Consider the following 144,179-nt stretch of genomic DNA (forward strand, 5'->3'; position numbering starts at 1 on the left):
TTGGTTTTGTGGGATGTCTGCGGGGAGTGAGTGATATTGCAGTGGTTCACCTAAAAATAGCCAGACTGCAGACCTGAGACTGGGGAAGGTATCCTTCTGGCAACAGAGATACTAGTCTGTCGACAATAGAATAAGTCACGCACACAGTTTTACAGAAAACAATTTGTGTCTTTCACCAAAAGGTTTCAGGGTTGGGAGCCTATTCATTCTGTAAAGGTCCTGACTTCCTGTCCTGGGACTCTAAGGTCAAAGGACTGTTATATCGAATTATTGTTGCTTCATTAGGAAATAAAATTCCTTCTTTTCTCTGTGTGAGTCTCTCATTGGATTGAAGTTCAGGTTGAATGATGTTTTAATACATTTACTTTTAAATGCTCATAATGAGCAAATGCTGGGCAGTGAATTAATAATTGAAATGGTGGCATCAATGGGATTGGCTGTGCAGCCATCCACGTTGTCAAAGGTAGGCTTGGGCAGGTAGAGATTTCGCTCGGCAACAGGTCCTTTTGAAGTTTTGTGCAGAAATCTCTTAGCGGATTGCAAGATGTTAGCATACCTCTTCATGAAATGCCAGAAGAGGCCCTTCCCAGTTGTTTAAACAGCTCAAAATTAGCAAGTCAAACAAACAATGATCCAACGGATCAACAAACCAACCAGACAAATCCTGTACTCACACATTTCCAACATGCATCAAATGAAAAGTCTAAATAGTGGAGAACATTTCTGGGAGGGAAGATTTACAGGGAGCAACTCCAAGCGATCAAAAGCTTTTCGTACTGTATCTTCTTTTAAAGAAGTTATATTTATCATAAATTTTGCACTCGTTACAAAAATCTAAGCAGTACGGGCATGCATGAAACAAAAGTATTCATAATCCTCCCCGATGAGCACATTGTAGAGAGTAGACAGTGGAAGACACATCTATATTTGGACTCAGCAGTATCATGTCAAGGGATCTATTTTTCAGAAACAACGTCACTATTATGTAAAGACATATGGATACAAGGTGGTTTGTTGCAGACTTGCTTATAGTAGAGAAACAGTGGAGGCAACCTAGATGCCCATTTGTGGGGGAGTTGCTGGAGAAGTCATGTGTCCTTAAAAGTGGCCAAAGTAGATGCAGATGCCCTGAGTCACCCCAGGTATGCTATTCATTCCAGATCTATCACTAAATGCGAAAGCAAGACGCAGTCCTTTTGAACAGCAGGACTCCTGTTTCATTTTTAAACGGTGTGCAGACATGTCCCTGTGTGTGCATCTGTATACACTTTGGGGTCAGGAAAGAGAGGTGGTGAATGGAAATTTGGGGGGCTGAGATTGGCTGGGAGGAGGAAGCATGGGGAAAATAGATGACTTGTGCCTTGGCATTTTATGTATATATATATATATATATATAAAATATATATAGAGAGAGACAGATAGAGACAGAGACAGGCAGACAGACTGAGAGGGAGAGGAAGATTTAATACAAAGAATTACATTGGTTCCCGTGATTACGGAGGCTGAGAGGCCCCACAATCTGCTGTCTGTGAGCTGGAGACCCAGGATCGCTGGTGCTGCCCTTCAGTCTTATTCTGAAGTCTTGAGGACCCAGGGAGCCTCTGGTGTACGTGGCAGCCAGAGCATCAGAGAAAAATCAATGTTCAGGTCAAGCAGTCAGGCAGAGACGGTGAACTCCCCCTTCCTCGGCCTTTTTGTTCGAGTCAGGTCCTCAGTGGATTGGATGAGACCCGTCAAAATGCCAGTCTTTTCAGAAAAGGCCCTAACCCTAACCCCCGACCCTCCTTGCTCCGAGCCCTGCCTCCATGGGCCGCTGGGTCTAAGGGGCTTCTCTTCGGTTAGGATGGCTTGTCCCAACTCCCCTCTCTGACTTACCTGACTGGGGTCTTTGGCCAGGTGTCCGTTCTGTAAGTCCATCTGACTTTGCTGTTCCCGAGCCTTCAAGGAGGGACCCGCTCCAGGACACCATTAAGCGTGGTGCTTTGGGGGCAGGGATTTTGGTCTTAGACATAGAGTTTGAGTCCCACCGGTTCCCTCTGGCAGGTATGTAACCTCGGTCAGCTATTTAGCATCTTTAGTTTTCTGTCTCCCCAGTGGTAAGAGGAGAAGACCATAAGAGGTCACAGCGCCGTTGTACAGGTCACATGGCACAGAGCACTTTAAGTCCTACACCTCCCCCAGCTCACCATCCTGAGCCTATAAAATGCGATTATGTAAACTTTCATACACTGACTTACTTTCTGGAAACATTATCCCCTGGCAATGTCAACCCTTTCCTCCCTGAGCTGTGTCTGAGGGTTTCCCCGGGCACTGACGTGGGAGTGTCTAGAATCAGTGCTCCATCTTCCCCGCCTCCTGCCTCCACGCTGATGCCTTTTAGACCCATCTTTTGCTGGGAAGCCCCATCTCTGTTTGTGACCACTGGGGACACCCCACACTCCAGCTTTGGACAGCTTACGTGCCTTTCCAATTTCCTTGGAGCACAACCGTGGCCAAGCTGCGCCTTCATGCATGGCCTGATCGAAGGTTCTGGGCTAAAGGAAGTGCTGAGAATAAACTACAAGGGTGAACAGAAACAGTTGCTGTTAGAGACAGCAGGCCAGCCTGCCCTTCCTGATCCCAGCAGGTCTGGTGGTGGTGGGCCTACGTCTGACTCACCTCCCCGGCCCAGAGCCCCCCTAGCTGCCCCAGGACGACTGATGGATGGAGACCCGGTCCCTCAGGAGGACACCTTGACCTCACTCCACCCTCATGGCAGATAAAACAGCCACAATGGAGATTTCTCAAAGTGTGGTGTATAATATTATTTTTGTTGTTGTTGTTCCTATAAATGATATATTTTTATACATTACTTCTTAAAAAATTTTTTTTATTGAAGTATAGTCTGTTTACAATGGCATTTAGTTTCTGGTGTACAGCATAGTGATTCAGTTATACAGGATATGTATATATTCCTTTTCATATTCTTTTTCATTTTTAGGCTATTACAAGGTATTGAATCTAGTTCCCTGGCTACATAGTAGGACCTTGCTGTTTATCTATTTTATATATAGTAGTTAGTACATTGTGAACTCCCAGTTTATCCCTCCCTCCTCCTTTCCCCTTTGGTAACCGTAAGTTTGTTTTCTATGTCTGTGAGCCTGTTTCTGTTCTGTAAATAAGTTCATTTGTCTCATTTTTTTTTTTTTTTTTTTAGATTCCACATGTAAGTGATGTCGTATGGTATTTTTCTTTCCCTTTCTGGCTTACTTCACTTAGTAAGATGATCTCCAGGTCCATCCGTGTTGCTGCAAAGCATGTTACTTCTTCTAAGCAAATACTCCTGCAAGACACCACCAGTCCAGTGTGCTTTGCACCAATTTCCACGCAGATCTTTTCATAATCTTTCCTCCTGGAGAGACCATGTCTACATCTTCCTCCCGCTGCGTTCCAGGCTCAGGACCTCACTGCTGGTGAGCAAATGCCTGGACAAAAGGACACACACACCCCCGAAGGGCAAATCATTATTTCCAAGGATTGAGAAGTCAACATGAAAGTTAAGGAAAACCTTTTCGGAGTTCACAGAAGCAGGCATGGTTTTGCTTTAGATAACTCAAGTGACCTCACTGAATAGAACACTTAAGTATATGAGCCCGAAGCACCTGCGCTGAGTTACTTTCTGATGATAAGGGCACTGACAGCGATGTCTGCATAACTAAACAGATCTCACAAAGCAGTTGGAGAACAAAGAGCAGCTCTGTCTTAAAGACAATTTAGTGCTTCACCCTGAAGTGTTGAAACTACTTGCAACATTCCAAATGCCAGCTTGAGGGCTTCCATGATCTAGAGTGCCATTGTATGCTGACGAAGCCTCTGGCCCCCAGGGAAGGAGGGAGACTCAGACGCTGAGTGGTATATCCTTTGCGGCATGACCTTCACAACAGTCCCGAGAGATGAGGATCAGGAGTCAGTCGCCGTTTACAGAGGACGAGCTTGAGGTTCAGAGAAGCTAAGCGAAGGCTACCCAGCCATTTAGTAGCTGAGCTACAAGCAGTTTCCAGAACTTTTGAGTCCTAATCTCAAGGTCCACATCATAAATACTCTGAACCAAGTCTTCCTCGTACTGCTCCTGGGTTCATGCGTTGGCCTCCAGGGGGCCTTTTGCGGGGTTCCACAGGTATCACCTCTTTTTGGCTGCCTGAGTTCTGTAATAAATGAGGGATGGAACGAGGAGGAAGACATCAGGTCTGAAGTCCCAAATGGGTTGGCTCATAGGTCAGTGTGCAATGAGCCAGGTTTGCTCACAGTCACGGCAGCGTTACAGGCATCCCTGTAGGTGCCGACCCTTGTGACATTTAGAGCATGGAGGAGCCAAGAAGAACCCCAAGAGGAGGCTACGGAAAGAGGCTGAGCCCCGAACACTCAGTTTCTTGATCCAAATGCTCTACGCGCTCCTGCAGCCAAGGAGGATGGGGATGGAGGGAGACCAGGACTATTACTAACAGACATCCATTAGGGATGTCTCCAAGTGAAGTCAGGAAAAGAGGTCCCGCCACTACACAGACCTTAATGTTGGTGTTTTCCTTGTCCAAACCATTCTGTTAATGCCAGATAAATCTTTCTGAAGCACCATTGTTTTTAAGGCAGAATTTTTCTAAATACCAAATGTGCATGTCTTCCCTTTGGTCTTACAAGCCCAGATCTCTCCTAGATCCCTCCCTGCCTCTCCCACCAACGTACCACTGATTTCCAAGGGAGACTCTCTTCTCCAGGCAGGTCAGGCATTCTGACCCTGCTCCCCACAGACTCTGCTCATGCTCACGTTCACATATTTGCTCATTTATTTACCCCACATGAGATGACCTCCTCCCACCTTCTCTGTCTGGCAGAGTTTTCCTAACTGACTAATCCTGGATGACGACCGAGCTCCCTGATGAGACTCCCCTGGTGGTTCCAGCTCACACTAATCTATCCCTTATCTCATAGCTTTTTCTGTCCTTCTACCTAGTTCTCTAGGCATAAGGTCACATTTATCCTATTTTTTGTTTTGTTTTGTGTCACTATGGGTACCTGAGCTGAATTACTTTAACGCAAAATCCATCTCACGCTTTTTTGATATCCCCCCAAAGTGGCCATTTGTCATGTTTGGCTGTCTGGTAATTGAATCAATTCTCTTCTTATGGGAGAAACCCAAATTATGTGTGTCTTGGTGGAGGAGAATTTCCCTCCAATGGGATCCGAAGAGGCCGGAAACTCTGTCACTGCTTCCCTTCACGCCTGGCAGACAGATGCGGACACGTAACCTAAGCTGAACCAGTGTGGAACTTTGAATTTGCAGAGTACTGCAGAGATGCAGGTTGAAAAAAAAACCAGAGCTGACAAATTGTTCAAGGGGACAATGGTGGCCTTGCCAGTCTAGCACAGGGATGGTTATTCACTGGAAACTGCTGGTGGTGGCAATGGAGGAATCAGAGCCAGGAATAGTGTCCTCGCCTGATAAATTCTGTGTCATGAACTCATCTACGTTCCTGTCCGAACTCCCTTCGTGGATCCTTCTCATTTTCTTAGCCTGGTTCTCCAGCCTTCCTGTCAATTCTCTGAGCTTGTCGATAGCCTTTTGATACATTTCAAGCTCGTGGGAGCTGGTTTCCGTTGCTTGCAGTCAGGAATTCTGTCTGCCACACTTGGTATTGTCTAGCACATGCCGAGCTCAGTTCAGTTGTACTGACTGCGCTTAGACCTGAGTCAAATGGTCTAGCCCTGTATTCGGGGGTCAGGTTGTGCAGGGCACCAAAACAGGCTGAAGAGTCTGCAAACCAAGGTTGTTTGAACCATGGACTTGCAATCATTTGAAAAGCAAGAGACTCAGCTAATTCACTCAAGTTCTCAAGTTGTTTGAAGTAGCTTTTTTCTAGAGTTGATAGCATGACTGGGAACATATAGACGTATGCTGCACATCTGAACCCTGGTACCAGACTCGCCTACGAGAGAATCAGGCAGTTGCCGATAGAAGGGTGCTGATTACTTAGCTTCAGAAACTCACATTGCATCTTTGAATATGAGGATGGGACTTGGGGATCTGGAGGGCCCTGTAGCTGGGGGCTGCCCAAGGTCAGGCGTGGGATTTGATTTTTACCCTCCTTCCAAGCTAAGAAGTTAGCCCGTTACTGTTTCGTGGAAACTGGCAGAAGACACAAGTCTCCTGAGTTGGAGACGAAGGACTTTATTGCTCCTAGGACATACTTATCCTAAAAAATGATTTGCTGTTTAGCTGAAATTAAAATTTAACTGGGCTTCCTGTAGCATTATTTGCTAAATCCGGCAAATCCAGGCACAACACACGAGAACGGGTTTGTGTTGGTTGTCGCTCCAAGCCTTGCCTCCAGCTCCACGTGCGCCTGTGTCTGAGCTTCCGGGGCGGCAGGTGCGGCTTCTGCCCGCAACCCTGTAAACAGCCCCTGCTGGGCTTAAGCGGACAGACTGGGGAAGACAGGTGAGCTTTGATAGCACCCTCAGGGACATTTGGGCGGAGCATCTGGGGCATTCCAGGGCACCTAGGACACGGTTTAGGAGGTTGGAGGGATCACCCTGGCCTTATGGAGCACTGATTGCTTCTCAGATGGCTTCAGTCCAAAGCAGTGCACGGGGACCTCGTGCCTGAGTCATGAAACTCTTGTCTTTCCTGCTCTGTTCTAGTGTTTTCTCTCCTAGGTAATCTAGTATCAGTGTTTCTCCTCCAGCCGCAGGCACGACTTGAACATGCCTCTCCCAGGTATGAACGCGACTCCTCACACCTCAATATGCCTAAATTTCCACAGAGTACTGAGCCTGGAGAGGAGAGTCTCTTTTTTCCCTTCCTAAGTATGTATCCTGATGTGACAGGACCCCTCCTGCCTTCTTCCTGAGGACAGCAGGCAGTGATTAAGTCAGCGACTCTCCAATTACCAGCTAACTGGGGGCACGGGTATTCACTCCAGTGCTGTTTTTGCAAGTAATTAAAAAGAGTGTTACTGAAATGAATTCTAGGAGGAAATTTTTCTGGAAGTGTTATTTACTATCTGGAGAATTTCAAGATCTGAGTCCTCAGGGAGGCTGCCAGCTGCAAGGCCGGATGTGGCCGCAAAAAGAATAATTTTCAGTGCCTGGATGCTGGTGTCCACATCTTACTGGTGCTGGTCTCTCATTCACTTCCTCATCAGAAAGTCAAGAAATCAGACTGGATCAGCTCACTCACGGGATTATGAAATTAGTTCGGGGGCTACTTAATGCAGCTGCGTGCAGGAGAGTGTTAACCTGGCGATGTTTGCTTGGGGTACTGGGGGACAGTGTCGTTAAGCAACCATATGTCCAGGGATGCTGCCATTGAAGTACTTTGTCTGGGCTTGAAAATCCCACGTCCTCATGTTGAAATGAGAGAATATTGTTAACCGTAGGTAGCGGATGTGCTTTTATAGCGAAGCCACAGCCAAAGTAAAGCTTTTATTAAAAGTTTTATTATGCACAGTGGAGAGTTTTAAAAGCAATGTTCTAATTTAGGGTAGCATTTGAATATTTTGCATGGCAGCAAGTTTCTCTGCCTTCTTTGCCAAAAAGTGAGCTTTGTTAGAGAGGAAGCAGGACTCTGGCACGCAACAGCTGGGAGACCGTGAGCCAAGCTTGACCTCGCAATGCCTCAGTTTCCTCATCTTTAAAAACAGCCTACTACGTGCTCCAAAAGCTGGCTGTCGAGAGCAGGTTGGGCGGCATGTGTTCAGAGCCTGACACATGAAGGTGTGTGAAGCCACACAATGCTTGTCGTCCTTTGCTTTGCCGCCGGGTCTTTATACTGCTTTGAATTTTGCTTCTTACTGGAGCTGAGGACTCACTGCTTCCCTGGCCTTTCCTGGTTGGAAGAATTTGGAAAAAGCAACCAGGGCAGCGCCTCACACAGCACGGCTGCCCACAGACAGAAGCTGCATCCTCCTGCGGGAAGCTCTGTTAGCAATGGCACTGACAGTTCAGTTTCAGTTTCTGGAGGCATCGTGGCAGATTGGTTAAGAGACTGAGCTCTGGGGTCAGAGTACCTGGCTTCAAACTTTAGCTCTGCCGCTTACTGGTGTATAAATTTTACAAACCCCTAAACCCTACTGGGCTTCAATTTCTCTTCTATAAGAGGGGGGAAAGTAATAGAACCTACTATATAGGTTTCTTGGGAGCATTGGATGAGTTTTTATATGTCAAACACTTAGAGCACTGCCTGCCCCTGTAAACAGTAAACAAGTGTTTACTAGTTGCTGCTTCCTGGTCGCAGCAGTTTCTTCAGAACTGGCTCAGGGTAGCAGACGGTGGACACTGGGTCCCTAAGAGACCCGGTCCCAGTCTCAGCTCGTCCACGGGTCCCCTGCACCATGGGCTCTCCTGACGACCTCACCTGCCCCGCCTGGCATCCCCGCAGATTCCTGGTATTTACACGTGTGTTACTTCTCCAGTTTTTAAATAGATGATTCTCTCTGCTGGAGAAGAAGGAATCAGACTGGAAATTGAGTGTCAGTTTTCTCCGCTGTCATCAGTCATCATGACACATTCTCATGGCCGTGGGCCCCTCCCCTGCTCCTTTACACGTTTGATTTGAAGGGAGTTGGTGCACCCCGCTGTGTTCCCTCGCAGTCCTCATAACCTCCTGCTTGCTCTGGGTTTCAGCCTTCAGGAAGTCGTGCTTGCAGATATGAGACCCTGCCTGGCAGTCACCTTTGGTTACTGGCCCCCGTTCATCTTTAGCAGGTTTCTTTAAACACCAAGCTCTTTATGAAGACGCTTTGCCCTTAAAAGCCTTTTACTACCTGGTTCCCTCCCTCACTTGGGAAACCTGTATTGTCTGACTGCTACGCGCCAAGTCTATGAGCAGGTAAGATGCCCACTGGCCCCGAAAACGGTGCTATCTGTGCTGCTTAACCCCTGCTCCCGGGGGGTCCTAAGGGTCCTGAAGGGGCTTCTCAGGGGCCACCAGGGAGACAGTGTGTGTGCGGTGGGGGGTGTCTGAGTGTTCGGGGTTTTACTCCTCCCATCAGTCCAGAACCTCTCTGCCATTCTTTGTTCCCCATGTCAGCCTTCTGTGCGGGATTCTGTGCAAAGAGAGGGTTGCCCTGGTTTTTTTCTTTTTTTCTTAAATTTGAAAACCATTGACCTAATTTTTTCCACTGAATTTTTTCAGAACGGCTTTGTATAGTGATTCGACCCTTCTGGTCTGTGTTTGGCCAAAGAGATGACAGAGCAATCTGGCCAAGCCATTGGCACCAGCCACATACGGAATCAAACAGAGTGGACCTCTGAAGCTGTCCCCTGGCTGAAAGGCTCACCTTCCGTGTTCCAGAAAGACCCAGCGGCCAAGGCTAGTACTGTTTGTGGTCGTGAGTGTGTAGTGAGGGAAGGAGGAGGTGGAGGTACCACAAATAAATTGACTCCAAAGGCAATCTCAAAAGAGCTCTGAAAATATTTTAAGCAGTGACAACACTGTTGAAATAAGTTTATGGGCCCTAAAAATGCTAGAAGCTCTTTTTTGTAGAACTCAAAATATCAAACAGTAACTTTCCAAAGGGCAGGAGACCGGACTTTGTTTTGTTAACTTTGTGGGGTGTTCTTCAAAGCAAAACCTTACAGATCTAAGATAATCAGAGATCGACCAACTGCTCAATCTCTGACCTATAAAAATGCATCTAATGTAAACCAATCAGAATACCTGGCTCATTCTGCTTTTATAAACATTTTTAAAGGATCCATATATTTGCATATGCAAAGAGCATTTCTGGAAGATGCTCTAGAATGGAAACTTCATGGGGCAAACCTTTTTTTCCCCTGCTTTGTCCATTAATGAATCACAAGATGATGCCGGGCGTACAACAGATGTTCAATAGATATGCGTTGGCTGGTAAAGGTGCTCCCCTCTGGGGAGCAGGACTGGAGGTTGGTGGAACTACTGCTTTTTGACTTTTACCTACCATGGTACCTATATGGGGAAGGTGGGAAGATCGTCTACTTCTTCCCTTGTACTTGCACCTTTTCCTACAGCAGAGGAAGAAACATCTGCCCTGGTTCCACTGTTGTCCTTTGCCCTTATGACTGCACCCCCAAACCCACCACATCGAGGAGGAATGCATATTCTGGATGGTTGTTCTTACATTCTTAGTGGGCAGGAGTCCATTCCTTCTTGTCCATTTCCCATCCTCGTTGCGTCATGAACTGGGGAGTCACTTCCAAAAGCAGGCGTGGCCATGATCAGACTCTTAATTTCAGCTTTCCTACCAGAGCCTGGCTCATGGGGCTGGATGGAAGTAGACACTGGAGTTTGTTCTTCAAACCTGGACATTTTAGATTCAAGCAAGTCGGGGTAGGAAAGCTTGAATGGGACCAGAACTCTCTTGGGGATTAATAAACGTTGCACTTGGTTTCCACTTGGCCGTTAGCTTGCTCTGTATAGTTCCTGCAGAGGGGAGCCGCAGGTGGCGTGTGGTAGCATTTAGGGACCCAAAGCTCACCCCAATCCCATGACGCTGTAGGGCTTTTATTTATTTAGGCTACCATGTGCATAGATTATCTTTGAAAAGAGTGTATGGATCAGAAGCTAATATCAAAATGAGAAGGGATGATGGCTTTTTTTTGGTCCACCTACACAACAGATTAATTACTTTTCATAAACTCTGTTGAAGGCAATTTGTATGTATGAGCAGGAGAGAAAATAATAATTGGCAGGCAGAACAGATCGCTATTAAGAGGCTCTTTGAGAAGACTGGCTCATAGAGTCATTAAATGCTTTGGTTAAGATAAAAATGCAAAGAAGTAGAATTATCACTGAAAAACTTTGGTGTCTGAAACAGATACTGGATGGCGCGAGGAGTCAGTTGCTATATAACGGCTAAAGAGGGACTGTAATTTTGCCGCACGTATTTTGGAAGAGTTGCTCTATGAGGAATTGAGTAAGGATGATCATTTTTGTTATTCTGGGACGGTTTCTGCTCTGCGCCCATATGGACTCGGATTGTATTAACGATGACCGCACCAACAACAGCTATCATCCACTGAATGCTTGCTGCGAAATAAGCACAGAAATTCTTTACCTGAGTTAAGTGCAATGAGGAAGGTGCTGTTATCATACCATTTCACACGTGAGGAAGTGAACACATGGGTAGGCTTAAGTCACACACTACTAAGGGGCCGGGTGGGATCCTGTGTCTCCAGAGAGACGGTGTGTCCATCTCTCCTCAACACAAGGTTCAATGGCCTCATGCTGATATTAGACACTGGGAGAATTGACACCACAAGAATTGACAAATGCTGTAAATTGTGTGGGTTTTTTTTGTTGTTGTTGTTGTTGTTTATTTTTTGCTAAAGATTTACTGACTCATCACTGGATAGTATTCTAACCCAGGTGGTTTGATTCCAGATCATTTTGGCAAAGATGAATGTTTTCATGCCAAATTATCGGTAATAGTACTGTACATTTCCTTATTGTGTGAGCCACTTTCCTTTGGGTATCCTGTCACTTCCAGCGAAATTCGCCCTCATGGATTCCTAGCACTTCCTTATTGTTATGAGGATTAAAGGAGATGATGCATTGGAACTAGTTAGAAGAGGGTGTTCCGGAGGAAATGTTAGCCATGGAGGAATGCCCAGCAGAGATATGGCCCTAACGTCATTGTAACCATCTATATCAAATTATTTCTCTACCTTCATAGGAACAAATGAAGGGCAAAACGGACCCTATCTCCATTTTCTCTCTCTTCCAGAGTCTATATCCTTGGGCAAAAAAATAAATGAGTTAAGAAGAGAAGTCATCAGGGTAATCCAGTGATGTTAGTTTACAAACCGGTTCTGACACTTCCACGCTCCATGAAAACAAAGCCTGAGCAACTGCAAACTTCTGTGTCCCTTAGGATGCCCTCCCCCGCTTCCTGTGCCCTGCACTCCACGCCCTCTGTAGAACTCCACGGAGTTCAGCCACAGTTATGGCAGCTGAAGCTGGACAGTGACCAACAGAGCATCGTAAAACATGGTGCCAGTTGGCAAAACCCAAATCAGTATATATAGGAGATCTGGTCCCATCATTTGACTTAGATGCTAAGGGCTTTGGGTGAAAAATAATGATCTCTCATCACCGGGAAGGCAATGCTGATCTTTGTGGGCAGCCAAAAACAGCAGCCACAGCTAGAACAGCAAGATGGATGAGAAAAAGAGCAACCTGAGTTGCTGAGTGCTAACTAGACGTTGGGCATTTTTCTAAGCATTTTACATGCATTGTTTGATTTTATCATCCCAGGAATCTTCTGAATGATGTACAGTAATTGTTCCCATTTTTGTTTTAGAAGCTGAAACTAAGATTTAGAGATGCTGAATGAGTGGCATTAGATTATATTGGTGGCAAGCGGTTGAGGAAGTTTGGAGCCTGTGACAATTTGACTCCAGGGTCCTCGTCCCCAGTGATGGCACCATGTTGTCAAGGAGCCCCATTGAGGGAAGGGGGCTCAAGTGTGGTCCTGAGCCTTCCAGGTTCTGAGATCATGGTCAGACAAGAATCTCCATCAAAGAGCTGTGTTTCTCATGACCTCTTCTGACCATTAGCCCCCCTAACCTATTGCCTTGGCTTTGAGTCACTGAATACATCCAGCCTTGAACACACTCAGCATTTTGGTGTGTCTGACTTCCACTGTCACCTTCCCTGCCTCTAAACCTGATGATACAGTTGTAGTTCAGCTCTTACCTGTGCCTTGAATACTGCCAACCAGCTCATCTCATGTACAATCTACTCTGTTTAGCTGGCCGAAGACATCGCCTCTTCTTTTTAGAGTTACCCACCCTACTTCTCAGCAGACATATTAACAATGCCTTATCATTGAAGAACTAGGGTACCGTGTGTCTAAGGAAAGAGGTTTAAAATATTTTATTAGAGAACATACATCAATATTGAACAACACAACTTAAATATTATGGCATTCATATTCAGAAGGACAATATAAATGCTTATAATTTGAACAGTCACTTTATTAAACAAATAAAATAAAATTCCTTTTTACCAGTGGGCTGCATGATTCATAAAGTATATTCTTTTAATAATTTATTCATCTGCTTAGTAATCTATATATTTGTGTTCTTAAAAAAATAACCAACATGATTGTTTACCACATCACATCATAAACAAATGGATCTGTAAAAATGACATGTAGAAAATTCAGGAACAGCACATTCCATGGAGAGTAAGTCCGTTTAAAAGGAATTAAATGCTTTAGAAGCCATTGCAGTCAGCCTGGGTGTCTTGTTTATGCATCCATACAAAATGCTGCAGCAAATTCAAGTATAACAATTCACACACGAACGTTTTATCTGACATCTGAGGGAATTCTGCCTTTTATAGGATAGAGCATTGTACCGAACTCTCAGCACGACCACATGAGCTTTGTTACATGGAGGTAAAGGTTGGAAAGATCAAGTCAGCTGATCAAATACCAAAACCTGGAGAAGGCGGGGTTCACGAACAATGCAGAGTTAGAAACCGTACCTCGTGGGAATCTTATTTGCCACAACAAGGGTAAGGGTTACAGGAAGATCATAGCAGCTAAAATCAGCCCATATCTGCTTTTCTGGCAATGTGGGAATGCTGTGCTTGTATTTTGAACAGATCTCATGAGCAGACAAGCAGCAAAGCTGCAGTAAGCCAGGGATGTCATGGGGGTTCATGTTTAAGTGGCATCAGCTTTATTTACTAAAATACAGTTTTAATTTCATAAACAAAGTGGACCTCCAGATTTCTTTTCCTTCGTCCCAGAAAGTCAAGTCCTTCCTCGTTGCTAGTAGGTTATAAAAGTGCAGCTCCAAGACCTTTACTTTTGTTTCAGTCCCCACCCGCCTCCATTCCCCACCCCTGCTGCCCTTGGTTGGTAATAAAATCCCAGGCACCCTTCAGTAATAATGTGTCTGGATACAGCACAAGATATGAGCCTTTCAATGATGGACAAAGGGAAAACCAGCTTCTGGGGGTATTGTAATGATCCAATTATGTTCTGTGTTATTTGGTAGGAAAAAACTCTTTCTTTAAAAATTATTGCACATTTTCTTGCTAAAAAAAAAATCTTCCATTTTTAACAACATTCAATTGCATCATGTAAGATTTGCTTGTAAAGGCTCCCAAAGCATTTAGTTATTCTAATGGGTTACCTACTTCATGTTTGAGCAAATGTTTATTTGCACAATGAGAAATAGACTTTTATTTTTTTTCCTGTGTGGCCATCCCACTGCAGTGCTGTACTAAAGTCTTGAGACCAAAGAGAATTGGATGACTGAGAGACCAAGGCATTTCGATTTCTAGCAGAGCCAAACATGGGAGCTGACAAAGCCCCTGCACTCATTATTTACTGGCTCTTCCTTGGCTTAAAAAATGAGAAGAAAAGCCAGCATGGTTTGCCTGCTGAGGACGTGAGGGATGGGGGTTTGTGGAACCAAGTGGCTACCATGACAAGCGAGGCTGACTTCCCTGTGTCCTGGGCCCCTGGAGGAGGAGGCAGTCCAGGAGAACCCGATGATTGAGGTTCACAGCCCCCGGGTCTTTGCGTGGGTGCACCCCTCCCTTGCTTGGAGCAGCTCCTTCTACTCCCGACCGTATTTTGTCCTCCAGGACCCCACTTGAGAAGTCTAACTGGAGGCCGGACTGGGTGCTTTCCACTAAATTCCCGTGGTACCATGAATGCTTGTGTCTGAGCGCTTACCACGCTCTACTGTAATTGACTTGCCTGGATGCCACAGACCACAGGCACTGGGGGCGGGGGGGAGGGGGAGGGCCAGGACCACGTGTCCTCCATCATTTCTCTCCACCCTCCGGACCTGTGCTTGGAGCCTTCACTAGATACTACAGGGTGGAAAAATGAGTCAGCTTCCCTTGGAGGAAGGTGATTTTGTTTTCAGTGTGGCTTCTTCTGCTTCTCCGGATGCACTAGAATTTGAGGGACACAAAGGGAGCTTCAGCGTTTAACTTTTAAGCACACTACAGGGGGCGTTGCACTAAGTTGACTCCTCAGGCATTGAGCTCTCGTCCCTCACACCTGTTTCTTTTTTCTCTGTACATTCAAAATCATTTCTTAAGTCGCTATTGTCCCAGCATTGATAAGAGTAATGTGTTAGATTCACGCTTTAGGCAGATAAATGCTTGATAAAGAAGGAAATCCACATGGCAGGGAGGACTTCTCCGCTTCTGAGGTGGGTTCAAAAGACAGTAGGTAGAACACAGCATCGTAAATTGACTATATTTCAATGGAAAAAGGAAGAGACGGTAGGTGGCAGGAAAGGGGGCTGGGCCGGAGACGCCCCTTCAGTGGGCGGTGAGGACCAGCACGCACAGGCATGAAGCTAGCTTCCTGTAACGGGTGTATGTCCCCTCAAAACCCAAAGCAGATGACCTTTAATGAAGTCTAGGAATACTTTTAATATACTAGACATTACGCATCAACATGGGCAAAGTTTTACCCTCCTGTAGACTCAGAATTCTTACTTTGAGCCCAGTGTATTTATTTTTACAAGTTCTGACTTGGGCGGGCAGGTTTTTTGTAAGTCAAGGCCCACCCTCATTTCCCTGGGACCAGCCCCATCACATTCTACTCCCTGTGTTTCTCTTCTCCCAGCGTGGAAAGAACGGAAAACTCTTCTCCTTAATTTGGGCCATCACCAATCCGTTCGCCCTCACCCCAACTCAGCAGCTGCTTCTCCAAACCCACAAGACCGAAATAGACAAAGATTGTGTTTGTACAAAGCTGAGCTGGGCCAAGGAGCTCATCTCGGAAAGAGACTTTTCCCCTCTGTTTAAAACAAGTTTGAGATTCTGAGTCATGAGAGACCGTTTGGCAGGGAGATGGTGGCAGGTCTCCTGCCAGACTCAGCCTTTTGAGTACGGCTGAGCTGAGCTTGCGGTGTGGGCTTCCCTGTCAAACCACTCGCCCAGAAGTGTCCTGGAGATCATTCAAAGTGTCCACAGAAATGCCGAGGCTCTCACGGGCAGAACTTGAAATTCGAGCTTGTGTTCCCCTGATGTGGGTTTTCATCCCCGCTGAAGTCAAAACTGCCCATAGTTCATGACTGGAATTGGCTATTTTGTTTTGTAAACACTTATTTCTGACAGTTTCCTGGGCCAAGCTGTGCCCAACTCTCTTTCCTGAGATGATTTTAAACCCAAGTTTTGCTTTGAATGCTCTGCTGTCTTCCAGTGGTCAAAATTACTTCTCTTTCTCATAACATTGGATATATCAACACATACCCATCTTTTATGTAATGACCGCATCCTATACAGTGTCTCTCATAGAACAATGATAATGACTTTCTCTTGTCAAGTAAGTCGTCAGTGGGAGAAAGATTACAAACACCAGGACTGGGTCCTCTTGTTTTGGGCTGTCTCTAATCTGAAAGTTTGATGGAAAGCCTCAAAGTAGTACAGTGGGTGTGACTTTTAAAAATTAAAACAAAATGTTCTGGCTGGGATATTTCTAACCCAAAGAAAACAGGGGTGAGGTCGGGGGGGGGAGGGTGTGAAGAAATAACTGAAACTTTGGGGGTTTTTTGCCGAGCGCTGTAAATTTAGGAATGACAGCGCCCAGGCAATGGGAGAAGCCTCCTTGTGTGACTTCCATTCTAGCGAAAAGAGTAATCAGTGTCTTGAACTGGTGGTGACCAGCTCCTAGGCAGTATCAGCCTATTCAGGGCAAAGGAAAACAGAAAGATGTGTTCTGCCTTGTTCTGCCTGTGGAGCTTGCAGTAAAGGTGATCTAACTTGTAATAATGTTTTATTCTTTTAGCCTTCGGGAGGGGAAATAGACAGGGGGAGAGGGCTAGCTTTAACTGGGGGCTTACTGTGCTGTCGTACATTTTATCAGCTCCACCATTTCATTTGCTCACCCATTTCACAGGTGAGGTGATGGGACCAAGAGAGCTCACATGACTTGTCCAGGCTCGCTCATTAGGGACAGAGTTGGGGCTTGAAATTAACCCAGGACTTGTGGCTCCCAGGCCACTGCTTACAGAATCTCACAAGTTCCCCTCCTATGACGGACTCTGGGGTAAGGTCAGGCCAAGGGTTCAGCAAGGCCAGCACAGGTGAACTTCAGAAGGCTCACATTTCCCCAGTCTTCCTTTGTGCCTGTACCGTCTTCTTCTCACATCCACGTCACTGCATTGGTCCTCTGCGAAAATACTTCTTTGGTAAGGCGACTGTAAAGTTTCATATTTTACCAAATCAAAGATATGGAAAGGGCTGGACACGTAGTAGCTGCTCCAATAATGTGATTTTTACTCTTTAAACTTCCTCTTCATGTGCTTCATCACAGCGCGCTGTATGGAGCAAACTCACTCCCTTGTCTGCAGTATTGGGTTAAGTAGGTGTGGTACGACTGGAGAGTGGATTGCTTATGGCTTATGATACCCCAGAGACACAAAGAGCTATTTTCCTCCCTGCACAGCTGATGAAGAAAGCATGTGTTTTGATTCAGGCTCTTAAAAAGCTGAAGCAAAATTTCTGTTGCTCTCATGTGCTGAATGTTAGGTATCAGGGTGGTGTGTGATGTTCAGACTAGGAAGGCAGAGGGTTGGGGAGCTTTTGGAAATGGAGACAAGAGTGAAAATGGGACCACACTTTTTTATTCAATTGCTCCCTAATAAATGTTTAACTCCATTAAGAAAGTACATAGAAAACGAACAATAACTTGTTATTTAAATATTTATAATCCTTGCTTGTTTTGCTCTTTAAGATACTCCATCAGTTACTTTTTAATAGCCTTCTGACTTGGCAGGTTGAATCTGAGCATCTTTCTTTTTGATTAAATCTGCTCACGCATCTACTCGTCCATCAATGCCGCCTCTTTCCTGGCTCTTCACCAGGACCGTCACCTCTGCTGTGACGCAGGGCCTGGGTGGGGAGGGCGCGGGGACCAAGATACACTGACATTGGTGCTCCACTTTTGATTACTGTGCTCAAGGGCCTTCCAACCCTTGAGACTTCAATTAGCCAAGCCGCAGAGCTGAAATCTTTTTATTATGAAGATAAGGCTGGATTTAAGCAGAAAGCCTGGGGACCAGAGTGGGGAAGAAAGACAAGTTGTTTCTTTTCCCTGGGTACATCAATCAGCCATTGCTGCACTCATTCAAACCTGTTTTGGGGTGATTTTGGCTTAAATACACTTAATACTTTTGGAGGACCAGCCTTTTCATGTGATTTTTTTTTCCCTGCAATTCCTAGATTAGACTGAAGCTGGCAAACCACATAGCTTGAGGCAAAACGGGGTTCCCTTGTGACAGACATTGCTGGGCCAGAAATACTTCCAACAGGAGAGTCTGGGGGAGAGGCTGTGGGGGGGACGGGTAGCTGAAGCAGTGTTGTTCTTCGACCAGAAAGTTAGACAGTAGATGCCTTGCAGTTAGAATAGTCCTGATTCTTCCAAATGAGGATAAATGCTCTTGCTTCTCAGCAAAAACCAGGCAGAAGAGAAGGCATCACTCCACGGCCGTCAGAGAAGCGCCATGCAGGTAACACGTTTGTCTACAGTAAGGGGTTTGGGTGAGTTGATGAAACGGAAGTGGGATCAGATTTTCTCAAGAGAAGCAAGAGGACCAGGCCAAGGTACCCTAAGGTCGTACAGAAAGGGCCGCAGGACCCAAGAGGCCGGAGCAGCAGCAGCGAGGATTTTATCCTGCAGTCACTGAAGGCTTGAGCAGCAATGCGGGGCGGGGGCCTTCGGAAAGTCTGAATTAAAAGGCCTTTCAGCAGGGAACGGTTGTCTCCAACCTCATACCCAATCAAGTCAGCGTACCTTCCTTTCCTTTCCTTTTCAAATGTGAGACAAAGCAGAGGAAAAGCTACCAGAAGGCTTGTTGGCACCCATTTCCAAGCTCATCCTGATGGAGGGCAGACGTCATTGAAACAGAAGTAGCTCATCCAGGGCTGGCACTGGGGCTCCGTGGTGATCTCAGCCTCCCCTGGGTGCCTCGGAGACCCGTCTCCCAGGGCTGGGCTCTGCCTTTGCCTCTTGATCTATCTCATCTTCTCTCAGGGTCTAGCATGTGTCCCATTCATTGATGGTTCCAAAGGGATCCCATGCCCGCGGGCCTGGAGATGGTCACCAGCCTGGGACTCCCCACTGCTGAGCTCTGCACCCTGATTAGAATCTTACGGTATCTTTTCAGAATCCCAGCACCATCAACTATTACCTGAACCTTCCTGGTGGGTCATCGGGTGTCCCCAGGGATCTGTGCACCTGTCCCCCAGCTCCTGCTGGTAACTAGTGCTTGGATTAGTCATCCTTTGCTGCTCTCTGTCTCCTTCCTCCTTGCCTGCTTAGGAGGGTTCCCAGGCTGCAGATAGGACCACCCAGGGGCTGAGCACTGCCGTGGGCATATGAAATGGTATGATTGTTCCTGCCTTCCAGGAGTTTTCATCTAGTTGAGAAGATGAAACCTACATAGAGCGTCAAGGATGTTTTAAAGTGAAAAAATAAAGATTTTGAAAAGCAACAGAAAGATCACAATAAAATGCACAACAAAGCATCCAAATATATTTTCTGGACAATTGCTGTAAGAACTTGGAGAGGGTGACCGAGAAGGCTTGAATGTGAACTTCTGGATTTGGAAAAGAATCGTGGATGCATTTTTACGGGCGGAATGAAGACAGTGGGGAGGGAAGTGTTAAGGGCTGAATCGTGCACCCATGTCCTAACTTTCATATTTGAAATCCTAACTCCTAGGACCTCAGAAGGGGACTGTGCTTGGAGTGAGGGTCTTTAAAGAGGCAACTGCAGTTAAATTAGGTCATTGGCTTGGGCCCTAATCAAACAGGACTGGTGTCCCTGTAAGAAGAGGAGACGCAGAGGGAAGGCCAGGTGAGGACACAGCGAGAAGACGACCATCCATAAGCCAAGCAGAGAGGCCTCAGGAGGAGCCAGCCCCGACGACACCCTGATCTCAGACTTGCAGCCTCCAGATTCTGGGAGAGTAACTGCCTGCTGTTTAAGCCGCCCGCTGCGTGGTAGTTTGTAATGACAGCCTGAGCTGACTAAGACAGGCGGGCTACATACGCTAGGAGCTGTGTCAGCAGACGCAGATGCATGTTTGGTGGGAGAGGATCCTTGGCTTGGAGTAGAAAGGCTCCCGGTGCAAGGACAGGATGAAGGAATAGAAAGAGTCCACGATCAAGGTCCAGGCGCAGGGGGGCTGGTGGGCGCGGGACAGGGCACGGGAGCTCCAGAAGAGAAGGCCCTCCTTGGACCCAGTTGAGTTTTGCCTGCAGGATCCCTTCTGGGCGAATCATCGCTGCGTCACGCTAACACGAAACCCGGTTCACTTTACAGGGTTAATCAAGACACCAGAGGCTCTCCGGTGTACTTAGGCAAGATTCAAAGGGAGGGACAAATGATGAAGAAGAGAAAGGGAAGGGGACTCTGTAGGGCTTGGTAAAGACTTCTGAACTGTAAGAGGGGAGAGGTGGCAGCTGCTGAAAGGAGAGACGCACATCTAGGGAGGGGCAAAGAAGCCATCCTGACGACAGCTCTTTTCTAAGATGTGACTGCGTGTGGCATTTGCAGCCTTCATTTGGAACTAATAGTATAAGAAGACAGACATGGCAATCGGGCAGAGGGTAAGTGTCCCTGGGGAGCCTCGCGTGTGCGCTCACCCCGGGGGCCGTCTCTGTCCTCAGCGTGGGAGGGGATGGAGCAGCTGAGGGGAGCCCCATCTGGTGACCCAGGACTGTGTTGGGAGCACGTATCCCATGGGAAACGGCACCCTCTGGAGCGAGGGCACCTGCCCCGACATCATCACTGCTTGTATGTTTGGCAAGAAGTGGAGGGTGGAATGATGGAGAGAGGGGAAGGACTGTGGAGAGGAGACTGGAAAGAAGGAAGGGAGGGACGAAGACAGACAGGGCCAGGGGGAGGGAAGGGAAGCTGCCTCACAGGGTTGGGCCGAGCCTTTCCTCTGCGTCCACCGCAGCAGTGGTGTCACTGTCCGCTGGCCATGATGCTCCCAGGTCCTTCCCGATCAGGTCAGCTGCCACCACCATTCTACGGCCATCTCTCAGTGCTGGGCACTCCCTGCCCTGGGCCAGGGGAACTGCACACCTTGTTTCCAACTGGGACCACTTCCTCCCTCCAGCGCCCCGTCAGGACTGGGAGGGGCCAGGGCAGGAGGCCCCTCCCACAAAGCGCCAGCTCAGAGAAATCATCCTAGGGGAAGGCCAAATATGTTTCCCTTAGAAACACCATTTTGAGGCTAGTTAGGTCATTTCCGACTTAAAAAGAAAGAGAAGGAAAAGGAGGAGGAGACAGAGGAGGAGGGAAAGAGGTCCTGCCAGGCAGCCATCCTCCCACCCAGCACCTCCTCTGGATCCCACGTGCGGGTGAGTCCCAGGGAGGACCCTCAGATGCCCTGGTGCTGGATGCTGTGGTCAGGACACCTTCCCAAGGAGCCAAGCGTGGCCTCCAGGGAACTCCCTTCAGCTGGCTCCAGGGGTCTGGGAGGAATTTCATACCGGCCTCGGTCCAATGGCTCTGACTGGCTATTGCTACCCTCAGAGCTGACAGATTGTCTTGGGCACTTTGCCGACGAGGTGAAGGGCTGCAAAGACCTGTGTGGACTCCCCGGGGCTTCCGCTGACCTGCTGTCCTGCAGAATCCGGCAGTGGGAGGGCGGGCTGGAAATCAATGACAGACTAAAGTACATCCTTTGGGTGAGCAGGTCATACGGAGCAAGTGCCAGCCCTGAATGTGAACTGCTCACCCTCCCTAACAACTCATCCAGTTTGGGAACATTAATGTCATCAAGTGTCGATGTGTCAGGGTATATTATAAAAATTAAAAAAATCCTACGGCCTAGCAGGATTTGTACGACACTGTAAACTAGTGATGCCAGCCATTGAGGATGGCAAATTACGGCCCGTGGGCTAAATCTGGCCCATGGTCTGTTTTTTGGTACAGCCTGTGAACTAAGAATGGTTTCTACACTTTTAGAGGGTTGTCCAAAACAAAAAACCAAAAAAACAAAAAAAGAAAAAAATTAAACATAGAAAACTATGTGACAAGACTGTGTGGCCCACATGCCATTTACAGAAAAGGTTTGCCAACCCCTGGTGTCCATTATGTGGAGTTTTAATTTTTTGGTTCTTCTGAGAGCATCCTTCCCTGCCCCCATCTCTAACAATGCCTCTCGGAAAAAATGCAACCAATGAGCTTGGAACACACCCAGATCATAAGCTGGGGACTGTCTGTGCCTTTCTGTATTTTTTTTTCTGCCAAGTACAGTGCCTGGTGCAGGAGAAGAAGGGAACGGCTTGCTGATGGGAGATGACTGGGGCGTACACAACCCTCAGGCTCACTGGAAAACAAACATTCCCCAAACTCCCGCTGAGACCCTGGCGTTCCTGAAGTCCTTAAGGTGTCAGTCACTGCTGGCTTTTCCTGACCCATCACCCCGTTGAGCAAGCCGAGAGCCCCCTGGCCTGCTTCTCTGCGTAGCTCTACTGCTGGTCTTTTAGCCACTGGGAGAAGCACAGACAGATATGCACTCAGCCCCTTGAACAATCTTGACTGGCCCAGCTGGGGGCAGAGATGCAGCAGGAGAGAGGGTGCACACGGAGCCGAAAGCACGGCTCAGAGGTGAGTGAGTGAAACACGAATGTCAGGGTCTCAAGAAACACAGCGGACGCTGGGGAAATGGAAGGCATCTTGGAAAAAGAAGTCAGAGGCTGGATTTGGGGATATTCAAAGAAACCCTTAACCCTCACCTCATCTTTCCCCTTGTTTCTTCATGTGCTAAGTAGAGACAGTAATTCCTTTCTTCACTTTCTCCCTCACAGGAATGCCTTGGGACAAGCAAAAGAACCCTGACCAGTATGAAGAATTGTATCAATAGGAGAAAATACTGAACTCATGTTGTGATTTTCTGTAGATTCTTTTCTGTCACATCTGAACGCACCGACTGTATTCACGCTTTTTCACAGATCAGTGCCTTCATTATTTTTTTCCCACCAAATACAGTATGAATTTGCTCTTAGATTTTTTTTCCTAATTAAATCTGTATTTCTCATAGTTTAGCAATAATCGTTTCTAGCCTATTACGTGCAACATTGACTATGGTATGGAGGGAAGGTAACGGAGTTAACTCCTGAGCCACAGGTCAAGACAATTATTTTGTCTTTGGAAATGAAAAAGCATCAGCTTTAGGGCAGTTCCTTGTTTATCAAATGCAACAACACATTACCGAAAGCCATCCTGCTTTGAGCCATGTCCATGGTCAGCCTTCTTCCTCCACACCCTCCTCCCACCTGCCATGGCCTTGCCTTTAGGTGAGAGACTCAGTAGTCCGTGTTGCAGGTGCAAAGATGAGATCTTTTCCTATACGGAGCAGATAAGGTCCATCCTCAGCCCCCAAGACATTTGGGTCCGGGGACACGTGAAAGAGGTAAAGCTGATGGGAGCACTGGCAAGAGGTCGCGTATCCTCGGCTCAAATCCTAGCTCGCTTTTGCCAGCCCAGCCCCACAACAGTCATCTCCACTCACTCGTCTTGCAGGGACTTTGGAGGGCCAGAGGCCATGGCTCCCGGTGCTTTTTGAAGATGGTAGAGCCCACAGCAGCCTGGGCTCAGCCTGCTCCACAGCACAGTTTGTAGACAAGGAGCAGGTGCCACCAGTGTTCCAACCAGGCTCGGGCGGAGCTGTGTGCAGGTAGTTTCATGGTTAATAGTCCTGGCAGTGTAAAAAGAAATCAGAGTAACAAATGAGCACACCTCTGGTACCTCCATATTTGCCACCGCTGCCTTCTTTTTAGACACCCTGGTTTTGCTTGCAGAGTTTACTTTGTACGTGTTTGGGTTCCCTTCTCCCTTTGCTGGTGAGCAGAACTCTTTCCTTAAATAAGTCAACGAGTACTCATACACAGAGGCAGCATCTCTTTTGACAAAAGAGGATCTGAGCAGAAACAGCCCCAGAAGCAAGCGAGAATGTTCGTCAAGCAGTGATTAAGTAGCTGTGATTAAAGAGGGAATAATTACCTGCCCAAGCAAATAGTTCCTGACACATTCTCAGTCCCAGACCAAAACCAAGAAACCTATGAGGCCAGAAGGTCTACGTGATGGTTCGCTTTGACGGGTGGGGGTAGCCGAGATGCTCAGGACATAAAACTTTCATTTGCAAAATCCAGAAACAAGAGGATGCCAGCTAGTAAGAAGCCACAGCTGTCAACTGAGTCTTCATTTTCAAAGATTGCCTAGGTCTCTGGCTATTTGCAGATCAGCATTCTGAACCATTTCCTTTTGGTGACAGACAAGAAATTCACGTGTTTGGCACACTCTCTGGGCTCCGTGCAATTCCTGGTGAGATGCCTGTAATTCCTTCTCTATCTCCAACTCAGAAAATTTGGGGGGTGGGATTACAGGTGAGTGGGATTGATATCGTATTTGTTTTTATTTATTTTAAAAAGAGATCTACTTTCTGAAAGTGTGCTGATGAACTGTGCTGGGTAGCCAATAACTTCAACACACCGTACAATGTGTTTTGTATCCACAGCTCTGTTTGCAGTTCTAGGCCAATGCTGTCTCTTCTGCGTTCTCCTATGTGTCCGTCTTCTCCCCAGTTTGATATGATCTGTCCTTCTTGCAAGGCCTAAATAACATCCCAGGCCAGTATCCCCTACAGAAGTGGTGCAGTCTGATAGTCAGAAGTGTAGGCGCCAAGCTCTTCCATTTATGACCTGCTCTTGGGTTTAGCTGCGATGGAGATTTGGCAGCATACTTACTGGAGTTAATTGGAAGGCAAATGCCAAAGAAACAAAACATTAAAAAGTCTGGGTAGGTTCGTATCCTCAGCACATCCAATCACAACTGAGGGGCTCTGACTCTCACTACTTATGAGGCTGGGTTGTGGGTGGAAAACATAGACTTTAGGGTTCAGGAGACCAGGATAGAATCATGGTTCCACTTTGCTTTTGGGTGAGTCCTTAATCACTCTTTTTTTTTTTAAATTGAAATATAGTCAGTTTACAATGTTGTGTCAATGTCTGGTGTACAGCATCGTGTTTCAGTCATACATATACATAGCATATATTCGTTTTCATATTCTTTTTCCTTATAGATTACTACAAGACATCAAATATAGTGTCCTGTGCTGTACAGAAGAAACTTGTATCCTAATGACTCTTAACTATCAAGTTTTTTTGTCTCTCAAATAAAAATAGTGGAATTGCTAAGACTTTCAGAGACAGCAGGTTCCAAATGCCCTGTCAATGCCTGGCATTCAGTGGCACCTAATAAAAAAGCCTCAAGAAAAATTTTATTTACTCAAATATCACTGTCTACTAAGGATGGACTGATCCAAGTAGGTGGTGAGAGAGTTAGAGGTCAATATTTTGGAGAGTGTTAGCAGATCACTAAGTGATTACAGGCAGAAATGGTCTTGGATGGGACTCAAGGGAGGTAAAAGGAAGAAAGCTTGACAAGTAAAATGTTTTTTCCTGAAATCCTTGCAAAGGATTGGGGAAATTCTTGAATAAAGAGATTCAAGATCTCTCTTAATGCACACGATTTGAATTGCAGAAGAAACTCAAATTTCACCTATCCCATAATGTCAAGTTGATTTTCTGTGATGTTTAGACAATCCTAAAGCAACTGCTTTTTATAACACATTGTATAAAACATTTTGACCACTGTTACTCAGGGTACATTCTTTAAACTCCAAATAGAAGCAGTAAACATGTGAGTATAAATATGACAATCATTTGTTGAACTGTGACAGTTTTAGATAGTTTTTGGCATGCTCAAAGGTACAGAGATTTTTGTGGATGAGTGAAAAATAACTTGTGTATTGTTTATCCTTCTCTGACTAAGTCTTGGGTGAATTATCAATTTCTTGAAAAATTAGCATGTTTATACCTAGTATCATGTCATGGGAAAGGAAAAAAATGTTAAAGTTGGCCTCCCTGGAGGGAGCAGGGTGGAGAAGAGTGTAGTGGACAATTATTTATGGATAGTTTTACATGAATACAATTGTCATGGCTTTTATCAGATGACCGATAGATTTTCTAGTTGTTTAATTTGATTAGAAATGGCATTAAGCCTAGCTTTCTGGTGATCCTAAGCTTTCTAGTATCTAAAATTTAAATTTGTCTGTAAAAATGTTTAAAGAACATCTCAAACATGGAGCCATAGTCTGCCAAAGAAAAAAAATCACCAGTCTTTTCATGGGGATGCTCTTCCCGTAAGGGGGAGCCTGGCAAAAGCAGTTTTTCAAATTCAGATACTAAAAGAAGCTCTTCTCAACAACGAAGCTTAAGTGGGGTTTGCATACTCAAGTCCTTCCCTGATGCCTGCATCCGTAATAGGACACCCACATCTGGTAAAGCAGTTATAGGACCTGCAAACAGACCAGAAGAGTCTAAAAACCCAGCCAACATCTACCGCCAGAATCCAAGTTATGAGCACAAGGCAAGAGTGTCTGTCTGGCCAACAACGAGACACCTTCCAGAAAGGGCTGAGAGAGCAGCAATAATCCGTGTCAAATCACAACCAACAACCAAACTCAAAATCACAAGCACACACACCCTCCGTGGCAGTATGCGAAGACATTAGCCTTTCAGAATGATTTCAGAAAATTATCATTTTGCCGCAAGGAAAGAAGGAAAAGGTGATGGGGCCAAGAGCTTTGCCGTGAGGGTGCAGTAACAGCTACGATCTGCTTTGAAAATTCTTAGTGGGAATTACCCAACTAGGGGAAAGAGGGCACACAAATGGTCAGTAGCTTCAGACGAGGGATTCTAGTCAAGAATTATTTCAAAAACATAGATCTTATTTTAAATCCTTACTGTGGATTGTGAAAATATTTAAATTTTTATCTCCAGTCACTGTCTTTATCTTTGTAATACATTGAGTTATTAAGATTTACCAAAATTTGGTACACATAAAGCACAAAATAGCGTGTTCCCCAAGTCCCTGTAAAAAGTGGGCGTAGATGAAGTGAATGGGTTATTGGCTCTCTTAGCAGAATAAATAGGCTTCTGTAAACACTGTTTGCAAATTGCTGTTTCTGGTGGGTTTTTGGTGACCAGAAAGTATCCTCCCCAGCTAAACATGTGCACCTTTCAAAGTCTAGGAAGGATATACCTGGACCATGAGGCCCACTCCAGCGTGTCACACGGGCACTGGGGACCTTGAACCTCACGCATTCTGCAATAGTGAAGCAGCTGAGAAAAAAAAAAAAAAGGGAGTCTGGATGTGCCTTTCAAAATACAAGCTCTGGCTTTTCCTACTGGAGTTCTGGAAAAGGTAAGTGATTTGCCAAGAAAAGCCTTTCTAGGCACTTTGGAAAGGCTGCGGAGTAATCTATCTTAGCATGAAATTAGCGCCCACCCCACCCCAACCTCTTGACCTTTAAAAATGTCAAATAAGAATTCTTCCTCCATCTGCGCTTGGAACTACTTAATAGTAATTTTTTCCATACTGGAAACTCAGTAGAAAGTTCAGCTAGAAACTCGACCCTCATCTCTACTGTCTTCCACTGGGAAGAGTCATCCTTTCCTCAACTGGTTCTTTCAGCACTCTCTGGACCCAACTGTAGACAACACGCTTCCATTAGTTCAGAGACGTAATGAGTGTCCTTGCCCTCACCTTAGGCAATCGGGAGCAGAATCCGGTCAAATTGCAGCAAAAGGTAAATCTCACGGTCAAGTTTCACCCCCAAGCTGAGAAACTGGATGTCTCATAAATGGTGACATTTAAAACTCGCTCTAAAAATAATGTGTCTGGATATCGGCCACCATCTTAAGGCTCTTCCTCTCCAGGCCCTCTCCCTGTAAATATCCAATGTGGCTGCATGCAAGTTTAGCCTGAAAATAAAATCCCCTCACTCCACCAAGAAATAGCTCCAAACTTAGAGTGCGTGCTCAAAATATTCAGGATGAAATCACAACCCTATATTTATAGTCTTTTGGATTGTGTATAAAATTCTGTTTCCCATGCTGTTTTTCGTTGAAAGGGCCAGGCGTGGAAAGCGGGCTCAGAGGATGACCCAGAGAGGATCTGCCTCAAGGACATGCTGTTTATCATCAGTGTGACCTGGGAGGCTGTGTGACATCCTCACTCTTCCCTGAGCCCTACCCGCTACCCAGAGTCGGGTCTCCTTCTCAGCCCGTTCCCAGACGGTCCCTGGTTTAATGGTGACGTCTTGTCATCCAGGAAAAGCGAACTGACCTTCCTGGTAGGAAGTGGATGGGTGCCTGCGATCATCCCCCCTTCCTTCTGACCTTTCCTGTCCACTAGACTTCCTCCCCGTTTTCACTGAGGGAGATGGTGTGGATCTTAATGGTTGGAATTTGCTGATTCTCTCCGTGGCTGGGGGTCGAGGGCCCCTTACAGCAACAGACCTGCAAAAAGCTTTTACTTCTCACCCGGGCAGTGCTGCAGGCTGATGGGTCTTTGGACACTGTAATCCTGGCAGATCCACGGGGCATGGAAGAGAAAAATTTCCATTCACAGACCCCATCCGTCTTGGAGATCTTATAGAAGGTCTCTCCTGATCCCACTGGGATGCGCACCAGGTCCTCGTGCTGGCCCTCCAGCGTGTGGCTGGGTGGGTGCGGCGTATAGCCCAGCGTGTGCTTGGAAGACTGCTTCCGGCGGAGACACTGGATTCTCAAGACGTTCTGAAAGGCCTTTTTAAACTCTTGACTGGAGCACGGGTATATAATGGGGTTGATGCAGCTGTTTAGGTATCCGAGCCAAAACGCTATTTTAAAAACTGTTTCTGAGGGCCTGAACTCGGGAAAGAAAGACCCTGGAAGAAAAACACACAGATTCATAACATGTTATTTGCAAGCCAACGAGCCAACTGGCTGGGAAAATAAACGAACAATCAAAGGAACACCTCTTTTTATGCCTTTAAAAAGTTTCAAATGGTTTCAAATGCCTTTGAGTTTTCACATGTGACTGATGGTCTGCTATGAACACAGCATCCTCAAAGACCATTCTTGCTTGGCCCACGTGTGTGGAATCAATTATAGGAAAAGACCCAAAGCATGGGGCTGCACTGGTCCTTGGTGATAGAACCTCACTTGACATCGGCTATGAAGCTGTAAATAATGAAAACATGATACTGTGGCTGGGTTTACATATGCAAATTATTTCACCTAAATTTAAATATAAATTGAAAGCCGTTCAAAAATTCATATGCCAATAGGGTTACCTTTGGTTCTTTGATGTTCTTTCTTATACGGGAACTGCCTGAAGAATTATGAATTCTTTCTCTCCTGAATATTTTAATAGCTGTATGTTTTAATGAGAACCCCACATTTAAAAAATATTGGCTTTGCCAGCTTTGACCAACGATTTTCAGTGATTTTTTTCTTTGATGGTGTCTTGTGACGTAACAGTGGACTCACCCCCTCAGCTCGCTAACAGCAGCCAGTGCCTGTCAGTAACCTGTCCACCATCCCTTCCTACACCAATTTCTAATATTGATACTTTCATTCTAACCAGGCTCACTATAAACTCTCCTCCGAGTCACTTTTCATGTTTTTTTGTCCTCTCAAGTTGGGTCTGGATGTCTAAAATGCCCTTTCCCGTTCTCTTCCCCTATTTAAGTCATCCGTTAATTTACAAGGCAGGAACTGAGTTTCACACCTTACATGGTAACTATCTCATAGCTCTTGGCAGCAGAGTAACAAAACCATGACACCTTAAAACATGAACAGCCTTAAAGTTTATTTTATTCAATTACCCAATTTCCAAATTAAAAAAGAAATGATTGAAGTGGTTGCCATAAACTTAATAGCTACGGAACTAACACAGTGATGGACAAAGGGCTAGAGCACTTCCGGTCCACTGTTCTTTATTCTCTGCACAGCTTTTTCCTTTTGTCTCAGCCTAAGGTCTTGATTTTATGTCTTTCTTTTTCTCTCTGCCCTGAAGATTCATCAGAGTCATGAGAAACTGATGGGTGTGCTTAAAGTCCACTCTGGCAGACAATGCCTTGAAATTTAATAGAGGACTTATAAACATAAACAAAGAGGAAATTTAAAGATTGCAGAACCGTAGAAGGCAAAATGCTGTGGTGATGGATGAGAGCATTTTTATCTCTGAAGCACGCTCCCTGCAAAATCCAGTGTGTCTCAAAGAAATGAAAACACAAACACAGACACACAGATGACGGCTGTTAAGTGAGAAAGTAGTATTCTTTAGCTCCAAAGCTTTGAACATTTTCCTGTAATTCTAATAGGATTTACTTGTATTAAGTGTCTGGTTTGAGTTAGGATCTGTGCTAAACATTTTACATACAGTGTGAAACTTATTTGTAACATTAAGAGTTACATGATTCCCATCAACAGCCCCATTTTACAGATGACAAAACTGAGGTTTAATGAGATTGAATAATCCAACTAAGGTCACTCAGGCACGTAGTTACAGTAGAGCTGGGATCTGAAATTGGAAAGTCTCATTTTAGGGCCTATGTTCTTTCATCGAACCTCAAAATGCACTGGAATAAGACCCTCGAGGGGATGAGGATGGTGTAAGGACAATGATGAAGCGTGCGGCTGGGGAAGTTAAATCGGGAAGACGGTTTTTCAAACTTCATCTGAGAGGTGAAGAAAGTGGCCAGTACGAGCAGGAATGGCAGTTTTGTGTGAATATGGTCAGTTCTGGAAAAAATTCATCTTAATTATGATGCCTCTATGTTGTCCAATATGTCTTCCTAATAGCAGTGGCGACATGATGAAGGGAACCCGTGACAAGGCAGGGCTTGGCTTGGGCTTAATGAGAATATATGAGCAGGGCATGCCCCAAGCTCCGTTGTCTAAGAATTCCACTACTCTGTAAATCAGCTAGAGAGGGGACTGTATTTCCCTTATTTGAAGACTTTAAATGAAAAGGAAAAGGAAAAATATATACATTCTGAATGTGAATGTGAATAAGGTGATTGGGGGTCCCTGGAATTTCCCACAATTCCTTCAGGGACACTCTTTCTGCTCAGAGTCAAGTTCTACATTCATAAATCCCAACATTTCTCTTTAGTCTCTTCCCTCCCCTCTCTCTTCCCTCCTTGAAGGCCCCCTTAATTCCAGGTCTGGCCGACCCGGAGCCAAGCTCCTCTGGCCTTCCACCTGCGCCCGCAACTTCAAAGGTAAATACTGGTTCTTTCCTCTACGTGTTCTGCTCAAAACATCCATTTCCTCACAGCAGCTGAGGTATAAGTTGAGAAAGGAGGTGGTTAAAATGAATTTACAGTAAGATGTGAAAGTTCGATCGTCCAGTTTTAAGCCTCCTGGAATACTGTCTTGCGGATCCAAGCCAATCTCCAGATGCTGGCTTCTTAGACAGTGAGTGCCACTTAGGGCTCCTCGCTTGACATCTCCTGCCGTGAAAGCACTTGACTTTCTGTTTCTCATCGGGGGCTCATCTGTAGGCTTATGATGGGGGACGCTGGGAGCTATCCCTGTGAAGGTGTGGCCACCGTAGTCACGTTTTAGCTACAAAGGTACAGCAAAGTTCGCCCTCCATGCCCCCAGTACAAGCAAAAAACCATTTTCCTGCCAACGCTGGTCTCCTACGTGAGTTCTCCCCACCAGTGTTCTGGTTTACTCTAAAACACAGTGAGTTCTCAGATTCCAACCCAGCACTGACAATTAGAAGGTTCCTCTTCAATTCAACTCGTTCAGCATCAGGGTGACTCAGGATAGAAGCAGAAAGCTCTGAGTCAGTCTTCTCAGGTCTCCCAACTTCCACGCTTCTTTCCATCTACCTGAAAACTTGACGTCTTAATGACAACTGTGAGAGACACTGGGTTATGACAAACCCTAATTAGCTGCAGTCACAGAACGTAGAATGTTAAGACTGGCAGAAACTAAGAAATTAGCAAGCACCGTCAACCTCTCCTTTACAGATGAAGGTAGTATGACGGAGGCGGGGAAGCGGTTTCCACAAAATCGTGTGCTTGCCTGTGGCTCGATCAGGATGAGACCCAGACTCTGCTCTGCTTCCCTCATTTCTGTTCCTGACTGCGGTGCCATTTACCAGCCCCACAATGGCATGGGAAGTGTGAATGGCAATATGTCCGGCTACTGTCATAGGATGACGATGGGTTTTGCAGTGATAATGAGAAAGAAGAGGGAGGAGCAGAGTGCCATCAACTCCATCATTTAGAAAGTTGTAATGTGCTGTTCAGACACGGGGACAAAGGACGATGGGCGATGATCTCAGAAGGGCTTATCTGAAGGCTACCACATTCTGAAAACTGGAGTTTAAATGACTCCAGTGAAAAAATGTGGGCTCCCAAGGAGAAGCCAACGTTATGTGACCATGGGAGAAAAATAACACTTTATTGTTTCTCCTTGTCCAACGAGTGGTCTCTCCACGTGTGTGGTACCCGTCCATCGTGGCTGGTATACATCCAACAAATGAGGGAGAGACACAAGCTGCCACACACACATGCAGCCAGTTCCCCAGGCCAAGGAGCTCCAGTGCCAACAAACGTTCAGGCCAGATCAGTTGGCATCTTCTGCTAGGAAGCAAGTTCTGCCCCATTGAACTAAACCCCAGAGAAAAGCTGTTGGAACCAGAGTATAAGCACAGATCCAAGTTTCCTGTCGTCCTGGAGTCTACCAGATGCCTGCTTGTTGGGATGCTGGTTTGGCTGTGTCTGAGGAACCTGCCTGAGCCCTCCTGAGGTTCATCCTGGGGCCACCCTTGGGCAATTCTCAGCCAGACTAGAGTCTTTAGATTATCTGCCTGGAATGGTGGTCAGAAATCTCTAAGAATGCTGGCCAGATCAACCGCAGATTAGAACCCTAGGCTCTCAACCCAAGATTCATGGATAGACTTCCCATGAAATGAAACAGAAGTCTGCATGTGAACAGAGATTCATTTTCCTGAGGAGAATTTCAGCTTTGATCAGCTTCTCACGGTGGTCTTGGAGACACCAAAGATGACTAAGCCTGCCTCCCAGCTCCTGAGCAAAAGCTGTGCCCCTGGCTGTTGCCCCTCACTTAGCCCACGTGTCCGGATGAGCGTGCCAAGTTTACAGATGCGGCGAGAGGATGTCAGTTCAACACCTCTTTAGAAGGAACTGTTCTTTTCTTCTCTTGTTTAACTGGGACTTGAAATAGCACAGGTCTCGTCTTGTAATGTGGTTGTCCCATTAAGAGAGTTAAAATGTTGGGTCTTTTCTGAACTTTCTGGCAGGAAGCTTAAATAGTGGTCAAAGTGAGGAAGGATGGCAATGTGGGAGGGTGCATTGAGGAGGCGGAAAAATGCACATTGTACGCTAGGTACACAGCACTGCGCCAGAACAAACTCAGGGCACTATGAGGACGGCCCACCCAGTGCGGGATGGGAGCATTACCCCTTCCCTTTTCCCAGGAACTGGGGTATACTGGCCTATGGTCACTGTTGTCAAGGACCACTGATTCTTCCAACTCTAGTGAAGAAAGAGGTCACGTGGGAAGACGTTTTCTCGCACTGCGTGCTTCTGCAAGTGGGAGACATTCTTTATGGGATGCTGGTTGTGTTGCTCTGCAGAATCAGGGATTTTATCCTGGGTTGGTCCAAACTGTTTGACCTTAAAGCTCTCTGAAGGGTTTCTCTCACCAGTTACCAAAGTCCCAAGCCGGATTTCTTCGTTTAGAAAAGAGGACTGCATTTCCCAGAACACGCCTGTTTGGCCCCAAACCCACGGTAACTCAGGAGAGGATGACTGGCCCAGCTGCATTAGGGTCCGTGCCCATTTCCCTCTCTGTCTTGTCAGTTTCCTTTTGAAATGAACATATAATTCACACACTTTCGAAAGACTGTAAATTTTCTCCTTTACTTAACAAAATATATTTTGATTCAGGAAAATGATAGCAATTAGGTCATCGTGTTCTTTTGTGGGTTATTTCCTTAAAAACAATCTCCTTTCATAAACCAGCTTATTTTCCAAACTTGGCCTTTTTCCTTAAGGCCACCGTTGTTTTACGAGTCTCACGTCTGAAACATTTTATCATCGCCACAAAAACTTTCTCCTACCGCTCAGTGCAAAAAAGGGTAGTCCCCAAATGCACCCCTGTTAGCGTGATTTCTTCCTTTCATGGTTTGTAAGTTTACTCTTCTTTTTCCTTTCAAAGCTTTTTTTTTTTTTTAACTTTTTCTTTTTTGTTGTGATGAGGACTTTTCAGATCTACTCTCTTAGCAACTTTCAAAGATGCAATACAGTAATATAAACTATAGTCGCCATGCTGTCCATTACAGCCTAAGGATTTAAAAATTTTTTTATAAACTTTTTTTTATTGAGTTATATTCATTTTATAATGTTGTGTCAAATTCCAGCGTAGAGCACAATTTTTCAGTGAAACATGAACATACATACATTCATTGTCACATTCTCTTTCGCCGTGAGCCACCACAAGATCTTGTATATATTTCCCTGTGCTATACAGTATAATCTTGTTTATCTACTCTACATTTTGAAATCCCAGTCTGTCCCTTCCCATCCCCCATCCACCTGGCAACCACAAGTTTGTCTTCTATGTCTATGAGTCTGTTCCTATTTTGCTTTTATTTTATTATTATTTTTTTTAGATTCCGCATATGAACTATCTCATATGGTATTTTTCTTTCTCTTTCTGGCTTACTTCACTTAGAATGACATTCTCCAGGAGCATCCATGTTGCTGCAAATGGTGTTATGTTGTCGGTTTTTATGGCTGAGTAGTATTCCATTGTATAAATATACCGCATCTTCTTTATCCAGTCACCTGTTGATGGACATTTAGGCTGCTTCCATGTCTTGGCTATTGTAAATAATGCTGCTATGAACACTGGGGTGCAGGTGTCTTTTTGAAGTAGGGTTCCTTCTGGATATATGCCCAGGAGTGGGATTCCTGGGTCATACAGTAAGTCTATTCCTAGTCTTTTGAGGAATCTCCATCCTGTTTTCCACAGTGGCTGCACCAAACTGCATTCCCACCAGCAGTGTAGGAGGGTTCCCCTTTCTCCACAGCCTCTCCAGCATTTGTCATCTGTGGACTTTTGAATGACCGAGGATGTATGCTTTTGATAACAGGAAATTTGTACCATTTGACCTCTTCACCCACTTCACCCCCTGTAAGTTCTCTTGTTTACTTGTTTTCTTTGACTGTCTTGTCCTCCAGAGGGCACAATAAACTACAGTGGCAGGCGCCCCGCTGTCTTTCTGGCTGCAGTGTGAGCACAGAGCCCGGTTCAGGTCCTGAAAGAAGAAACTGTATTTGACTCTCTTCCTCGTTGTCTCTTAGATTCCAAGCCCCACTGATTTTTCCCTCTGGAACCTCTTTCAGGCTTGCCTTTCCCCTCCGCTCATGCCCCCAGCACCCTGCACTGAGGCAGCAGAGTGTGGAAGGGTCTCTTCCCTTCCAGCCTCACTCGTCGCTAAGCCTGTGGTACCTGACTCATCACCCTGCAGCCTGGTCAGGATGGCGCCACCTTCCCGCTCAGAAATCAAAGGAGAGTTCAGGACCAGGAACCAGGAAAGCTGGGATCAGGCGCTTACAGCTGAGTGAGTCACCTTCCCTGCTTGAGCCTCAGTTTCCTCACCTGTAAAATGAGAGGTTTGGACCAGGTAGTCATTACCACCCCTTCTCCTGTGTAGAAGCATATGCTTCAAGGGAAACCAAGTCAAAGATGACACACAAATCCGTGGAGGGGGGGCGGTGATGATTAAGGAAACTTGTGGGGAGATGGCGGGAAGGGAGGAGGGCAGATCGGAAGGGAGGGAGCCCGATGTTCTAGGTTAGGTGTTGGGGAGGACAACCTGATGTCCGTCCCGGAGACGTGTGTCTGAGCTGGAGGGAAAGAAAGGCTGGGAGGAGAAATCCAAGGGCTGCTGTCATGAGACACACCTGCGTAGGGGCACCTGTGAGACTCTGAGGCCCACTGGCCGTGAGTCACACTGAGAGTGGGAATGGCATTTACCCTTCTGTGTGGAGCACAGCTGGTCCAGACGCCAGAGCTCGCACGCCCCTGGGTAACGCGGGGGCTGCACATACGCACATCTGGGCTCGAGAGGCTATGTGATCACTTGGTCACACCCAAGGGAATGGGACAGAAAGGGAAGAAAGTTGTGGAAGCCATGAGGGAAAATCCACAGAAATAACTCAAGAGAGGGGAGGTTTTTCAAGGGGCAAAGGGAGCCTCATAGCAGTGAGATCTGCTGACAATGGGATAAAGTGTTGGGCACTATCTTTCTCTTGCTGATAAGGTCAAGTTCAAGCTCATCACCCTGTCATTCAAGGCCCTTCCTCATTTGGTCTCACCAGCCTTACATGACCTTCTCGCCCATTATTCATTCGATTAACAAATAATTTGCTTAGCACCTTTTGTGAGACAGGCACTGTTGTAGACACAGGAGACAGAACCATCAGGAAAATGCATGAAGTTCTTGCCTGTGGAGTTGACATTTTGTAAGTCTTTCCCATCAATGCTTGTTGAACTGAATTGTGAATGTCCAACAGCAAGGTCTTCTTCTTGCCATGGTAGACTTTTTGATGTGACTCTATTAATCCACCACGGTGACCATGGCCTCAGCTCATGTGGTTTTTGTCTTCGTTCTCCTGCTCCACTGTCAGGGACCTGTCCCCTCTCCCCCCAGTCAAACCTGAATCCATTCAAAATCTCTCCATCTTCAGAGCTGTGCTCAATATCCAGCTCTTCCATGAGCCCTTCCTTCATTACTGTCTAACTTGTTTTCTCACCTTCTCCCCTAAAAAGTAACTTAACCTCAGTTACTTTTTTCTATATAGAATTCATCACCATCTTCTATACCCTTATTTTGTTGTCCCTTTTCTTTAATATGAACCCCTTGACGGCAGAGGTTTTTGTCTTGTCATTTCCCTGCTGTATCCTCAATGCCAACAAGTTTATAGCATACAGTAGGCTCACATCAGATATTGCTGAATGCATGACACATTCATTCCTTATTTTTAATGTCTTATTAAAGACACGTACTACTTCTCATCCTTTATTTAAATCTCCTTCAGCGACGAACACAGTTCTCAGTAAATGTGTATCGAATCACTGGATGACATTTGTTGATGGAAGAAAATGCCATTTTGAATAAAACTCCTGCTTCAACTACTTACAACGGGAAATGCACTCTTAAAGGGAGAAAGAGAGCCTGCCTTAACTCTCATTCCAGCACTTTATCTTCCCCATCGATCTTCAAGACACTCATATTTACATAAGAATAAAACCATCCTACAAATAATTCTCTACAGCTGAGTTGCAGGCACTTCATAAAATGATTACATCCAGTACTTATAAAGATACTTTATAGGGTCCTGCAGGGAAGGTCGGAGCCTGTAATTAAGCAGCGATCGTTATCAGCAGCCTCTCATATTCGTGGGATGGGAATCTGAAGCCAAATACCGCAAATCTGAAGCAGCGACAGAAACAACCAAAATCGGTCACCCAGGGAGGGTGCCGGGAGTTTCTCGGGATGGTGTCCCTTCACCTTCAGCTCAAAGGCTAAAGCAGGTTCCATTCCAGAGTCTTTGGCAGCAAGGACATGGGTGAATTGGCTGGTGCGTATGTACTAAGAGGGGACCTGGGGAGCCGGCAGATGGAGAAGATAGAGGTCAGGGAAGTTCATCCCCTTCCACGGCTTGATGACTCTCAGATCTCCATCCCCAGACCGTATTTGACTCTGAGCTCCAGTTCTGCATACACAACTATTACAGACATCTTTGCTGATGTTCCCAAACCATCTCGCCTGTAACATAACCAATGTGAGCTCACTGTCTCTCACAAAACCCTCTTCTCTGCTCCATCCTCATTATAGGGCACCTCTTCCTCTATGTTGTCCCAGCCAGAAACCCACTGTCATCCTCAACCCTTCCCTCTCACACCTCTTCCACCACATCCATCACCCAGTCCAGACCACTGACCCTTCACTCTCCTTTCCACCATGCACCCTAGTTCAGGCCACCATCATTTTGAGCGAGGACCCCAGATCAGCTTACTAATGAAACTTCCTGCTTCTAGTCTGACTGCCTTCCAACCTGCTTTCATACCGTAGACCGATAGATTCCGGGAAAACAAACCTGATCTTCTCTCCTAGATTAAATCATTCCAGTGACTCTTCTCTGAATTCAAGATCAAGCGCGAATTCTGTAGTGGGATTTACTAGGTTCATGGGTCTGGGAGAGTGAAAATCCACTTTGCTAGATAACTAGTTAGTAGAGCATGGTGATCCAAGTTCCCATTCAAAGACTCTAGTGATGGAAAAGTAGAAAATTATAACCAATAGGATTGACAGTGTGTAATTGTTAACTCAAGTGAGTGATAGAGCATTTTTGTTCACTAGGATGTGGTTTAGGGTTATAGTGGTTAATGTATCACAGTTTACTCCTAAAGAACATATATATGGCTTCCAGAAGGCAGCATGTCCACTGAAAAGTCGTCTCAAGGCCAAGGAATAGAACCACTTGTGAATTTCCAGCTGTTCCAGTGGCAGTGATGACCATGGTTCAGGGAGCTTTGCAAAATCTGGAGGACTGAGTCGGTAATAAAGATGCCTGAAGGGTATACCTGGAAAATGGTGAAGAAAAACCAAAGACAGAGACAAATGCCTTTGACGGTGCCTCAAAACAACAAATCCTTGGTGCATGGTGTGACTTTCCGTTACCCCAAACAGTCATGTTTCTAAGGAGAGTTTGTTCCCCTCTGTAGTGATTCCCCTCAAAGTAGGTGATTAACTCAGAACACATCCGATGACCACAAACAACATCTTCTGGACGTGCTGTTTGGAACAGTGGCCTCCGTCGGCAGCTCCACCACAGCTGCGTTCACTCCCTGGGCAAATGTCAAAGCAGCAGAACCCTTACCTGCTAGATATAGCTGCCCACGTGTCTCCTTTCCTCTCTCATTAATAGAAAAAAATTTCATGGGAAGAAAAGAAAGCTACGATGGTTGGTCGACACTCATTGTTTCCTCTTGCTCCAGTTTGATTCTGGTGAGTGAGACGTTATCTCCCTTTTATTCCTTCTTGCACATAGGTCGGTTCTGCATCTATTTTCGGGGTATCTCCCTTATTCATTGTGTTCATCTTGTCTATTTTTAGCCTTCAGGGATCCTTTCCAAGGTCAGAAATCAGACCTTCTTACTCTCCAGGAGCGCATCTTCCTATGGAGATGCACCTGGGATTCCTGTCCTGGCTGTACAGCCCTGGCCCCCGGTGACTCTCCCTGATAACCTGTCTACTTGATTATCTCCTCAAACAGTAATCAGCCAGGTACCTCACCTGTCGTCTTCTCAGAGCAGCTGCTCTGAGAATTCCCAGGTACTTTCAGAGAACTCTGACTCTTACTCAGTGCACTGGGGGAAAAAGTACATTCACATTGACATGGGTTCACATTTCTTCAATAGCCTGCTGCCTGATAACGTCTAACTGTGGCAATAAAAAGGAGAGGTATGATTTTGTCCTTTTGGGAGTTTTCTTGGACTGGAGTGAGTCTAGTTAGGTAAATGGTAGGTGTTTTTCCAGGTTGTGCTGTGTCCAGACTAGAGCGAGAGCCACACGCTTGTTCCACTGTGTCTCCCTCTGGAATTCCTTCCTCACAAAGGGCACCTGGCCTTTCCACCTCATGACAGTCTGTCTGTTTTAGATGAAAAGGCTCCTAGGAATGAGACATAGTTCTTTTGTTTTGTTTTTAAAGCTTTAAAAGTTTCATGATCCCATAAAACCTGCAAGAATTCTTCAGCGACCAGGAGAGTGACTACAGTGGTTCTGGCAGGTCATAACTGCAAAACTAGATGTTAACTATTGAGCACTTTCAAGTGTCCAGCATCGTGTTAAGTGCTTTTCATGAATCATCTCATTACTTCATCACAGTCCTTTAAGGTTACACTGTTTATCCCCATTTTGCAGATGAGGAAAATAGGACTTAGGGAGTTTAATAACTTGCAAAAGAACAATTCAGGCAGTAGGAGTGGAGCTGGGTTCTAATCCACCTCTGCCTGGCTCCTGACCCTGCACTGCATACCCTAATACTGATTTGCCAAACAACCCGATCAAAAAATGGGCAGAAGACCTAAATAGACATTTCACCAACGAAGACATACCGATGGCCAACAGGCACATGAGAAGATGCTCAACACCTGTAATCACTAGAGAAATGTAAGTCAAAACCACAATGAGGTACCATCTCACACCAGTCAGAATGGCCATCATCAAAAAGTCTACAAGTAGTAAATGCTGAAGAGGGTGTGGGGAAAAGGGAAGACTCCTACATTGTTGGTGGGAGTGTAGTTGGTGGAGCCACTGTGGAAAACAGTATGAATGTGTCTTAAAAAAACTAAAAACAGGGCTATCATATGATCCAGACATCCCACTCCTGGACATATAACCAAAAAAGATGAGAAATGTAATTAAAAAGATATATGCACACTAATATTCATAGCAGTACTATTTATAAGAGCCAAAACATGGAAACAATCCAGATGCCCGTCAACAGATGATTGGTTTAAGAAGATGTGGTATATATACACAATGGAATATTACTCGGCCATAAAAAGGAATGAAATATTGCTACTTGCAGCAACATGGATGGACCTAGAGATGATCATACTAAGTGAAGTAAGTTAGGCAGAGAAAGACAGACTTTATACAATATAAGGAATCTAAAGTATGGGTTTAGTAGGTGCAAACTACTATACATAAAATAGATAAGCAACAAGGACTTATTGCATAGCACAGGGAACTATATTCCATATCTTATAATGATCTATAAGGAAAAATAATCTGAGAAAATATATATAACTGAATCACTTTGCTGTACACCTGAAAACTAAATGTACTCTTTATGAAACTAAATGTACTCTTAACCATGCGATCCAGTAACTCGTGCTCCTTGATATTTACCCAAAGGAGTTGAAACTTATGTCCAGAAAAGAACCCTGCACATGAATGTTAACAGCAGCTTGATTCATAATCGTCAAAACTTGGGATCAACCAAGGTGTCCTTCGGTGGGTGAATGGATAAAAACACTGTGGTACATCCAGATGATGGAAAACTATTCAGTGCTAAAAAGAAATGAGCTATCAAGTTGTGAAAAGAGGTGGAGGAACCTCAAATGCATCTGCCTAACTGAAAGGGGCCAATCTGAAAGGTACATACTGTATGATTCCAATGATATGATAAGATATTCTGGAAAAGACAAAACTATGAAGACAGCAAAAAGATCAGTGGTTGCCAGAGGCTGGAGGGGAGAGGTGGGTAAGTAGGTGAAGCACAGAGAATTTTTAAGGCAGTGAAACTGTTCTGCATGATACTGTAATGGTGGGTACATGTCATTCTACATTTGTCCAAACCCGTAGAACACCAAGGGTGAACTCTAATGTAAACTATGGGCTTTGAGTGATTAGGTTGTGCCAATGCAGGTTCATAAATTGTGACAAATGTACGACTCCGGAGGGGGCGGTTGATAATGAGGGGAGCTGTGTGTGTGGCGGGGCAGGGCTTATATAGGAAATCTCTATACTTTCCTTTCAATTTTGCTGTGAATCAAAAACTGGTTTAAAAAGTAAAAACTTGAATATAATAAAAGACAAAACCTCTCCAAATTCAAAAATGAAATATGTACTATTTGTGAAAGAACCAAAATACAAGAAAAATTAAAAAAACAGAATATCATCATATGGTTAAAAGAATAATGTGGTTTGGAAATAGATATTAAGCCAAGGCCCAAAACAAAACAAAACAAACCAACCAACCTGGGGCAGCAATATTAGAATCAAACAAAATAGAATCCAAGGCACACGGCATTTCATGGGATAAAGATGCTCATTTTATGTTGATAAAAGGCATCCTTCCCAACAGAGCTATATGTGTTAAATTTTATGCACCAAAAGATATCAAATGTATATGTATGTGTGTATATACATATATATTAAAAATGCTTTCAGAAAAAATTGATAAAGCTATACTTAAAGTAGACTAAAATATAGACTCAGTGAAACACCTATTGATAATTTTTCAGTCGAAGAGTAAATCAAAACTGCAACTACACACAACTTAGAAAATACTGAAATTTGAATTTTATGTAATTTTCATGTGTTGCAAAATATATTCTTCTTTTGATTTTTTTCAATCTTTTAAAAGTGTAAAAATCATTCTTAATTCACAGGCCTTCAAAAAAAAGAAAGTGGGCTGTATTTGGTCCATGGGCCATACTTTGCTAACCCCAAAGAAGGATTTATTTCTCACTTTAAGAGGAATTTGTCTGAGATCGGAAATATTTTTTCTGTCCCTCCCTTGGTTGTTAAAAATGTTTTTTATGAACAAAGATGTCTAACATTATAATTAATGAACAATGATCCAGAAGTCTTAGTCAACGCAATGACAGAAGAAAAGAAACAGGCTGTATAACGGAAAAGACAAATTATTATTTGTTTACTGTATACTAATGGTTTGTTACCTGGAAAACAGATGGTGTATTTTATTAAAAAAAAATCGTATTTCTTAGCTCTGACTACTAAAAAGACCTGGAAACAGCGATCAATGCAGTTGTAACAAGCACCCCACTAGACTGTGTCCTCAAATACTGTTTCCCATGAAAAAGAATCATAGATTCTTGGAGAAATGGCTGATTGCAGGTCTGGGCAGTAAATAGACAAAAACAAATCCAAGTATGTTAGTCACGAGAGACCACGGGATCATGTCAAAAGGACTCAGGAATCTGGAGAAGTCACCACTGGCCCAAGTTGCTACAGTCTGAGGCTCGAGAAGGATTTTTAAAAGTATTAACCATCACAATAAGGATTAATAATGAGTTTCAATCTGTAAGTTTGAATCAAGCATTTATCCTGCCTCTCTTGAAAAATCTCTACCTCAGTTAATCACATAGTGGATGAGCAGAAGCTGCTCCTTTTAGATGTTTCCCAGCTAATAATAAATGAAGACAGAATGGTGGAGAACAGGCTAGAATGTAACCATTTCGCGAGCCTAATAAAACAGCAAATTGATGAATCGAGGCAATGGTCATCATTACTGATATCTCAGAGAGTCAGTAAAACATGATGTGCCTCCTGATGGAAGGTCACCATCTATGCATTAATTTTGAAACAAATGAACAACATTTGATAAAGCCTTCTGGTTCTGATGAGCAATTTCCAGGAAGCACGAGGAGAAAAGGAACATAACACAGGAATGAAGTCAGCAGAATCTAGACTACGGAAAACTGTTCCAGTAAAATAAAAATAATATGTTTCAGGGAAAGGGGGTAAAAAGCAGGTGAAGGGGGAACTTGCAGAGTGAAAAAGAGTTAAGAGACATAAAATCATAACACGTGCACCTTATTTGGATCTCAATTCAAACCAAATATAACAGTATTATAAGGAAATTAGAGAAATGTGAACACTGACTAGATATTTGATGATAAGTATTTATTGTTGACTTTTGTCTTAGAGATGATAATATTATGGTTATGCCTTTCAAAATAGATTGTGTAGAGGTACACAGTAAAATTATTTGCAGATGAAGCAATGTGCTGCCTAGAATTGGCTTCAAAAAAATCTGCATGGAGTGGGGAATTTGAATAAAACGAAACAGCCTACATACCTATTTATAATTGTTAAAACTGGGTGCTTGGTAGAGCAGTCTCATTACGCTGTTCTCTCTACTTTTGTATTTGCATTTGATAATTTCCATGATAATATTTTAAAAATTAAAAAAGAATGAAGGCATGTAATTATCAGAACAGTTCACTTATTACCTGATTTTTGTGTTTATCTGCAGTTCTAAGTTTCTTAAAACGCTCTTGTGGGTTAGTTTTGCATTTCAAGTGAAGGCAACCATGCAAAAGGAGGATTACAAAGAACCTGGGTAGAAACACGATTAAGTTAGTTGTTGGGGGGGGTGCGGGGGAGGGGTGGGCAGAGATGAGGAGGCTCCGGAAATCAGGCAGAGACATTTAGATTTGATACAATGATCATTCAGCAGCCTTTGCAATGTGTGATAGCAGGAAACTTGGATAGTCTTGCTTTTAAAGGAAGCTATGTTCAGGGTATAATGGAGAGACTTCTTTACATACTGAACAAATTTAGAGATGAGACCGGCATCGAGTGTGAAGTGAAGTCACATTACAGCATCAGTTCTCAAAGCTCTCTTCCAGAGGGGATGCGAGGTGGAAGATACATTCATAATAACACTAAGACATTATTTCCTTTTTCACTCTCACCCTCTACAAGAGTATAGCGGAATGTGCCAGAGATGATGACATGATGTGTGTGTTATTGTGACGGATGGATGCCGAAGCAGATATGAGGATTCAGCTGTCTTTTATAGCCGGATATAACAGATGTGCAAAAATGTAAAACAATATCACTCTTTTCACTATTTCTTTTTTTAGTTTAGAAAACATAGTTTCTCAGCACAAAAGTATGTTATTTATGTTAACATGTAATAGGTTTATTATTGTCATTTCAAAAGAATTAATAAATATTAAAAATTTTCAGTTTTAACTTCTACTATGGTAACATCAACAGGTATAATCCACTAAACAAGAGCTCTTTGAGGGTCTCAATAATTTTTAAAAGTGCAAAGGAGGTCTGAGACCAAAAAGTCTGAGAAAGGCTATAATTGAGTGTTTATTAAGGATATGGAGGAAAAAAGGGAGTCAAGGGAAATTTCAAGGGAAAAGAGGTCAAGACGTGGTAATTACTTCCACAAATAATCATTAGGCACTCATTATGTCCAAGGTACTGAAATGAGGCAGGGAAAATGAAAGATGTCTTCGGGCTGTCAAGCTGGCTGTCTGTTTGATTCAAAGTCAGACGCAGATTGTTATCTGCATTGACACATAAGTTGGTTTTCAGTAGCTCCTAGTGATGCTCCAAATGATCTGCTCTTTTAGCTGAGTGGATGGCAAAGTGTGGCACCTCTCTCGCTAAGAAAAGCATAGCTTTATTAACCTGTAGAAAGAACATGTTCTTAAAAGGACTTCTAATATATTCAGCAGATCCAAATACACTTATCCCTTTGTTTACACAAGTCATAAACACTGTCACCTCCCACCTACCTCCTGCTTATTCTCATTTACTTTTGTTCCAAGGACATTTTTCATTCCCAAATTATTTCTCCAGACAGAGATTATTATTCATTCGCCTTGACGTATCATTTAAAGTGTATGTATGGAAAGTCAACTTATTTGACTATCTGGAGTCTAATGAAAAATAGAGTTAGGATGGTATATGCCTACAAAAAAGACATTAAAGCATATAAAATGTTCTAAAGTTTACAAGAAGAGGGTATTTTTGGAATTCTGTAGGTTCCCATTCTTCAAAACCCAAATGGAGAGTCACTCCTTTAAGAAACTTTTCCAAAACACGACTCACCTACCATCAACCCCAAGTCAAAAGTAAACACTCCCCTTTTGCTCCTCTGAGCACTTTGATATTCATCTTATGTCATTTATTAATTTCTCACATGTGACAATGTTACACTTCCTCTTGCTTTGCTTCCTTGCCTAGGAAGGTCTTTTAGAGCAGATATTTTGCATTATTCATATTTGATTCTCAACAACGCCTTACACACTGCCAAGTGTCAATAATGGATGTTAAATTTCATTAGCTTAAACAAAAAATCCTAAGAGTCATCTATTCTGCATTTATTTATTTATTTAATGTATGTAGTTATTCAAAAGTTTCAACTGGGTTCCAGTCATGACAATGTAATGGTTATCGACATGCTCTCCTGCCATTTAAAAAAAAAAAAAAGATAGTATTGGACACATTGTATGCAGTATCTGTTTTTAGGCATTTAGGGTTTTGATCCCTGAAAGAAGGAACTGCATTAGATGTGTTCCTGGCTTTCTCCCTAAGAGCATTTTCTAAACTGTGGCACAGGGAAGCGAGGCTCAAACAGAGAGCAACTTTCTGGGTGGAGGAAACAGAAACTGTTGCTCAGGGATACTGAGACGGATGACATCTGCAAGCAGAGTCCTGGGGAGGAGAAATCCAGGTAGGAAAGTCTCAGCAATCTGCAGATGGTTCCTCCTGAATCTATGGCCAAGCTGTGCAAGCACAGGGTAGGTGCCTGTGAGCAGATCATGCAGAATCAACTTGATTCTGTTGAAGCTGGCGTTAGCCTCTGTCATTGCTTCTAGGGGTGGTGTAGCCCTGCTCCGAAGTTAATGCTTTTCTGGGGTCTCGCCTGAGCCCGGAGTATGGAACAAGGTCTCCACTCTAGCTGGTTTCACCTTCAGCGTGTCCTCACATGTGTGGCCTCTGCAATCTCTGTTGAGCTCACAGCCCCCAGGGATAATAAGTGAATATTCTGGACTTTACACCAATAAATTCAACAACCCGTATGGAATGGATAAATTCCTTGAAACACACAAATTTTCAAAGCTGATATATGAAAAAATAGAACCTTTGAATATATCCAATTATTTGGAAATACCAATGATCTAAAATTGCCAATACGATTTGGAAAAGAAGAACAAAGTTGGAGGAATGATGTTTCCTAACTTCATGACTTACTACAAAGATACTGGCAATCAAAACAGCATTGTATGGGAGTGAGGAGGGGCTAACGGATGAATGGAAGGGAACAGAGATTCCGGGAATAGGCTACACACATGGAGTCAACTGATTTTCAAAAAAGGTACAAAAGCAATTCAATAGGGGAAAGAAAACTCTTTTCAACAAATGGTGTAGGAATAATTGGATGCCTGTACAAAAACAAAGATGCACAAATAAACAATTTGATATAGATTATGAACCTAAACATAAAAGTTAAAAGTATATAAAGCTTTTAGAGGAAAGAAACAGCAAATTACCTTTGTGATCTTAGAGTAGGGTAACATTTCACAGCAGGACTTGGAAAGCAATAACCATAAAAGCAGATAACTAAGCTTCATCACAACTAAAATTTTTGCTCATCAAAAGATAACATTAAGAACATGACTAGACAAAACATAGCCTGGGGACAATACACACAATATAAATGTCTGAGAAAATACTTGTATCCAGAATATATGAAGAGATCCTACAACTCAATAATAAGAAACAAAGAATGCAGTAAAAAATAGATTCAAGAATTGAATAGACACTTGACATAGGAAGACAGGTAATGATTATTAGGTACATGAATATATGCTTAGCACAATCAGCCATCAGAAGCATGTAATTCAGAAGTACAGTGAGACGCCACAGCATGCCCACTGCAATGGCTATAATAAAGGAGACCGACAACACCAAATTATGGTGGAGTGACTGGAATTCTCATACGTTGCTGGTGGGAATGTCAAAAAACGCTGGAAAGTTGTCTGACAGCTTCTTATAATGTAAGTTGATACCTATTATATGACTCAACAATTCCTAGGTATTTACCTAAGAGAAAGAAATAAAAGTATATACTCACAAAAAGATCAGTACATGAATGTTCAAAGCAGTTTATCCATAATAGACCCCAAACTGAAAACAACCCAAGCATCCATCAACAGGAAAATGGATGAGTAAATTACCACATATTATACAGTGGAAAATACTCAGCTTTAAAAACCAGCAAGTTATTGATACTTGTAACAAAAAGGATGAATCATAAAAAAGATTATGCCAAGTGAAATCAGAGAAGCACAAACTAGTATAAACTCTGACTGTGTTTACATGAACTTTGAGAATCTGCAAAACGAATCTATGGACATGAAAACCAGTACTGTGGTTTGATTAAGAAGAGCAGAGATTCATCAAGAAGGGGCAGGGAGTGATTAAATATTCTATATTTCTGTGGGGAGAGGATGATGGGGATATACTATTGACTGAGTACAGAGTTTCTATTTGTAGTGATAAAAACTTCTGGAAGTAGAGTGTGGTGATGGTCGTGCAACACTGTGAATGTAATTCATTCCACTGAATTGTACACCTAAAAAAGTATGTGAATTTTACAGTGTGTGAATTATATCTCAACATAAAACTGTATGAGAAACAATACAAAAGTTAATCACATTGGGAAATAAGGTAGATTAATGGTTATACAGAGGTATAGCTAGAAATGTGCTAAGGGTGGGCATATGGGCATTAACTGTGCAAGGCTTTCAACTTTTCTCTGTGTTTGATAATTTTCATCATAAAAGGCTGAGGAAAAGAGAGCGTTCTTGTCTTAGCATGGCAGTGTAATCCCCTGATGCCTTGTTCCTTTTGCTGATGAAAACTAAAATTTCTGGACAGGTATTTAAAAACAAAAACTAAACTGAAGACTCAATAAAATAAATAAAAGATAAGAGTGAAAGATGCTAGACTGTGAGTGGGTGTCAAAACTTTGAGAAGCAACTGGAGGGGATAGGGTTGGATGGGGCAAGTTTCCAATGTGTTTGCTTGCTTCTTCCTCATGGCTCTGCCTGGAGGGTTGGTCCTAGCTGTGGGGCTGAATGGTGGGGGTTACATCGGTAACTAAACTTTCAATAAAAAACAAATTTTCTGGCCAGAGGTACCATAAAAAGAAGTCCTTGTGGGCCAGAGGTTGGAGGAAATACCAGAAAAAGATAACTGGAGAAGTATATTCCCTAATTTTGCATATGAACCCAGAGAAATCTCAGGCTCTTATCCGAGCCACCATGCACTGTGCATGTGTGGGAGATACCCAAACAAATACAGCAAAAGCTTAGAGAATTGAACTGAATCACTTCCCACAGAAAGCAAGTCAGAATTTGCAAATTCAAAAATGTCGACAATTTCCAGGGGATTACAAGAAGACCTAGAGTCTGCAGAACAGAATGTTCGTAATATCCAGAATACAATCTAAAATTACTCAGAATACAAAGAACCAGAAAAATGTAACTCACTGTCAAAGAAAAACTCAACGAAAAGATGCCAACCCTGGGATGACTAAGATGTTTGAAGTATAAGGAAAGACTTTAAAACATCTATTAAAACTATTTTCTATTAAAGAAAACATTTGAAATGAACAAAAAGATGTGAGTTATCAGCAGAGAGGTAGAAACCATAAAGAAGAACCAAATGGACGTTTTAGAATTGAAAATATAATACCTGAAACTGAAAAAAAAAAAACAAAACACTGGATGAGCTCACTAGTAGGGTAGATAGCAGAGCTTAGAGATAAATCAATAGAAAGTATCCAATCTGAAGAACAGAGGAAAAAACTGAAAAAAAAAATGAACAGAGTCTCAGGCATCTATGGACCAATACTAAAGAATCTGACCTACACATCACTGGAATTCTGTAAAGTGAAAAGCAAAGACAGAATAGAATATTTGAAGACATAATGGCCAAAAGCATCCCAAATTTGACAAGAGACAGAAATTTACAGATCCAAGAAGCTCAGTGAATCTCAAGCAGAATAAACTTAAAGAAAACCATGCTAAATACATCATAATCAAACTGCTGAGGACCAAAGGTAAAGACAGAAGATTTTGAAGTAGTTAAAGGAAAAAGATTACACACAGAAGTGCTTCAAATTCTTGCAAATGTCTTATCAGAAACCGTGGATCAGAAGACAATGAAACATCTTTAAAGTTCTAAAAAAAAAAGCAACTGGCAGCCCAGAATTTTTGTGCAATGAAAGTATGTTTCAAAAGTGAGAGAATTTGTCAGCTGTGGACCTGCTCTACAAGAATTGTTAAAGGAAGTTCCTTAGGATGAAGGAAGACTATCCTTATTTGCAGATGATGTAATTGTGTATATAGAAAATCTCAAAGACTGACTCTACAAAATAATTACGGAAACTAATAAACGCATTTAGCAAAAGTTGCAGGATATGTGATTAGTATATAAAAATCAATTGTACTCTTATGTGCTAGCAGGAAACACTTGTAAAATATAAAGTTAAAAAAAATCCCACTTACAAAATCACCTAAAACACAAAAAACTTAGGAATACATTAAAAAAATCGTCAAGAACTTCTATGTATTTTTGTGTGTGATGACTGTACTTGAAATCACTCTCTTAGCAAATTTCCAGTGTTTAATACAGTATTATTAAGTGTAGTAATCCTGTCTATACATTAGATCTCTAGACTTATCCATCCTACATAATTGAAGCTTTGGATCCTTCGGCCAGCATCTCCGCACCCCCTCCTGCCCTACCCCCGCCCGGATCCTGGTGACCATCACTTTACCTTCTATTTCTGTAAGTTAGAATTTCTCTTTGTAGATTCCACATATAAGTGAGATCATGCTGTATTTGTATTTATCTGGCTTGTTTTACTTAGCAAAATGTCCTCCAGTGTCATCCATGTAGTCACAAAAGTCAGGCTTTCCCTCTTTCTCATGGATAAATAATTTTCCATTGTGCATATGCACCACATCTTTATCCATTCACCTGTTAACGGACTTGGGCGGTTTCGGTAACTTGGCTACCACGAATAATGCTGCGATGAACATGCAAGTGCTGTTCTCTCTCTGTCATCTTGCTACTTCCTTTGAGTAGGTACCAAGTGAGATTACTCAATCACATAGTAGCACTTGTAATTTTTTTGAGGAATCTCCACGGTTTCCCATAGTAGCTGTATTAATTTACATTCCAACCACTAACGTACAAGGGTTGCAGACTAGTGTTTGCCTGGGGGCACAACTCCACGACTCCAGAGTTGAGGTCTTAATTATTCTAACATATGTCACTATTTATTTAATGAACAAATGATCATATAAAATGGGGGATCTCTAAACTAAAAGTTTGGGGTCTAATTCCAGAATGACCACTAAGTCAGGTAAGCATGGTGTATCCCATCGGGAGAATATCTGATGCCGTAGAGGTTGGCTGCATTAGAGATCACATGAGCTGACTTACGAAAAGTAACAGCAATTATCAGGTCTGATAGAAATTTAATTTATTTTTATTGTTTTGTTAGTAACAGCCAGAGAGAAGCCATGAAATTGGGATTTCATAGGTCATCAGTGAGTGTCAACGATGGGGGTGCATTAAAATCAGCTCTGGAGTCACAGACACACACACACACACACACACACACACAGAGGCATCCCTCCCAGGCTCCATAGATGTTGATTCTGGGGATCTGGGGCATCGCTCTGACATTTTTTCCTGATGCTGCTGGTGACTTGGATGCTCAGTTTAGGAATCAAATCCTGAAAGATCAGTTCGATGGAACTTCATTGTGACCAGTGAGACTGAGGGTCCCCTATGCCTCCCTCTTTACTTAAAGTCATCTTCCTAGTTTGCCCAGGAAGTTCATGCCTGCTGTCGTGGCATAATTATTCATAATACTCTCTTCCGTGCTCTAAAGTGTCACAGGTTGGACAACAAATTAACACTGAATCAATATTTACTTGGTTAGGATCAACAAGATGGGTGTATCGTTTGCACTTTAAAGATGAAGCAAATCATTTGCTGTAGTAAAGAGAGAGACCAAGACCTAGCACTCTTTGCATGTTCACTATGTGCCTAGAACTTTCTAAATGTGTCCCACGTATTATCTCATTTAATTTTCCCCCAATCCTATGAAGTATTATTACAGACAAGGAAACAACAGGAGCCGCTGAGTAACTTGCCTGAGGTCACGCAAGAAGGAAATGGAAGAGGGTTTGAATTCCCGCAACCCAGGCATCCAGGACCTGGGCTGTCAGCCTCTACCCCTTGGCTTTCCCACCTGTGGCCACATCCTCTTTGTCTGAAGACTGAGCTGGCACGTCGCTGTAACAGTTTTCGTCCTCGGAAGGAAGAAAGAAACTCTCTATTGTGTCCCCGCCTCCCGCGCCACCTCTGCTCTCTCCCCGCCCCCAGCATGACCCACTGTGGGGAATCGTCACCGTCCTATTTTTAACTGGGCTGCAATTCATTCAGCTTTCTAATTGTGTTTGTATGTAAATAATTTCCATCCCAGCCTTCCTTCGGATGCTGCGGTGAAATCAGACCCAGGAGCTGAGTGTTTACGCTTTAGAGTTTATTTTTTAAATTGAAAGCAGGCTTCTGTTTCTCTCTTGCTTTGGGGTATAATAGATCAGAAGGTGTAAAAAGGTATCAGTTAATACAGTGGCCCTAGGTGGGGGGAAGAAAAAGCACAGTTCAAGTTTTCTGTGGCTTCTGGCTCAGTTTTAGTGGAATGTTAGTGCAATGCCAGAGTCTGATAAAAATAGAAACTCTCTGGTGTCCAGGCTCTTCTCCAGATGGTGCATGGGAATCCGGACAGTAACTCATCACTGAGAGGGTCACCATTAATTAGTGGGAAGATGTCGTCCTTCACACCGGGCAGTAAGTGAAGGTGGCTCAGAGTTCAGAGCTGCTGATAATGCCGGAGAATCGGAGATGCTCCCTGAGTCTCTTTGGGAGCAAGTCTTTGGATTAATTAAGAGCTCAGTCACTGACTGTATAAAGCAGCCACATGCCTTGAAGGACCAAACAGGAAGAGCTGGTGCAGTTGAGCCTGGTGAGAAATGGCGTGAGGGAAAGTCCTGGAGAAGGGGAAGGAACCTGCCATGAATCCAGATAAAGGAAAGTGACATCCTAGACTCCACTTAAGGGAAGTAAACGGAGAACAGGGCAGAGCCCACCGCCACAGGTCACCAGAGCGGGCGGGGAAGGGGCAGACTTTTGTAAGCACTGAAAGAGGATGGATGGGTGGGAGGAGGGCCGGGGCTCGCATCTGTGTGGACTCTCTGCTTCTTTCCTGGGGGCCTGCAGAGCTTCACTGTGGCCTTGTTCATAATGTAAAACTTCTGCAGAGGAAGTTGCTACAAAAGAAAATGTGCTCCATGCATGAGCTTAAAATTCCAAAAGCCCGTGGCTCATCAAGGTCCTATAATTAGGTAGAATCAATATAAGAAAAGCAAGCCTTATAATAGTTTTCCAAAGATGATTACTTTCCTTCATAAAGATTGCAAACTTTCCCCCTTTTCATTAAGCAGGGCCTCCTATGAGAAAGTAGCTTCTGGCCTTGGGTGAGCCGCGTGCCTCTCCAAGCCTCCCTTCTTTATCTGGATAATGAGGATGATCATAGCCGTTTTCACTGGACTTCTTTTAGCAATTAAATAGCAATTATGTGCAAGAATCAGGGAAGGTGACTAAGCGTCCTGGTGGATGCGATCTAGATTGTTTTGTAACCTTAGGTTGTAATCTGATTTGAAAATAAGTACCTCTTTAAAAGTTACTACAGATTTCTGAGTTCTTTGCTTTGCGAAAAATTGCTTGTGAAGTACTTCCTTATGTAACAGAAGCCATCCTGAAATGAAACTAGTCTAAAAAAAAATTCATTGTTCTGTGCAGTTGCAGCTGTACCTAAAATAAAAGTTATGGATGCTTGTTGATTTCTTAATTTAAGAAATGAAAGTAATACACATGATTGGTACCATTAAATTGGAAAGAGTGATGTCACTTTGATGCTTTCGGATTTGACGACAAGGCATCTCTCCCGCTGTCAATTCTTGCTAATTTTTATGATTTAGACTCAACGTCACCTATCTGAGAAGCTGCTCTGGAATGCCATGCTGTATTATTGATCCCTCGTAACAGGCAGGTAGATCCCTTCAGGAGAGGGACTGTGCCTCATTCAGTTCTGGGTCTGTCACCTTGTCTAGTGGATGGAGGTGCTTTATTTATTGGATAAGGGAATGAATGAAGATTTGTGTTGATGAGAAACAATGGGAAAGTGTTCCCTTGGGTGGGATGTGGCATGAACAAAAGCAGGAGCATCCTTAGAGTACTCAGGAAAAAGCAGGGGAGGTGGCCTGGCTAGAGGGAGTCCTGAGAAACAGACCTGCCCCAGAGGCTAGGACCCACCTGCTATAGCTTCTCCCCTGTAAATTCTGTTCCCTCCTGCCTTTTCAAGCCCACACAAGATGGCGAATTCTTTCCATCACCACCTTCTGCTCCTCTCTGCTGCTCCTCTCTGGAAATAAAACCAGTTCCCAAGTCCCTTAAGCTATATTCTCTGCAATTCCTTATTTTTTAAGTTCATACTTGGAATAGCTTATATATTTACTTGGTTCAAAAATGAGAACAATATAACAAGGAAGGCACTGAGATGTCATACCCCCAGAGACTCCATCTACGCAATTCCCCCTCAACCCTGGCAGGAAACCATTTTTACTCATTTCTTGTTTATTCTTCCAATGTTTTATTTTATGCAAATAAAAGAAAGTATGCCTATATAGTTTTATTTGCTTACATTTCCTACATAATATGTAGCCTACTGTATAAACTGTTACATCTTGCTTTTTTACCCCCACTTAATACATCCTGGTACTCACTTCCTTATCAATGTTGTAAAGAGCTTTTTGCCCTTTTTCATAGCTGGATAGTATTCCATCATGTGTATTTAGCATAGTTTATTAAACCAGTCCCCTCTTGCTGAATACTTGGCTTGATCTGTCTTTTTCTTACTATACACATTGTGGAAATGGATAACCTAAGAATTTTGGAGTTTTAAAATTTGGTCTTTTACTTGTTGTTGCTTTTGCCTCTTGGCAATCTCCCTTAAGACCCCACAGATGATTTCCACACAGGCGACAAAGCCCTCTTGCCTTTGTGTGTTCCCTCCCCTGTTCCAGCTGCCTGCAGAATATTACAGTGTTGTTATCTTACAGACATCTCAACCACAGCTCTAAACTTCACTTCATTTTGCCCTCTGCCTTCCTCTGCTTTAGTAGGTTTTCCTAAGAAAAAGGCATTTGCGCCGAGATGTCACACTCTTTCTTCTACTACTAAGATTTCAAACTTCTGTGACGTTTCTCCTTTCATCTCCGTATCCAGTGAGGCAACAAACTCAATTTTTTTTTCCTTGTACAAAAATTTGGGGCATACATCCTTTCTTTTTTTTAATTAAAATTTTTTTTAAGTTTTTTTTAGGGGGAGGGGTTAGGTTTATTTATTTATTACCATTATTTTTTGATAGAGGTACCAGGGATTGAACCCAGGACCCCGTGCATACTAAGCACTGCATCCTACCACTGAGCTATACCCTCCCCATCATCCTTTCTTTTCATTCTAATTGCTACTATCTAGTTCAGGTCCTTGTTAACTCATACTTAGACATCTAAAAAATATAATATAATTAGTTTTTTCTATTATAATCATACAGAAGCTTTTGGGGGGCAGATCACCATAATTTTGATGGGAGAACATAAAATCTTCTCTACTTCAGTGATGTACAAGTGACACTTAAATAAACATATATTCAGCTTCTACCTCTGTGAATGCTAGCACAGGCACAGGGCCACACATGGAGTACAGGGATGGTCTGTTCCCTCAGAGAACTGAGAGACAGTCATGGCCACCAAGTTAGCCTCGTAAAATGCAAAATGATGTCACCTACTCGAAGGAAGATGAACGAGTGACCATCCTGAACATGGCTTACCTCTGTAAATGGCTTGCTGTATAATTTTGGCAAAGTCTCTCCAGCAATTTGGTTCTCAGATTTCCTGGATGGTTAATAGAACATCTTCCTTAGATTATTCAACACTCTTTTGTGTCTCAGCCTGTAAATTTTATCACAGCAGTGGAAGTTGGGTTCTAAGAAGGAGATCTGCCCTTGAAAACTGCCCTCTTCTTAACTAAGCCCCACTGGCTTGGGCACATCTTTTTTTGTTAACTGTGAATGCTTTAAGCTCAGAGGTCAAGTCAATAAAAACCAATATCTTGACCAACTTGTAATGTGGTTATCTCAAGTACCAAACTAATATTTTTTAAACAAAAAAGTAGTCATGTAAGTTCTCGGGCAGGCAGTTTCCACTCTGGGTTAATTTCACGCTGCATTTCTGAATTCCCACTGCAATTTCTACTGGGTGTAATGGTGACTATGGATTTTTTTCCCTTGCTCCATCCTAAGAGCTGGTGACAAGCAATAAGCTTAAAACAGCTGCTCCGTTTCACTGGGGAGAACGGTTGCACACGGACCCTGAACGAAACCGTATGTTAGACTCTTCCAGCAGTGCACTAAGGGGGGAAGTGGAGAATCTTTCAAGAAGCTCAGTTAAAGGTAGCTGAATATTTAAGGGATGAGCTGAAGCATCTTGAATAAGAAGGCAGGCCCTTATTAACAGCCCACTCCTAAGTCACACTGGCAAGGCAGACCTGGCATGTTCCAGCCTAAAGCGTGCACAGTGATTTTTCCTTGCAGAAAACCAAGTAGTTCATTAGAGAGATGGCATAGAGATTTTAGCAGAGACAGGAACCCATAGTTCATGTCCAACTTCCAAATCCAACACCCCTACTCCCATAGAATCACGTATAGACAACACATCTTTGTTCCTTGGATGGCAGGTTTTGCAGTTATGTTTAATTTGTGTGCTTCCTACTTGACTGCCCCCAAAGAGTTTGAAAGTAACAGAGTTGCCTTAATTTAGGTTATTTTTTAATTTTAATTTTAATGGAGGTACTGAGGATTGAACCCAAGATCTCCTGCATACTAAGCATAAATTCTACCATTAAGCTATATCCTCCCCAAGAATTGCCGTAATTTAAACTATGATTAACCAATTGTTTGGAAAAAAAAATCAAGATTCACCTGGCATGGCATTTTATTCTTTCATGATTTCCTCCAAATGTGTTTCTGTGCTCAGTCAGTTTTGGGGGTTAATTAACGTGAATTGAAAGGAAATGCTTTGCATCCAGGGAGGACATTTCATATGAAACACTAAATCCATTAACAAACATAAACTCACTCTGGGTGCATTTATGTGTTCGTTATCATTTTGTGTGAGGCCCTTGAGAGGGAAACAGAGACAGAGGCTGGACCCTGCCTGTAGGGGGCTCACCCTCCAGCTGCCTAAAGCGAAACTGACCCTTATACCAATCTCTCTTCAGTCATTGCCACTAAACTCCAGTCCACTCAGAGTCCAGTCACAACACTTTTCATCAACACATGTATGTAAGTGGGGATCTACTCTCAAATTTCTTCCATTTAAAACAAATTGAGTTTTTTTTAATGATTACTTTTTTTTAATACCAATTTTTCTTTTGTATTATCTTTTCTTTGAGGCAGGGGGAGGTAATTAGGTTTATTTATGTATTCATTTTTTTAAGTAGAGGTACTGGGGATTGAACCCAGGACCTTGTGCGTGCTAAGTATGCACTCTACCACTGAGCCATACCCTCCCCCTGCAAATTGAGATTTAACTGAAGATTTGTAAAGAGTCCAAAGCTTCAGTATCCAGCTGAATGTGGACATTCAGTCTGTGTTTCATTCTTCCCAGTATAGGACCCACATAAATCAAATAGCCAGCTTATTCCTGAACGTAACAAGGTCAAGTAGCTCTGATAAGTTAGCATCCTTGCGTTTTTCTCGGTATTTTATTCTCCATTGCTCTAACCTTTGTTTCAGCCACTGTGTGATAGGGCATTAAAAACAAAAGGCAATTTCATATGTAAAGGTCTTTTAAGACTGGAATCTAAAACCTAGACAAAAATGAAGGGCAAGTCTTAGAGCGGACATTTCTCTATAAGATTTGGAGCAGGAGAATAATTTCTCTACAAGTGACAAGGTCTTGATTCTCATTAGGTCAAGTTTTGTAGCCTGGGGCTCACAAATTTGTTTTGTTTGGCCAGCACCGTATTTCTAAAATAAGCCCAAGGCTTCATGATCTGTCCCCATGTGGTTCAAGAAACCCACATCTCTTGATAATCAACACCAACAAATGCCCATCAAGCAGCATTAGGTCAGTGTGACATTGATGCTTTGTTTCCAGCTACCTCTTCCTGCTGGACTGTAGAGAATTTTTTTTGCTGTCGTTAAACTTAACTATATACTTAAAGGGGGATTATTAAATTTTATCCATTACGTCTAGGTGTTTTGTTACAAAAGGTTTTTCAATATGCCTTCTCTGTCCTATTTCCAAAAATTAGAGTCTACATGTGATCTTTAAGTCTTTTTAAGAGTATTATTTTAGAAGTTTTTATCATAGAGGTTAATTCAATATGTCTTGATGAGAATTTGATAGTGAAAAATTTTGAAATTTGACCCATTGACCAATAAAAGGAATAAAACACATGTTTTTCTAAATTGTTAAAATTAGTTAAATATATAACATTTGGTATTAGAGGTGAAAGCTATCCAACAGAGAAACTCTGGGTTTTTAGTTTTTCTGATAATCTGAAAAATGACATTTATTATTACTTTCGATTTCACCAAATCATATCCATTAAAAGTTCAGTTCAAGAGATAAAAGAAAGGAGATACATCTGAATTTTAAAGAATTTTTAAGTGACAAGGACTACTGTTATGTAAAAATGATTTTTTTGAATACTAAAAATGACAGCAACTCAGAAAAATACAAAAAGAAAGTTAAAGGTCATCTAAGACTTCAGCATCCATAAATAACTACCATTATCATTGGCCAGTACAGTCTGAAAATGAAAAAAATGGATGGATGGATGGATGGATGGATGGAAAAAAACTTATAAAATGGCAACATATGTGCTTTTTTAACTTAAAAATATTAAATTAAATTTATTTGGCAGAAGAAAGATACACTAAAATCAAACTGAAGTAATCATTTAATTCTAGGGAGTGTTTCATCACTATATCAAATAGTAATCACTAACGATATTCAAGTTAAGAAAAAGAAAAGATTCCTTGGAATTTTCAACATATATATCATGTCATCTACAAGTAATGACAGTTTCATGTCTTCCTACCTAACCTGTATGTCTTGAAAAAAATTTTTTTTGTTGCAGTGCAGTCAGTTACAATGTGTCAGTTTCCGGTGGACAGCACAATGTCCCAGTCATGCATGTACAACCTGTATGCCTTCTCTTTCTTTTTTCTTGACTTATTGCATGGGCTAGACCTCCCAGCAGTATGCTGAATAAGCAGAGTGAGAGTGCACATCAGTGCCTTGTTCCTGATTTTAGGGCAAAAGCATTTACTCTTCTCACCATTATGTTGAATTTTACTTGTAGGTTTGTTGCGGATAATCTGTATCAAGGTGAGGACATTCCCTCATCTGCTCCTAGTTTTCTGAGACTTCTTATAATATCTGCACGATATTATAAAGCATTTGACAAATGCTTTATGAGCATATGATTTTTCTTTATTGTGTTAATATGATGGATTACACTGATTGATTTTCAAATGTTAAACTAGCCTTGCAGCCTTGGAATAAATCTTGGTAATGATATACAATTCTTACTATATGTTGCTGAATTTTATTTGCTATTATTTTGTTAAGGAATTGTGCATTATATTCATGAAAGATATTAGACTGTAGCTTTCTTTTTCTCCTCTCCTTCCTTCTTTTCCTCCTTCCTGTCTTCCTCCCTTCTTTCCTTCCATTCCCTTTCCCTCTTTTGATTAATGTTTGCATAGTCTGTTTTTTGACCGTTGCTTTATTTTTAATTCTCATATATCAGTATATTTGAAGTCAGTTTCTTGTAGACAATATATAGATCGGTCATGTCTTTAAAATCCACTCTGCCAAGTCTGTGATACAAGAGGCAAAAAGAGAAAACACAGGAAACTCATCACTGTGTTATTACTTGGGTCTGAAGGTCTCCAGCTGGTATACCTTCTCTCCACCTTTCAGGATCTTCTTAAGTTTACTTTATAAATAATTTGCAGGATTTTTAGTTGGAATTAGTGGGACGAGTAGGCAAAACTGCATCTACTCCATCTTCTGGAAGAAGTACCTAGTCACATTTTGTGAGCATTTTTTGTTGCTATTTATCCATCAGGAGTATAGTATATACTATGGTGGTTTTGAGAGGAGATTTTTGGATGCAGTCTAGCCAATATTCACCACTCTTCCACCATGTATGATCTTGGCAAGTGAACGAATAACTCCAAGACCTACATTCTTCATCTGTCAAACTGCACTTATCTCATGAATTGTTTTAAGGGCTAAAAGAGACTGCCCATACAGGTTATCAGCAGGTAGCTGCACAACACAGCACCTGCCTTCCACACTGCCACCTGCTGAGCTCCGCCCTACATGCTGGCGCTGTGCTGGAGGCTGGGCATGGGTAGCAAGTTTCTTCTGCTTTTTCACAAAGCATCACCTCACAGAATTCATTATTTACGTGCTCTGGCATGAAACACGTCCCCAGTGAGCCTTATCTCTGATTCCTCCTCTCAAAAAGTTGCAGAAAGAAAGTAGCTGAGGTTCACTGACAGATAGTTCATTATTCCCCCATGACAAGTGCAAATTCCATGAAGAAAAAGAACCTTTCTTCCACCTTGGAAATGGGGACAAGTGGCCTGGCTCCAGGGGCACTGGGATAGCTATGAGGCTGCTTGGGTTCTTGATGTTTGTGCCACCAGTTATATATGTGGCACCAGGAAGTTCAGCTCCCTTTCTTCCAATGGAAAATGGAGGATCAGAACTCGATGGCTCAAGACCCCCACCAGCCCCATAATTCTATTATTTACACCTGACATGTGCACATTTTTGTGACAACAAGGAGACAACGTTACCTGATGTATGTTATGGTTACAGTTGTAGAGATGAGGCACCAGAGGTGCAATGAGACCATGATTTGGTCAAAGCCTTACAATAAGACGGTGGCAACAGAATCTCGAACTCCAAGCCCTCAGGTCTTTGCCCCGCACCGTAGTTGCTCTGAGCGCATTTGGAGGAAAGAACTCCTCGGGGATGGAAAACACAATGCCTGGTGAATAGATTTGCTTCTTTCTCCTTCCCGCACCCCTCCTGCTCACCCCCCACATCTGTTAACACCAGCCCTGGTTTAGGTATGTAGGAAAGAGGAAGGGAAAGAATGCAGAACAAAAGAAACAGAGAGCACACACACACACACACACACAAAGTAGAAAGGATGCTTAAGTAGCTTCCATCTGTTCAGATGAACAGTTAAAGAAAGTGAAGACGAGGAGGAGAAGTGACTTGTCCCAGGTAACGGGGGTTTATTTAGTATTTAGCATTTATTTAACAAGGGACAGCAGGGCCTGGGAATTAAGGCCAGAGTTCCAGTCTCCTCTGCTGCTCTCCGGCCAGGAAACCTTGTCAGGGCTGCCTCTCTGAACTTTATTTTTCTCATCTCTGTAACGGGGGTCATGATACCAGCTTCCTAGGGTGACTGTGTGGATTAAATGCGACAATGTATGTAACAGAGCTGTCCAAGATAAGAACGTAATAGAAGAGAGAATTTATTAGTTTGGAGTAGAACCCAGAGAGTGTTTCAACCAAGTGATCTTCCTGATATAATATACCGCCTTCCTCTCCCCTCCCTCCTACCTCAATGCCAGCTCATTCCCTTAAGCCCTCTAATTAACTAAATAAAGAGTGCAGACAGGGCCTATGTAAAAAACGCTCCCTGAGCCAAGTGGAATCCTCGGGGATGCAAAGAAACCCACATGGCCAATTACCATGGCATCATTTCATTTCCTGGGAGTGACTAATACCCAGAGATGGTCACTTAAGCACTAATTGCAGGAGGACAGGTAGGAATCACGTTCAATGAGCCCATCTTTATTTCTGGGGAAAAAGACAGCAAGCATCTCTGATCCATGAGTATGCTTGCTTCTTCATCTGCAGAAAGAGGGTGGCTTCCGTTCCCAATTGGACGTTGGATTTCGGTTGCATCGGTAATTGTTCTTGAGCTAGTGGGCAGATTTACATCAGGGAACTGAATTACCAGCATGATAATGTGCCAGCTCCACTCTGTAAGCATCTGATTTTCCTGAATTCAAGTACTGCACAAAACAGCGGTGCCTGCATGCTGCAAAGAAGCCACCAACACCCACATGTCTCACCTTGACCTTCCAGGCCTCCGTCCCCATGTCTGTGCTGAGAGAGGGGGAGGGGAGGGTACCTGTTTTAGGAGGGTTTCATGAGCTCTCTTCGCCAAGGACTGCTGTGAGTCATCGCTCCCGCCCCCTCGCTCGTTTTCCACCTTCCAACTGTAGTTCATTTCTCTTCTTCTTTCTTCTCCTTCCTGCCTTGAACCACCCATCCATCCAATACCAAAGTGAGAGAGTCGGGTTGCATTACAAAAGGTGTAAGGCAAGCAGGGAGGAGGACTGATTCCCTTCGTTTCTTAATTCTGCCCGACTTCCTTACCTACAAAGACACGGTGAACATGTCTGGCTGGTCAGCCTTGGGTCTCTCATCCCCCAGAGGTCGTGTTTACCGCCCGGCAAGCCATCAGCCATTTTTGTCAAAATGTCCTAGTCCCTCCTACTTAAGTCCTACTCACTCCCTAAGTCCAAATCAAGTGCCACCTCCTCAAAGTCTTCCTTGGTTACATCAGCCCTCATACACCTCCTTCTGCTTTTTACATAAAAGTTCACTTTGTAATTATGCACCGGTTGTATTGTCATGTAATTTAGACTCCGTGTCCTGATTTAATGGTCCTGAAATGAGGTGACCAAATCTCCCATCTCTCTTGCATCCTCCACAGGTGTCCTGGTTCAGTGCTAGGCACAGACATGGTTGCCTATTTGATAACTGCTTAAAACAGACAACCCTCCAATTTCCGCACGCTGGTGTCTGCACAAGGATGGGAACGAGGTAAGCCACAGAAATGGCTTTCGGGGTGCAATGGTTCAGTTCAACACAGAACACCCTTCTTGAGTTCCTCCAGCATTCCAGGTACCGAGCTGGCCCCTGGTCAGATCAGAAACACACTGCGCAGTGCAGCCTTAGCCTCCCCTTGCTCAGGGTATGGCCAGCCCTCCTACACGCGGACCTTATTCTCATCGTGGAGATAATGAAAACAGGGCACCTTACAGCTGAGCCAGTAAATGCCAAGGCTCAGCTTAAGTTGGATTTCCTTCCGTGACCTTCCTCAGGCTGTGCAGCCCTAAGTTCCTTCATTTCTCCCAAGGAAATGAAATGAGGAATGCTAGAGGAATTGACAAAGGTGATAGTTTCATGGGATGATCTTTTGAATCTATTTCCTCTTGGCGGTTGGGTGTTCTGATTGGTAGGCCGCTCTTGGGTAGGCTCCTCCCACCTGTGGCCCTGCCACCCCCTCAGAGCTTGGGGTCACCTGCATCCAGGTCATAATAATAAAGGACCACATCATGACTTTCACGGTTCTAGCTTTTGCCTCCATGAGCCTCTTCTTCCATATAAAATACAAAAAATTATGGTTTATGACTCTGTTGGTAGAAAGATGAATATATTATGTATGAATACACTTTCTTTGAGCTAAGTATTTATTTTCTGATTCGGACTTTAAAGAAATTAAAACTTTCCATGAGCCCTTAGAAACATCGTGGCCCGTCGGTACAGTGCTCATCCAGCCTGAGATCACCTCTTCGTGGTCTGAACCTCCGTGGTGCTGGGCTGCCCATGCCTCTGACACCTGGCTCACGGGGCTTGATTTGCACACATGTGGGTACACAGTAGACAGATAGCAGGGTCCTGGCCTCTTGCTAGCTCTCCAGCACACGGCACAGTGCTCTGCCCAGAGCTGGGGCTCTATGTGCATCAAGAACACAACTGTGCATGACTGGACAATTTCCTTGACTCAGTAAACCTCAGTTTCCTCATCTAGAAAATGGAGCGCATGATTTGCACCCTCCTCATGGTATTACTGTGGGTGAAATGATATGATTCATATTTAACACAGAACCTGTCACTTGGTAAGCACTACGGAGATGTTAATTTTTTAAATCATTATGATTTAATGTGACAATGATTCTTATTTATAGAATGCTAGGGTTTTCAAAGAACAGCCACAGGATGACGCCGTGACTATAGTTTTCATGTCTCACTGCAGCCAAAGCTGGTTTATGGAGAATGTTGAGATTTAGCAGAAAGGCTCTAGAGTAAGACAGATGTGGATTCAAGTTCCACTCTGCCACCCACCAGCTAGGTGACATGCAACACATATTTAATCTCTCTGAGACTTCAGTTTCTCATCTGTGAAATCAGATCATCACAGCAGTTACTTTAGAAGCACTAAAAACCTGTCCTGGGTCTCCCTGTCCCACGCTGCCTCCCCTTTTTTTCTGTTAAGGAAGAAGATTGGTCTAAACAAATGCCTCCTACTTGCCTGTGGTTCAGGCAAATGCCTCAAAGTCTTCATGGGAGACCAGGAGGTTTGGTATTAAGCTCAAGGATGCTAGCTCCTTTTCCCAGTCCCATTTGTGTTAAAATAAAAACACTGTACACCTGGAGGGGGTGACGCACAGGTCCTTCATCGGTCATTAACACTTTAGCATAAAATTGCTTCTCCAGCAGCTGGTGGAAGGAGGGAAGATTTCAGAATCCAGGGCTGGGGGCAGAAACCTGGGTGCTGAGGACTGACTGCGTTTCTTTCTTTGTGCATATGTCGTTCCTGTGCTATTGGCTTCACCACAATATGATGAAGTCCTCCTGGTTTTAGAGTGACTACACTCCCCATGGACCTCTTCTCTGAGAAATGAAGTCGTAGGGTGTGTATTTCAATTCTTTCTAGACTTTGCGGTCAGTGGCCAAGAGTCAACTGACCTAAACACTGGGAACAGCAACCATGCCCACTGCTGTGCGAGCACGTGCATTTGCCAGGGACACAGCATCACCTCACGCTGGACGTCCTCGGTTAGAGCCCGGGACCTGATCCCAGCCCTGCCTTCGCCACATGCAAGCAATATGAGCCACATCTTGGGGTTCCTCCATTTATGTTTCTTCCTTTGAATGTGAATAATAACAGGACCTCCAGGGCTGTGTGCATGAGGCGGGGCCGGTCAAGCATACAGTGTCTAACATGTAATTTTGCAAAAGCATCACCCTGCAGTACAGCAGAGCCGTGCTACATAAACTATTGCTGGAAACTGGGAGACACCAGGAGCCGTGGTGCCTTCCAGCTGTCACCTGAACTGAGGACCAAACCACCATGCACCCTGACCAACGTGCCTGCCTCACTTGCTGGCAAAGCCAGAGTCCGGATAAACCCTGCTGGATACAAGATCGTATGACAAGAGGGGGAATACAGGGCAGGCAAGAAAATGACCACAAATTCTAATGGCTACTAGTGGTCCCCACAGAGCAGAGCTGCCCGGGAAGGAAGCAATGGGGAGACAAGACAGCTCCAAAAGAACGTTATAAAAAAAATGAGAAAGTGAAGAGAGGTGATGTTCCTTACAGCAAAGAGCAATATCGCAGATTCCAGGTCATCCCATATTTTTCATAAATTAAATTTTAACGGAATATTCATTGGCCCTTAAAATTATGTTATAAACTTCACTCCTAAGAAGAAAGGGCAAGGAAAAGTTTCAATAAGTGGATAAATAAAATAATGACAAAGGAACAATAAACAATAGTATAAAAAGCTCAATCTGACATCAAAGAAACGCTTCATTCCACTTCTGAACACACAGAGCCTGCATTTGGAGTTTTTTTAGGAACAAGGGCAAAGAAATAGTCTCGGGACTCAGAAGAAGACCTCAGAAAATGGACACTAGGAAGAGGTAAGTAATTTCATAACACACGCTCCACTGACAGACAACCCCACACACTCCTGCTAAGTGTCTTCAGGGGAAATACTGAAAACCCTAATCTAAGGTGCAGGCAAGCTGACTGGAGGCAGGTTCATGAGGGAAATAGTGGCTTTACATCCCTAAACACAGAAGAGGGTGGATTGGGTGTTGCAGGGAGAAGAAATGTCAAATGCTTGGGGAGAACATGACGGGTGCGTGAGCGAGCCTCTTACAGACTTGATTCAACTCTCTCTGTCAGAACCGTGAGGACCCACCCACCTGCATGAGGCAGAATTTCTGGGCGTGAGGCTGGGCATCTCTACAGTTAATAAGCTTCCTAGGTCATGCTTACATTCACCAGAGTTTGAGAACCACTGCTTTAGCACCTGCCACCCAGATACCAACGTCTGCTTTTGGGCAGGGCCCGTTGGTCCCCTGTTGGGGGAGTGCAGAAGGCTGGATCAACACCCAAGACCATTGTTAACAGAAGATGCTTCGTGGTCTATTCTGTCTGCACCTATGCTTGATCCTTGGAGGAAGCCATGGATACCCTGCTTTCAAAGAAAGGGGAGGACCTGGAGGGACCTGGCTATGAAACCATGATGCTCCCTAAGAACTCGCTCTTGTCAACTCCCATTCCAAGTCCCGCTTTCTTCTGCTGCTTCCGGGACCACAAACTTAGTCATCAGGACTCCTTTGTTCTTGAGTGTGAGTTTGACCACATCTGGACCCCAGGGAAGTGGCTGTGAGAGGATGAAGCTCTGGAGCCTCACTGTATATGGCTTCAATACAAAAAGGGGAAGAGTTAACAGAAGGTAAAACCAAAGATGTTTGGGCTGCAGGGACAGCACAGTGGAAGCTTCCTCAGCGCGGCTAAGGCGAGAGTTGGCAGAGATGATGGTTTACTTAAGGAATTAGCTGAGAAATAAGCTGTTCTGCCCAGTCAGCTCAGCTTCCAAGACCTTGATTATTTTCCTACCCTGAACCGATTTTAGGAAAAGAATTGCTCAAGTTTTATCACAGTGTCAACTACTCTTTCTACAAAATTTTAAAATATGATTCTGCAGCCTCTCAACACTGATGTGGGTGACTGGGGATGGCTGGGGGCCCTGCCTCTCTCCCAGTCTCTCTCTTACAGACACGCACACATCTTTTTTCCTCTTTATTCACTTACTTTCACAAGATTAAATTATCTGATGGAAGCCCAAGATATTGGTCTTCCTAAGTGTCTTTGTTCTCACTGATGCATAGTTACTTCCCAGACTGAGGTCTTTTATAAAGAAATACGCTCGGGAGATGAATTGTCTGCGGGGGTGGGGATGGGGGTGCAGCGAAGCTCTGGAGCACAGGTCACTGGAGCTGTAACCCCGTCGCGGATCCTTGGCAGCTAAGGCCAGATCCCCTGCTGACTTGTCAAACTCTCACATGGATGTTAAGAAGATTAAGATAATAGCATGCCTAACATAGCTAATAAGAAAGATTTAAAACAATTGGCAAAAATAGATCGAGTTGTGAAATGCTTATTAGGGATAATGATTCTGTGTCACAGCTGGGGCTCAGAGGGTCAGTGCGGTTTCACACACGGAGAAGAGGGGAGGAGGGGCTGTGATGGCCAGACAGGGGGACGCTGTGTGGCCAGCGCCCAGCCAGCCAGGCAGAGACACAGCGCCTGGCAGCGAGCCCCCCACACCCCATCGCTGATCATGGCCAACTTGGAGAGGGTGTGGAGGTGACAGAAGTGCCAGGTCACATCCCACGTCTTGGACACTGGAGGAGGTGAATCTGTGCCCAAATATCCTAAGTGGATTTTTCCCAATTTAAGAATAGTTGCTTCAATCCTCCCTCTGTGGGCACGTCAGCGACATGCCACTTCTCCTGTTTGTTTTTAGGGACAAGAAGAGCAGAATCCCACTCACAGGGAACCAGCTAGGGACCCTCTTGGGCCTGGGGTGGGGAGCAAGCCCGGAAGCTCCTTCCATGCCCGTCCTGCCTGCCTTTGCCCCGCGGTGCTCTTTTTCACGTTCCTGGGCTGGTGGCAGTGGCAGCAGCCCCACCGGCTGCGGGCTGTCCCGCCCTGGACAGCCACACGCGCGCTCCGGGCTGGGGGCTGGTCCTGCTGGCCTCCCCTTCACGTCTCCCATCCATTTAGAGGAAGGAGTCACCTGGAGACCTAGGGACTCTCTCAAGTCCATCAGCCTTGTCTTCCCCTCACCAAACTCCTTCCTTTCAACAGGGAAGAGACAAGGTTGGGTTTGTAGTGAGAAAGGACGAAAATCAGAACAAAACCCTACTCAAAGATGAGCACTTAGGTCTTCAAGCAGGCATACAAGCATCAGGGAGCTCTCCCACGTTGCTGGTGAAAGGATGTCCCTGCGTCTTAAGAAGGTTATCTGGCAGCATCTTTTAAATTTGAAAACACAGGTGTACCCTTTAAACCAGCAGTCTTCGTTTTTGAAATCTATCTCATAGAAGCCAAAGCACCTGTGTACATAAGCACCTCTGTGAGGGAGGAGTGGGCAAAAAGGAAAAAAGAAACCAAAGGATGACACTAAAAATTCAAGCAGATTATATAGATCAGGGAAGTGGATTGAGGTTCAGACTCTGGGAAGTAGACTCCACTCTTGCAAAGCTGACTCTGAGATGGAGCTTTGCCTGCAGGCGGTTTATGGGATGTGACCTCAGGATCACGCCTGTGGGGAAGTGAAGCCAAGCCCAGTGGAGCTGGGAGAGCTCTGGACAGTTGCCCCAAACTGGGACGAAGGCTGTCATTGGATGCGGCTGCTCCCAGGAAGGAGGCAGCCCCCACGGCAGAGGGGAGACCGAGCCCTGAGCCATCGGCACCCCCAGCGCTGGGGGGGGGGTGGCTGCTTCGGTCCCGGAGGGGAGGGGCCCAGCACGGCACAGCATCCACTGCGCGGGACACGACCCCATTTATGTGTACTTGAGAAATGACAGCAGCGTGTGTGCAGGTGTATAAAGAGTAAGCAGAAGAGAAGAGTCAGATTTTCCATTTACTTCTAACACGGCCAATTCTGAAGCCTAACCAGGCTCCACACCAAGGGGAAGTAGCGGAGACGGTCAGCCGGGGCAGTTCTGGTGGAAACACTGCCTGGTGGCTTCCCCTGGCCTTGTCACAATGGAAACCAGGCGCCCAGTCTCCCCGCGGAACCAGCGTCCCCTCCTGAGAACGCTGCCTGCCTTCTATTTTTGAATGGGTTAGAAATAGAACCAAGGGACACATTTCATCTCCCTTTTTGCTTGTCAGCGGTGGGTACCTTGAATACGAGTTTGAATCGAAATCAAGCACAAAATGCAAAGTGAAGACCGCCGGGGACCCCCCCCCCCCGCCCGGTCTCCCTGAAAGCAGAACAATATAGGATGCTGTAAAACTGAGCAATTTTACAATTGCTCTGACCCAGCCCGCACTGGGAAGCCCAGCGGTGACTCAGTGCAGCACCCTCTTGAGACCAAAATGCCATTTATTTATTTTTATTTTTAAAATTAATTTATTTAAAAAAATTTTAAATTGAAGTCCAGTCAATTACAAGATGCTATTTAAAAATGGGAAACTCATAATCAGACATACAATCAATCCTTCTCCCAGCGGCTCCTTGCACCCCATCACTAAGGCAAAGCAGAGAGAAAGCACTGAGCTTGCATATTTCTCCCAAGACTGCCGTTCACAGTCACCTGAGGGAGATTTTACTTCTACAGGCAGGTGCCTGAGGGACAATGGAGAGGAAGAGGAGGCTGACCCAGAGCTTAAAGTTCCATGTCTCCATTGGTAGGAAAAAAAAAGATCTGACACTTTGCTATGTTCTGATAGGACATCTTCACTTATTTAACATTGTTCTAGAAATAAGAGCTAATGCGATTAGCCAAGAAAAAGGTGATTTATACATACTAGAAAGGAGGAACAGAGTGAGTAAAGGCAGATGATTTTTGTATACCTGGATAACTGAAAAAGATTAGCTAAAAAAATAATTACTAGAACTGTATTAAGTGAGCAGGAATGTGGCTGGTTAAACCTAAAGCATATTAAAATCTAAGCTTTCTTATACAGAAGGAATCCTTAGAATGTAATGGGGGACAAGATTCCATTCAGAGTAACAATAAAAATATAAAATACCTAGGGATGCGTTTAACAAGAAGTGTATGGGATAAACAAAAGGAAAGTTACAAAAACTGACCGACTTGAATGAAGTGGTCCGTGCTTGGATGAGGCGTCTTTATATTGTGAAGACAGCATTTTCATTCATTTTAATATGTAAGTTAATACAGTTCCAAATTAGAGCTCATTTAGACAAGAAAAATCTAAATTTTATGTGGGAGAATAAATGTGATGAAAAGTCAAAATGAGATGGAGATTGTCTTATTCAACATGAAAATACATTCTAAAATTACAGTTGACCATGGAACAACATGGGGGTTCAGGGGCACCAACCCCTCGTGGAGCGGAAAATCCACGAATATCTTTATCCTCCGTACACAGGGTTCCGTGTCTGCAGATCCAAGCAACCTGGGATCATGTAGTACTGTGGTAGGTATTTACTGAAAAAAAAATCCACATATACGTGGATCTGTGCAGTTTCACCCCATGTTGTTCAAGGGCCAACTCTACATTAATTTATAAATAGTGGTACCAAAACAGACAGCAGGCTGTCTGCTGATCGTTCAGCCACTTCCGATGGTCCAGGCATGGTCCAGCACTCTCTCTCTCTTCAGCTGACCACGGCCTCCTGTGGATGGCATTTCGTCTCCTGGCCACCGCCGCCCAGGGCCCACAGGAAAAGCAGCTGTGGTCCCACCCCGTGGACTTTTATCCCTTTTGATGGTACTGGGTCAGCCTCCAAGGTGGGGACATTAGAACATGTCCTTTGGTTCTGCCTATAGGACACCAGACATCTTTGAGAGAAGTGACCCATCCCACTGGAACAAACTCATATTTTCCACTTGCTGTCAGCCTCTTGCTGGATTGTAAAATGTGCAACAACTTTCATTTTCATTTTTCACTTGTCTCCTGGACTTCTGATGCCTCACATACCACGGCTTCTCAAATCTACACGGAGGGCCAATTTTATCCAAATCCAACATGTACCAGTCCTTTTTTATTTAATGTTAAAAAAACAAATTATAAAAAAAAAAACCTTAAATGCCAAGCAAATACAAACTCCGAGTTTTATTACTACATTCAACAGACACAAAAATGCTCTGTCATATTGCTATAAACATTTTTAAACACTTACTCTCTTCCCAGACCAGTGACAAACCGTCACCGGCCGGGCACCCGTCCACTGACTGCACACTCTAACCCCATCACCACCAAACTGGCTACCACTTTAGGAAAGGATTCTTCACATCCTGTGATCTAGGTAACAAGACAACGTTACATTTGTATAACACTTAACTTTTTATAGCACTCAAATCTTTTCCCGCACGTGACTCTCCAATAATATAATTCTTAGGCAACTGGGACCGCTTTTAAACAAACCCCATTTGTGAGACTTAGATCCTGGCAGAGATACTCAGTGATGTGGCTAGAGTGGTTAGCGGTGAAGCTGGAACCACTCACCTGAAGTGTTGTGATTCACAGCCCCGAGTTGTTCCCCACTCCTTAAGGGAGCCACGCAGGTGCTGATGAACTGGATGCTGATCTATGCGATGAGTCTAATCTCATCGACCTGGTCCACAAAGCATTGTAAGTGCTCAAACTGTAAAAGTCCCTTCCCACGTTTCTCAATCCCATATACTTGAAGGGAAAGCCCGTCAAATTGTCCAGAGCCCTGGGGCTAGGGATATTGTTCTTACATTGCATCCTTGTGTTAGTAGAAAAATTTCAAATGATCTATAGTTTTCAAAAAATAAAAAAAAAGATTACCAAAAGGGAGGGATGTATTAGAGGTTGGGATTAACAGACACACATGACTATATATAAAATAGATAAACAATCAGGACCTACTGTACAGCACAGGGAACTATATTCAATTTCTTATAATAACATATAATGGAAAAGAATCTGAAAAGAAAAAATATATATGTATGTATATATATAACTGAATCACTTTGCTGTATACCTGAAACTAACATTGTAAATCACTACACTTCAATAAAAATTTTTTAAAAATAGCAAATATCACACTGCAGCAATGTCACTGAAAACTCTCACCGAACTCTTCGAGAAGTGTAGCAAATTACTGACGCTATGTGACCATGCCCAAGGTGGCACTGCTCACCCAGCTGTCTTTCTCAACCTGCAGGTATATTATACAAGAGCAAGTAAGTAGCCTTTCGTGTGCCAAGTTTGCAAATTCAACTACAAAGAGATCTCAGAAATTTCAAACAAAATCTTTGCTCTTTATGCAGAAAGGGATACTTTTCTCTGTTTTCTACAGGAGGGGCCAGCGCTGGCGTTTGGCATGGGTGAGAGCAAAGCTAAGTGCTCTGGTCACCTAGGGCTTCCTCCATAGGGCTGCAAGGAAGCAGATGACCAGCCCAGGAAGGCAGCGTGGTGCGGGGATGTGGGTGCAGAGTCCGCGGGTCCTGGTTTGAATCCCATCCCTGCCAGCCCTAACTGGGTAAATGGGCCTTCAGTTTGCTGTGCCTAACAGAACAGTAATTATTAAACAAAGGTATAGGTAAATGGCTTAGCACATAAGTGCTGGAAAATACTTGTCTTAGTAAATAAATTTTTAGAAAAGCAGATAGAGTTCACTTCCTCTACCAGGCTTCTGCCTGCATCTCTTCCAAAAGCCCCTTCTGAAAAGATTTTCGTTTTATTTTTGTCCCACACCAATTCCATAGTATTAAAATAGTGCCGGGCGGAGAGTGAAATCTACAGGAAACGGCAGTTAAAAGGGGAAGGAGTGAGAGTTGCACTGAAGTCTGCACCAGCCATCGGTGCTCCGTAGACAGCCAGAGGGCTGACTAATGTCCACAACAGGGGTTCTTAATAAAACTGGAAATAAAGGTTTGCTTTATAGAACAATTTTGCAGAGCCCACCAATGCCCGCCCAACGAGGTAACACACAAGGAGGAGACGTAACACCTAGGACTCGGAGTGTCCCTGCCTTTTCTGGCTTTGTGATTCCTATCTTAACATTTTACTCTCTAACAAGGCAACTCAGAGGACAGGGAAATAGAATGGTCTTTAAGTTACTGGAAGCCCTATGACATACGATTAGGACAATTCAGATTTCTTCTCTCTCTCTCTCTCTCTTTTTTTTTTTTTTTTTTTTTTTTGGCTTGAGTTGTTCCAGTTGGCTGTCTATACTGATCACAAGACTCTTGTTTCTTAGGGCTGTGTAGTTAAGCCAAGGAACTGAGTACAAACCAGGACAGGCTTTCAATCATACAGATGTTTCGCACCATGTTGCCTTTTCTGGCACCAAAAGAAACTTGGAGACTTCTTTTCAGATTACAAGACTGCATTTAAGTATTTTGGATAATTGCATTTCTTTTTCCTTTTACATTTAAATATTTAACAGCACGACGCTCAGGCCAGTCTTGGCCGGCATTTACATCTGAAGGTCAAAGGTGGGCCAACCTGAAGAGCCAAGTCACCGCAGCTTCTGAGCCTCTGAGGCAGGGGCAGAACCCCAACTTTTGGTTCTGATCTTCAGACACAATATGACACAGTTGATCAGGCTCTTCAAACTCTACCTTAAGACCAGTTTTATCACCATAGGACTGGGCTTTGAGTCTCTTTAATTAAACACATATTATTCAGTACTCCGTACAGTGCATCGGACCTGAGGATTCAAAGCCGATTAAGACCAACTCAGGCGAGGTCTGAAGAATATAATTCAGAGCTCACGCAACATCACCTAAGCCAGCCTCATCATTCTGCGGGTGCAGAATTCAGGCTTGGAGAGAGGAAACCCTCCCGGAGCCACACAGCTGCAAGTGGGAACCTTTAAAATCGTGCTTCTGAAGCAGGGAAATTCAAAAGTTTAAAATCACAGTTAAAATGTAGGCGCCATTACTTTGCAAGACGTGGTAGAAAAGAAAAATGGTGGAAAATAAGGGTAGTGTGTGCAGGTTCCCTCTGGGGCTTCGTTATGAAACCATTTCCCAGCTGGACACTGCACACTCAGAGGTCCGCGCTGTCTGCCCCGGGCCATCCCTTCACATAAACTGCCTGTGGGGTCTCCAGCCTGTCCCCCTGGTTCTGAAGGCAGAGTCAAGGCCACGATGAGCTTCAGCATGTCCTCAGCTCTATTCTAGGGAAGTCAGATACTTAGCTCAGAGTAATGAAGACCAGGTTTTCATGCTGAAGATTTCTGTACTCTAAGGAGCTATCAAGACAGACTGGCATGCAGACATGTGTATTTCAAAACCTACCTTATATTTATGCAATGTGCATGCTAATTATATGAAAAAGATCACACTAGTGAAGTCACTTCCTTTATGAAGACTTTCTGACACCCTGTCCCCCAAATTGGAAAAGGAACCTGTTCCGATGGTGCCTTGATTGGGCTCAGTTACGCATCGGTCTCCACCATGAAGTCATGGTCTGCTTGAGTCTGCCACCCAGTAGGTTCTCAATATGTTTCTTGCATAAAGTAAATAAAAGATATTTTGAGATCCCAGTCCACTGTGGGGTGACTTCCCAGAAGAGGAAAGCTGAGGTTTATTTTAAGAAATGGAAATGATTTGGTGGAAGGAGGCACATTTCTTCCTTGGTTCCTTCACGACGCCGAGAAAGCAGGAGCAGGGCTTGGGGCAGGGGTGGTGGGAAGGGCGTAAGGGAGAGGAAAGGCACTCGTGGCTCCTGTGATTCTTCCAAGATTGGAAGGAAGTTCTCAGAGGAAGGCGCACTCTGCCAAGGTCAAGGGTGAAAACAGGGAAGACAGTTCTGACCCTCGACACAAATTCCCTTGACCGCCAAGCCATATGTTCTGCATACAAGACACCTTTGAACTGACCTTGGGAAATCACTTCCATCTGGAAGCCAGGGTGAGTCACAGGAAGGCAAGATGCAATTTTTCCATCTTGCAATTGGCCTGAACTGTTGCATCCACATTCTGACCTTTGTGAAACACGATTGCCCAAGAACACTGATGGATGATTGGTAAATCAAAGCGTGTGGCTCTAATTCCCTTCCAATGCACACAGTTAGACAGAAAGAGAAGTCACAGTTGAACATAACCGACGGTTTAACTTAGGGAGGACGGCTGACTCTCAGAAGCTCTGGGCACTTGGTCAGCTCAGTAGCTGTGCAAGGGTGTGGGAGGGTAGTGGCTGGGTGGAGAGGGTTCGTGCGCAATATTCTGGGCTTTGTCCCAGGAGAGCCATCTGATATTGACACCTGAACTTTGTGACATAGCCGGGTCCTGCTCCACTGGCTTCTATACAAAAAACACGATGCACACTAGCTGGGGTAAAAGCAGTCACCATAGAGACCCCGGACTTCGGTTTGCAAAGTAAAAGTGACCTTTACGACTACGTTTTGTTATCAGTGCACTTCCTGGGGAGTTTCTTTTTCTCCTGAACTTTATCATCCCTTTTGTTCCTTTGCCCTGTGGAATTTGGCAAGAGAAAATTTTAAAATCAGATTGAAAATATTACCTTCCCAGCTAAAGAGCTAAAACAGGAGGGCCTGATTTATTCAAACCATATTTGTTGAAGACACATTGAACTCTAAATGGAGAAACTGCTTAAAGGTCAAGTTTTGTCTTGGATACTCCAAAAGAGTTGCTAAGCATTTTGTCCCCCCATGGAGGCTGGGTTGACACCAGGAGGTGTTATTTGTGTTATTTTCCCATAACCATTTCTCCACCTCTCAGTAACGACACGAGAATTATGTCTATAAAGAGCAAGCATGTCCTTATGTGGGCATGATCGCAGCTGTGGCCAGCGCAGTCACGGTAGCAGGAATAGACTGGTCGCTTCAGCGCACTGGCCTGAGAACACAGAGGACATTAAGAGCATGAGACTGGGCGCCAGACAGAACCAGGTTCCAATTCCTCCTCTGCCATTTGTATTTGCTGCATAACCCTGGGCGAGTTCCTTAACCAGCGTCTGCTACAGTTTCCTCATCTCTGAAATGAGAACCAGAATGCCTGTCGCTCCAACTGCAAGGATTCAATGAAATAATGCACACAAAGCATCTGGTATCAGCCCTTAATAAACTAAAATCCAAAATCAAATCAATGTCTAACAACTCTTTACCCTAATGGCAAGGAGGACAAATTATCTTTGTGTGGTCAGTGGAGTTGCCAACAAATACGTGCGTATGCGTGCACACACAGTCAGCTGCATACATCTATTTTTAGAAGCAGCTCTTCAAATACAAGTGCAACCGCTAATGTTTGTAATTAAATAGTATTGAATTAATTGGCCGATATGTTCCTAATAGAATGATAAGGACAAGTGAAACAGACCCTGTCCTTGTCCTTCCAATCTAAAACAGATGACACTGACTTGGACAAATATTAAGTGCACGCGTTCAGCTGCAACAATTTTAGAGAAATCTAGAAAGCTAGGGAGTAGCACCAGGCAGAAATGTCAAAGTCTAATGCATTAGGGGAAAAAAGGCAAAATTAAATGAGTCTAAAGGAAGAATCCAGAGGAAAGGAAGTGGGGAAGAGAGGAGCGCAAAAGCAAGCAGACCGAGCGGACGCCTCCTCCGGCATCATGCACCTGCTCCCATCTCAGAGGACAACGGCCACAAGCAGCTCCCCTCACTGCCCATACACCAGGTCCCCAAAAGTCTGACCCCTTTCCTCGTGCTCCCTTTCTCATTCCATCCCAACCAGAAAGGCATCTGGTTTTCACAGCTACCCTCTTCTTCTAATCCTCTCAACCAATCCCTGAAAATTCTCTCTTCTTTTGTATCCATCTTCCTTCTCTTGGGGAAAGAAATTTGACCAGAAAGCCCTTGGTGGTGACCGTTCAATCTCCTTCATCCTTTTCCCGTCTCTTGGCAGCTGGTTCTGCTCCCCTGCTCCAGGTTCTCCATCCCCCACATCCTACTTAACAAGCCCCCATCCCACCACTCTCTTGAAACAGTTCTTGGTCCCTGAATGCCTACGCTTGTTTCAGAGAAAGCTGGTGGCTTTCCTATTTAACTACATCTCTCCCTCCCTCCTCCATTGAGTTTGATAGGTCACAAATGACATCAGATTATTAAACACAACTTTTTCTTTTCTGGTTCTCTTGCTCCTTGACGTCTTTGCAGCATTTGACATTGGCACTGCTCCCTCCTAACTGACATTTTTTCCTCATTTTGTTGCCAGGATTTTATGCTATGCTGTCTCCTGCTTTCCCAAAACCTTGTTCTCTCAACTCCATACATGCCCTAAATTCACCCCTAGAGAGATGACCCATTGACTTAAAATCACCATGTCCCCATTCCCATCCCAAGAGCTCTGCCATCACCAAAATGCTGCTATTTGCTACTGATCTCTAGATCAGTCCTGTCCACTTGAACATCCTGCAATGATGGAAACTGTTCTAGACCTGCCACAGTCCAATATGGTAGCCATTAGCCATATGTCACTAATGAGCACTTGAAATGTGGTAAGCCTGAATGAGGAACTAAGTTTTTAACGTTGTCTAATTCCAATGAATTCTGACTTAACTTGAATTCACCACATGTGGCTGGAGTCTACCACAGTGAACAGGGCAGTTCTAGACAGTTTCACTTGAACACCATGATCTCAGGCACGATCAAAACGGAGGACCTTCCAGAATGTACTCCTCCTCCCAGCACCTCTGTCCTTAGCACCACAACTCCACTCCACACTCAAAGCTCAAACACTACCTTTCATTTATCTTACTCTGATTCTTCATAAGCAGTCTCTGATTCCCACTGGCTGGACCTTGAAATATCACTACTTCCTGTGCCATCCTTTGTGTTTCACGGCCACACCTCTGTTCAGGTTCTCATTCAAACCTAAACAATCAGCCTGGGTCTTGCCCCCCACTACTGGTCTAACCTTACTCTAACACCGCTCTGCCATGTTGCTCGCCTGCCCTAACCTCCGTCCCCTGGTGCTGCCCCAGGTTCTCTTACTTCAAGACCAAAATCCTCACCTGGTTTTCAAAAAGACACCCGGGAAAATGTTGTCCCACCAAACCCAGTGGTCTCTGCCTGTCCCCCGCATGCATTCACATGCACACATACACACTCACCGTCCTCTCCGGGGGGATGATCTGACTAGCCCATGGACATGCCATGCTCGCTCTTGCCTTGAAGCTTGGCTTTTCAAATCCTACCCCTCAAGACCCAACTGAAGACTCTCTCCTTCCACTGAGATTTCCATGACCACTAAAGCCCTGCCTGGCATGTCTTGTCTCTGAATCCTAGACCTTGATCTGCAAACTATTGTATCATGGGCGTTGGTCCTTTTCTCCCCAATTAGACTTGAAGGCAGTGAGTCGTGTTCTTCAGGATGCCCCATAAGACTTAGCTCAGAGCTGAGCACACAGTAGATGCTGAGTGCTTCATAAACATTTCTGATTAATCAGCAAGTTCAGAGAAGAATTGGACATGAAAACATCTGGGAACTCAGTGAACATTTGATTCACATTGCTAATAATTTACTCCCTGTTCCCTCTCATTTTCTGCCTATCCCTCTACTTGTCCTGGCTTTTTCCAGCTTCAGTTCCTCTCATGTAACTCCTTCTTCCCTTCATCTAGAAAATTATACGAGCTAATCATGACAGGGTGAGGGCTGACAGACAGTGTAGGACTTGCTGTTTTCTCCTGGGGATGGTGGCCATGATGAATCCCTTGTCTGCCATACGATCAACATGGTTCTATTGAAGAAGTTAACATGCTATAGAGGGACAATCATGATGGACCTTCTGTCACTAGCTTGGTGGCACTGGATAAACTATTTAACCCTGATGAGTCTTATTTTTGGGGCAAATAAAACAAGAATAAAAATGCCTCTTCCCAACTTTATAGGGAATCTATGGCGCTAAGTACAATAACATTTGAATAATGGGCTGAGGATATAGGATTGGGTATACCAGAGGCAAAATGCATGCACCCTATGGATGGCCGAAGTATTTTCACTTTAAAGAATGTCCCAGAAGGGCAATATTTAAACCAAAATAACCCATAAAGATGCAAAATTCCAGACTGTGTAAACGAATCTGAAGGAAGAGAATCATCTGCAAATCACAGACAGCCCAGGAGGGTGGCAGAGGGGCACGAGGAGGTGAGAGGGAATCTGAGCAGGTCTGCTGCCTTTCAGGAGCGATGAGGCAGAACAGAACTGGGAAAGGGAAAGGGAAAGGAGCAGTCCCCACGCAGAAGCCAGACGTCATCTTCATCAGGAGACATCATCTTCGGTTTCCCTCCCACCGGAGCTAAGCAGGACCTTGAACTTGTGGCAGAGTTTTCCTTTCAAGATTTGCTTGACTTATAAAAAGAGGATCAGAAAAACTACTCCCAACTTTTGACTATCAGGGTCACTTAATTATTTTTCCCCGCAGGTATGTTTTGGAATTCAGGATTTTTTAGATTTTATGAAAGTAACATGGGTCATATACTATACATTGCATAACACCACCAGAGAAGTGGGGGGCAGCACCCCACAATCAAACTCACAAATCTTTTTTAAGATAAATATAAAATATAAAATCTAGAAAAAATATAAATATACAAAATTATTAAAATATAGGTTTTACATCTATTATCTCTATATCCTGAAATCTACATTCTTATAGAGCTCATAGAAGCTACAGATTCATGTGAGTTCAGATTGGGTTCAGTGCCAAGTGAGTTCTGATCAAGTCAGATTTTGGCCCCAAGTTAGTAATTTCCATCTTCAGAGTTTCTGAACTTAGGAATTCCAAAGGAATCATGTACCTGCATTATTCTATGTCATTTTTTTTTTTAAGAGTGGTATTTTTTAAAGCCTCCATTAAGCTTTAGGAAATGTAGAAACTAGTGGGTAGTGATTTCAAAAGTACTACAAAGCTACAGTAATCAAATCAGTGAGGTACTGGCGTAAGATTAACAGACATAAGGAATATGGAAGAGAGAGTTCAGAAATGACCCATATATCTGCAGTCAATTGAATTTCTACAAGGGTGCCAAGACCATTCAATGAGGCGAAGAAGTGGTGCTGGAACAACCAGATTTCTGATGCAGAAGAATCCAGTTCAAACCTTACCTCACACCATACATCAAACTTAACTCAAACTGGATCAAAAGCCTGACTGTAAGAGCTAAGACAATGAACTCTTAGAAGAAAGGTTTAGGCTAAGTCTCTGTGACCTGGGGTCAGGCAATGATTTCTTAGATAAGGCACCAAAAACACAAGCAACAAAAGAAAAAGTAGGTAAATTGGACTTCATAAAAATTACACATTTATACATCAGAGGACACTGTTAAGAAAGTGAAAGGACAACCCACGGAATGAGAGAACATATTTGTCATATAAGGTTCTAGTATCCTAAATATAAAAAGAACTCCTACAACTCAACAATAAAAAGACAAACTGCCTAATTTAAAAATGAGCAAGGACTTGAACAGACATTACGCCAAAGAAGATACACAAATGGCCAACAAGCACAAGAAGAGATATTCTTCATTCATCATTAGGGAAATGCAAATCAAAACCACGAGGTACTACTTTATGTCCACTAGGATGGTTATAATTAAATGGAAAAAAAGGGGGAGATAAGGATTGGTGAGTATGTGGAACCTTCATACATTGCTGGTAGGTACGTAAACTGGGGTGGCTGATGTGAAAAACGGTTTGCTGGTTTCTCAGTAAGTTACACACAGTCATACCGTATGACTCAGCAATTCCCCCCCTTAGGTTTAGATTGAAAAAAACTGAAAACAGACATTCAAACAAAAACTTTTACCTGAATATATATAGTAGCCCAATTCACAATAGCTAAAAGGTAGAAACAGCTCAAATGTCCTTCAGCTGATGCACGGATAAGTGAAATATAGTATACCCACACAAAGAAATATTATTCAGTCGTAAAACAGGATTACATTTCTGAGCCATGCCACCCACGGCTGAGGCTTGAAAACATTACGCTGAGTGAAAGAAGCCGACAGAAAAGGCCACCTACCGTATGATTTCATTTACATGCATGATCAGGATTTGCCGCAAATGCATACGGACAAAAGCAGTTTCATGGTTGCCGAGGGGGCTTGGGAAGGGGGAACTGGAGACTGACCGCCAATGGGAAAGTGGGACTAGGGTTTCATTGAGGGGTGAAGAAGTGATTTGGAAGTAGACAGTGGTGACGATTGCACAACTTTGCTAATGTACCAAATGCTACTGAATTGCATGCTTTAAAATGGCTAAAATGGTGAATTTTAGACTAGGTAAATTTTACCAAGATAAAAAAAATAGTGGGTAGACAATTATTACCTTTTTAGGGAACTTGAGGCATCTGGAGACCCGTTTTTTTGTTTGTTTGGTTTTGGTTTTGGTTTTTTTGGAATCACTAGTCAAGATGTTGGAAACACAGTTAAAAAAAAAAGTCTGAATCTCAATCAAAATCGGTGATTTTGCTTTAAATGTGATGTTTCTAAAGATTGTGATTGATTTTAAGAATTCTTATACTATAAACTACAGTTTATCCATCTCGGCCGTGTTGTCGTTTTGGGCTGGATTCTTTGCTGTGTGGGGCTGTCCTGCATGCTGTCGTGCGTCTAGCAGTGTCCGGGCCGCCATCCAGTAGATGCCAGTAGCATTTCCCACTCCAACTGTGACATCGTGATAACCAAAAATGTCTCTACATATTGCCAAATGTGCCCTGGGGGTCAAAATCGCCCTGGTTGAGAACTACTGCCATGACTTCTTTAGGAATGGCTTGTTATTCTGGGATTTCATCCTCTCCTAGAGTTTCCATTAAAAAAAAAATCCATTTCTGAGACTCCCGTTTAGTTATCTCTTAATGACAACAAAACCAGGTTATAAAGCAACACGCCTGCAGGTGGCAGGTAACCTGCAAAAACATTTCTCATGGTCAGGGATCCAACTATTTGACCAACTTGTAAATAGCAGGTTTCTCACTGGCAACTCGGTGCCTGGCAATGAGCTAAATGTGGAGAGCACATAAAAAAAAAGAAAGAAAGAAAGTTAGTGTGCAATGTTCCCTTTTCAAACCCTTTTTGGGCAAAGACTACTGCTCTGCCAGCATTCCAGAATAATGACAGCTGATGTGCCCTTTGTCAGCTTTCCCTCCTTCTCCTTTGAAAATGCAAACCCAACTCCTTCCAGAACTTCTTCTGATACCGTTTACTGAGTCTGGAGTCAGATACCGTCAGCACAGACAGGAAGCCTTGCTGCGGACCCCCCAGCCCCGCTGCGGCAGGAAGGCCAGGGCTGAGTGTCCGGGACTTAGGGCTCCCTGGCTGCTTCCACAGGCGCAGGGCCATCGTTATCCATTTTATGTCTTGGGCTTCTGAGCAGGGTTTCATGGGAACGGGGACTTCTGAAGCTGAGAAGTTTGAAAGCTACTGGTCCCCCACAAGCCCCTTTTTCTGCGGATGAGGAGATGGAACCCAGGGCTTTTGACTCATAGCCGGAGCCCTTCCCTCTATTCCAGCCAGAGAGTTCCAGTAAGATGTCGCTTCCTCTCTGACGCATCTTGGTTTCTACTTCTCTACATGAGCACAGTGACTTCTATCTTTCTTTTTGTTTTAACACTTTTATTGTGGTATAATTTTTGTATAGTAAACTACACAGATTTCAGACATACAATTTGATGAATTTTGATAGATGTCTACACCTATGAAACCACCACCACAATCAAGATAGCTGGCGGGGAGGTTATAGCTCAATTGGTAGAGTGCATGCCTAGCATGCCTGAGGTTCTGGGTTCAATCCCCAGCACCTCCATTGAAAAAGCAAATAAATAAATAAACCTAATTACCTCCCCCTTGCAAAGAAAAAAAAAACCAAAAAACCCAAAATTAAAAGAAAAAATAGATGGCTAGCATTTCCCTCACTCTCCAAGAGGTATAAATTTCAAACTCCTGATTTATCCGTTCCCACCCCCTTTACCCACTGGTAACCAGAAGTTTGTTCTCTTACGTTTGTGAGTCTGTTTCTGTTTTGTAGATAAATATATTTGTGGCTTTTTTTTTTTTTTTTTTTTTAGATTCCACATATAAGCGATATTATGTGGTATTTTTCTTTCTTTTTCTGGCTTCAGCGACTTGTATCTTACAGACTTGTTCGAGGAATTAAATTAGACACAAAAGGTGACTTGCAAGCACCACTGCTATGGACTGACGTTTGTATTCCCCCCTCCGCCCAAATTCATCTGTTGAAGCCTTAACCCTGTGATGGTATTTGGAGGTGTGACCTTTGGGAGGTAATTAGGTTTAGATGGGGTCGTGAGGGTGGAGTCCCCACAATGAGATCAGTGTTCTTATAAGGAGAGGAGGGGACCAGAGCTCCTCTCTCTCTCTGCTGGGTGAGGACAGAGCAAGAAACCGGCCGTCTGTGAACCAGAAAGAGAGTCCTCACAAGAACCTGACCATACTGCATCCTCATCTTCCCAGCCTCCAAAAGTGTAAGAAATAAATGTGTGCTGTTTAAGACACCTGGTCTGTGATGCTCTGTTACAGCAGCCTGAACTGACAAGCACAACCACCTCTCCCACCCTACACTTGGACTTCTTTGATTTTTTTCCTAGAAAGAGACTTAAACTCTTCACACAATTTCATCTCATCCTCCTGTGATCAAGAGAACGCTCAGCCCGCTGACCCGCACAGGGACTTGCCACGCTCTGACCCTGTATGTATCTTCCTTTAATGGCTTTGCCTTGAACCACAAACTTCCAGGAAACCAAAGGAAAAGACCACACGTCAGGTTGCTCTCATGCCTGCTTCACACTCTGATATCAACGTGAGAAGGTACCAGGGCTGAGGCACTGATGTGTGGATCGAACTGAACTTCCTCACCCTTCTCCTAAAATCTTAATAAATCCAAAAGAATATGCGTATAGGTGAAATTTTACATCACTATTAAAAACACGAGGGAAGGGCCATATCTGTAAGCCAGAACTTTTGACAGATTTCCAGAAATGACAGTGTGGTCACCACCAGCCTGAATGAAGAACTGATGAGTCCTCGGTTTACCTCAAGGAAAGGGGGTGAAGGGATGATGTCTCCCAGGTGCTGCCGGGTGACACCCCCCAGGGCCTTGGTGTAATGGATGCTGGAGACACAGGCTGATTCAAGGGTGGCTTTTCAAGGATGAATCTCAACTTCCAACTGCATTTGAGTGCCTGAGGAGATCACTGCTGCTGATGTCCATGCAGGGGGAACAGCCCCTCAGTTTTCCCATCAAGAAGAGCAGCAAGTAAGAGGAGGGTCTCGGGGACTTGGCTCCCAGGGGGGCCTGTCATGTCCCCTGGAAGAGAGGCCACAGCACCACTGTGTCAACCAAACAGGACAAGGACACTCTGCTGTGCAAAAGTGAATCCTTGGCTTTCTAGCTCCTTCTCTGCTCCCTGTGGAGGAACAGATCTACGCTCTGGCAAATTGAAACTACAACAAAGATAATTCTCTTCCTTCTCCCCTGAATCTGAGTTTGAATGATGTGGACAGGGACCCACCCAGTTCTAAACAGAGTCCATTTCCAATTTTATTCCTGCTTCACCCTCGGTGAGGCTGAAGAGAAAGAGAATTACTGCTCATGTGAAAAGATTTAGCTGTTTGGTAGACGGGATCCATCTGGGGGAATGTGAGCAGAACCCTACTTTTAAAACAGTGGTCTGGAAGAAAAATCTCTAGCTTGTACTGAAATGAGACTTGAGGAGCTACTGGGTTTATAGGTTGAGTGTAGGTAATAAGGAGGTGGGACAATGTGCCAGTAACATGGAGTGGAGTGGAGGGAAAATGGTGGAGGCAGTTTGTTACTAAGGCTAACGGGGTGAAATGGAACACCAGCTTGAGAACCTCGAACGAATGCCAGAAGGAAATAGTGAGAGGATGACTAATAGGAGAAAAAAAGCAAAAGAAAAGAGGGGAAAAACAGAAACAGACTCGCAGACTTAGTAAACAATCTTATAGTTACTGGGGAAAAGGGGTGGGAAGGGATAAATTTGGAAGTTTGAGATTTACAAATGTTAGCCACTATATATAAAAATTGAATTTAAAAGTTTCTTCTGTATAGCACAGGGAACTATGTTCAATATCTTGTAATAACCTTTAATAGAAGAATGAAAACGAATATATATCTGTAGATGCATGACTGGGACACTGTTCTGTACACCAGAGATTGACACATTGTAATCGACTGTACTTCAGTAAAAAAAGAACAAAGAAAAGAAAAGAGGGGAAGACACAGGAGGCCCAAAACACAATTAACATGAATACCAAGAGAAAGAGAAGAAGAAATGATCACCGAAGGATGTGTGTCTTTAGCTTCAGGAGAAAAAATGTGCACAGGGTTCCAGGCAATAGCAATGAAAAAGTTACTGCCAAGCCAGAAAATTTTCAAAGAAGACATTTTTAAAAATTTAATTGGGAAAAAATTCTATAAACATCTTGGTTAGACGATAAACACATAAATAAAGAATACCTGACAAAAGAAAATAATCAGGTTGGCCTCAAGTCATTTATAAAGCACTAAAAACCAAGAGACAGAGGAGTAATGACAACAGTATTTTGAAATTAAAAAAAAAAAATGTAACTCAAGTTCTATACTCAGATAAGTTGCCTTTCACGTGTTTAGGCTCAGGTACACATGAACTTAAACATGCGTTTTGCTTATGTCTTTATTGATAAAATTTTATTTGGCATTATGCTCTTCTTTAATACGGTAGTATTTTAAATGGGGGGGGGGGGCTGTGCGGTCTCCATGGCAACCACTCAACTCTGCCCCTGTAGCAGGGAAGCCACCATGGATGATTTGCAAGCAAGTGGGCATGGGTGGGTTCCGATAAAACTTTATTTACAAAAACAGGCCACAGTCTGCTGGCCGCTGTTCCACATAGAGATAAAGCAAAATCCAGAGCTCACGAGTGAGTAAATCACAGTATATAATGAGAGGGTTATTTGTATTACTAAACTAAATCAGAAAGTTATGAAAGACAGGACAGGTAATATAAACATTTAGTAGCAATAATCTAGATATAAAACAAAATTTTATTAACCCAAAGATGTAGATTTTAGGAAAGAGAAAATGGGAGTGCGAGAAACTTCCTCCCTTACATGGGCAAAATTGGGTGATACACGCAGTTGTTTAAGAGAGAAATGAAGGTTAAAAAAAAAAGTTTGAAAAGCTCCAAGATAATCTCTAGTAGAATTAAAAATAGGAGACCACCTTTCCAAAATATTGCAGAATTTTTCAAAAGCAAAAAATAAAATGATTCAGTTTGCAAGAGGCAGAAAACAAAGAAAGAGAAACAAACATAGCCAGAAAGCATAAAACCAGGAGATAAAAATCCATCCAGATGTATCTGTTACAATCAACGGAAATTAGTTAAATCTTTACTAAAAGACAAATGGCCAGATTAGAAACACAGACTCTAAAAAACCGTTTGATACAAGATACACAGGCAGATGTACAGAAAGATGGGGAAAGGTATGTTGGCAAATGCAAACAAAAATATAGTAGAGGTTACAATATTAATGTTTTAAATGTACATATCAAGGAAAAATAAATAAGACAAAAAGTCTCCCTTTAAAGAACGATACTATTGACTTAATCTTTCAAGTATCATGCAACTGCCTCAACATATACAAAACAAAATCTGTTAAAAAATAAGAAATAATTGGAAGAATTTTTTCCCAGTAGCAGTAGGAAGGTTTACCACACCTCTCTTGATATTTGACAAGTAGGGTAGATGATGGATAAAGGTAAAGATAATGAATAATGGATAAAGAAAATCTTAACAGCATCACTGATAATGTTTAATTAATATATTTCTATTAAACATGAAATCTATCAAAAGTGCTAATTATTGACCATAAATCATCATTTTAAAAAAACCTTCACTACATCTCACAAGCTAGAAAGTATTTAGTTCACATTGACCCCAGTGCAGCAAATTTGAAATTAGTTTTTAAATGTGGGGGATAAAAATACCAATTATTTTCAAATTAACAAGTAACAGCAATACAACGAATCCTTTTCTGTCCACAGAGGACAAAGGAGCCATTAAAAGACGGAAAACAGAACGGCTGGATGAGAGCACTGCTGAGCGAAGCGTCAGGTAAGGAACTCAAGTTGGCTTAGAGGACAAGGTAGAAGTTTGGTGAACTGTCATCTCAGATAAGAAAAAAATGGAAAACACGCGAACCAGACGTTCTGCTCAAGTTAATGTAAAGGGACAAAATGTAACCAGAAAAATAAAAGACATTTCCCGAGATTAAGTTAACGCACAGGAAAACAGATGAAAACAATACAAATAAATCCAGGATATGGGTTCTTTTAAAAAAAACTCATAAAATAGACAATTGTCCAAAGCACTTCAGTGAAGACAAAAAGAAAGAAAACACAAGTATATGATGTGGGAAATGAGAAAGACAGAAAAGAAATGGAACAATTACAGACTTTCATGTTGAATTCTGTGCTGAAATGTTAAATCTCAGTGAGAAAGAAAATGGAAAATAAGAAAAACAAAGATTATCAAATCCGACAATCAGAATAAACCACTATTCAGGAAGAAATAGAAACTAGTCTCCAAGATTTGCACCATAAAAGGAGCCGGGCCCAAATGTTTTATGGGCAAGTTTTTTCAAAACTTCAAGGAACACATAATTCTTATGCTATTTAAATTGCTACAGATTGCAGAAAAAATGGAAAGTGTCACAATTTGTTTTATAAAGGTAACATAAACTTGAAGCCAAAATGCAACAAAAACAGCACTATAAACTAAAATAGTATACACATTTCACGTAGATATATAGATGCAAAACAGAGATAAAATATTTAGTATAAATGCAGTGACATAAAAAAGAATAATGCCACTGATCAGAGATAGAATTTCATCCAAGAATACATGGATAGAGTAATACTAGGAAATAAAATGTATCAAATCTATGTCCATGAAAAAAGATTATATTGATGGCTATTAAAAGGCAGCGTTTGATAAAATTAAACATTCGTTTTTGATAAAATTGTTCTATAAACTACGGAAAGATACCACCTTGATATAATGAAGGTTATTGACCTAAAAACCAATAATCAGTGTCTTAGCTAATGTTAAAATACCAAAGCTGCATTTCCCAACTTCACTGTAATAACCATTTTTCCAGGACACGTTAGCAAGTGTGATTAAAAGTAAAGTGTAAATGATAGTTCAAAAGTAGTTTGGGAAGTAAATGGAGAAACAGGCTACTATTTTTTCTTTTATTGAAGAATAGTTGATGAACATACGTCATTTTTCTCAATAGGAAGTCTCACTGTGATAAAGATGTCACTTTTCAAATTAATCTACACATATTAAAAATGTATGATTAACAAGGGATTTTTGTGTGTGTATGGGTGTGTGTGTTTGTGGTGGTGTGGGTGGCTTAGGGGATGTAACTTGACAAAATGAGCCCAGACTTTTCCTGGAATATTTCCAGAATAAACGTGTAAAGACTGACCAGATAATTTGGAAAAAGAATATTCACTCAGAGGCCTTAACCCATATTAAAATGTATTATGAAAACCACAGTAATGACGGTAACTTGGCACCAATACTTGAGTAGAGAGACTGATAAATGTTAACAGAAGTGGGGGTCTCAAACTAGACTCAAGATTCTTTCTAATATAACAAAGATGGTTTTCCAAATAAGACAGGAAAGGATATATTATTCAATAAATCTTTTAAGAATATCTATCTGGCTAACCATTTCAATATAAATACAGTTAGACATTACTTACCAAAATACAAAAATAAATTCCAGGTGGATTACAAATGATGCTCTAAAGAACTAGGAGAAAATAGAGGTTATCTGACTCACACTGGTGGGGAGGGGCGGATAAGATCTCTCCAAGCATCCCTGAGAAGGTACAATCCATTAAGAAACAGATGAAAATACACGACTACCTAAAAATTTTAAATGTCCACGTATTTGGAAAAACCGCAAAAATAATAAAATGAAAAAAAAAAAAGAGAAAACCTCAGTGGGAAAAATAGTTGCTAAATATGTATAAGGATTGTAACACTGTTAAATACTCTTCATCTTTATTCCCTTTTTAGTAAACCTCTCTCTCTTTCTGTCTGCAATCATGTACCATTGATATTCCATAGAAGATGGAAGCCACCCAGGGAAGGAGGAAGACATGGTTCAGAGGAAGGTCAGAAAAAGGAAGGGGATGTCTTCTGCATCCATCTTCCACAGGTGGACTGTGGAGAAAAGTGGGGAAGGAGTTAGAGACAGGAGGCAGCCAGGTGTTTGTTCTGAGCTCCCCTCTCAAACGGACCGCAGAGGTATTTAAAGAGATAAAGGTGGAAGTGAAGGTTCTTTTCCCCACTTTCCATTCTGGGCATCCGGAAGACAGCACAGGGCACCACCATACATATTAAAGTGACAGCCAGCCTGCCTGGGCAGAGAGCAAGCCAGGGTTGGCAAGCCTGGGTGGTTGGCATGGTGTGTGCTGTGGGAGGAACCCACAGGGCTCTCCATGCCTTGAGACAGGGATGAAACATGGCTGAGGGTTTAGCTCAGGAGCCTGTGAAAGGTAATCACATGGTGGACAAAGTGACTCCCTGGTCAATGGTAACAGAGCAAGTGTCACCCCAGCCAGGAACCAAATGGAGTCCCAGACAGACCCTGAGGGCCTGTAGTCGCAGTGAGGACTGAGTGGGGCTGGGCCATCAGGTCCACGGGAGAGCAGCCTCAGACTCACCGAGACACAACTGCATGATGACTGAGGACTGGCGCCTGGGGACCGGTCACTAGACTAAACCAGCATCCCCAGTGCAGGAAACTAAAAACCACAATGAAAGGTCAACTGAGGGCCTGATAATTTCCTATCTCCCCCGCCCCGTCCCAATAACCATGCAGTTATGTGAGCCCTGGGCTGATTAACAACTTAGCAGGCAAATCTGAAAGTCTGAGTGAGCCAACAGAGGCTGGGTATATAAAGATGCTGCTTACTTGATTGGATCTGACTGAACTTAATGGATTTAACTATAAAAGTGTGTGTGTCTGTGTGTGTGTGTGTGTTTCCATGGGAGTTCATGAAAAAGATCACATCAGTTTTTGAAAAATAAAGAAGCTACATTTTCTCAGCACGTCCGAATAGAGCATGAGAAAACTGGCTACCCAGGCTATACCGTAATAAGTGATTAATATGTTTAATATATATGACAATCTCACAAACAGAAAAGAAATAAAAATCACTGACTTAATAAAAAGTGGCCAAAGGGCACAGATGAGCCATTTCACATCACAAAAGTTGAAATATAAATAACTAATAAAAATATGGGGAGACACTTTCAAATGGTACAGAAATAATGCAATTCGAAGATGAGAAGCCACTATGTGAGAGTCCAGCTGGAAAACCAAGCAGAGGGGCTAAAAGACAGTGAACCTGCCCAACGAGGAAAATGTTTTAGAGCAATGTTCTCACATCCAAACCTGAAACCACGAAGTAACAAAACAGAGCAATGTCATTAAGTGTTGTCTCCTTCCCAGATATGACTTGCCTGCCTGCAGCCTGGTTTGAAAGAGGTGGCTATTGTTCAAAGCTCTGTTAGAACTCGTCTTCTGAGCCTGCAACACATTCTTTTGAATATGACAGTAAATCTCCATTGACAGATCCGTCTTGTGGAAAGAGCTAAAATTCATTTAAAGCCAAGTCTGGTTATACTATTTGTGACCACAGAAAGGTCTTCTTGTAAATCTGCTCTGGAGGCAACAACAGGAGAGGCATCTGAGAACTATGTGGCTGCTCATGGAAATAAATATTTTCAAGTGTGAGGAAAAAGAACCCTCCTTGGCAGGCTCTCGCTCACCTGTCCTGCGTAAAGGTCTGCCAGCCGGTCTACCTGCCGTCTTCTTTTCACTAAGCCTTTGACAGTTTGAATTACAGACTCGATCATGTCATCCCTGTCCCTGATCATCTTCAGACAAAGACATAAACTCATAAAAGGTCTCTAACAGCTTATTTGGTCTAGACCCATTCTTTCAGGCTCCACTGGACACCAGTTTTCTATCAGCCTTTCAGCCCTAATCACCCCCACCCCAACATCAGCCACAACAGCCCTGGTCATACTGGCCTTCTGGAAAACCCTCATGAACATCAGGCCAGCGCTGTGAGAGCCTTTACCCATCCCTCCCTTCCCTGTTTAGCCAACGAAGAATTCCTCCTTCTACAGATTCTCCTACAACAGTCAATCTCTCCTTCCCAGCAAGCCTTTTCTGCCCGGGGTCACCCTTATCCACAGCATACATTTTCAAGGTACCACTCCACCCTCTTCATTGTACACAGTTTTTTTTATGTGGTTATCTGATTAACGTCTATCTCCCCGTGGAGATTAGAAGCCTGCAGGAAGGCAAGGACCCAGACCGTTTTGACATGGTGCATAAAGCCCAGCACATGGGAAGTTTTCAATAAATAACTGGAGGCTAAGAAAAACACTATTCGATATGCTTGTGAGGTCGATGTTCTGCAAGATGGCCACAGGAATCCCCTCGTTTCTTTATGGATCTGCTGCTTGTCCATCAGGAGATGAGTCTATTTCCCTCCGCCTTGAACCCATACGGGCCTCGTGACTTGCTTTTACTGCAGAATGAGGCAGCAGTGACACTGGGCCAGGCCTGGGCCCAGCTCTTCAAAAGCCTGACAGCTTCTGCCCTGGCTCTCCTGGGGAGAACTGCGTGTACAAGGCAGGAGAGCTGGTCTCGGCCAGGGGAGGAAGAGAGACCCCCAATTCTGATGTCCAGCCCCCGACAGCCGGATGAACCGGCCCTTGACTTATCCCTGACCCCACTGAGTCACCAACCGTAACACAATCGTTGTCGTAAGTTACTATGTTTTGAGATGATTTGTGATGCAGCAAGGGTAACCAAGTTAACTGATCTCTCATCTTAGACTCATAGCAGCTCCTGGGTTCTCTCCACACCATCATCTCTAAGAGGGCAGTCTTTTCCATAAGAATCAGGGGCCTGACCCTTGTGTACCTGCAGCAGGGCCACCCAATCTCTCATCGTCCTGGGAGTCCACAGGAGTTGAGTCATTGTCTGTCATTCTACGTCCTCGCCGGTTTTCATGTCACCGTCTGAAACTCTGCTGTATATCTAACTGCGTAGATTCTCAGGTCCATTAGGGGAAAGATTTGTTTGTCTTTATCTCCAGTGATTCTCTGGCTGCTGGGCACAAAGTAGATGCTCAATGAAATTTTGCTGAATGAATGAACAGACGGATCATTCTCTGCTTCACTGCTTCCACCTGCTCATCCCCTGGCCAGCGCTGCCTTCCCCCAAACATCCCATTTCAAAACACATCCTCCTTCCTTACCATGTGCTGCCTGCTGTCTTTTTAATTTTAAAATAATTCTCAAATAGTCCAGGTCCACCTGAGCCACAGCTCAGCCCAATGCTGCCTCCTTTGATTCAGAGATAATAGCATTGGCTAGGTCCAATGGTAATGCTTATTTTGTATTTAAGTCAGACAATGGGTCCAGAGTTCAGACACGCAACTATACGTTCGGTAAATGTTGCCCCCCCTCCATCCCTTTCTGATGCCTTCTCTTTCTCAGACCACCAAGGACACCTGCTCCTTGTGGCAACATCTGATGTCAACATATGTCAGTAATGGTCTGTAAATCATACGAATTCTAAGATTAACATGTATTGTCGTTTGCTCTGTGTCAGACAGTATGCTAGGCAGCTGACCTGTATAAGATTCCATATTTTATGAAAAAGAAAGCTTAGGTCTCAGGGCAACACTTTTTCCACCCAGCACTCTACCTCTGGTCCTAGCGAGCTCCAGACAAAAGGATGAAATGGGCAGAGACGCCGCGCATACTTCCCGTGCCCAAGCTTCCTTGAGGAACAGTTTACACCCTTTCTTCTTTCACATATTGAAGGCTAACGCCTCCAAGTTCTCTCTGTTCATCTTCATGATTGACACTTGTTCTTTTTTTTTCAGAAACATTGACTCTAAGGTATAAATGACTGATAACAACCTCCAGTGTGATCCCCCTCCCCTGAAGGGGTTCTAAATTTCAACCAAACATTAAAGATGCAGAAAGAAAATAAGACTAGCAAGATTTAGACCTGAGTGCAGGCAAGTCAGATTCCTACCTGCAATCACACTGTTCAGCCTGGCTCCCCATCCTGCCCTGGTCGGGGGAGCTGGGGAGACACTGAAGGGTGGGGTCCACGGGGAGACAGAGCCTTCTCACAGCACAGAGGGGGACCTTTGGCAATGACAAGGGAAGTCCTCACGCGCCTGATTATCCTGGGCTGGTTCCCACACAGGTGGGTGCTTCACCTCTCAGCTTTGGATCCTACACTCATCCCTGCTCTGGTTTTAGTCTCTAATTCTGCTGTTTCCCGGCAGCCCAGCGCAGACCGATAAGCTTTTCCTCCCAAGAGAGTACTTGTCATACTTAAGAGCTCATGTCCCTTGTGTATAATAATATAATGGCATATTTATTCTTCTGCTCACATTTTGCATGAAAAATGTACTTTAGATACTAAAAAAAAAACCCCAAAAACCTCTCACTGGCATGCTGCTCTGCCCAGGAGAAGTGGTACAGTCTTCAAGTCCCTGCTTAGTCAACCATGATACTTCTGGTAGCTTCTGCAGTGATCTCCAAACACAGTTAGCTGTTAGCACTTGTAATGCCCACTTTGAGGACCCATCCCGCAGACTTGGGATAATCAGTTTCAATGTGTCTCCTTAACTAGATTGTGAGGCCCTTGAGGGCAGCGAATGTGCTTTATTCATCTTTCTGTTCCGTCTAACTCAGTGCCTGCTACTTATTATACAGTCAAAAATTCCTGGAGGAAATAGTGTCTTACTTGTTTGGTGTCAGGAAGAAACTGTGGACCATAGATTTAGGACCACAGGTTTAGGGATCTCTTGCTCTACTTGGCAGTCTGGTCAGACACTGTTAACTATACATTTGTAATTTCCCTCCTGTGGTAACCACATTATTAGGACTTAAAGGAAGACCGGTGATGATGTCAGGGTGTTGCCGTCTGCCATAACATCTTCACCTCAACATTACTAACTTCCCAAGAGAGCAGATCCAAGAGGAAGGCTATGGGTAGACCTGAGTCTCCCTTCCCCTAGAGGACCTCAGGATGCAGACTATCCTTGGATAGCAAAGCTACCACCCAAGTCCCAAATGCCCAGGCACCTACCATTACCTGAGCTTTTCCTCATCTGACTCTGTATGACCCCAACCCGATCCAGTGTATGTCCCTTCACAAACTCTTCTTTACTGCAGTCCCTAAATACAGTCAGTCATCAGCTACATTCCCTGTAATTCTCAGCCTCTCAGCTGTTAGAACGCAACGTCCAACCTTCTTGACTGGTCTTAGCTTTAAGTTTATGACCCAAACTCTCAAACGTCTTTGGAACCTCTTGGTGACTCTACTAAATTTCCGTAATCTATTTACTCTCTCACCTCAAAGATGAATATTTCATGTATTCTTTTCTCCTCAAGCCACCATCATTTCCTATTCCTTCTGCACTCTTAGTCAATGATCTTACTTCTTATTTCATTGAGGACATAACATATTTCAAACAAATCTGGACCTTTCCTCCTCCATATGTACTCGCATCTGTGCTCATACCCCCCAGCTTCCCTGTCACTTCCCAACCCTCCCGTCTCCTCCCTCGCCTACATCAGGATCTCCCTATTCCTTCATCTCCATCAGAATTTAAACATGCTATCCTATCTCCCACCTTTGAAAACTCTCTAGATCCCATTAGCTACACTCCATTCCTTGCTCTCTTGTCTAGGAAAACCTTTCCAAAGAGTTGCCTATTTTCACTGTTCCCACTTCGTCTTGCATTCTGTCAAGAAAGCAGACAATCAGGCTTTTGTCTCCATCACTCCACTGAAACTACTCTCTTCAAGGGACCTCCTCAGATCACCAAGGACCTCCACATGGCCAAGCTCAATGCTGACTCCCAGTCTTCCTCTGACTTGGCCTGGCAGCTGTGTGTGACAGAGCTGATGGCTCTAGCCTTTGTCAAACATTTCCATTTGGCTTCAGGGACACCACACTGTCCTACGTCCCTGGCCACTCCTTCTCAATTTCTTGTGCTGATTCCTTCTCCTCCTTTCCCCAACCTTCAAATACCAGGATGCCCCAGATGTCTCTCTTTTCTCTCCACACTCTCTCTTGCAGATCCTTCCATTTCTGTGGCTTTAAATATGTTGATTGTCCCAAGTTTATATCATGACCCAGCTTCCCCCCTTAGCGCTAAATTCATGTATCTAACTGCCTGCTTGACATCTCTGCTTAGACATCTAATAGACACTTCTCAACATGGACTGTACAAAATAAGCCCTTGTACCTCACACTCCCGGAAGCCCCTCACAACCTGTCATTCTCTAGTTTTCTCAAGCTCCATAAAATGCACTATTAGTTACCCAGCTGTTAGGGCCCCAAACCTGGAAGTTATCTTCACGCCTCTCCTCTTCTCCTACCCTGTGCCTGAACTTGTCAGTTTCACCTTTGAAATAAGTGCTGAAATGTGATCACTTCGCAGCACCTCCACCCCCCTCACCTGCGTCCAGGGCATCCCCACCTTTCTCCCCTTGACTTTTCTAACAGCCCACGAACTGGTCTCCCTTTTTCCACACTCACCCCTCAACAGCCCTCTCTTCTCCCAGGAACCAGAATGATCCTTTAAAAATAGAAGACCAGCCACGCCCCTGCTAAAGCCCCTCTGATTGGATGGCTTTCCATCACAATTAGAATAACATGCAGATTCTGCTTTGGCCTAAAAGACCCACATTACCTTGACCATGTCTGGCCCCCTAATCTCCTTCTGAACTCATCTTCCCCCTCATTCTCTGTAATTTGGCCACACTGGCCTCTTTGCTCTGCCATGACTAGATCAGTTTCCTTCCCATCTCTGAACTTGGTGGTCCCTCTGCCCGGAAATCTCTTCCCCGTGAGACTTTGAAATCCTTGCTCTTCATTTCAGTCAAGTCTCTGCTCAGATAGCAGCTCTTCAGAGAGGACTTTCCTGACCACCCACCACGTTGTCACACCACTCTCTATCCTCTGATCCCGCTGACTTTTTAAATAGTGCTTATTAATCTTGGACTTCTCGGCATGTATTTTTTGTTTCTGTCTACTTCCCCCCAAAGATTGCAAACATCTTACTACAAGGATTTTTCTGCCCTGTTCATCCTAAGTGTCTAGAATAAATGCTTACTAAATACTTGACAAGTGAATGGATGCATGAATAAACGTGCAAACTTCAGGAGGAAGAGACAGAATACAGAGAGGTAGGTAAGTAAGCAGTGGCTCAGGTAAAGAACGCTGTTTAAATACATTCAAAGCTGTGATGTTGGGGGAACTGAGCCAAGATGGCAGAGTAGAGAGACTCCCAGCTTGCCCTCTCCCACAAATACACCAAGAATTATGTCTATAAACCCACTGAATCATACAGAACACCTACTGAACTCTGGCAGAATGTCTCTTGTTTCAAAATACAGTACTGTATAGCACAGGGAATTATATTCAATATCTTACAGTAACTTATGGTGAAAAAGAATATGAAATCGATATATGTATGTTCCAATGTTACTGAAGCATTGTGCTGTACACTAGAAATTGACACAACGTTGTAAACTGACTATACGTCAATAAAAATGTATTTTTTAAAAAAATCTGTGATGTTATTCTAGAATAAGCAATAGTGATGGAAGGCCAGGTAGTGGACTTGGAAGGGCCCCCTGAGCAGACTTTTTGGGTGGAAGTTTCTGCCATGATGAAAATGTTCTATGTCTCTTCTGTTCCAAACAGTAGCCACTGGCCACAGGTGGCTACTGAACACTCGAAATGTGGCTAGTGGGACTGAGGAGCTGAATATTAATTTTCTTTAATTTTAAGTCATATTAAATAGCCACATGGGTTGGTGGCTATGGTATTAGACGGCAAAGCTCTGGTATCTGAAGAATTCCTTCTCCCAACGTGTGATTTCAGGATAATAATGCATACCTCACTGAGTTATTGAGAGAATTAATGATATAAAATGATATAAAATGAAACATAGTTAGCCCTCAAAAAAAACAGCTGCTATTACTACACAGAGTTGCAAATTAAAATGCTTTCAGTATATATGCCATTTAAATTGGCTCGAAAGTGCAGAAACAGACTTTCACTAATTTTTATTATAATTTTTTGTTCACTAGGGTTAGTGGATAACCAATGTGTGGGTCTACATTTGAATGCACAAGCTAAAAATAGCAAACAGCCACTTGGGGATCTCATGAAGGCCTTTCAGAGACAGATGACTCTTCCAAGTGGATCAGCTTGCTGACATTTATAATGAGCTAATTAGTTTTGACAACAGCTAATTTAGCATTTGTGAAAATTGGATTTGTAACATTACTGTATTATTTTCAAATAGTGTCATCTGCAGCTTCCTGAATGATTCTGGATCAGAGTAGTGTTTGCTTAATACTTACTATTAAAAGAAAGGGGAAGGTATTTGCTTATTGCAAATGTTATGTTGAATTCTTTAAAGGTGAAATTGGTTTTTATCGTTTTTTTTCCCTGTCAGTGGCTCAACCATACCTCCTTTCACACTGAAGCGAGAAAATAAAATGAACCCAGATATAGAACAAAAGCAGACTGGTGTAACTAATCCTTAGGAATAATCTAATTAAACAATAAAACTGCACGGTTTGTTCAGAATAAACCTGGTGCTTATTTTTAGGCCAAAAGAATTTGCAGCTTACAGCAGCAGACGTGAAAGCGGCATTTCACAGCCCCTGCCTAAGTGTCTGGTGGAGACTCAGACTTGAAATCCGAGGATGGATGTATTTAAATTAAACACATGCTTAAAAGCGTTAAGAAAAAGTTGACATTCTTATTAAAGAGACCAATTAATCTGCACCGGTTGGAAGCCTCTTTGCAGTAGTTGAAAAAGTCCCGTCCCCTAGGACATAAAATAAATGAGACCAGAGCAGAAAGGGAATGAAAATTCACTTTTTCTACAGAGGAGTCTTTCCTAACTGCCCTCCTAGCTTTGCTGTTTGAAATGCAGATCCTTTCTCTTCCGCCCCTGACCGTTAGTCTTGGGTAGCAAAAGAGAGCGGAGACCCCTAAATGCTGTGTTGTAAAGACTCACCAATGGGCATCACTAAGAAGAAAGGCAGCCAGCAGAGGACGAAGCAGCCGACCACGATGCCCAGGGTTTTGGCCGCTTTCTTCTCCCGGGAGAACTTGAGGAGTCTCACGGAGAAGTGCGTCTTGTTCTTGGCGCTGGACACCCCGCTGCCTCCCGCGGGGGCATTTTTCCGATGGATGCGGAGCGTCACCTGCTCCGAGTCCGACTTGTCGGTCTTCAGGCCGGACTTGAGGCCCCGGCTCTCCCTCTTGGCCACCACGTAGACCCGGCAGTACATGACCAGGATGATGGCCAGCGGCACGTAGAAGGAGCCCAGCGCGGAGAAGAGCACGTAGCCCGGCTCTTCCGTGATCTGACAGATGGTCTCATCTTCGGGGGCCGGCTGCCTCCAGCCGAACAGAGGCCCGACGGAGATGACCAGGGAGAGCGCCCAGACGCAGAGCAGAGCCATGAGACCTCTCTTCTGGGTGACGATGGTGGGGTAGCGCAGCGGGTAGCTCACGCCGATGTAGCGGTCGATGGAGATGATGCAGAGTCCCAGGATGGACGCAGTGCAGCACAGGACGTCCACCGCCGCCCAGATATTGCAGAAGACCCTGCCGAAGGCCCAGTAGCCCAGGATCTCGAAGATAGCGGAGAAGGGCAGCACCGTGGAAGTGAGTAAAAGGTCGGCCACCGCCAGGTTGACGATGTAGTAGTGAGTGACCGAGTGAAGATGCCGGTGGCAGGCCACGGAAAGGATCACCAGGATGTTCCCCAGTACCCCGAAAATGATGAGGCTCCCCAAGATCACCCCGAGCAGAATGGCCTTTGAAATGTTCACCGGTGGCGGCGGGTGGGTGCAGTTGGAGCTGTCGGAAACATTTCCAGAGAGAAACACCATGGTCCCAGCCGGGCCGGGCGACGTCCTGCTCTTGAGGGCCACCCCCAGGCGGGGGCGGAGGCGGGAGCCAGGGAGCAGGGAGTCAAAAGGTCTCAGCTCGGGGGAGCCTTGCCTGCTGGGGTTGTCTAGGGGTAAGAGAGAGCGTGCAGGTGGGAAGCAACCACTGCCAGCCCTGGAAATCCTCGGATGGACACGCAAAGGGGCAGGGCATTTAAAGGCGACATGGCAGGGGCGCGCGGGGCTGCCCGCAGACCCTCTCCACCCGCTGCACTGGCCCGGGGCCCCAGCTCCCTCCCTACCCGAGACTTGGCAAGAAGCTCGAAAAGACGTGTTGCAAAATGCAATCCCAGAATTACAGGCGTCCCCTTTTCTGCACTGTCTGATTAGTCCAGGTTAGAAGATTCGGCATTTTGCGCATAACTTGGAATTCAAAACTCCAGCGCCGTCTCCCCCCAAACCACAAGCAAGTACTGGTCTGCCGTCGACTCTCAAAGGCGGGGACCGTTGGCATCTGGGCACTTCTCCCTGCCCGCAGTTACCCACAGCGTGGCTGGACTCATGCTAGATCCAGCTTCTAGGCGCGCAGGCCGGGAGACGTGGATGCGAAATGTTAGCCAAGACCCGGGCGGCTGCGGAGCGGTGTTTGCCAGCGTCCTCCTGAAAGAGCCCAAAGAGAAATGCGGCTTGTAAGCCAGGCGCCCGGGCGAGCGAGGCTGTGCCTGGCTCGACGGGCGGCCTGACGAGGCTGGGAGCCCCGCCGACTCTGCGGGCCCAAAGCCGCTCGCCCTGCCGCAGCCGAGCGCGCGTGCGGGGACCGCGGGCCGTGTCCCGCCGCTGGGAACCTGCCTGGCGCGCTCCGCCGCGCGGCCTCCGGCGGGTTCAAGATCCGGAGCAAACCAACCCCAAGCTGCAGCGCTCCGCGACCGTACGGTGAAATTAAAAGCCCCGAGCCCGGGAAGCGCGACTGCGGCCGGCGGTTATGTCGCACCGAGCCAAGCCGGTGAAAACAGGGAGATCTATCCAGTTGCGTTTCAAACAGGTTGCTTGGCAGTCACCTGGAGGGGGCGGCCTGGGAGAGGGAACCGCTGCGGCCCTGGGACCGCAGGGCCTGTGCCACGCGCGCGCTCACGCCGGAGGAATTCACACTTGAGTGTGCGGAGCGCGCTGGTCTGTCGACCAGCCAAACCGGCCTGAGAGCCGGGTCCAGAGCAAAGCCCTCGGGACCCAACGAGGGCTGAACGCGACCTAGGTCGGTCCAGGATTCCTTTCCAAGCCAAGGGATCAGCGGTCCCAGAGGACCGGAGCCTCGAGCCACACCCAGACGGGCTCGAGTGGGGAGGGGGTACAGGGGGAGGAGTGGGAGCCGGAAGCATTACTCCGCCCAAGGGGCTTTGCAAGTAGCAACCGCTGCGGAATTTGTAAGCGTAAAAAGCAAGTCCCCGCGCCAGCGGACAGGGGACGCCGTGTATTTTCTGGGATGGGGGCCACGGTCTGCGTAAGAAAAGCTAGGTTTCCACAGCTGCAAGCCGATCGCAGGGACTCACGCAGGAATCCGGGGAGTGGGGACCCACTTAGCCTTGTAAGGACTCTGCGGTTGGGCCCTGAGGCGGGATTCCCAGGCAAAGGCTAATGTGAAAATCGTAAGTTCTAGAGCTCACAGGTGGTACTAAAAGCAAGCAACTGCAGAAACTCGTTTCCCCTGTCTCGGGAATATATAAACATGGGGTTAAAAACACACTTGTTAACTAGGAGGTAACTTCCCAGAATCTATAAGGGAAACGAGGTGGGGTGAGGATGCGGATGCAAAAAGCGGGAGGAGCTTGGGGAAAGTGGGAGTTCGGTCTCACCCCGAGGCCCAGGGAGGTCTGCCCTCAGCCACCCGGCCCTGCTGGACGCCGGCGCTGCAGCGCACTCACCTGGAGCGCGGATGCAGAGCCGCCAGCCCGCGCGCGGCGGGGAGGGGACCGGTTTTCGGTCCCAGCAGCAGCCCTGCCGCCTCCTTCCTCGGGGAAGAGAGGACCGTCTCTCCGACGCACCAATTCCTAATCCTTTTGCGCCCGCTGACTCACCTCTGTACCACAGACCTTTGTAAGCTTCTAGCTCGCAGACGCTTTACCTGGAGATTTTCAAAGTAAAGGAGAAAATGGAAAAAGAAAAAAAATACAGCCAAGTAATAACTCCACCTTCACCCTTTTAATATTCAGCTCCCCGACATCAGCAAAGAATGGCAAGGAACTTTGCAGCTCTCGCTGACGTAACAGTCGGTAGCCCCAGCTAGTACCGTAATCTCCTGCTGTTACCGTATTATTCTGTGATAGCAGGCATAATGCACACAACTGTGTGTGTATATGTATATATATAATACATGCATTTTTTTACCCCCTTGCTTTGAGTGAATTGGATTCTCGCTTTACTTTAAAAAAGTGGGAGAGAGAAAGGACTTTTTTAAAAACATTTTTTATTGATTTATAATCATTTTACAATGTGTCAATACCAGTGTTCAGCACATTTTTGTCATACATGGACATATACACACTCATTGTCACATTTTTTTTCTCTGTGAGCTACCATAACGTTTTGTGTGTATTTCCCTGTGCTATACAGTATAATCTTGTTTATCTGTTCTACAATTTTGAAATCCCAGTCTATCCCTTCCCACTCCCGCCCCCCTGGCAACCACAAGTCTGTATTCTCTATGAGTCTATTTCCGTCCTGTATTTATGCTTTGTTTTTGTTTGTTTGTTTGTTTGTTTGTTTTTTAGATTCCACATATGAGCGATCTCATATGGTATTTTTCTTTCTCTTTCTGACTTACTTCACTTAGAATGACATTCTCCAGCAGCATCCATGTTGCTGCAAATGGCGTTATGTTGCCGGTTTTTATGGCTGAGTAGTATTCCATTGTATAAATATACCGCATCTTCTTTATCCAGTCACCTGTTGATGGACATTTAGGCTGTTTCCATCTTTTGGCTATTGTAAATAGTGCTGCTATGAACACTGGGGTGCAGGTGTCTTTTTGAAGTAGGGTTCCTTCTGGATACAAGCCCAGGAGTGGGATTCCTGGGTCATACGGTAAGTCTATTCCTAGTCTTTTGAGGAATCTCCATACTGTTTTCCATAGTGGCTGCACCAAACTGCATTCCCACCAGCAGTGTAGGAGGGTTTTTTTTATTTGTGGTAAATAGCTTTTTTAAATGATCTGATTTTAAAAATAAAGAAAAATCGACACTTGTCAGAGAGATATTCCTGTCTGATGTGTTCAAAGAAATGCCCAATAAAGTTACTTTTAAACAGCTTAATTCAATTAACAATTGGATTAGGTTCTGTTAAAATCAAGAAGCAGCATATTTTTATGCCAAATATGCAGGTAAATTATCTGCAGATATTTTAAGATGGATGTAAAATCAGATAAAACTCAGTAAGTCTGACTGCAATAAAATCATAATTCCAGGAAAACAAAGTAAGCATATCTAAACCTTATGAAATATGATCTCTATCTCGTTTCTTCAGATAAATGGATTTAGAAAACATGATAATCCCACTGTAATTTCTTACGTGGTTTAGTGTTTTTAAAGTGCTAAACATTATTTTCCAGTTTCCATAAGAAAATGTACCCTTTAAGAGTGTTACTTCTCTATAATTCTCTTTGATTCATTAATAGTTGGAGTGTGAAAAGTTGACATCACCAATTTTATTTTTTTAATTTTTTAGACCTTTTTTTATTGAGTTACAGTCATTTTACAATGTTGTGTCAAATTCCAGTGTAGAGCACAATTTTTCAGTTATACATGAATGTAAATATATTCACTGTCACATGTTTTTTTTCACTCTGAGCTACCACAAGATCTTGTATATATTTCCCTGTGCTATACAGTATAATCTTGTTTATCTGTTGTGCATATGCCTGTCAGTATCCACAAATTTTGAAATCCCAGTCTGTCCAGAAGGAACCCTACTGCAAAAAGACAGCTGCACCCCAATGTTCATAGCAGCGCTATTTACAATAGCCAAGACATCGAAACAGCCTAAATGTCCATCAATGGATGACTAGATAAAGAAGATGTGGTATATTTATACAATGGAATACTATTCAGCCATAAAAATGACAACATAATGCCATTTGCAGCAACGTGGATGTCCCTGGGGAATGGTCTCATATTAACATTGCAATGCCAGCTTTGTTTTAGGCAGCCTATTTTTGATTTATGTCTTTCCAGACCTTTATTTTCAGCTTCTCTGAGTCATTTTGTTATTGGACTGTTCTGTATAGGTATTTCTGTGTAGGTGCTGTAATTCTTCTTTACTTTTTTTTGTAAATATAATTGGACAGTTCTGTATTTTAAGACATAAGTTTCACCTGTTCACATGTATTACAACTACAGACTGCTTGGTTTCACTTATCAGTTTTCAAAATTGGATTTACTGCAAATATTATTTTGCTTTCTGATTATCACTTCTCTCTACTCTCCTCCCTGGTTTTTCTTCTTTCTATTATATTGATAAAGTTATTCTGTATTCTTCCCTTCCTTTAATCTTTGTTTGAATTTTTTGCATGTATTTTTTCATATTTTGTTAATAGTTACTATCAAATTTTTGTTATTTGTACTTAGATGTATGTTTTTCACCAGCAAAAGCTAGAGTTACGCTGTTTCTCTTTCCCATCCTAAAACTAATCATTTTATCATGTTTTAATTACCCATTGAACTATACTTCCCAATTCTTCATTCTTGCTGATTAGAATTTAATTCCATCTTTTACAAATAAAAATTAACAATATTATATTAAACTTAGCAGCATCTTTTCTAATTTTTCCTCACTTTGTTCATTGTCATATTTTTTTCCTGTGTGTTCAGTTTTCTCCATTCAATAAATATTTATTGAGAACTTCTGTATCAGGCATTACTTTAAGCAGTTGAAAAAATCAATGAACAAAGGAGACAAAAATCTCTTCTTTTATAGATTTAAAAATTCTTATTAAAATATACTGTCTAATAGTTCTTTCATAGAAGTTCTATAATGATGTAAAACTTTCTGAGAGTATATACGTCTGAAAATATCTTTATTTCATATTTACTCTTGAAAGATAGTATCACTGGTGATAAAATTCTAAGTTAACATTTATTCTCTCTTTAGTATTTAGAAGATTAATTCCTTTTCTGCTGTTATTCATTTTTGCTGCTGGCGATTTTGCTATCAGTCTAATTGGCATCTGTATGTAATCTTTTATCTCTCCAGTAGTTTTTATTTTTACCTTTTATGTTCTGCAGTTTCAAAAAAATGTGAAATTTTTCCTACTCTGTTGGGCACTACTATGTCTTTCCAAAGTGAAGAGTCACATAATTATTTCTGGACAATCCTCATCTGTTATTCTTTGTTTAAACTTCTAAGATTGAAATAAAACACACATGCAGAAAAGTGCACCAATTTTAAATTACAGCTTGATGGATTATCAGCCATACCTGGCTTTACTTCAAGATTATATTTGTGAGATTCAATTGTGCTTTTCATATAAATCATGTAGATCATTCGCTGATACTGCTTTGTAGTATTTCAGAGTAAATAAGCCAGTATTTATTTATCCTTTCTTTGTCCAGTGTTTCCCTATTATGTATAATATGGATATTTGCTAATTATGTATAATTATGGATAATGTTGCTCTGAACTTCAAAGATTCCTGGTGCACATGTGCCAGAATTTCCATTGGGTATATTTTCTTAGAAATGGACTTCCGGGACCCTAGGGCAAAGTGTAAACTCTAGGTGTTCTACTTTAGTAGATATTAACACATACTTTTCCAAAGTAGCTGTATCAATGGCACGCCTGTCAGATGTTCAGGTCTCTAGTGCCCATCTTCTTATTTGAACCATTTTGGTGTGTGTGTAGAAATAGCTTATTATGGCATTAGTTTGCATTTTCCTGATTACTAATGAATTTGAGAAACGTTTCATACGTTTATCAGTCAACTATCTTCTTTGGGAAGTGTTCAGGTCTCTTTCTGAAGATGAATAAAAACAACATACCTGCTCTCAAGACTTCATGGACCAGCCAGGGAGGTAGACATGTGAATAACTGCATTAACACGTTATCATAGGTATTAAAGAGAAATTCAGTTATACATATAAATGCATTTTTGGTATCAAATACACCTGAATCTTGACAACACCCATAGCTTTTAAGTGCTAAAATGAATTTTAGACATAGCCCTTTACCAATGACTGTTCAGAGGAGGTCCAGGAAATACCGCAAACATTTACTAAGAACATCCTGTATCCCAGGCAGGCTTTTGCCCTTCCAGCTAAGAAAGTTCTACAAATAAAACGGCAAGTAGCACCAACCTCAAAACCCACGTAAGCTTCCACTTAAGTGTTGAACGAGGAATCCCACCACTGCCAAATGGCAACTCAGGCTGGCACTCGCAGCAACCAAATCTGAGAAAGTTACAAGGAATCCCATGGCAATTCACATCTCACAGTCAAAGCGAGTTTGAGAAAGTGAGAGGGTTTGGTAGAGGGAATAGCTGGGACACTGTCCCATGGCTGCACTGGTTACATGACAGCTACTTGGGGTGGCTCTGTCCTCAATGTTTCACATAACATGCAAATACACGTTTTATCTGCTGCCATCCCAGACTGGCTCTGCCTTGTCACTTTCCAGTTTTGCTCACTCACTTTGAGATGTCACAGTTTCTACTTTATATGAGAACCAAATATACCCATTGCAATTTATTTCCCTCTGTACTCAGAGATTCCAGAATTGCTTCCTTCTAAACTGGCCCCAAGTCCCTGGATGTTGCTGATGCTCACAGAATTACTCTCTCACGCTCTGGAGTTCCTTTGGCTATCAGGGCATTCTGAGTTGTCCCAGGCTTCCAGATGAATTATGAGAAATTGGCAAAGGGAGCAGTGGTATCAAAACCAGAGAAGCAAAAAGTGTTGATGCCAAGCCAAGTTCAAATGGAAATAGTCATTCTCCTTTTAGGCCAATGAAAACTTACGTTTATGTGAAACATTCAGAGGAAGGCTTCCTTCCCTATATCACCCAACAGATATTTACTGGTGCACATCCTGGTTGCAGCATGTATCCACTAAGAGTCTCTTCCACTGCAAGGAAGTCCACATGGAGCTAAGTGAGCTGGAAAAGTAAGTGGACTCCATTTCATAGGCAAAAGCAAAACTAATCTAAGACATTTTGGAATCTTCATGGTTGTAGGAAGAAATGCAAATAGGTTCCAGTCCCAGTTTGTGAGAAAGTTTATCCCATGCTGTGCTACAACCAGTTGGTACTGTGGGGAGACACAGTGATGGCGGCTGACAGATGGACCACTACTCCAGGTGCAGGAGCATTTGGAAGAGATCGTTCATTGAAGAGGAAGAAATTCAGAAGGATTAAGCAAAAAATTTCCTTTGCTTTTAGATTATGTCCAGCTCAAGTCAATTTGTCCCAATTCATTTTTGTGGCAGGCTGTCAATTTAAGGCAAGGTTTGTCTATTACATACCTTCTGGATGAGTGTGGGAAAAGGAAGTGTTGGTCACCAAAAGCCATGGAAGAAAGCGGACTCTCTTCTGAGTTCTCCCCTTGCACAAATCTTTGTGGAGAACCATAGATGGTTCAGTCAGAACCACAGATGGCTTTCCTGGGATTTTCAATCTCCCTGCTCCCTGAAATGTACCACAGTTACCCAATAGCAGAAGGATCTGAAGCTCAAGCCAAAGAAGATAAACACCCCCAGAGTCAGCTTGCAAACTAGAGCAAATCACTTCATAACTCTTTTGCTGGGAAACAAGCTGCTGGAAAATGTGCCACATCTAAATTTCCATGAGCTTAAAATACTATATTCACACTTACTTGCTTAAAATGCACATACTTGCTTTGTTTTAATGTTTTTCACAATAGATGACCTACAACATGTATTATGCTAAAGAAAGTTTGTGAGGGGCAATCCTGAGATTGATCATAAGGGCACGAAGGAGGGAGATATTTCTTTAGGGCAAAACAATGGACGGTCCTGGAAAGCCAGATTGTCCATTAACAGAACTTTGTTCTGGCATGAAAGCATGTGGTTTAACCCAGGGGAAATATTTGCTATCTCGAGATGTCCCTGACGCAATAACAGGATAGACTTAGAGATTTTGCATACCCCGAGGAGGGTGATTGTTCCTGGAATGGATAGACCTGAAGTTAATCAGTTGATCAGCAAGCAGAATTTAGTGCTAATCGTGTGGAATATCCAAAGCCCCACCTCCTCGACTGCATTTTTTTCTGAGCTGTGTACTCCTAATAAATATGATTTCAACCAGGCTTTCAGCGCTGTAGATCCGTGAGATCTTGAGTCCCCTGGTCCCATCTTTGCTCTTTACTTTGTCTCTTTGTTTCTTAAGTCTTGCGTTGCCTGTCCTCAGACACGGTCCCCGAGCTGCACTAGAACCAGCACTCTTTGCCTTTACAAAGTGATATCTCAAATGACTATAACTCAATAAAAAAAAATGTAAAAAAAAAAAAAAACAACAAAAAAGTGGTATCTCTTTATTTTTCAGGTTAGCCACGCAGGTTGATAATCTTTCAGAAGATCTTAATGTGTACTTTCCATTTGCCCTACTGGTTGTATGTTTCTTTTTCTTCTGATTTTTGGCTTCTTTTGGATTTACCATATTATTCCATTTATTTCCTCTGTTTGGAATTTATATACTGTTTTACTATTATTTAGTAAGTTCTGGAATCCTGGAAATTCAGCTTGAACTATCGAAGTCTAATATTAATTGATCATTTAGTTTATATCATTTCTATTCGTTGCCAACATATCTTAAAGATTCATAAATTAAAAGAAAAAGCAGAATCATTATATTAGAGAAAGGCAAGTATAGCTAAATTAATGTATCTCTTGGGAGTAAAGTATTTTTGGAGGAAAAGCATTTTTGTTAAAAAATGACAATGAAACTTCACTTCACTTCACTCTGGTAGAATCTAAGCAATGAGAGGTGGAAGGAGTTTGAGTGTTGGAAGGAAGAGGCGGGGTTGCTGATTTCTCATCGCTGAATTGTTGGCAGGGACAGCATCTGAGCTGGGACGGGGCATAGGGATGCTGTTCCTCACTGAAGCTCCTGTGACCGAGCAGTACCAGCAGATACACCTGTGGTGACTGTGCCTGAGGCCACAGCAGGTGGTCCAGGAGAGGTGGCGTTTGTGGCTCTGGAGTGGCAATGGTGTTGGCTCAGTTACATGTCCTGTGTGGGCAAGACAGCATCTAGGAATCAGAATGTACTTGTAAACTGGCACTTGGGAGTGAGAAGACCTGGTTTCTTCTTTGGATTCTGTCACCAACCAATTATGTAGCCTTGGGTACCTTGTCAATCACTGGAGGCAGCAATTTCCATATCTCTAAGTGAGGGTGTTGGACTAAATGTTCCTTAATATCTTTCCTGGTTCTAAAATTCTCTGATATTATCAATGTATTCTCATGCTTTGTACTTTTTCTACTACTGAAAAGCTTAAAATTTTTATAATAAAAACAAAAACTTAAGCACAGTGAGAAGTAGAAAAAATGCCAAAACAATCCTCTAAATATGCCTTATTTACCTTCAATAATTATTAACATTTTGCTACTTTTGCTTTATCTATTTTTTTCTTAACTTAAAAAAAATCGGATGTCTTGACATTCACACCTAAATAATAAAAATGTTTGCCTACATAACCACAATACCATCATCACAACTGGTAAAATTAATAACAATTCTCGGACATTGCCTAATATTCAACCTTTAGTCAAAGTTCTATCTTTGGTTTGTTTGAACCAAGTGGGGTCCACACATTTCATAGGGCTGTTATGCTTTAAAGTTCTCCTTTAATACAAGCAATCTCCTCTACCCTTTTTCTTCCCATAACATTAATTTGGTGGAGAAAATAAAATTTTGGTGGCAAATAAACTATTAGTCTGCATCCTTTTCAATAGCAGAGATGCATTATTAAGCTGCATTGGATTATAAGCACCATGTAACTCAAAGTCCCCTCTCCGATAACCCTGTCCTCAGCAAGAAACAAAACAGAACAAAACTGACATCTTTGGCTGAGACAGCTGTGACTCAAAGCAACCAGCTCCTGTCCCCATACCCTGGGGCCACAATTCTCCAGGGAGTCAGACTGGGGTGCAAGGTCAAAGGCTGATAACTGCAAAAGGAGACAGAAGGAAAATGTTTTCCTTGCTGAATGGGGAAAAATTTAATGGAGAACATTAAACCTGCAATATCATTTAAAGGAGTTTCTATGTTATTAGATACAAGCTTAGAGTTTCTTCAGTCCTAGGGGACTTTTTTGGAAACATTTGGCTACCTTTTTCCATTACAAAAGCTATAATTTTTAATATGCTTCTTAAGGATATTTTAAGCAAAGACTATGTTTTGATTTTATTGAATATAAGGAAGATGAGATTTTAGGAGGATTTTAAACTTTGGTCAAACAATTTGAAAGGAGATTGTTCCTTACACAAGATGCTCATTAGTGGTATCTTATCACAAGGCTACTTGCAGTGCAGCTTGTTACTCTCATGTTCTGGCATTTGCTATCAATTGAACATTAGAATCTTTAATGCTAGCTATACATAGTCTGCTTATGTCTTTCTTTGCTTTTCTGCCTTCAGTTTGTATATCCTTTTTTTTTTCTGATTAGTAGTCCCCTGGTTACAACTTTACCATCCAAACAGCTGACTTCCCAGAGTTATGGTTAACAGAGAGGGAAGAACGATTTTTAAATTCAATTTTACCTTTAAAAATCTTGATGAAAATCACTAAGCATAAGCAGTAACAAATATTAGTCCTTTTCATTTATCTTCATTTAAAAAGTCACATAGACACACTGCATAAAATTACAAATTACAGAACAAGTATAGAAGCAGAAAGGGTCTGATCAGCTAAAGTCATTGTTGAAATGGTGACGTATTTTGTTCTCATTTTTACTCATTTAAAATAGTTACATGTAAGGATGTGCAGTGTTTTATACATAATATTTATTATCGAAAGCCTCTAGGTGCCTGCACTGAAATAGGCATTTGTGGTAGTCTTTTGTGCTATTTACCTGTATTTCTAGTTTTCCTCCTTTTCCATGTGGGTAAAGTTGCAACTCTCTGCCCCTTGAACTTAGGTGTAGGCATGAGGCATTTCAACTTTAGATCAGCTACATGGTTTGCTAAGTTCCTTCCCTCTGCCATGGGGGCAGGTGGTGGTCCAGACAGCAGAGGCTCTGTCAGCCTGAATGCCTGGTCAGGGATGATCTGGGGCACAGCCCCCACGCATCTCTTAATGCACATCAAGTATGAGCAAGAAACAAATTTTTGCTGTTTTAAGCCACGAGAAAGGAGTTGTTTCTTACTGAAATATCCTGATTACTAAAGATTCACATATGTTACCTAACTTAATCATCAGAGTGATCCTAAGAGTAGCTGATACATCCTCATTTAACAGATGAAGAAACTAAGGTTAAACAATCTGCTGTTTCTCACATAGTTAATGAATAATGGAGCCAGAATTCCATAAAGGTTTTTGTGACCACACATCCCCCCAAATCTGCTCTTAATCTTCCCTGACTGTAGCAAAACATTTTTTCATTCTGTTCAAAACTCTAAAAATATATTTTTTATAGGTTTCACAATATTCTACCATACAAATGCTGTTGATGCATTCCCAAATTGTTGGATATTTACATTTTTCTAATGTTTTGCTATCAAATGAATATTGGAACACAGTCTGTATAAAGTATTTTGCCTGAACTGCCTCCTGGAAGGCTGGATCTGACTAAAGGTCAGCTTTCAGGAGCCTGGGGAGGAAAATGAGATGAGTAGAGCTAGTCTGCAGCCGTTGGTCACGGAGTCAGGGGGATGCTGCCAGAGGCAAAGAATCAGGAACCAGGTGGGCTGCCAGACTGAGCATTACACAGACCGAGAAGAGGTAAAATTACACGCAAGGCAATGGAGCTATTAAAGGAGATTTTGAGACAAATCAAGCGGCTTCAGAAGAGAGACTGTAGGTGGATCCTGGAAACTTTCTCTAAGGGGCTGGAAATCTGGATAAGAGTAGCTGCCAGTATTTATTTAGCACTTACTGTGTGTTGGGCATTGTCTGCGCTAACAAACTGCCACAGACCTGGTGGCTTAAACAGCAGATTTATTTCTCATAGCTCTGGGGGCTTGAAAGTCCAAGATCAAGGTGGCGGCAGATCCGGTGTCTGGTTCCTGGTTGGCCTTCTTCCTGGTTGGCAGCTGTCAGGCTGCCTTTTTGCTGTTTTAAATGGTAGAGGCAGATCTTATGTTCCTTCCTCTTTTTCTAAGGGCATTAATAGGATGATGCTGGTCCCACCCTCACGACCTATTCTAACCCTAATTATGTTGAAAAGGCCCCACCTCCAAATACCATCACATCCGGCATTAGGGCTTTAATATGTAGATTTTAGGGAATGGGAAAAAATATGAAAATGAATATATGTATGCATATGCATGACTGAGACATTGCGCTGTACCCCAGAGATTGACACATTGTAATTGATTATACTTCAATTTAGAAAAATATGTAGATTTTAGGGGAACAGAAACATGTAATCCATAGCAGACATTGTGCAAATTGTCACTTATCCCTACACAGTCCTCATCTGCTTTACAGATGAAGGGCTGTGATTGTTAATATCTTTCTGTTATTGTTTAAATATATATTGTTGATGTACAATATGATGTTACATAATGTTAGTTTCAGGTGTATTATATATTGATTTGAGATTTGAATACACCATGAAATGATCACCACAATAAATCTAATAACCATCTGTCTTCATACAAAATTATTACGGTGTTATTGACCATATTCCTTATGCTGTATGTCATATTCTCTGGTCTGTTTATTTTATAACTGGAGGTGTGTACATCTTAATCCGCTACACCAATTTTGTGCCCCGCCGCCAACTCCCTTCCCCTCTGGCAACCACTCATTTTTTCTCTGTATCTATGAGTCTGTTTCTGTTTTATGTTTGTTTCTTTGTTTTGCTTTTTAGATTCCACGCATAAGTGAAATCATACAGTATTTGTCTTTCTCTGTCTGGTTTATTTCACTTGGCATAATACCCTTTAGGTCCATTTATGTTGTTGCAAATGGCAAGATTTCATTCTTTTTATGGCTGAATAATTTATATATATATAAATTTGTGTGTGTGTATATATATATATATATATCTTACATTTTCTTTATCCATTCATCTATTGATAGATATTTAAGTTGCTTCCATATCTTTGCTATTGTAGATAATGCTGCAGTGAACATCGGTGTGTATATATCTTCTCAAATTAGTGTTTTTATTTCCTTTGGGTAAATACCCAGAAGTGAATGCTTTCTGTTGGTTCTTATATGTATCTCTAACTAGACTGCAGAGCAAGCCTTAGGTTTTCTTGTATTTTCTACAGCATAACCAATGCTTTGCATATCATTTACAGTTTATAAACAGTGGGCGAATTGAATTGAATTCTAATGTAATCTCCCTTATTTTCTAACCCCCAAACCCAGGCTTCAGATATCAATATTTTGGCCGGCAGGGATTCATCTAAAATAAGAATTGAGTCTTCAGTTTTCTTTTTCAGTTTTAGGAATAAAAAGGTAATATTAGAGCACCAGATAAGAGAAATTTTCTGTTAAGTAATTTAATAAAATAATTGGGTTAATATGCCTGGGTCTGTATCATTACAAGTGAAATCTATGCTTCATTGCTTCCACACTGGGTGGATTACCCAGGGAGGCTGATGGACTGAACGGGAAAAGAACAGCTTGTCTTTCCCTGATTGTTCCTGCCCCCACCGTCATCGTGCCCAAAGAACAAGACAACAGGAAAAGACAGTTTGGATCTCTTCTGGAATGTTGAAAAGGATGTGGTAGTGATAGCTATTATAAACATCAAGTTTAAGCCACTGAATTAGTTGAGTGAGTCACGTGTGAAGGCTACATCTGAGAATGTGAGCTGACTAAAGATATATCTAACCCACTTCCCCGTTTATTTCCCATCCCCCTCTTAGTGATGGACACACCTGCCTGGTCGTGCAATTAGTGGTCTGACTCCTGTTTTATTAAGAGGCAGTTACTGAGGAGGGAGGGCAGAGTCTTTGGCAGCTCGGTGCCATAACAAAACACTCTACAATGGGTGGCTTAACACACATCTAACCTCTCACAGTTATGGAGGCTGGGAAGTCTATGGCAGGGTTCAGTTCTTGGTGAGGGCTCTCTCACTGGCTTACAGACGACCGCCTGCTCACTGCCACACAGGGCCTTTCTTCAGTGTGTGTGTGGGAGTGGTAGAGAGCAAGCTTTGCTGTCTCAGCGTTGGACATCTGTATGCATTCCTCTTGGCATCTTAATGTAGAAGGACAAGGAGAATCTGCTGCCAGTGTATAATGGAGGCTTAGAAAAATGGCAAGATCAGGGTGGTCCAGAGCAGTGGGAAGGGGTTGAGGTAATGTGCATTGAGCGGTACCTTGAAGAAAGATGACTATTCCTTCACTCAGGAAGTGAGAGAAGGAAATCCAGATGAGAAAGCAGCAAGAACAAAACCACAGGTCTGAGGATTCGCATGAGGAAGTGGGAAGGGTGGCAGAAAACAGCCTGACTGTCTGGAACAGAACGTGTGCTGGGAAACAGGAAGAAACGAGATGGATAGACATGGAGCCTTAGAAATCAGGGTGAAAGTATTTAGACTTCATTTAATAATAACAGGCCATGTTCTGGAGCTGGGCATTCATCTGATGAAACTGGCATTCCAGAAAGAGTCGCCTGCCATTTCAGCACAATACTTGAGACAAATAAATGGTCAGAGCACTAGCTTCCAACAGCTGCCTTGTAATCAATCCCCTAGGCAATCGTAATTAAATGTATTTCACTTACAATACAGTCATGGAAACTCATTCAGTAACAAAAAATTGATTTTATTCTGCTCTTTATGTGCTGAGAAAATTAAGAAGCAAACTCTTCAGGCTTTGTGTGAATTTAACAACTCTATCCCCATTTTTACATACAGCAAACTGAGGCAATGGTTTCAGAATATGATGTGCAATGTGACCTTATAGTCTTCAGAACTCATAATCATTTTAAGGATCACCATTTTAAGGATTTAAGGATCATCATTTTTAATTCAATTTTTATTTTCTTCTTCTCTCAATAATATTGCTATCCACCTTAGAATATACTTGTACCCTGGGAATATTTATTTTTTATTTACTTTTTATTTGTAGCCAGACTTTTCAAGGAAAACGCTCTCTTAATAACTGAAAAACTGCAGTGTGTTCCCGGTTTACATTTTTCCAGCATTGCCTCTCCCCAGTGCAAGCTTAGGAACTGAGCCATTTCATCGTCACAGCAGAATCATTACCATTTTCCAGTTCAGACTCGGAGCCAAGTGGAGAAATGCAAAAATTATTTCACAACCAACAGTTCTCAGACCTTACATATGTCAGGTATGTTTCCAGGGCATGTTAAGATATTTATATTCTTTCTCAAACTATTCTAATGTCATCCCTCGCCATTAAAAAGAAACAGGTAAGCCATATTATCAGAGGCACATTTGTAATTCTTTTAGAAAAAGATGATAATACTCATAAGATATGTAAATTTGAATGTGAGTATCCATGTGATATGTAGAAACCTATGAGATGGGTCTGAATGTTTTGATATTTTACACAAGTTGCAGTGTACTTTTTGACATCTTTTATCTTCCAAGCAATACAGATGTAGAAACATCCATCAGAGGCTTGGGAGAAGATTATATATCTAAAGAGACTGGGATACTGTTTCTTTATTCTTTTTTTCTTATAAAAGGCTGATAACTGTGTTGCAAGCAACTTGGTTCCAAGAGGGTCATCTTCCCCTTTAACTGGCTGTAAAAATCCTTTTTGAAGGGGAGAGCAGAAGGGGTTGAGTTGGAGAGACAGCAGTCCTCCAGAAAGAGCAGGGTAACCTCCTGGTTCTCTGCCTTAGCTGCACACTACAGTTACCTGCAGAGTTTTCAAAATTACTAATGCCTTAGTCTCACTTCCCTGAGATTCTGATTTAATTGGTGTGGGGTACAGCCTGAGTGTCAAGATTTTCCAAAGCTCCCCAGGTGATTCTGATGGGCACTCTTGGTGGAACCACTGGGGTAACGGCCATGGGTTTAGGTTGAGAACTAGCCGAAGGGTGTTTGGTGAGTCATGAAGACTCTGGGGGCCTCTTTCTTCCTGTTTATGAAAATTAGATAAATACCAGTATCTTGCAGGGCTATTGTAAGGATCAGATAGAATAATGGATATGAAATTTCCTTGAAAACTAAGAAGAGTTATCCAAATTTGTACTCGTAGAGATATATTTAGACCCTCTTGAGCCAGAGAAATAATTTAACAATCTAATTTGCACAAAAAGTCATGCTTCAATCATCTCTACTGGAAGCAAAGGTCCTGCCATTTTCAAAGATAATTATTCAGAATTCTGGTACATTTTAGAACCCAATGACCATTTTGCATGATGTATAGAATTTATACCACAGAGCGTATTTAAATGCCGTTGGTAAAACAGATATGTACATAATTTAGCAGTCCTCCAAAATTTAAAAAAGTCTGCCCCCCAAGTGGAAAGCTGAGGTAGATGGGTTGTAGGATTTTATTTCTGCATAAATTGTATATAGCAAAAAAAAGGAAGTCACTTTTTGATACAATAAAAAATATATAATATAAATAATATAATGTAAAATAAATAATATAGTATAATAAAAAACAAAATATGCAGATATCAGCAAAGAACAGGGAAATTGTTCAAATAAATTTAGAGAAACTAAGGGTACAGCGATAATCAATGATTGACAACATGGGTAGAGTCCATAGAGTAATGAGAAATGAAACCGATGGAAAATGGGTTGAAAAATGAAAAAGAATCACTGAAAAGGGGAGTAGAGAAAAAGATACCAAATCGAGGAAGACTCTTGGGCCAAGGAAGCATTTATTCGTAAGGTATTAGAGCTCCTAGACCATGCCTGGATTCTGGCAGGACTGATCCGTGGAGGGAGAGCTCATGATGGAAAGAAGGGCTAATTGGAGTGAGGTCCTTCAGAAGGGTTACAAGACTCTATCCAAATGGAGTAGTGTCCGATAGGACAAACTGTAACACGAGGAGAGACAGAGATATGAATATGGATGCCAGCTGATTATACATTTGTGGATGGGAAGACTGCTTCAGTTTTATCAATACATTGAGAAGCAAGATTCTCAGCCAAGACTGTTGGGGGATAAACTTGTGATGACAGAGGAGAAGGTATGCAATATTTAATTGTTTTAGAAGGTGCAAAGCATACTTATTAGGAAAATGAGGTAGCATTGCTGATCAGTGTTTAATGTCCGTTAGCTGTTGGGAGTCATGAATTTAACAGGAGCTTAGTATCCTGGTCAACACTTGGGAATAGCGATAGGAAAGGAGACATTGGGTTGAAACAGGACAGTAATTTTGACTGGGAAGGGTAATGAAGGGAGTTCTGTTAAGTTGTATTAATAGATTTAGTTTCACAAAACATTTACTAAATACTCACCCAGTGAAGTTTTGGTGGAGGAATGTAGAAAGTGCCGTTATAAGACTTCATTCAAATGTCTCTTTCTTAAATCAGAGCACAGATGCCCTCCCCTAGCCGACAGCCAGATTTGGGATGTAGTCAGCTAGGTAGCTTCAAAAGGCAGTGTAGTCTTTAAGGGACTCAAAATTGTTACTGGGGGAAAGGGGGTGGGAAGGGATAAATTTAGGAGTTTAAGATTTGCAAAGGTTAACCACTACATATAAAAATAGATTAAAAAAAAACAAATTTCTTCTGTATAGCACAGAGAATTATATTAAATATCTTATAATAAAGTTTAATGAAAATGAATGTATGTATATACATATATGTGTGACTGGGACATAATGCTGTACACCAGAAATGGACACATTGTAATTGACTGTACTTCAATTTAAAAATAGATTAAACATACTTCAGAAATACAGGGTTAGCTAACTTAGGTTCCCACATCCTCTTCTTACATACCTGATGTAGAGGATTAAATGGTGCCCCCTCAAAAGATACGTCCACATGAGCCCTGTAAGCGACTTTATTGGGGAAGAGGGTTTTGCAGATGTAAGTAAAGATAACAGGATGAGCTAATCCTGGATGAAGGTTGGTCCTAAATCCAATGCCAAGTGACTTTATAGAACAAGAGGAAGGAAGAACACAGAGGAGAAGACCACATGGAGACAGAGGCAGAGACGGGAAATATGGGGACACAAATCAAGGAAGCCTGGGGCTACTAGATGTTGGAAGAGATGAGAAAGGGTTCTTCCCTGGAGGCTTTGGAGGGAGCATCACCCTGTGGACACCTTGAATTTTGAGCTTCTGGTCTCCAGAACTGTGAGAGGGTAAACTTTGGTTTTTTTAAGCCACCAGGTTTGTGGCAATTTCTCATGGCATCTGTAAGAAACTAACAGAACTGGCGAAATGTAAATAGTTCCTGCTCCCAATGAAGCGAATAGTGCCCTCAAGTAAGTAGTAAAAATAATAAAAATAATAAATCCTGCCAGCGCTGACCTAGGTCTGTTAAGCATGTTTGTGACACATGGCAGCTTAGAGGGCAGGACATTGGACCAGACACCAGTCCTTGACCCATGGGTGGACAGCTGCCTCAAATCATCTGCAAAGCTCTATGAAATTCTGAAATGGAATTGTGCGTGGCCTGGAGCTGTCTTCCACTTTCTTATCTAAAATTAAAAAGCACTAACATCTCATCTGAGAACTTTTTTCTTTTCACAAAACTGAGAAAACCTCAAGAGAGAACAATTATGAAAAAAACAAAAAGGGAATGTTTTGTTGATTTCTTTCCCCCCAGTGGAAACACAGCAGTGAGTTTTGTTCTTGTTCCTCCTGTTTTGGATAAACATTCCCTGTACGGGGTCTGATTCCTATCTCAATTTTAAGTAGAAATTAAAACAGAGTAACACTTGGCTTTCTGCTGTTCCCAATCATTACTTTCAAGGTACAATAACTGAATGTTGATTGGATTCCAGGAGTGCTTTGTGTGTGTGTGTGTGTGTGTGTGTGTGTAAAACTGAAATTCCAGCTCATGCAGCGATGCAGTGAATATACATTTCACTGCTGCTTATGACATTAATCATGAGGGTTCTGCCTGGTGCCCTGGATCGAGCGACCTCTGAGCATCTTATGCCACAAGAGCCCTTGTCCCACTTAATCATGACTTTCTCTCTCTGGATTCCAATATGTAGAAAAGAAACAGAAGATGGCAAAAGAGGGTAGAATTGGGGAGGGGGCTTCAAAGCACTAATTTTGCTGTTGCCAACCCTGGACTGGAGAATCTGGCTTGAACCTGAGAGCAAATGGAGCATTTGACTCCTGCCTCTGAATCTAAGATAACCAGCTCCCACTGAAGAGTTGACTTGAGTTATGCATCCAGAGGCCAGAAGAAAAGGATCAGAGAGCTGGGTCTGCACGGCCCAGGAGACCGATTGGCGTGGAGGGTTAATCAGGGAAGCTGAGAACGTCAGAGACGGGGAGCCCAGGTTGCTGTTTTTAACCAGGTAGTAAAGAATACACTGGCTCACCCCTGCTCCCCACTCCACCCCCAGTCCCACTCCCACTGAACCAGTGATGGGGAGGTGGGTAGACACAGATGGGAAAAAATCATTTTGTTTTCAAGTTTCTAATAATTCCTGCTTTCCTGATTCCATACATTATAGGAAAATGGCTAATGGGAATTCTGTTTATAAACTTGCCTTATAGTTGAATAAACTTCAAATTACTAAACTCTGTTTATAATCATTGATGTCAAATGAGTGCCTGAATTCTCTGTGGGAACTTGTCATTTGAAGATGTTTCTACTATAAAAATGAATATGTCAGAAAATAAAAACATTTTTTCCAGCATGAAAGCAAAAACAAAACAAAATAAAATAAACTCCAAAACAAAGCCAATAAAGCAGATTTATTTTATCCTGAGTGATTGATGATATCTACTTATGTGACACACTGTAACATGATAAGCGATTCCAAATGAGTTACAGTGCTAAAATTCTCTGCAAGTAATAAATCCCTTATTTTGAACTCAGTGAAAAAGACACACAATTCCATTCATCATTGAAATCAGTTTCTGGACACCACATATCTTGGCCTGGCCACCACTGTTCTGATGTGAGGCTAACCCTTATCAGGGTCTGCAACCCAAGGAAATACTCAGAACGGAAAGGAGACGTGAAAATGGTGATTTAGTGTTTATTATGCTGTGGTACTGTGCAGTGAAAACATGCCACCTGCTCGGTTTCTTCTGTACTTAAGGGGATCAAAATGGTAATGGAAAGACCCATTATGGTTGGGCATAGGAGGTAAGTTCTCCCCCACTCACTCGCTCACTTACACTATGTGACACGTTTATCAGTTTCTTTCAAAAGATATTCAGGTCCAGTGATATTATTAAAATCCATCTATATCAAAGGAATTGGGTTTTTTTTTAAAATAAACTTTGAGGTAATGATTGGCTGAATTTAACAAGCTTACTCCCTTCAAACTGTAAAACATTAGAGGTTATTCCGCTTGCATTAAAAATACACCACAGACAGCAGATTTGCAAAAAGATAGGGAAATTAGAACTGGGAGAGAGTTGCCTTTGGCTGTATCACCAATAAACTGATATTTTGACTTCCTTTTTTTACATTCCTATTAGCTCATTGTGGAGTACACTTTGGCAGCATACTTCCCTAATTTCTTGAAGACAGTATGAAAAGGACAACTGTGATGTGATTTTATACACACACACACATATATATATAATGAAATATTACTCAGCCATAAAAAGGATGAAATAATGCCATTTGCAGCAACACGGATGGATCTAGAGATTATCATGCTAAGTGAATTAAGTTAGAGGAAAAACAAACATCGCATGATATCACTTTTATCTGGAATCTGAAAAAAATGTTACAAATGAACTTTTTACAGAACAGAAACAGACTCACAGACATAGAAAACAATCTTGTGGTTACCAAAGGGGAAGCAGAGAGAGGGGTAAATTGGTTGGGAGTTAAGGATTAGCAGATACAAACTACTATATATAAAATAGATAAACAGCAAGGACCTACTGTATAGCACAGGGAACTATACTCAATGCCTTGTAATAACCTATAATGAAAAAGAATCTGAAAAAGAATATATATGTACAGCTGAATCACTGTGTTGTACACCAGACACTAACATAAATTGTTAATCAACTATACTTCAATGAAAATAAAAAATAAAATAAAAGGAAAAGACGTCTTCTCCGTTATCCTCACTGAAACAGTGGCATCTCTTTCTGTGAGGACCATTGCTTATTACTTCTCTCCACCATGATCCAGACATCAGTCTAAATGACTTACAATCATTAGTTCATGTAACCCTCTCAATAAACCATACAAAGAAGGTTTCAGTTTTTATCCCGTTTTGCAGATGTTAAAGTGAGGGGTGTAGTGATTGACACCCAGACAGTCTGACTTAAGATCACACTTTTAACCACTAGGCTGTCCTGCCCCGCTCTTGCCTCTTCAGTGGCTATTTCATTCATGAGGATTCCTGGACTGTCTCATCCCTTGAGTCCTCTTTCCATAAAGCTTTCTGATCACTCTCAGAGAGATTACATGACTTGCTAAAATTTGCACAGTAAGCAAGTGGTGGGGCTGAACTGAAGTCCAGGACTTCTGATTCCAAATCCTATATATCTTCAATGACATCACACTGCCGGATATAGCTGAAGTTTGCAAACTAGGAGAAACTGGTTCTAAACAAAATAGCTGGCACTATTTCATTTCTTTCAGAATTAAATTCCAGATGGATTTAAGAATAAAATTTCACAAATGAAACCATAAAAATACTGGAAGAAAATTTTGGTGAATATTTATGTAATCTTGGGCTGGTAAAAGCCATTCTAAAAATGGCCTTAAAGTAGGAAAGATGGACACATGAGATTTCATAAAAATAAAAAAGTCAGTGTGTGAACATACTATAAATAATTTTTAAAAAATAAACAACTCAGTGGAGGAAAGCAATTTTCTCTCAATTTTTATATTTTTACATTTTTTTATTGAGTTATAGTCATTTTACAATGTGTCAAATTCCAGTTTAGAGCACAATTTTTCGGTTATACATGAACATACATATATTCATTGTCACATTTACTTTTCACTGTGAGCTACCTCAAGATCTTGTATATATTTCTGTGTGTTATACAGTATAATCTTGTTTATCTATTCTACATTTTAAAATCCAAGTCTGTCCCTTCTCACCCCCCACCCAGTTGGCAACCACAAATTTGTATTCTATGTCTGTGAGTCTCTTCCTGTTTTGTATTTATGCTCTTTCTTTTTCTTTTTCTTTTTCTTTTTCTTTTTCTTTTTCTTTTTCTTTTTCTTTTTTAGATTCCACACATGAGCGATCTCATATGGTGTTTTTCTTTCTCTTTCTGGCTTACTTCACTTGGAATGACATTCTCCAGGAACATCCATGTTGCTGCAAATGGCTTTATGTTGTTGGTTTTTATGGCTGAATAGTATTCCACTGTATAAATAAACCACATCTTCTTTATCCAGTTATCTGCTGATGGACATTTAGGCTGTTTCCATGTCTTGGCTATTGTAAATAGTGCTGCTATGAACATTGGGGTGCAGGTGTCTTTTTGAAGTAGGGCTCCTTCTGGATATATGCCCAGGAGTGGGATTCCTGGGTCCTATGGTAAGTCTACTCCTGGTCTTTTGAGAACTCTCCATACTGTTTTCCATAGTGGCTGCACCAAACTGCATTCCCACCAGCAGTGAAGGAGGGTTCCCTTTTCTCCACAGCCTCTCCAGCATTTGTCATTTGTGGACTTTTGAATGACGGTCATTCTCACTGATGTGAGGTGATACCTCATTGTAGTTTCGATTTGCATTTCTCTGATAATCAGTGATACTGAGCATTTTTTCATGTGCTTATTAATCATTTGTATTTCTTCCTTGGAGAATTGCTTGTTTAGGTCTTCTGCCCATTTTTGGATTGGGTTGTTTGTTTTTTTCTTATTAAGTCATATGAGCTGCTTATATATTCTGGAGATCAAGCCTTTGTCGGTTTCATTGTTAGCAAAAATTTTCTCCCATTCTGTAGGTTGTCTTTTTGTTTTACTTCTGGTTTCCTTTGCTGTGCAGAAGCTTGTAAGTTTCATTAGGTCCCATTTGTTTATTCTTGCTTTTATTTCTATTGCTTGGGTAGACTGCCCTAGGAGAGCATTTCTGAGATGTATGTCAGATAATGTTTTGCCTATGTTTTCCTCTAGGAGGTTTATTGTATCTTGTCTTATGTTGAAGTCTTTGATCCATTTTGAGTTGATTTTTGTGTATGGTGTAAGGGAGTGTTCTAGCTTCATTGCTTTACATGCTGCTGTCCAGTTTTCCCAACACCATTTGCTGAAGAGACTGTCTTTATTCCATTGTATATTCTTGCCTCCTTTGTCGAAAGTTAGTTGACCAAAAGTTGTGGGTTCATTTCTGGGCTCTCTCTTCTGTTTCATTGGTCTATATGTCTGTTTTTGCACCAGTACCATGCTGTTTTGATGACTGTAGCCCTATAGTATTGTCTGAAGTCTGGGAGAGTTATTCTTCCAGCCTCTTTCTTTCTCTTCAGTAATGCTTTGGCAATTCTAGGTCTTTTGTGGTTCCATATAAATTTTATTATGATTTGTTCTAGTTCTGTGAAATATGTCCTGGGTAATTTGATAGGGATTGCATTAAATCTGTAGATTGCCTTGGGCAGTGTGACCATTTTACCAATATTGATTCTTCCAATCCACAATTTTCTCTTTTTTTAATTCATTCATTTATTCATCCTAAGAATATAGACCCTGGAGTGAAATGGAGATTAGAAACAAACGAGGCCACTGCCTTCATGAAGTTTATAGTCTGGAGAAGAAGTCAGACACTAAAAGATGGACATGCAATTACACGAAGTAAAGGTGGCAGATACTGAAGCATCTAACGTATATTGAGATGTCAGGATAAACTTTCTGCAGAGTAATGCTGAGTGGAGATCTGAAAGATTAATCTAAGTATAGAAGGAGGCAAGGGGAGCATTCCAGACAGAAAGAACAGCATGCTCCTTTGGGGAAAGAGTGTAGTCCATTTGAAGAACAAAGGGAAGGCCAATATGGCCCAAAGCCAGAGAGTAAGGTATGGGGTGGACTGGAGAGTTGGTGCTCTTCACCAATGCAGGGACCCTGGAAGATAAACAGGTTTCGACTGGATGGAAGATCAAGAATTTGACCTTGGATTTGTTAAGTTTGAGATATCCTAGGGAAGTCCATGCGGAGATTTCAAGTAGGCAGTTGTACATAAGGACCCAATGTATAAGAGGTAGGACTGGTCAAAAATACATACACAGGAGCATGGCCACAGGAAGCCACAGGTGTGGGTGAGAACATGCAGAGAGAGGGGACAGAGTGACAAGAGAACGCCTAGGGTTAAACCTTGAGCATTGCGAGAACGTAACGGCCAATTAGAGGATGAGCGTACAAAGGCCATGAGAAGGTTGATCTAGTAAAAAGGCCCAGGAGAGTAAGCTGTCATGGAAGAAAGGAAAGTGAGTGTTTTAAAAACTAGAGAGACAAGCAGTGCCGAATGCTAAAGGTCAAATAAAATGAGAGCTGAAAAATGCCCAGTGCATGTAGAAGCCTACAAGTCACTATGGACTTGAGGAAATGCTTCTCTTGTAGAAGAAGAGGGAACAGAAGCCATACTGGAGCGGGTGGAGGGGTGAGTGAGGGGGGATGGAGGAAACTGAGGGAGTGAGCATAGACCACGTCTAAGAAATTGGTCTGGGAACAGGAGAAGCAAGCGAGCGACAGCGGAGAGAGAGATGGAATTAAGGGAAGGTTTTAAAAAAATTTATTTATTAATTTATTTTAGAGAGAAGAGATGTAGGGGATATAGTGGTATGAATCTGATTTTATAAATTCCATGTGCAGGATGTACAGCTGACATCTAGTGGGTGGAGGCCAGGGACGCTGCTAAACATCCGGCATGCACAGGGCAGCCCCGCACGAGAAGGAATTATCTGGTCCAAATGTTTGTTTGTTTGTTGTTTGCTTTTTAAATTGAAGTACAGTCAGTTACAGTGTGTCAATTGCTGGTGTACAGCACGGTGTCCCTGCCATGCATATACACACATACACTGGTCCAAATGTTGATTCTGTGAAAGTTAAGAAATTTTGATCTAGAGATGTAAATATTCCTTCAAACTATCTCTCAGAGCAAAACCAAAACAAAACAGAAAGGCACAGAGCTTGCTTCACAATTTTTCTTCTTCTTCTTTTTTTTTTTTTTTGGCAAAATGTACAGTAGGAAGGATTCGATTTCTCATATAATTTATATATATATTTCTCATATATTTTACCTACAATTCCCATAAGTTCTACAAATAAAAGGGGATTAATAGACATTACGTGGTGTGGAATCAAGCCAGTAAAGCTTTCACCCTCACACGTGGGCAGGTGTACTTATAAGATTCTTTTTCCTGATCCTCACTTCAAAACCAGATTGAAAAACCTCTGGAAAAAGACATTCACAATCATGCATTGCTTGAATACTTCTTTTAACTCTAACGATGTTATGTAAGTTCCTATGATTTTTAACTTTATAGCTAATTTTAATGGACAGTTTATATTCATTTCTTCTTCTAAATTTTTTGTGAGGCTTTGTCCAAAAATAAAAATATATTGATTTAGCTTAATTGTGTTTTTTACTATCATCTTTAAATTACTTCAGCTTATGTCTTTTTCATTTTCACTGGCAACTAATTTTACTTATTTCTGAAAATAAGTTTATATGACAATTTCACAGAAGTGTTTATAAAATTCCCCGTTCTTGTTGTAAACTTTACTTTGAATTATGAGCAAGTGTTTATACATGGCCACAACTTCTTTATTAAGAACACTCAGATGGTTGGGAAGTTACTTAAACTGGGGTTCCAAAAAGAACAATGGATAAATGTTTAACTTCTTTAGAATGGACTTTTTAGGACCTCTGATTCTTTATGTGTTAAATGTGGTTTATCACTACGAATTGCATTTGGTTGAAACTGACAGGAATGAATACTGGCTTGAGCAGGGCAGAATTTTATTTTTCACTCCTAAAATAGCTCTGGAGACAGGCAGTCTGGGACTGTTATAGTGTAATGACTCCATACTGTCATCCTCAACTGAAGTTCTTCACCTTGAGTTGCTGCATCCTCAATGCATGGCTTCTGTCTCCAAGGTCCCCCAGAGTTCAAGGTGAGGGCTAGAATTCTAGCTGTCAGCTGCATATTCCAAGCCAGAGCAGAGGAAGCAAGGGAGAACACAAGGGTGACCGTACCTTTCATGGAGTCTTCCCAGAAACCTCAGGTAATACTTCTGCTGACATCTCACTGACTAGAACTTCATCTCTGTGAGGGAGGATGGGAAATGTAGTCTTCTGAGCTGGGGTCATTGTCATCTCAAGTACAATTAGAATTTTGTTACGAATGAGTACTAGTGAGAAAAGAGTTTTTTAAGCTAAGCAAACTTTTTTCTCCCTCTCACCAAAAAAAAAAAAAAAAATCTTTGGCAGCCCACTCATTTTCAGATTTCCTCTGACACTACTTTCCCCACTCCGGGGCTTCTCCCAAGATTCTGGAGGATTTCCATAGAACCCTAAGGGTTCCATGGCTTTGAAAACCATTAGCTAAGACAATTTCTAAGGGTATATAGAATATTGAAAGTTCTGATTCTTTGGTGGTATTGATTTCTAAATTGCTTATGTCTAAAGGATCACATTTCTCAGTGATTCTGATGTGCTTTAAAAAATTATGGTTGTTAAAATACAGGAGTCAAGAATCAATGTTTTAATTAATTTTCCTCTATCTGAGCATTCCATATTCATGGAACAATACCCCTCTTTCCCTTCAAGCTTTGCCAAGCTCTAAAAATGGATAAAGATGAATTAGATTTGGCTAAATACATTTTGGAAGAAATTTATTTATTTTCTTGTCTGTTTTCCTTTTAGCCTGTATGAACAAACTGGTGCTGGGAGAGTTGTGCTGAGCTGGTCAGGTTGTGTTTGATTGACTCCTGTGTTTTCTGGGGTATTTGTAAGACATATATTGTTTCCCTACAGCTCAAAAAAATTCCATATTTTAGTACTAACATAAGAATTTGTAGGAAAAACATGGGTGTTGGAAGCCACACCCTTATACTCAAGTATTGTTTCTGCCAGTTAACAGCTACAATATCATAAATTCATTTTCCTAACATTTTCTTTATTTGTGAAATTAACAATAATGTCTATTTGTTGATTTTTAGAGTTGGATGAAATAATGCATTGTTGGTGCCCTACTAATTTTAGCTTCCTTTTAGAGAGTAGAAGTTCTTTTCATCACCAGTAAGATTTAGGCGCTTCTTTGAAAGGGCAAAGCCAGAGGGGAATGGGTGAATAGATGAAATTGGAACTATTAATGTGGCTCCATCTGGGAACTCATGTCAATGAATCAAGGAGGCAGCCATTACAGGACACAGGCTAGTGTATTCAGTCTCACCCTTACGTATAGTACCAATCTTACACACACACAATGTGAATGTGAAACGTGACGCATCCGCACAAATATGGCAGCAAAAGAGAACTGGTATTTTCTACAATTATGCTCCGGTAGTGATTCTAAAATTTCTTGGCTTTAAAAAGTGGTATTTGTCAGATTTAGGTTTATTCTTGGCTCTCACATGAAAATAGCAATCCTGGCCAAAGGCTCAATTATGAACTTTTCAAGTTTGACTTTGGCAAGTCTGTCCCTTTCAACACCTTCCCGAACCCGAGAATGGGGTGGAGGAAAAGAATGAGGAAGTAATGGCCAAAAAATGAGAAGTCCGGGCCCAGGCATCGTGACCAGTTTCGGGGAGTGGAAGCAGTGCGGGACACCTCACTCAGGGGTGCAGAGCGCCTACTTTGAGAAACCACCACTTTGGGAGAAAACATGCAAACACCTTCACTTTCCTTAGGAGACTACAGCTGATCAGATTTCTCACCCAGACCCAGCTCAGAGTGAGTTATAAAAATAGTAAAGGTGTGTTATGAACACCTCTGTTGAAGAAATCGCGAGATACACTCCCTGCAGCAGCTTTTTATCTCTCCAGTGTATTCCTTTCCTTCACTTACCAACATTTATTCATTCAATCCATTTCCAAGGTATTGGTTGCATAATAATAACTGCAGTCTCCCCCCCTGGCCAGCTCTGGGCATTTAATTCTCTGACAGGTTCGTCCAGCCCCAAGCTCTGAGCCAGTCTGAGACCAGCAGTAGCTGTCCTCCCTCATTCCCGCTATTCAGAGCTTGGGCTGATTTCACTTTATCTGCTTAGGCGTCTACCTCGGTCTCCTGAGCTACATCCCAGCTCTTCTCAAGTCTGGTCTTAAGCTTCAGCAAGTTGTGCTAGAGCCTTGCTGCTGCTGACCAAGCCTAGATCCCTGTCACCAGGGGCAATCTCGTCCCTTCCCCACGCCAGGCTTTCTAGCTGAAGTTTATCGCAAATGTCCTCTCGCTAAAGGCTTGTGTGTTTCTGTTGTTTGAACCACCCATCACACCAAGTTCTCTTCCCTGTTACTGCTGCTCTAGCCAGAAGCAGGCTTGCTGAGCCTCTTTGGGAAGTGATATGGATGGTTGGTCACTGCCTTTGGGGACCAATCATACAGAGGAGTTAGGAATTCATACATCAGCCAAACCAGTCTGTGTGGCCAAGTCCAGTGTATTCCACGATCAGACCCCTGAAGAACAGTGCTCGTTATAGCAGTGACGTTATCTGAACAATACAGTCGTGTGATGGAAGATTGGTGGGGGAGATTGGACTCCGAAAGAATATCGGAAGAAACTGACTTCAAATGCTACCCTCGTACTATGTTAAATTCCGATGTATTTTTAGGTTAGTTTCTGGACTCTGCTTTATTCTACTGAGCTTTTAGTCTATTCTTATATCTTTACTACAGTATTATAATTATTACAATTTTAAAAAGTGCTTTAGTGTATTGTAGAAAAAACCTCCTACTGTTATTTCTTTCAAATTTTCTTGGTTACGTGGATATACTTGAGCTTAATTATCTTGGGAGATGGCTTTTTTTCCGATCATTTTCATGTTTTTGACATTTTCCTCACCAAACTGAGAAAATTTTTCAAGCTTTTATCATTTATTCTATTTGATGCAGCATTGATTCTGTTATTCTCTGCATCTAAAGTATTTAAAAAGTTATTCAGGAAGTTAGGGGGCCCAAGAAGGAAGGATGAATGTGACAAAATAATCTAATTGTCCTAAAAACACATAAAACCATTTCAGTGAAGGGATGGGGGAGAAAGGCAGTGACTTAACCACCTGTGCAAATAATTGGTGTCTGTAAGACTAAGAGCAAAAGGAATTGCACAGCAGCAGTGTACTCTGATTGATAAATTTATTTCCTTTGAGGTACTGGTTAACAGTTCTGATACCAATGTATGTGTTTACTGGAGTTGAATAGTTAAGTAAATGGGTGGCATAGGGTGGGAGCCAGATTTCTCACTGATGGAGTGAAAGGTTGTAGAGAAGCAAAGGAAGGGTGCTAGAATGATCCATTTGGTAATGGATTAGACTTACAGATATCAGTATTAACTCTTATCTAGCTTAATACAAATATGGATAAGCAGATGTAGATGTATTTATAAAAATGTGTATGTACATGGGTCAGTATACACACATATATTTTCTTGCTCTGTCAGCTGAGCCTAGAAGCAATGACACCCCAGTGGCAATGAGCATACCTAATGTCCAGATCTTGGTTTCTAATACCTCTCTTCAATAAAAGAAACCAGGGCTTCTTGAAGAAGTAGTTGATTCTTGGACCGGGAAAGGAAATATACAAGATGTGTCTGGAGTAGTGCCAGAAAGTAAGTACTGGGATCTGCAGTGATGGGGGTATGCCAAAGGGACACACGAGCCAGAACATTTGAGCAATAGAATAAAAAAAATAAAGAAATACATTATGACCCAAGTATAAAATAAATATCCATGAGTCCATACTGCTCTAAATAAATGATTTAATAAGTAAATAAATATGGAAAATAGACAAATCACCCATGCAGAAGAATTCCAATAATTTATCTAGATAGTCTGCCTGCCCTCAGGAGATGGAACATAAATCCACACTTCTTGAGTGTGGGCAAGGCATAGAGACTTCCTTCCAAAGAGTGTAGTACTGACGGGGGAGAAGAGGAACTTTGCGGTGGAGAAGTCTGACAAACACTATCTCAGCCAGGTGAACAAAGTCAGTGCTTTTAGAAAGCACTTGTAAACATACATACACACATAGATGTAGACATATCGACTATGTGTATATGCATATATACAAATAACCTGGATAGTCCTACATTTATTAAAGAAATAGACTTTGTACTTAAACATTTACCCACAAAGAAACTTAATTGGTGGTATTATCCAAATAAGAATAAATAATACCAAATCTACTAAAATTCTTTGAGAAAATTGAAGAGGAGGGACTACTTCCCAACTCATTCTATGAGGCCAAAATTACCTGGATACCAAAACCAAAGACATAATGAAAGAAAACTACAGAGCAATATCACTCATGAAACCAAATGCAAAATTCTAAACCCATGGCAAATTGCATCCAACTTAATTATCATGACCAAGTAGAGTTTATCTCAGAAATGGAATACTCGTTAACACTAAAAAAATTGATCAATGTAATTTACTACCACCACTCCCTGACACACACAAGAGAAATGAAAAATGATGTAATCATATTAATAGATGCAGAAAATACATTTGACACAATCCAAAATACATTCTGACAAAAATTCCTGGAAAACTAGGAAGGAATTTCCTTGACTTAATAATAGACATATATAAAAAGCTTATAGCCTCATATTTAAAGGTAAAAGAGGGAATGCTTTCCCCCTATAATTAGAAAATGGATAAAGAATGTCTACTCTCAACATTTCCATTCAATATTTTCTAATCATTAGCAGATTGAAGAAAAAGAAAGAAAATTGTCTTTATTCCCAGATGACTGGAAATCCAGTATGTAGGAAATCCTAAAGAATCAATCAAAACAAAAATATTAAAATCTACTAGTAATAAGTGTTTAACCAGGTTGCAAATTATAGAACCAACATAAAGTATCCAACACATTTCTATATTTAGCAATAAATAATCAGAAATTGAAACAAAACAGTAACATTTACAATAGCGTCAAGAACATGAAATATTCAGAGAAAATTATTATGAAAATGTACAAGAACTGTTCACAGAAAATTACAAAACATTGCTGAGAGAAATTAGAGACCTAAATAAATATACCGTTATTGTGTTTGTGTGTCAGAAGACTCAACATTGTTAACATTTTAATCCTTCTCAGATGAATCTACAGATTCAATACTATCCCAATAAAAATTCCAGCAGCTTTTGTAGAAATTGACAAGCTTATTCTAAAGTTCATATAGAAATACAACAGATCTAGGATTGTGTAAGCAAGTTTTAAAACTAAGCTAAGGTTGGAGGGCTAACACTACCTGATTTCAAGAAATTTTAAAACTACAGTAATCAAGCCCATGTGATACTGTTAGAGAGACAAAAAGATGGATGGAACAGACTAAAGTGTCCAGAACAGACCTACACCTTTTTGAAAAAGGTACAAAGGCAATTCAGTGTGGAAAATAAAAGGCACTTCTCAATAAAAGGCACTGGAACCAGTGGATATCCATATGCAAAAGAGTGAGCTTTGATTCATAATTTGCCCTGTATACAAAAATTAACTTAAAATAGATCATAGGAATAAATGAAAAACAAGACAAAGAAGAACACTTTATAATGCTATAAGGTATACTATGGTGAAGATATAATGGTTAAGTTTATCATGCACCATAGGGCACAGAACCATTGTTTAAAGAAGAAATTCCAGGATGTGAAAGGAGAAATAGATAAAAATAACAAGCAAATTATAAGAGACAAAATAAGTCAATAACAACACAAGATAGGTCAAGTGGAATAATAACAAATAATTACGCTTTTGAGCTTGATAACCAGTTTGAAATAGAATTGCAACCCATGCTTTTTTATTGTTTCTATTTGCTTTGTATATCTTTGCCCTTTCTTTTATTTTTAGGCCAAATTGTTCTGCTTTAGGTATGTCCCTTGTATACATCATGGAGTTGAGTTTTACTAGATAAGCCATTTGAAAGTCTTTTCCTTTTAACTTCATTTATTTTATTGACTGATGTGTCTGGGTTCAATTCTGCCTTATTATTTTTGATTACAGCTTTTATGTTACATAGTTTAGGTTTAGGTTACAGTTCCCTGTGTGTGTTGTGCTGTATTTACTGTGTTTATATGATGTGTCTTCTTCGCCCTGTTTTAGATTTTACTTTGTTATTTATGATGGTTTGTATTTATATTCACATGGTGACTATGTTAATATCATTTACAGTTTAACTGATTATTTTTTGTTGTTGTTTTTCAACTGTTTTAGCTTTCCATTGCTTCCATAACAAAATACTACAAACTTAGTGGCTTAAAAAACCCAAATTTATTATCTTACCATTTTTTATTAAATTTGTCATCAAGGCTATAGTCCTTTTTGGAGGTTGCATGGAAGAGTCTGGTTCTTGGCTCACTCAGATTGTTGGCAGAATGCAGTTCCTTGTGGTTGTAGGACTGGAGCCTTTTCCTTGCTGGTGGTCATTTGAGGACTATTCCTGCCTCTAGACATTTTCCACATTCCTTAGCTCACAACCTTCTTTCTCCATCTTCAGAACCAATGGCCAATCAAGTCCCTCTCATGCTTCAAAACTTCTGTCTCTTTTCCCATTACCACATCTCTCTGACTGTGACTGATTCTTCTGCCCTCTCCTCCCACTTTTAAGAGCTCAGATGATTACAGTGGAGTCATCCAGATAATCAAGGATAATCTCCCTATTTTAAGATCTGTAAGCAAAACTCCATTTTGTCGTATAACTGGACACTGGCATGGGTTTCAGGATTCAGGCATGGACATCTTTGTGGGGGGGGTGTCATTATTCTGCCCAAAGAGTCAGTTTTAAAGGGTATCATTTAATTCTCATGAATTACCTACACATCAATTAATGACCTTATCTTGTTTTTTAAAATTCCTTTTCCTCTCTTTTATTTTAGTCACATGATTTCTACTTTATCAAAACATGTGATAATTGCATATTATTCTTCATCCATGTCCTCACTCTTCCCTTAGTTTTAGATATTCAAATAAATCTATTAAATGTTCACTATCATTCTTTTGCCAAGATTCCCCAGTCATTTCTTGGTAGAAAGTTCTTTCTCTAGTAGATTTTTCCAGAATGAGTGATGTTGGGAAGGGAAAGGTTGGCATGTTCTATTTCATTTTTGCAGCATCTTTAATTTCCTCTCTTTTCTCCTTTCTTTCCCTTCATTGCAACATCTCTTAGGGGACCTCTCTGCAGAGATGAAGACTGTCAGATACATCTTTCCCGTAATGAAAAATAAAAAACACCCTCCTACACACACAGAGGACAAAATCCTTGTCTTCTGTATACATAAAGTCCGTTTAGCTGGGAGACTGTTGAATGTAGTGGAGAAGACTTGTTATGTCTTCTGGATGAACCGGGCAAGGATCTTCACTTTCCTGAACCTGAGATCTGTGTGTCAAGTGACAATATTGGGTTGGGAAACTTCTAAATTTCTTCTTGTCTCTAATATTCAACAATCCCAGACCTCCAGTGATATGCACAATCATCACCAAATACAGACGAAGCCCCCTCAACCATGCTCAGCTTTATGAGTGGCCAGTATTATTAGCTTGTGGCTTGGATTCTACTTGATGGAATGCTTGGAATAAAGATGGATCTAAATTTCTAAATTTTAGAAATTTGGACTGCTGAAGATGCTGAAGGGACTTTCTTGAGGTTCTTTTAATATTAAGTAATGACAGTGCTAATTAATTCATTGGCACACCTTGCTACCTAATGAGATGATAGGACTCTGATGCACTGAGCCGGTGAGACTTGCTAACCTCAGGGTTCTTATAATTTAGTTTTTACCTCCTGCTGAGTCACATTTTTCTAATTGCATGAATTAGCTCTCATTTTAACTCCTCTGCATTTTTTTTCTAATTTCCTTGCTGAAATACTTTCTGCGTGTATTTTAAAGACAAAAGATTGAAGATTTTAACTGGAGAGCTGGAGAATTGCTGAATGAGTAGGCAATTACTTGCTAAGGATGTGGCAAGTGTCATTGGAAATATAATTCCCCCCAGATTTACAGGAAAGGAGTCAGTTGCTCAGTGTGCTTCTCCACAGTGGGGATCTGAGCTAGCTCTGTGAATAGCCACCTGGATGTCATATTCTTGGACCAGAACCTGAAAGTCTGCATTTTATTGTATCAAGCATGTCTTCCAGTTTAGTTTTATTGACTTACTTCTTCATTAGGAATACTAAAAAATGGTCACTTCTCCTTCACTATGTTATAAAAAATCATGTTTGTGATCTTTGTAGAGAGATAAATGGGCCCTAAATATTATTGTACTTTTATATTTCAGAATCATTAGCCATCTATCCTCTTTAGAGGACAGAGATTGTTAAAAAAAAAAAAAAAGAAGGCTAATGTGTCTTATAAAACTAAATAATTTTAGAAATAAAAAAGAGCCTTAGAGATGGTCACCATCTTATCTTACAGACAAGGAAACCATGATCTGAGACTTCCAACGCCCTGTTCAAAGTCACAGGGCTGGTTATTGAATAAAGCCACAGCTGGTGTGTCTTCAGTCTAGTGCTCGTCTCTCTAAACCACATGACTTGTCCAATCTGGGCCACTGCCCCGGTGGGACTGAAAGACAGTGGCGCCACCAGGGCGGACCTGGAGGACAGAGCACGGAGCCAAAGAAGATAAATCTTGAGCCTTAACATCTAATGGAATCTTTCCTGCTGTCTTTCAGGCTTGCTTGGACCCATGACTCCCTCCTTAGTTCTTCCTTGTGGAATGGGAATACGTATCCTGTGCCTGTCGCACCACTGTATTTTGGAAGCAGATAACTTGTTTTCTGGTTTCACAAGTTCACAGCAGGAGAGGAATTTTTGACTCAGGTCTCACTCATATCTGATTTGGATGTGATGTGATAAAGATCATCTAGCTTAGTCTTAGTCCAGCACGACAGGTGTTCTTATGAGAAGAGAAGACGAGGACACAGAGGGAAGACCACGATGGCGTGGGTCTTGCTAGTCATCCACAAGCCAAGGAGGGAGGTCGCAGAAGAGATCACCCCTGCTGACACCTTGATCTCAAACTTCCAGTCTCTTCAATTGTGAGAAAACACATTCTGTTTGTTGAAGCCACCCAGTCTCTGATACTTTGCTACAGCAGACTTTGCAAACTGACACATTATCCTTAATTATATTGCCCGAAGCACAATCAGTATTTCTGGATGATCATGCTTTCCTGCACCAATTTCCTTACACAGGCTTTTCCCTGGGTCCTTGTTCCTCATCCCACGCACATTAAGGATGTGGCTGAAATAAAGATGATGCAGATGAAGGATTAGAAATAAGATAACAACAGCTTTGAACTCCACATTCCCAGATTTGTTGTAAAAATGAAATTTTCCTTCTTACTTAAAAAAAAAAATGCCCAAATGAAGGAATGACTAAAATCAAGAAGTTGTTTAGTGTTGCTTCTACGACAGGCAACTGGGTCGAGTTAGCAGTATTCACTCATTAAAATAGAAGAGTGATTTCATACTGAGGATATAGAACCACATAGAAATAAAAGAACCAAGTCTTTTCCTCCGTCGTGTCTCACGTTAAAGCCTGAGCTAGAAGCCGCAACTACTTATCGAGTTACTCAGCGCTTTGGAAATTAGTTTGAATGTTTTAGATAAAAAAGATAATGTGGACTCCTTCCATTCTTGGCTCATCTACTGCACTTTGTTTTATTAAGTCTAATTTGAAGCAGACCAAGGTGTTTTTTTTCCTCCCCCCCCTTCATCGACCGTCCCATCCCACCCTATAATTCTTTTTACTAAGTAAGCCATGGGCCCCCTGAAGATCTGATTGGAAAAGCAAGGAGTCAGACTCACAATGTTTGCTTCAGCTGGAAAATAACTGTAGGACAAATTTCCCTGCAGGGCCCTGGAACAGACCTGCGCACTGGGTCAGCGTTACCCATGAGCTGGAGTGCCCGTGTTAGTTAATTCCTCTGCCAGCCAGTCTTTTGCATTTGGCGTAAAGGTCCTACCTAAGTGAAAATGATGCTTAGGAAGGAAAACCAAGACTGGATAGGAGCTTCCAGAATGGAAGCCAGCGGTTTAGGGAGCAAGTTTGCAAGTCAGTCTCTGGGCCTGTCTCCTTGCTCTAGTCCTGCCCCATCACCAATGACTGCCTCTTGAATTACTACAGGCAACAGGAGAGGCTTCCAGCAAAATTTTAAAAGCAGCATTTTTTTCTTCTCTATCAGATACACTCTGAACCTTAAATGCTCTGGTTTCTGGCTCTCTCCCGGGAGCCAGAGGCTCTCTCTACTGGTGGTGTGTCTTCCCCAGGCCCCCCTAGTTCTGCACCATTGAAACTCAGGCGTCTGATGGAAGAAAGAAGCTACTCTTTCCAAACCAGACTGGTAATGCTGGCTAAGGTGCTCTTTTGTTCTCCAAGTGCCTCTGAGCACATGATGAAATCTTATTTCATATCATGGGAACTTACCTGACTCTGTGCCAGGCACAGTGAGACGCCTGATACCTACATTGTCTTATTTAATCCCTACAACAACTGAAGAAATAGGTTCTATTATTAGCTCTAGGTCACATGGGGGCTGTAGCACAGAAAGCTTAAGTCAGTTACCCAAAGTCACACAGCAGTGACCCTCAGAGTTAGGATTTTTTTTCATCTATCTTATTCACATCCTTTTTGGAATGGGAAAGCTTGGGTCATTTTAAAGCAATCTAAGTGAAGATTTAATACCATTTCGTCTATTTCTGAATGTATTTCTAACAGATAAGAACTTAAAAAGAAAACATAACCAAAGCCCATTATCATCCTTAATATCATTAAGAATAGTTCCCCAATGCCTAGTTAATAATTGTTTTAATGGCAATATAAATCACATGGATAAACCATGATTTATTTAGTAAATCCAAAATAGATATTTAATTGGTTTCTAATTTAAGGTGACTATAAACAATAATATTAACATCCTTGTAACTATATTTTGGCATATTTCCTTAGCATTTTTCTCATGATAAATTCTGAGAGGTAAAACTAATGTTATATTCATTTATAATCACAAATGGTTACACTCATTTTAAAGATTTATATTAATATACATAATTGTGAGACTCTACCAGAAAGGCCCAATTTGCCAAGCTAGCATCAGTATTTGAGTATCTTCCTTTGCAGCTTCAAGATTGAGCATTAACTTTTATTAGTTATATTTTGAACTATTATAATAGGTGCAAATGGAGTTGCATCAAGCTTACATTTTTATGCTAAACGAGGGCAGGGCATTTTAATAGGTTTATCAGCCATCTGCATTCCTTCTTTGGTAAATTGCCTGCTTAAACATTTTGCCTATTTTGAAAAAGATGTTCATCTTTTTCTTCGATTTTAAAGGCTCTTTTACATTAAGATGTGACTTATTTGTTTACAGTGTGTATTGGAAATAATTTCCTAGTTAGTTTCTAAAGTTTTGGTTTTCTTTTTGTTTTGAGACATTTACCATGTCTAATCTTTTTCTTTATGCTTGTTCTGGGATCATTTTATAAAGACTCTTCCCAACCCAAGACCCAAGATTATTACACAGTTACATATATTTTATCCTAGTATTTTGTTTAACATTATCATGTTTAAAAAAATCCTGGAGAGGATATGGAGAAAAGAGAACCCTCCTAAACTGTTAGTGGGAATGTAATTTGGTGCAGCCACTATGGACAACAGTATTGAGATTCCTTAAAAAACTGAAAATAGAGTTATCATATGATCCACCAATCCCACTCCGGGGCATGTATTTGGAAAAGATGTAAACTCTAATTCAAATAGATACATGCACCCTAATGTTTGTAGTAGCACTATTTACAATAGCCAAGACATGGAAGTAGCCTAAATGTCCATCAACAGATGATTGGATAAAGTTGTGGTATACATATACAATGGAATACTACTCAGCCATAAAAACGGATGAAATAATGCCATCTGCAGCAACACAGATGGACCTAGTGGTGATCATACTAAGTGAAGTAAGTCAGAAAGAGAAAGACAAATGTCATATGTTATCACTTATATGTGGAATCTAAAAAAAAATTGATACAAATGAACTTACTTATAAAACAGAAACAGACTCACAGATGTAGAGAACAAACTTACAGTTACCAAAGGAGAAAGGGGGAGGGATGGGATAAATTAGGAGTTTGGGATTAGCAGATACAAACTACTATATATAAAATAGATAAACATCAAGGTCTTAATGTATAGCACAGGGAACTATATTCAACATCTTGTAATAACCTATAATGAAAAAGAATCTGAAAAAGAATATATGTATGTATTGAATATTGAATATATATGTAATGAATATATGTATTCAGTTATTGAATAATTGAATCACTATGCTGTACACCAGAAACTAATACAACATTGTACATCAGCTACAATAAAAAAAAGATCATGTTTAATATATTTGGGACATACTGATATAAACTGTAATTAATCTGTGGCTATTGTTTTATGTATTTTTATCCAATTTTCCCAGTATTAATATATATATATATATCAAAATTACATATATTTTTACTCATGTTTACTGTTGAACATATGTTTTTTTTTCTTATTATCCATCGAGTCAGCAATAATTACTGTGCTCCTACTATATTCCATGCACTGTAATTAATAGGTGTCAAAGTTGTCTTTGTGAACAAAACAGAAAAAAAAAATCCCTTCCATTATGAAGATAATACTGTAGAAAAGGAAGGGGCAATAAAAAGGACACAAGTATATATTAAAGGGGTGCGGAATATGCCACCCCAAAAATGTGTCTCTTTGGCATATGAATTATTTAGAGCTGAAGGCAATGGAGACCCAGCAGGCTCATGGCAAACTTGTACTTCTCCCTTAACTGCCTAAACACTTTTAGATAATGTGGCGTGGCCCAGGAAGAGAGCTGTGAACTTTTTATCTGAAAGACTTACCTGCGTCACAGGGCAAACATGATTACCAAACAGCTCTTCTCTTCTTCCTGGAAACTGCCTTCCTCCTCTCGGAAGCCCCAGACCTCGTTTATTCCTTAGCTCAGGTTGGCAGATAAGCCTAAATTGCTTGACTGTCTTTGGATCTCATTTGTTTATAGGATTCCTGTACGTGCCAAGTTAAATTCGCCTTTCTCCTGTTGCTCTGCCTTATGTCAATTTCATTATTAGACCAGTCAAAGAATCTAGACGATAGAAGGAAAATTCTTCTGCCCCAGTATGCAACCGCATCCTAATACTCTGAAGGAAATAAAGGAAGAGAAAGGGATATGAGAGTGATAAGGTGATAGGACAGGCAGAATTACTTTAGGAAAATCAAAGAAGGCTTCTCTGAGGAGGCAACACGTGATCAGGACTGTGATGAGTTACAGCATTTGTATTTTATTAGTCTTATAAGACAATGAGCCTTTAGATTTATTTATCTGTTCTATGGGCTTTCTGCTTTTTAATTATTAATCTCTGTGTGTTTATTTAGTTCTAATTTTATTGACTCTGGGGCATTGTGGATAGCACCTATGAATTAGAGAGCACTCGATTCCATCTGCGGTTGGGCTGGCAGTGATTGTCATTCCCTTGCCTTGGAGAGGACACATTTTCCTGCAGGGCATCAGGAAAGAGCAAATTGATTAGTGTCCATAGTCTGCACTCCTTCCCTCAAAGACTCTGCCCTCTGACTTTAATGAGAGGATTTACAGGTCATTATTTAAATGGTTACCTTTTACTCTAGAATTTTCTTTTGCCTGGAAAGAAAAGATTTCTTTTTCCTGACAGTTTTGGGGGGATCCAGCAGCCCGAAGATTGCGAGGAAGAAAGAAGCAGTCTTTGAGCCTGAGGGCGGTACTTTTATGTGGTTGGCACTTGCTGAACCAAAACCCTTGCAGCTTTAATGCAGCCTGAGGCAGGAATCTATCTACAAGAAACTGCTTTTTCATGCTAATTTTAAATTCGGAATTCATACTACTAAAATGGAATGGAGAAGAATAACTTGCTGTGAAATAGCATTATTTCTATTTGAAGCTGGAAGATTCATTGAAGTTCCGGCTTCCAGATGAAGCTGTTCCATTTACCCAATTTGTCTTTCATGCTCGCCGAAAACTCACGTGTCCATTTTACTATTCAGGGTGATTTTTAAATTGCATTAGCACCTGTTCAAAAGCTGAGATGAGAAGTATCACAAATCACAGAAAAAATGATTACAGACAGCCCTAAGAAATCGCCCATCAGAGAGCCACAATGAGCCCAGATATGGCCAAGTCTAAAAACCAGGAGCGCACAATCTCTGCAGAATATGGTCTTGGGTTATTTTCATCAATAGGTAGAGAGTTGGGTTTTGGGTTTTTTTTTTTTTGTTCTGTTTTTTTTTTTTTTTGTTTTTTTGCAAATTTTTAAGTAGCTTATTCATTTATGTTAGAGTATATGTTAGTTTGTTAATTTGAGATGCAGGTGGAAAGCTTTTTTTCTCAGTTCTTGCATTATACTTCTTTATTGATTCGTGTATTTTTTATCTCGAAGTCTCTTTAGGAAAGAGGAGAGGAAACTGATGCAGGGGATGCATAGAGCCAGGCAGAGAGCAAGGGCCCCCCACTTCTCTCCCCAGAAGGCAGCCTCCCCTCACCTCGAAGGAGGTCCAGACGCAGATGTGCAACAGTCCTTCACAATCTCTGTCCCTCAAAAGACGGCAGAGACACGGCAAGCAAAGGAGCCCGTCTGATACAGGAAAAATGGGATGGGCGAGAGGAGGGCCGTGTCCCTGGTCTCGGCTGAGTCCCTGGGACATGCCCTGCCAAGTGTGGGTCCTTGGCCTCACACAGGAAAGAATTCAAGAGCGAACCACAGTTGAGTAAAGGTAGATTTATTTAGAGAGAGACATGCTTCATAGAGTGCAGGCTGTTTCAAAAGGCAAGAGAAAGCCATGAGGTGTGAGGGTTGGGTGCTCAGGTTAGAGTAAAAGTAGGTACACACTCCATAGACAGAGTGTGGGCCTTTTCCAAAGAGGAGGGAGCGAGAGGGGTGCCGTGTTGCCAGTTTTTATTGTCTTGGTAGCTTCATATGCTAACAAGTGGGAGGACCATTCCAACTACTCTGGGGAAGCGGCTGGGATTCCCAGGAATTGGGCCACCACCCACTCTTTGACCTTTTATGGTCAGCCTCAAAGCTGTCATGGCACCTGTGGGGGTGTCATTTACCATGTTAATATGTTACAATGAGCATATAATGAAGCTCAAGCTCTACTAGAAGTCAAATCTCCTGCCATCTTGATGCTCAAGGCCCATTGGGAGTTGAATCTTCCACCATCTTGGTGTTAATTGCTATGTCATTCCTTGAATGGCTGTGCACCGCCCCCTTCTTTTCTGTCTCTCATCCCCGCTGTATCTGTGTGAGGGCAACAGCCCAAGTCTGGGTCTGGGAGGAAGGAGTGGCTGAGTCCCTAGGGTTCCCAGTCATCCTCCTTGTCTTCCTCTCCAAGTGGCTGCTGTGGGGGGAGGCAGAGATGGGATGGTGCCTGACATTTGAGAGAAGGCTCCTCCTGGCCCTTCACTGGCCCTTGACCCAGGTCCTTTCCTGGAGATAACTTTGCTTGTTAAAGAGATCTGATATCAGGTCCTTATCTTGACTTATGGCTCTCATTTTCTCCTGCTTCTTCTGTTTCTTCTCCAGCTTTCCCTCCTCCATGCTGTGGAGTCTTGGCCTTGCTGATACCTGCAGCCTGGCGGGGACCACAACCCAGTGGAAGGAAAATGACCTAAGGCATAGAGTTTAATCCAAAATTAGGACTGGGTAGAAGCGGTTTTGAGAAAGATGGAATTAATTGGTCTTCATTTTCCCGAACCCTCTCTGCTGGGACTTCTAAACGTATGTGTTTTGAAGCACAAATCTATAAAGTAAGAGAGAGAAAAAGAGTAGAGGGAGAGATTTTGGAAACATGATTTACTGTCATCTCCTTCTTAGAGATTCGCCACATACATCTTTACAATGAAAACTGAAAAATATCTAACAGTAAAGAAACCTGTGTCATTTTATTTCACTTAGCATTTCCTACAAAATTGTAAGGAATCAGTATTTAATAAAATACACAATGGAAAACACTGTTCTCTGCCTACATCACCTTGCTGAATAGCAAACTTGAGTAATTTATGACTCATTCTTTGACAGTTACCCCATTAACTGGTGTTGGGAGCTTGCTTTGATTTTTAATCTTTTAAACCATTGTAGAAAATAGTGCTGCTCCAGTCAATTTTTCTATTTTATACTCATCACTTGAAGGTATTATTATCACAATTCTTAAAGTCCTTCTGTGCATCTGACACTTCTTCACCTACTTAATAGGTTTCCTAGTGCTGGTTTTCTTGCTCTGAGACAAGAATATTTCAGAATTCACAAAAATTAATTTGGGGCACAGCACTCAAGTCAATTCATAATGTGAAATCTAGTCTGAAGGTATCATAAAAGCACTTGCAAACCCCACTCAGTGTGCTGGGACTTTGACTCTTTCTCTCTTCAATGTCATCTTATTGATCCAAGGATCATTGTCTTCTGGGGCCAGAAGAGGATTCCAGGACAATCAGTCGCTGTCCTGGTGTGGGTGTGTTAGGGACCTTCCTGGCTCCCACATCACTCCACAACCAGCTGTTTCCCACCTGGAGGTTCAGCTTTGTTCCAGGTGGACCCTAACCCTGGCTGCACAATCACATCACTTGAGAAACCTCCACCACTAACAAACAATGTCTGGCTGTGTTTGTTAAATTGGAACCTCTGGGAGGTGGAGATTGAACATTATGTTTTTATTATTTAAAGTTTCCTAGCTGAATGTAGGTCATTTTTTCAACACAGAAAACCATTAAAGGAGGTGAATGACCTTGAAGGTGCTCCGTTCTGTGAATGAATCCCAAATTGTGAAATTTCAGCTATCAACAGGAAGAACTGGGGATAGCTTACCAGCCCCTTTGCCTAAATATCTCGTTTATCACATGCAAACACTATGAGGTGAGGGAACGGACCCACTGAAGTTGACCTGCACTGGCCTCAGATTACATGTGAAATTTGACACCTGTCTGACCCAAAACCTAATTTCTTTCCCTATATACCTTGACTACAATGGGAGTTCAGGCCATGTTTGACTCCTGAAAATTGCGTTTGATACAACTAAAAATACAAATTCTAATAAAGTTTATTAGCAGACATAGTGATATTTGAGCTCTTTCTTACTATCAATACTTCTGGCATCAACAGTGTGGGTTTTCTTTTCTCACACCCAACCGATTCCCCAATTCTCCAGATACCAACTGAGTGACCTACAGTTCAGCTCAATTCTGAAACTAACTACCTGGAGTCAATGCAAACCTCACAGGTTAAGGGCTCAGACCCACAAGATGGCTCTCATTTCAGAAGTGCTAACTGAAGCTCGGCACTTACCATCATCCTCTACAAGGACTGGATCACGTTGTCACTTGCCATCTACCTCTGCTTGGATTAAATCACGAGCCACTGCAGCTGCTTACCTCCAGCACACCCTGAAAGGAGGTCAGGGTGGAGATTAGGAACGAGGCTCTCTGAGCTCTGGGGACAACTGGCTGAACAGGCCTTTAGATGGTTAGATATTTTCAGGGGAAGATTTTATGAGCCCAAATTCTTGCATCTCCTCATATCTAGAAAAGCACTAAAATCATTAACGGTGACATCTGCTCCTCGTGACTAGCAGCAGGCCTCTGCCTAGATGTGTGCTTGACTGTATGTACCCTCCTTCACTGAGTTTTCCCCGTACCTTTTTGGAACAGTTTCTCAGAGCTCTCTGAGATACTATCTCCCGGGCTATAGTCCTCATTTCACCCCAAGTAAAACTTAACCCACAAGTCTCACATTGTGTGATTTTATTTTAGTCGACAGAAGCCAATGACAAGTCTGGCCCACCCATACTTCTGACTGACCAACTATAAACTGGGGGTTCCCATGACCCCCTATTGGCTAGAACTGCTCGCAAACATCAGGAAATTGCTCTACTTCCTATTACCAGTTTATTAAATAGGATATAATTCAGAAAGAGCCAAATGGAAGAGACGCACAGGGCAAGGTGTAGGGGAGGTGTGCAAAGCTTCCTCCCTGGGTGCACCACCCTCCCAGCACCTTTCCAACCCAGAAGCTCTCTGAACCCCGTCATTTGGGGTTTTGATGGAGGCTCCATTAATGCAAGCACAATTGATTAAATCATTGACCTTTGTTGATTAACTCAATCTCTACCCTCTGTCTCTTCCCCAGAGGTCAAGGGCAGGGGGCCAAAAATCCAGTCCTCTCATCACAGTGGTTGATTTCTCTGGTAACCAGCTCCTATCTTCCAAGAGCCACCTCTGGCATCAACTCAGTTCTGAAAAGGGCTTGTGAAAAACGAAAGATACTCCTCCCATCCCTATCTAAGGGTTTTAGAAGCTCTGGGTCAGAAACCAGGGACAAGACCAAATACATGAGTTAGTCTTTATGTGTTTCTTAATCATCTAATATATAATCAAAGTGTATTGCCATTTTTATTGGTTTTCTTTTTTTTTTAGCGTGTCACTGATGAAGTTTTTGAGTGTCGTGTCCCAACTCTATTTTTTCCATCAGGGTATTCATGGCATGATTTTGCCTAACGTGGTGATTTCTTGCAAAGTAAATATCACATCAGAGCAGAACTGACTGTATTTAGAACAGTGCCTGGTACATGATAAATTCCATAAATTGTAATGATGATGCTAAACAGATAGAAGGCCTGGAGGAAGAAATATCAGCACACATTTGAGGAACTGAAGGAAGTTCTTTGTGAAGAGGAGGCAAGGAGGGGTAAAGAAGAGGAATGAAGAGGAAAATAGAAGCAAGAAAAATAAAAGGCCTGGTAATACCTAAGAAATTTGAACTTTATTCTAAAAGTAATGGGAGATCACTGAAAGGTTTTGAGGAAGGTATTCAGATGATTGAATTTTCCCTTTAGAAAGATCCCTCTGGTTTTATGTGAACAATGGATTGGGGAGAGAGAAGTCTAGAAGCAGATCAACTAGTTTAAGGAGGTTGTTGCATAAATACGGACAAGAATAGTGTTGCCTAGACTGAAGGAGTTAAAGCACAAAAAAATGAGAAAGTGAGGAGGTGAAATAAACAGGATTTGGTGAGATGAGGGGAGGGGATGAAGAAATAGGAGTTGAGGATGACTTCCAGGTTCCGGGCGGGGCAGTGAGAGAAAAGATGCGCCACCTCCTGATAAAGTTAACTTGAAAGGAAAGAAAACAGATTTGGGAGGGAAGATGATAAGTTCTGATCACACTGGGCTTCGATCATGGAATTATCATGGAACCAAGAACAATGCAGAAGGGGAAGTCCTAGGTCCAGCATTTCCCCCGTGCTCAGATGGGACAGAAAACTTCAGATGGAATGAAAGCCCAGTGGATATTTTAATCCAATTATATTTGGCAAAACATGACTTTGTGCTTCTAAGGAAAAAGTATCT

General features: G+C 42.3%; 1 protein-coding gene across 5 annotated transcripts; it reads right to left on the reverse strand.

Annotated features, from left to right (window-relative positions):
• Window positions 1-13,016: 13,016 nt before the first annotated feature.
• On the reverse strand, window positions 13,017-100,722 carry ADRA1A (adrenoceptor alpha 1A). 5 transcript variants are annotated; one of them, XR_010379203.1, is made up of 4 exons: window positions 100,296-100,722; window positions 97,497-99,036; window positions 27,624-28,788; window positions 13,017-23,712 (listed from the first exon to the last, which is right to left on the reverse strand). XR_010379203.1 is itself a non-coding variant. In XM_010995637.3 (4 exons), exons 2-4 carry the CDS (start codon window positions 98,377-98,379, stop codon window positions 23,704-23,706), a joined length of 1,278 nt encoding a protein of 425 aa, XP_010993939.1. In that variant the 5' UTR covers window positions 98,380-99,036; window positions 100,296-100,722; the 3' UTR covers window positions 13,017-23,703. The 5 variants fall into 5 exon arrangements, 4 of the variants coding, with proteins under 4 accessions (XP_010993939.1, XP_031298040.2, XP_031298043.2 ...); XM_010995637.3 differs by having other exon boundaries at window positions 28,403-28,788; XM_031442180.2 differs by lacking the exon at window positions 13,017-23,712 and having other exon boundaries at window positions 27,205-28,788; window positions 100,449-100,722.
• Window positions 100,723-144,179: the final 43,457 nt, after the last annotated feature.

Source organism: Camelus dromedarius, chromosome 36, assembly GCF_036321535.1.
Source record: "Camelus dromedarius isolate mCamDro1 chromosome 36, mCamDro1.pat, whole genome shotgun sequence".
Classification (NCBI taxonomy): domain Eukaryota; kingdom Metazoa; phylum Chordata; class Mammalia; order Artiodactyla; family Camelidae; genus Camelus; species Camelus dromedarius.

What these genes read in the sequence shown, in the direction of transcription:
- ADRA1A (XM_031442180.2), bottom strand. Translation starts at nt 98,379, where the DNA reads ATGGTGTTTCTCTCTGGAAATGTTTCCGACAGCTCCAACTGCACCCAC. An exon ending in CTTCTTAGTGATGCCCATTG is followed by an intron (nt 28,789 to 97,496) that starts GTGAGTCTTTAC and finishes TTTTTCTTCCAG; the next exon opens with GGTCTTTCTTTCCCGAGTTC.